The sequence below is a fragment of the Thamnophis elegans genome, chromosome Z (genome assembly GCF_009769535.1).
Source record: "Thamnophis elegans isolate rThaEle1 chromosome Z, rThaEle1.pri, whole genome shotgun sequence".
NCBI classification, from domain to species: Eukaryota; Metazoa; Chordata; class Lepidosauria; order Squamata; family Colubridae; genus Thamnophis; species Thamnophis elegans.
In genome coordinates this window covers 46,261,276-46,405,454 of record NC_045558.1, presented here as the reverse complement: position 1 = coordinate 46,405,454, position 144,179 = coordinate 46,261,276, and the positions used below count along the sequence as shown (strand labels likewise).

Sequence of the window (144,179 nt, the reverse complement as noted above, 5' to 3'; positions counted from 1 at the left end):
TTCATCACTCTTGAACTTTCAAAGGTCCCTGAAGACTTCATTATGTCAGCAGAACTGGCAATCCCAGGGAATTGGTGAACCTGTGCCTATTGTTTACATTACTCTATTATTATTTTTCTTTGTTTTATGTTTTAATACTATTAATACTGTTATATAATGGTTTTTGTGTAATGGTTGTTTTACATTTATGTTTTATTGGATTGTTGCATGCCTCCAGAAATATTTTTCATAAAAAATATCCAGAAATATTTTTGTAAGGTAGGCAACTATGTAAATTTGATTAATAAATGAAATAAATTTAGGATAGGCAAGTTGCTTTGCAAGTTCAGATACAATCTTTAAGTATACAGCTTGTGTGATTTATGAATTTGAATGGCATTTATTGTAAACTTTTCTCTATAATCTATTAAAATCCATAGTAGTCACATAGTGTTTTTGAATTTCACACTAGCAGTTGTCTTTGGTAATCACATCTGTATTGCACTACAGCCTTTTTTCATTTAAGAGGGACTAGGATTACAGTGGCAGGATTGAAGAGATTGCACTGTCTCTATTGGCTTGGGACAGTTGTTGAACTGAATTTATTTGCTAATAGCCTGCTTAATTTTATTTTTGTATCAAATGGTTCTTGATAGCAGTAAACTAATTTCAGTAACCCCATTTAATGAAAATGTGTTGATGGAACTCATATTTCACTTCACTGATTATAATGAGCTATTTCATCAAACTGTCCATGTGACACTATTAGAAGGAAAATGATAAATTTACTAATTTGTTCCTTGAAATTCAGCTTACAATCAAGAAAGGAGAAAAACCAATGAGCTCAATAGAAAGGTAAGTTACTCTTCAGGTAAATGATATGTTGGCTGTCCTTCTAACAAAAGCTCTGGCTTTTGCTACATGTAATGGAACACAAAACATGAAGTTACATTGATTGATTTTCATTGTTCAAGCTGAGCAGAACAAATATATACTTCATAAGGGCAGATTTTCTCTTCTATTTATCTTGGAAGATTATATGCTCATAACCAACTGACTTAACACTATTCTTGGTTTCATTATCCACTCATTTTTAGGCTCATTGATTAGAAAACAAGAAGGTAGTGATTGCCATTTAACTCTGCCTTATTAATCAGGACATGGCCAACTGCTTATCAAATGTTGTTCTCAGTATTTCTTTACTGGTCTCAAATCTAATTCAAAATATACAAACTGATCTGCCAATGCATGTGTCAATAAACTGTAACACAGAGACACGTAAAAAAAAAACCTTGCAAGTTCAATCAAATTTCTCGAACTCGCAAGAAGATTTTTTTACAAGCTGCTTCCCTGGACACAATGGTGAGGAATGTGACAAAGCTACCAGTTTTCGGTAAGACACGTGCCCTGGGATGGGTTCCTGCCAGTTCTAACCTCTTCTATAAAAGAGGTTCCACAAATCTACAGTGCCATTTAGAACTGGTTCCAACTCCCTCCCCGCACCTGTCTGCACATCATCAAGATGAAGAGCAAGAGGAGGAATTCTGGGAGTTGAAGTCCACAAGTCTTAAAGCTGTCAAGTTTGAACACCCCTGGGTTTTTTTTTCTAAAGGGTTAGGGGTTCAAGGTTCTTGTAACTTGACAGCTTTAAGACTTGCGTGCTTCAAATGCCAGAGTGACCACATTACCACATTTCACCACATTTTACAAGTTGGCCACGCCCACCCAGTTACCTGGCCGGCAAGCCACTCCCACAAAGCAAGCCAAACCTACAGAAGAGGTTCTAAAAAAATTTGAAACCCACCACTGCATGTGCCTCACGGTGGGGTGCCATTTGGGGGTGGTAAATGGAGTCGAGGATGGAGCAGGCTGGGCCGTGAATCTTACCGGATACTGACAGCTCCGGTGTGCCTCTTGGCCAGTCTGTGCAGGAAACATCTTGCATGGTAAAGAAAAACTTCTCGCAAGTGCGAGCAATTAACTTCTCTAACTTGCGAGAAGTTTTTTTCCCCTCTGGAAGGTGTTGCCCTGCACAGACTGGCCAAGAGACACAACGGAGCTGTCAGTGTTTAGTAAGACTCACGTCTCATGGCCCAATACCTCTCACCCCGCCTCAATGGTAACAGCATCCTGGCTGCTTCCCTTCCCCAGCAAGAGTAGCGGCAGGTGGAGAGGGAGAAGTGAGGCGCGCATCCTAGCAATACTGGAGACTAGCAGCTCCATCACACTTTTTGCATGGGAAGGAGTGGGGCATGAGGCACATTGCTGGCCTGCTCTTTTTGCGGTGGACCCTCTTTTTACTTGGCCATCAGCCTTACTGGTAGATATAGTAAGGGTGTGTAGGGTGCATGAGGCATGTCTCCCGCTTCCTCCCCTCTGGCCTTGCCGCACCTCAGTGGGAGGGGGCCTTTAAATAGTTGAGGGGGGCTTATTTGGGGGGGAGTATTTTGGAGGGCAGACTTATTTTAGCACATGCCCTGAAAAGTCCGATTTGGCTTATCATCAGGACATGTCCTATTTTCAGGGAAACACGGTAGTATTTCTGTTAAGAAGGAAACAATAGACAAAACTTATACACCAGTAAATTATTTTCCCTTCACAATTTTTCTCTCATTTTTCCCTTACTGTCTTCTTTCTGAGAGCATACTCTAGGGATAAATCTCCTACTATACAAAAAAATAAAAACAACATTTTAACTTCACACTCTTGGGTATCAAGATGTCTTTGACAAAGTTATGCATAGATATGATTTGGACTCACAAATGGGAATCCCAGCTGTGGTTCCAAGTTACATGTAGGCTTATGCATTCAGGGATGCTATTCTAAATATTAGTACAATCCACAGAGCTTGGGAGCCACACTACCTCATGCATTTCTGTTTCTCCTCGACCACCGAACAATTCATGAAATAAAAAATAAGGATAAGGCTATTGTACTTGACTAACTAGACGTTCATAAGGATTTATGTGTAAATAGCAACATGGTCATTTATTGATCTCTGGCCCAAGCAAAAAGGATTCAATAGAATCAAGCAAAGAAAAATTTAATTTAGTTTTTCCACCCAGTTTTCAATTTGATGAAAAAAAATTACTCTTGAAATGTCTTGCCAGCGATAAGTGGTGAAATGCTTTATTCTTGTACAAACATAGCTACAAAATGGCCATGTTTAATTATGAGGTGTGAATATCTTGCCTTTCATTGTATGGATAGCTGTCAAGTAGTTTGACATGGAAACTCCCTAGTTTCCAGTTCTTCAGTTAAAATGATATACATTAAGAATTTCTTCAAAGAAGCTTTGCTGAAGGTAAGTTAGACGCCCTTTAGACTTTGTGAGTTGTTTTCTTTTGTTCCCATCTGGATTTGTCATCCTGCCATAATTATCATTCTTTTCTGTCTTTTCTTTTTTTTTCTTGTTTTTAATGTTTTAAATCATTTGTAAACTGCTCAGTCATTTGGAGTTGAACAACATATAAATTATTTCATCATTATTACTACAAATACTAGCAATACTGTAGTACTGATATTACTATTGCACTGCCAAAAGAAACATAGCTCTTCAGAAACGGCTGAGAATTTTCTCATTTCCTAAGCGAAAACATGAAGAAACAGCTTAACTAGTTTTTCTTCCAAAAAAAAAGGTAAAAAAATTCCAAAGTACATTTATATCCTTCTCCCAAAAATATAATTGGCACTGTACTGTTGGAGTGACATTAATACTTGGCAACTCAATCATCCTTGCCATCAGGAAGTGTCAGGACTAGAATTAGAATCCTTCTGCTCTGTGACTTTTTCATCTGGTTTAATAGCAATAGCAGTAGACTTATATACCGCTTCATAGGGCTTTCAGCCCTCTCTAAGCGGTTTACAGAGTCAGCATATTGCCCCCAACAACAATCCGGGTCCTTAATATAAGAAACATTGTTTTTTGACAGTGTAGCATTTAAAGTTCTAGATCAGCCTTGCCCACCCAGGCTGGTCACTATTTGTTTTTATTTTTAAAAGTTCAGTTTAAGCATCTGGATTACTTTTTATTTACAGTTTCCCTAATATGCAGTTTCCCTTAATATAAAAAAATCCTTAAAAAACCATTTTCTTGACATTCTTTTTTATGATGTGAAGTATTTTATGCTGCAGCCGTTTCAGGTGTAGGCTTTTTAAAATCAACTTTTCATTTCCCTAGAGATTTCTTATCAAGTTGGGTGTTTTTTTTAATCAAAAAAGATGAAAACTATAGTAACAATCTTACTGTAATACAGCACTCTGTGACAGAGTTCATTTCTGTAGATTTAGCAAATCTAGTTACATGGAAATCTGTGAGCAATTTCTTTCAATCTTATTTAGAGGATCTGAAGAAAATACTGTGCAAGGAGCAGCATCAAAGAAGCCTGGCATTTCCAAGATTCAAGTGTAAAACCGTTTTAAAATTATATATTTTGGATGGGCATTCCAATCCTGCTACAGTATCTGAGTTCTAAATACTAACCATATGTTGATGAAGATTCTTGATCATCTAGGTAGAGTTGTCTGGAAGTTGAGTCAGGGCAATTGCACTTTTTTATTTTTATTTTCCTGTTAGTTCAAAACATTTCACTGCTTATCCAAATAGCTTCTTCATTTTGAGCAAGTTGGTTGGGGGAGGAATGACTCTTGCAGCACCTTACTGGCCAAAATGGGTGGGGGGCTGTGCACGGCCACCCCATGCCCCATTTTTGGTCTGGACAGACTTATGCAGCATTCTGCCAACCTGGATGGCCTCCTGCAGCACCCTGCTGGCCAAAATGGGGCATGGCGGGATGGCAGGGTAGCACCAGTGCTGGTTGGCAGAGTGCTGCAGGAGGCCGGCAGGGTGCTGCTGCATGAGGCCATCCAGGCCGAAAATGGTGCACAGGGGGTCATGCAGAATCCCCATTTTGGCTAGCAGAGTCCTACAGGTGGTGTCTGTCCCGCCTCTCCCTGCCATCCCGCAGGCAAGCATGCGGAGAACTAAAATGCTGATACAACCCTCAAAGAAATCCAATTGACCCCTGCCTTACAGAGACATACAGAAATTTAATAGCTCTAGCCTAGTTTTAGTTAAGAATAAATACATTGGGCAACATTTCCAATGTGTAAAATTTCTAATGTTATGATCACATCACTTAAAATTTGCAAATAGGTTCAAAATGCCAATGCATTTTGAGAAGTCATGTTGGGGAAGGTTTAAAGAAACTATGAATTAGGCAGTTCCTGATTCAGTTTTCACCCATGTTCCAAAGCCTGTAGTTAGAGAGCCTTTGGAGTTCCTGTTAAATATATTTTCCTAAATATTGGGCTGCTATCTGAGTTGTATGGTTTGAAATTAAGTATTGAACATATTATAAATCATCCAGGAATTTTTTTGCACTGGACAAATTAAATAATTCAGATATATTAAGGGATGTTATTCAGCTGATTTTATAACACTAACTAAAAGATTTTAAGTAACTATATGATAAACATTGGAAATTTATTAATTAGATAACTTTATTGTACCTGAAACTGATATTCTTCAACTTATGACCATTCATTCAGCAACAATTCAAAATTATGGCTGTGCAGAAAATAATACTTACAACTTATAGTAACCGCTGTTATAGTGCCCCTCTGGTCACATGATCAAAATTCAGGCATTTAGTGACCCATCCTCATTTATGACCACAGAAGGTCTGCAACTTCCACTCTCTTATCTTCTCCCCCCCACATCATCTAAGCCCTTTGGACCACCCAACACCTACCTTTGAAGGCAAAAGAAGAGACAGCAGAAGATGGTTAGACAATGCAATTGACGCAATGAATATGACTTTGAGTAAACTCTGTGAAACAATGAAAGGCAGGGAGGCCTGATGTGTTGTCTTCCATAGAGTCATGAAGAGTTGGACATTACTTAGCAACTGAAAAAAATAACACCATGCCATGAAAGTGTCGGGGCTGCTCTCGGTGCGGCTGCCTGGTGTCTCACTGCTGGGCACCTGGGAAGAGTAAGTAGGGTCTGCGTGAGGAAGGAGGGTGGGCAACGGTCTTGCCCAGGAAAAGTCTGGCAATTGGTGCAGAGAGGAACAGGGGGGAATTGGAGGCCTCTGGCAACCATCACCATAGAGCAGCGCTGCACTGGCTGATGGTTTGGAAGCCGCAGAGGTGGAGTTTGGGGGAGAGAAAGACTTCTGCTGCTTTCCTTGCATGCAACCAAAAGCAGAAGGAGTAGATGTCGAGCCCCACACCGCCGCTCAATGTTCATGAAGTGGGGGGGGTGAGGTCAGTGGGTGGCGGCACCTACACACACCCAGCAGCTTCAGAGTGAAGGAGAGCAGTTGCAGTGATGCCAGGAGCAGCCTTCGTGTCTCTGGTGGCTTCGAGGCGGCAGCAGGAGCCACTGGCAACTTCAGAGGCACCAGGAAAAGCCTTCACCCATCCAGCTGCATCAGGGCAGCAGCAGGAGTGACCTGCAGCTGCCCAACACTTTGGGCACCTGGCAGCAACTGAAGATATCATCAGTCCAGCACAGCACAGTTTGACAGAAGTGCTGCACTGAGTGGGCCGGTTGGATTCAGCACAACTGGGATAAGCTGGGGTTTGGCTGTTCCAAATGGGAGTTAGGTGAGGGGTGTGGCTAGTACCAGATGGAGGGGTTAGGTGGAGATGTAAATAAAAGGACTGCTCCAGCACTGACTTTAACCATTTGTGCCTTCGGGCCGCTTGCATTCTGTACACACACAATGGGAGGGGAGGGGTTTGATATTTGCTCATGAAGGGAGTCTCTCTCTGCCAGACTCCTGGCTGTGATTGCACAGGGCTCCCAGGGCTTCCTGTACCCCCAAAATAATTGATAATAAGGCCAAGGCCATATTTCAGGGGATCCAAAGAAAATAAGACCCTGTCTTATTTTCGGGAAAACACGGGATATTTCTTTCCAGATGAACAGGATACCTTGACTCAATGAGATCATTGCAAAGTTCATCAGTTTTACCACTGGAAATTTTACCATTAGGTAATTGCAACATGTTAGAAGAAAATACATCTCCATTCAGTAATACTATAAAGTATACATGATGAATAACATGGATTTTTTGTGAATAAAATATAGATTAATGACTATTATGGCAATATCTAGATAATATAAAACAAAGCCTAATCTCAACATGACAAATTGAATACAGAAGGCAACTAGAAGGAATATCATATTGCTGCCGGTTCCAAAGCATAACTCCAAAGCACAGGAATATATTGATATTGATCATAAAGCTTATGTATATAAATTGTTAAGCCACTGGATTGCCTACTCCAATAGAAATACAAATATTTTACAGATCCCTAAATCCAAGTTAGAATAACCCAAAATAACAGAACAAAAGCTATATTATAAAATAACAAAGCTTATGATTTTACAGAGAGCAAAGACATAAAGGACAAGGAACTCACAGACTTGAACAAAGATGAAAGCCTTTAAGGTAAATTAAAGATCTTTAATTTCATCTACTAAAAAGGCTGTTCTTTTAATACTATGTTGGGAAACCGGACTAAAATTTTCATGGACAGCAAGAGCCTTAGAGATTGGGATCAAAATATCATGAGGCTTTCTATATGTAAATGGCAGACCCACCTATCCTTTTTTTGGTAACCCATATTTGAACATTACTGTTCTGTGTATTTATCATCTTCTAATAGTAGAAATCCATGCTTCACATTTTAAATAAACCAATTATGATCAAAGTGAAATCTAGGAATATTAAAAAGTAATTTGGGTGCTATATTTCAGGGCATCCATTCCTATTCTGACAGTCAACAAGCAGCCAATGTGATGCAGGGTTTTGCTTACCCAAGTGGCTGGGTTGGGATCCTTATTTTTGAAGAGATAAGACTAAATTAATTTAATTTATAAGTGATAAAGCACCGCTGTATCAGATATTCCTATCAAAATGTCATCCTTTCAGGAATATAAAAGGTTGTACCTTCAAATTCCATCCAACTGTGGAAACTGCTATCTTAATAATTGTCAATCAATCTAAGCTTTCTGACCTCCTACTTGAATAATTCTGAACTATATTAAATATAATGCAGCGTCTGCCTAATGGTGCAAATCTAGTGTGACTCTTGATCATGAAACAAACTGAATAAAGACTTTGCCATCTGCATTATCTGCTCAACTTCCAGCATGTTTGCAACAAATCTCTGTAACAAAATCAAAGTCTTAATATATTCCTCAGTGTGTCAGCAGTCAATAATGTTCTCATTAAACTAACTAATGTTCTTATGGTTGCTTGAAACACTTTATTGGCCTTCAGAGCTAACTTACACATTTGCAGGAGTAAATTAATTGTAACAGTGTTTGAGATGAAAGTACCTCATCTACACATGACCTCCTGAGACTTGATGGTCAATGCCTCTAAATCTAATCTGAAAAGGAATTATATGAAAGCTAATGATTTTAGCAGTTAAATCTCCATCTTCAAGCTTTTACAGATAATCAGTTGTTTTGACTGGTAGAATTTCAAGAACTATTAACTAGAGGGTAATTGTTAAAAACTGTTACGGGAAGAAAGGACATCAATTACAGCTACAGTATATATTGCTCTATTATAGGGCTATGTATGTTCATTTTTAGCTTCCTTTCATTGTATCCAGGCTAGCGCAGTTAAAAGTGTTTGTGCAGTAATTTTCAAATATGATTGTAATCAATAAAATTTAAATATAAATAACAAGGGACTTAAATAAAATTAAATGCACCCTCCCCCCAAAAACTGAACACACACACACACACACAAAGTTAGTGTTAGCCTTTTTTTCCTCTTAAAATTACAATCTCAGAAAAGTAAATGAATGCTTCTCTAGAAACTGGTAACCCATTGTTAGGGCCACAGTCAATCCCCAGCCTTATTTTAAAAGACAATTTTATAAGCAAGCTTTATAAAGAGAGACAAGAAGAGAGAGAGAGCAAAAGGAGGAAAAGATAAAAGGATATAATAGAAGGAAACAGAAGGTTTAGAAAAAAAATTGTCCCCCTACCATTGACTCTGGCCCTGCTGTTTGCTTCAGCTATTCAGTCAACTCTTACTGGGCATCAAATGCAATATCCCTGAGAAAATGTGACCTTAAAGGGAGGGGGGAAACCTTGTCCACTATTGATGTGTAAAAGGGGAGGAAAATCCCCCTAGAGGCTATATGCATCATCTACATACTGTGTTTATTTGATGGAAGATTTTTTTTAAAGATTTTTTTTATTTTTGGTTAGATAGACAAACACAACACAGAGAAAAAAAATCATCTTTCATTACATATTGTAGAAGTGTGTCGATTGGTTACAAATAATTTTCGTACATCTCTTCCACAGTCATTACTTATAGTTAATATCACATCGTATATTTTAAATCAAAAATCTTTATATATCTTACTATCAACATCCAACAATTCTTATTTGACTATAATTGTTTTAATGTCCTTTTGCATGAAATAATCCAAAATTAAAAACACAACCACATAATGACATTTCATTAATTGTTTCATTACACCTTTATAACATGCTCTAAATAAGAATTAATTATGATTGATAACAAAATTTCTAACCCTCTATTCCAAGTTGCTGTTTACTATTTGTAGCTCAATTCCTTTTATTGAACCAGTACACATATATATTATTAACCATATCTCTTGTCATTTCATTGTTATTTATTAATAGAAATTCATTCGTTAATTATATCACATTTCGTCTCTTCAAACCAACATGTGTGTGTACCTTGTTATCATTTTCAATTATTTATTTAACCTATCACTCTAAAGATTACTAAATTACTAATCACTAATCATATTGTAGAAGTGTGTCGATTGGTTACAAATAACTTTCATGCATCTCTTCCACAGTCATTACTTATAATTCAAATCACATTATATATTTTAAATCAAAAATCTTTATATATCTTACTATCAACATACCACGCTTCTAATTTGACTGTGGTTGTTTTAATATCCTTTTGCATGAAATAGTCCAAAATTAAAAACACAACCACATAGTAGCATTTCATTAATTATTTGTAATATCATCTAATAACATTACCCCTTTATTGCATGTTTGATAACAAGGTTTCTAATCCTCCTTTCCAAATTGCTGTTTACAATTTACATCCCAATTCCTTTTATTAAGCCAGTACACATATACACACACACACACACACACACACACACATTGTTCACTGTATCCCCTGTCATTTTATTGTTATTGTTATTATTTATTAACAGAAATTCATTCACTAATTATATCAAATTTCCTCTCATCAAACCAAAACATGTATCCTTATAATTATTTATTTAACATAGCACTCTAGAGATTACAAAATTACTAATCACTAATTTCTAAAATTAATTATTTTTTTATTATCAACTTTCATATATCAGCCTGTATCCTTCCAGTAATAATACAGTCTTATTTCTTTTGTCATTTGTAGAATTGATCTATTTATTTCCTTAATAAAATTTTTGTGGACTTCTCTCTGCAGCTTGTTGCTTGTAGCATCACTTAGGTAATCTCGATGCCCTCCATCAGCTTATCTTTGGTTGTCAATCATGCTTCTGAGAAATTTTCTCTCCTTCCATCATTTTTCCTCTTTTTTCTTCTTCCATGCCTTGAAATCTGGGGTAGAGTTCCTGTCGATCTAATTCCCTTTCCATACTCCCCTTTTCCCACGTTCAACCATGTTCACTCCACTGGTAAAGTAATCAGTTGTCTTGTCTTTGTAATCATTTTCCCCTTCAATTTTTGGGACTCTGACCCCATCATTTTTTGCTGTTATAAACTCTATTTTTTCCATCTTCTCCTCAATTCTCTCTGTTATTTCTAATATATTTTTTTGCCAAGATGTTTTGCAAAGTTATTGTTTCTTTTGAATATTGTGCCATTTTGGCAACTCTGGGACAAATCCAAACAACTAGCCCTCTGGAGAGCCAAAACAGAAACCTCCAACAAGACAGACAAACATACTAACAAACTCCACAGACTAGAAAAAAACAGAAGCCCAACCCCCCTACACAGCAACTCATGAAACAAACAGTACACAGTATATCGGACAGAACCCTCACCACAGCTGAAACCAATGTCCTTTCCAGAGGATTCAACTTTGCAGTCACCCCTAAACGCATCCCTACTGAAGACATCATATGTAGAGTTGAAACTATACTCACCAAAATCAACCCAGATGAAGCCAATAAAATCAGACTTGCAGTCACCAACATCCTTTGCTCCAGTAATCCACCCAGAAGCAACTTACAAGAAGAAAAAGCACTCACCAACCTGAGGAAAGACAACAATATATCATTCTCCCAGAAGACAAAGGTAACGCCACAGTGGTGATGAACATGTCTGACTACCAAGCCAAACTATCCAACCTACTCCAAGACCCCGCTTACAAACCTCGAAACACAGACCCCACCACCTACCTGGAAAAAAACCACCAAATCCAAAATAAAAGCCTCTCCCATCAGTGAAGAGATCCAGCAAAGAATCATCCCCAGAGAGAATCATCCCCAGATGCCCCAACCTCTATGGACCCCCAAGATACACAAAGAAGGAATACCACCCAGACCCATAGCCAGCTCCATAGGCTCACCTCTACAGAATCTGGCCAAATTCCTTGCCAAACACCTCCAACCCTATGCAGTATCCATCACTCACATGTACAAAACTCACTCCACTTCATAGAAACAATAAAGAAACACAACCTACAACCCAACGACTTACTCGTGAGCTTTGATGTCATATACCTCTTCACCCAAGTGCCTATAAAAGAAGCCTTGACAGCTATCCAGAACAAACACAACCCACCTAAACACATCCTGGACCTCACCAACCACTGCCTAACCAACACATACTTCAACCATAATGGACAAAGATACAAACAGATAGAAGGAGCACCCATGGAATCATCCCTCTCACCCGTCATTGCAAACCTATACATGGAACATTTTGAAACTAATGCCTTAGATAAATCTGAACACAAACCCAAACTCTGGCTTAGATATGTTGATGACACTGTCGTGATTTGGCCACATGGGAAAGAAAAACTGGACAACTTCCTCACACATCTCAACAGCCTACACCCCAAAATACAATTCACTATGGAAATAGAAGCAAACAACCAACTTCCCTTTCTGGATGTCCTAATCTACAAAAACCCCAACAGCTCCCTAGGACACACCATCTACCGGAAAAAAAACACACACCAACCGCTACTTAAACGCACAATCTCATTACCACCCTGCAAAGATCAACTCTGTAGCCAAGATCCTCATCTCCAGAACCAAACGCCTAGGTGACAAAGACCACCTGAAAACTCAATTACACACTCTCACAAACGTATTAATCTCCAATGGATTCCAAAGAAAAACAATTACCAACCTAATCCAAAGGGAGACTCCCCCCAAAAACTGAGACACTGAACAAGACAACAGCATCGCCCTCCTCCCTTACATCAAAGGCACCACAGATAAAATCAGCAAAATTATCCACAAACACAATATCAAGACAGCCTTCAACATTGACCAAAAAATAGCCAACATCTTAAGAAACCCCAAAGACAAAATTCAGCTGGAAAACCAAGGAGTCTACAAAATACCATGCAAAATCTGCCCTGCAACATACATAGGACAAACAAACAGGAGAATAATGCACGCATCGCAGAACACAAGAACGTAGTAAGAAAAAAAGAAAAAACTTCCTCCCTTTTCCAGCACTTAAAGCTACAGGACATGAAATTAATTTTGAAGCAACCAGGTTAATCTCCAAAACTGAACACTTCAACAAGAGAATAATTATGGAAGCTATCGAAATAGAGAAACACCCCCACAATGAATAAACGTGATGATACCTCCCGCCTACCAGACATCTGGAAACCAGCCCTAGTCAACAAACGAGCCCCATCCACCACCCAGGCTGTCACAACATGAAACAACAATGAACACACAGCCAGCACCAATCAGCACCAATCTACCAATCATGATACCACCACACAACCAATCATTCCACTTACTGAAACAAAGCCAGCACTCCACACATCCCACCAAGATTTATAGAAAGATGGCAGCTCTGACCACTCTTTAAGCCCAAAACCCAGCCTAAAGATGGCGAGTGAGACCTCACCAAAACGTTGCCAAGACAATCTCAATCTTACAAGGGAAAAGACCTGAATACAACAAGACCAGCATACCTACACCCATGAAAATCTATGAAAACACACACACACACACAAACACACACACATACACACATGTATATATATTCGATTTATGTTTGTATGTATGTATGTATGTATGCATGCATGTATGCATGTATATTCGATGTATTTTTTGAGGATGTCCTAATTCATTTGCAGTAAATAGAAGATATACAAGAACTTCTAGGCAAGATGAATGGCATATAAATTTAATAAATTAACAACTAAATAAATAAACCTCTGTACATCATGAATAATTGAACAGAATTAATGAAGAATGTCTTTTTTTTTAATTTAACTGAGATATTTGTTACATATTTAATTCCCAAATTCAATAGGCCAGTCATTAGCTCAGTCTCAATTATTTTCCAGGTTTGTTGTAGGAACAAAATGAGCAAAGTGAGAAATATGGATTTTAAATTATTTGGTGAACAGGAAGATCAAATCACATTTACCTAAGATGCGTACAATACTTGATATTTTCATTTTGGATATAGCCCTGGCATTTTTTAATCACACAACACTTACAACTTTCTATTAGAAATAACACCTACACTATTGAAGAAAGTTTTTTGCAATGTAAGTTCAAGAAGCTTCACTTGAGGTCATGATAACAGTGTATTCAAAGCTTTGCAGCACAAACCCTTTCAAAATAGATTTATTTGATTAATTTGTGCATGCATAGATGTTCTTCAGCAACTAACCAAGTGCCAAATGTAATTGACCTACATCTGGAGCCGAATGAATTTAGAGAGACTAGGGATTTACTGATTGATTAACTGCATCTTCCTTTTAAACTAGATGGAGACTTCAAGAATAGCATTTGTATATGACAAAAAAGCTGTAACAAGAACCAAAACAGAAAAGGAATTATTTGATTTCTTAAGCTCGTAAGTCACTTAAAGTATCATGAAATGATGACATGTAGGTCCTCCAATTAGAATGTTATTATTAAATCCCAGCTTTTTAAAAAAAATATTCAGGTTGATCAAGTACAGAAGGAGAAATATTATTTTTCCAATAGCAATACAACTTTTCTTTTTTGAAGTACCATTCAGTTTTAATGTATTCTAGCTGACAAGAATCATATGTGTTTGTCATGCAGGTGGTCACAGTTCAGGTGACATCAAACAAGGAGAAACAAGAACAAATGTAACAAAAAATTCAGAAGTGAAGTCTAAATAATATGAAATATGGACAGAATAACAGGAGTTATTTTTTATTTCAAAAATGAAATACAATTCTTTCCTTTCTTATTCCAGTGTTGCCATTGTTACTACCCAGTACACCAGATCCTTCACTGCCAAAATAAGAATTTAGAAAAGTAGAGGCTCAGTTGCTGAAAGTTGTCAATTTCTTCATTGCAAGGAAATGAAGCTTACTTTATTTTACAAGATGTATATGTCACCCTCATCAAAGACATTTTGCACTTATTTGCAGATCAACCGGTATAACCCTTCATCCCAACAAGTGGTTTTAGATGGCTTTTGTATTAAATAAAAGTAAAATCAAAAATTGTAAAAAGAATTACAAACATAAATATAAAAATCAAAATGCTCAGCAGCTAGGAAAACAACAGTCCACAAATCCTAACACAGTCAGGAGATAGGTCCTTGCAGAGCTTGGTCTGGCACAAAAGCAGACCTTTAGTGCTGAAAGGAAAATTTCTCAGCCTTGCCAACTGGCATTCCATAGATGAGGAAACCCTAAGTGTAACTAGCCTGCTGGAGCGGACAGGTAGAAAAAATCAGGAAGAAACAGTTCTACAATAATCCCTTAAATTCTATCTATTAAACTAATCAGTCATTATCTGAAGTGGATTTGAGCTATGAAATTGTCTTTTTCCTTCCCATGTAACAATCAACTTCACACAGAAATGCAAATATAGACAAACATTCTAAATACAATGGTTAAAATAAAACAGTCGTGGAATGCTAATTTTCAAATTAACTGAAATTCTTCCTTTCTTGGTTGTATATTCCAAAATTGATGAGAGTTATATTACCTTCCAGATTCTAATTTTCTATTTGGTTCAACATTAGAGGTCCAGTTTAAATGATTATTTGGTATTTAAATAAGAGAGAAATTGGTAGAAACACTCTTATTATGAAAATGAATTGGGGAATAAGGGAATCATTCATGTGGATGATGCCTGAGCAGAAGAGTTTGTTATTCAAGCAAGTGTCTCACTCTGTCAGCGGCTGTTTATCTTCAGTAAACAGGTTTAGAGGCCATCCTAATTCGTATTTAAGATCAGAAAAAACTGCATACAGCACATTGATTTGAGAAGCACATTTCCCTAAGTAATCATAAACAAAATACTAAAATAGAATTTGGGTCACTCCAAAACATATGATCAATATGATACTGTAAACTCCTCTATGCCAATGCCTGATCCATTATATAGGAAGCGAGATTGTTTAATTCTAGCTATGAAAGAATTAAATAAAATTACAGCAAAAATGCGTATTTTAAAATTAACTATTAATTTTATATCCCACTTTTTATTTATTACAGTATAATATATTTGTTTCCCAAATGTATTCCATCTTACTTCACAAGCACCTCAATAATACATACTACCGAAAGATGATATAGTATTGTGATAATATTTACCAATATTAATTCACTCCCTATTAAAGCTAACAGTGTAATCAGTATTTGCATCCAGATGTCTAATGCAAGTATAAAAGTCCACAACTTTGGGGCAAGAATCATTGCCATTTGCTAATCCCCCCCATCTCCGCCCCCCCCCCCACATGAACCACATGGGAATAACTATGAAAACTGGTATAGGACTATGGAAAATGGCATGACCTGTATGCTACAATCATTGTTGCAGGAGTAGATCTGGTAAGTCATCCAGTTGGTTGAGACACCCTGGTTTCAATTTCATCTCTAGCATAAAGCACTTAGAAAGTAGGGCATACTAAAACTGCTATTCTTGGCTATCTGGAATCTCACAATAATGAATATATTGACAGATTCTATATCTTTTTTAGTAGTGGAAATTGAAAAGTTTCACCTAACTAGTATGCCTGTAAGAAAAAAATGACTACTAACAAGTACATTCTCCATTCTAAGTATTTTGCACATTCTTTATTTTTTTTTACTATGCATACCCTGTTTTTTAACTGACTTTCTCCATGTATTTTAACATTATGCAACTACAATAAAACAAAATACTTCACATAAAACTTAGAACTGGAAGTCCCTTTGATCCTTGACCAGTGAACTGAGCTACTGTATATACTCGAGTATAAGCCTAGTTTTTCAGCCCACTTTTTGGGCTGAAAAAAGCCGCCTCGGCTTATACTCGAGTCAGTGAAAAATTTGCCCGAAATGGAGGAGAAAAAGGGGCAGGGCCATGCCGCTGGGTGACACTCGTGAATGGCCCAGTGCCCCTGTGAGTTTCCCCTCCCTCTGTGTCAGTTTGCCGCGCAGCGCGCACCGCACCATCTCCCCTCCTCACGTTCTAATGTAATGCAGGGCTGTCTTACGATTCCCCTTCCTCCCCCTCCTGCCGCTCTGCAACGATGTCCCACCTCCTCCTTGTTATGGCAAGCAGCCACATAGCGATGTCCCACCTCCTCTGGTACAGTGATCCAATGATAGGAATCACTGTGCCGTGTGTCATAGGAGGCGGGACATCACTCCCGCGGCTGCACGGGACATCATCATCACAGCAGGACATCAGCATCATGAGGTGAGTGAAGTATTTCATTGAATACACCGCTAGTTTACTGTTTTTCTTTGAAATAAATATTCAAAAACATTATTGGTATCTATTTTTATTTTTGAAATTTACCGGTAGCTGCTGCATTTCCCACCCTAGACTTATACTCGAGTCAATAACTTTTCCAGTTTTTTGTGGTAAAATTAGGTGCCTCGGCTTATATTCGGGTCGGCCTATACTCGAGTATATACGGTAGATTTTGCTTTTTTCAGTTTTGAAGAACCAGAGCAATGGCTAATGGCAGGATGCAGCACTGCCTTTATATTTGGGGTTTATCCTATCTTGAACCACTCCAAGGAAAAATAGTTGTCACTAAGTTGTTTCTGAATATTGTATTTGTAATTTTCATAAAATCCTTCTCACAATCCTATCAGCTTTTAAAGCAAACTGCTCTACACTTAGACCTTTCACTTAGAAAATAATCTAGCTCCACCAAGTGATCTTTTTAAAAACTGCTGATCTGTAAAAGGAGAGCAAACAAGCGAGTTTGAATTTGCCCATTTCATAAAATAAATATCCTTTCCTTACTAAACCTAGAAGAAACATGGGATTTCAAGTTGAAGAGTTTATCATTTTAATTACTTTCTGTAAAGTTGTTTTGATCAAATAATCAACAGTAATAATATTTAAGCAAGTAATCCCTTTTGGATTTGATAAATTAATATAAATGAATCAACAGGGTGAAAATATGCTTTCTCATATAGATAGGCCTCAATTTATGACCACAATTGGGACCACAATCTCCATGATTAGGCAAAGCAGTTGTTAAGTGAGTTGTGACCAATTTTACAATCATTTTTGTCATGATTGTGAAGCAAATCATTCAATATGTGACTCACATTGCAAATCTAATTCCTCCACTAACTTAGTTCGTTGGAAGCTGGCTGGGAAGATCACGAATAGTGATCACATGACTCTGAGATGCTGTAATAGTTGAAAATACATGTCAATTGCCAAGCATCTGAATTCTGATCATATGACCCAGGGGTGGGTTCCTTCCGGATCGCCCCGGTTCGCGCGAACCGGATGGTCAGTGAACATGGAAGTAATTAACTTCGGGAACGCCGGTACCGCTCCTGGCCCCTGTCGCTGCAAAGCGCCCTTGCCAACAAGGCAGCACGACCCACTCAGCATGTAGAAACAGCAAAAGAAGGAACAGGAGAGGAGTTCCAAGCAGGGCTTTTCAAACAGCCAAACTCCTCTCCTGTCCCTTCTTTTGCTGTTTGAACAAGCCGTGCGGGTTGTGTTCCCTTTTCTTTCATAGCCAGCTCATTTCCAATTGGGGTGGGGATCCATGGCCGGAAATGCTGGGGGGGTATTTTCAGCAGCGAACGCAGCCTCCTTCTTCTTCCCCGGGGCCTTGCTTGCCTTCCCTTCCCTCTTGGCAGGGGGTGGGGCGGTTGGAGGAAGTTTAACATGGCAATCCATGGCTCGATGGCCTCCTTTCCCACAACGGAAGCACGTGAAAGGCTTGGCCTTGCCGGCGGAGCTTCCCTTCCCTTCACCCCTGATGTGGAATGGGGCCCTTTGAGCTGGGGGGGGGGCGATCTCTCTGCTTTTTCCTCTTTTGCACGTTGAAGTTTGAAGTTTTATTTTATTTCTATGCCGCCCTATTCCCTATAGGGACTCAGGGTGGCAAACAACTCAAACAGGAAAGGGAACATACAAATACAAGACAGGCAGTTAAAATAACCAGCAACCACACCTGTCGAGAGGGGAAGGGAGCTCATCAACCCCAGGCCTGCCGACACAGCCAGATTTTAATGGCTTTTCGGAAGGCCAGGAGAGAGGTGAGGGTCCGAATCTCCGCGGGGAGTTCGTTCCAAAGGACTGGAGCTGCAACAGAGAAGGCCCTCCCCCGGGTCATAGCCAGATGGCATTGGCTGGTGGATGGAACCCGGAGGAGGCCGACCCTGTGCGATCTAATGGGTCTTTGGGAGGTAATTGGCAGCAGGCAGTCTCTCAAGTCTAATCAAGTCTAGCTCAACGTCTGCTGCAGCAACAACTCTCTTGGGAAGGTGTCTGTTAACGCATTGTTGGTAAATGTCCTCATTTAATCCCAATGCAAACTGATCCAGGAGCACCTCTTCAGATCAACCCCTCATATACGATGAAAGCTGTTGAAACTCCTGAACATATTCAGCCACTGGTCTATTTCCCTGCTTTAGGGCCATAAATTTCACCTTCCCTCGTTTCTCAATCAGCGGATCATCAAATCTCCTCTTTAGTGCAGTCATAAAGTCATCAAAATTCCTCAGGAGAGGGGAGTTACATTGGTGTAAGCTGACCATCCAATCAGCCGCTTTTTCTTCCAAAGAAAGTAAAACCATTCGCACCTTCATCTCATCTGATTCTAAATCGGGGCCATAAATTTCCATGTAGTTCCAAATCTGAATAACAAAAAGACCCAGCCCCCTGGCATCACCGTTATATTTTACTGGTAAGGGAGGGACTTTTGCCATTCTGCGTCTTCTGGGGGGCCCCCCTACTCTGGCAGCAGCCCTGGGGGAGGCTGTTTCTGGGTTTGTTTGCTCCCATCCTCCCTCGGCCTCTTCACCCTCCCTAAATTTATGCATGGAGTACCTTTGTTCAAATTCTTCTGTTTGCTCCCTTTCCATCGCTCTCTCTCGGGACTTCCGCTCGGTCATAGCTTCTTCCCAGTCCGCTGTTTTTTTTCTTTTGTCTCCTTCTGCATCCAAATTCTCAGAATCCTCTTTTTGCCCCACACCCAAAGTCCATCGGGGCCGAACTGCAAGCTCCTCTACCCTTAGGCCAGCTAGCCTTTCAGGTAAAGATGGTTCTGCAGTTTCTCTTCCAGTCTCCTCATCATCGCTCGCTTGCAATGACATTTTCTCCATTCCTTCTTGTGAGTACACCCCCCACAGTAGGTTGAAAACTCCTGGTGGGGTGTGAGTGAGTCTTCGTTTACTGTCAGCACTCCTCCATTGAATAATTAGGAAAGAAAACCACGAGACTCCATTGATAGAAATCAAGTGTACTTTTACTAATTATAAATGATCAGAAGCGTAGCAAAGCGAGGACTGATTATTTAGGCACGAAAGCAAATGATATATAGAATAACCCATGCCCCACCCCTTAGCATCCCCATTACAGTCCAATAATAATTCTTCCAAGTGTCAGGTGCGAGATAACTTTGAAAGGCATCACCAAGATGGAATGTCGGTGCCATTGGCCTTGGCGGGAAACCTCCTCCGTATGTGCAGTAAGACAGGCAGCAGAAACTCCAGAATCTTCCTCCAACACAATTAGTAATCCACTCCCAAATACCATGCCCCCCCTCCCCATTTCAATGGCAGCCGAAGCAGCAGCAAAGCAGAGGCTGACAAAGCCTTTGCACAGTAAAGAAAATCTCACGAGTGAGAGAAGTTCTTAATTGCCTTTACTGTGCAAGTTGCTGCAGGCTCCGAGGCTGCAGGCAACCAGTGATGGGGTGGGGGAAATGTTGCCTGTCTTCCCCCTCCCAAAGCAACTTCGCAGGTTTTCAAGAGGCGTTTTTAAAAAGAAAATGGTCTTCTTGGGAGGGGGAATGGGCTGCACTCAGAGGAGCCGGCGGCCGGGGTGCCCTGAAGTAGCACCAGCCAACATGTCCATAAGAAAAGTCCCAAGGGCAAATGCGGCAGCGCCGCACCCACCTCCATCCTGCCGGCTGCCTAGCAACGCATCCCCGCCACCTCCTTCTACTCAGCAGGCCGGCCGGGTAGGGGCGCGGGCATGGCCCAGAAGAGGGTGGTTAATGGGGGGCGCTGTCCAGCCAGTCCTTACTCAGCAGCAGTGGTGAGTTCCATGATGTTGCCTTCAAGGTGAGCAGTGGGCACCACGTGGCCGGGGCAGCGGGGCTCACCAGCGCCCACCCAGCCACCACTCAGAGGGCGGGCTGGCGGGTGGGCGGAAGGTTGCCTTGGCACGACTGAAGTGGCATGTCATGTGGAGGCTTGGCGGGCATGAAGGGCTCCTGTCTTCCCTGGCCAGGCTGGAGTATGGGACGGCCTTGCAACAGGCATGTCTGTCGCTTGCGGAGCGAAGATGTGGCATTCGGAAGTGGTGGTGGGCTTGTTTTCCAGTCGTTCCTGGCCCTGCAAAGGTTCCAAAAGTGCCTGGGCTCTGGGACATCCCATGCTGTGCCCACTTCCGCTGCAGCCACCTCCACTCCCAAACGCAACTGTCAGCTGCGAGCAGGTACCTGAAGCTGCTGCTTGCAGTCATTTACAGCTGCAGATAGATTGTGCCTGTAGCGGGAAACTCTTCGCCCTGTGAGAGCTCCTCTCCAGCACTCCTAGTTTGGTAACATCATCAGTGCTAGAAGGGAGTGGGGTTGGGGAGGGGGGAGAAAGAGAAAGGACAAACAGGAGAAAGAGAGGGAGAAAGATTAGGTGGGGGATAGTGGGATCCATGCTGCTTTCTGAGCTTGGTGGTTTTCTTACAGGTATTTCATTACCAAACTAGGTAACATCATCAGTGCTAGAAGGAAGTGGGGTTGGGGGGGGGGGAAAGGAGGAGAAAATTAGGACAAAAAAGAAAAAGACAAGGAGGGAGAGGACTGTGGGGTCCTTTGGTGTTCTCTGAACGTGGTGGTTTTTAATTATTTTAGGGAATTTTTATTTATTTGTTTATAGAATGTTTATTACAAGAAATGTTATTCCTTTTTGCAAATGTTTTATTTGTGATGATGTTTTATTTGTGATGCAATATGTTGCTTTTAAGTGTTCAGACCAGGTTTATGTGTCTCAGAGTGGCTGCTTTTCTATGGTAAGGCCAGGTTTCTTGCAAGGCAGCTTTGCCAGATTTAGTGTTTCACCTTCGTTGTTTAGGTAATTCTGAGGTGGTTGATGGTTCTGTGAGTGCCTGTCCTTTACAATTTTACACATTGGCAGTCTTTTTTTTGGGGGGGGGGGGATTCTTTTTTTTGGTGTTTTCCTGGCACTGTCATAGTTTGTATGTGGGTGGGAGTGGGTGGGTGTGCAATGTCCCGGAGTTATCTACCCATTAATAATGATCTAGTAATATTAATAATATCTAGTAATTAGTAATATCTAGTAATAACATCATCTTGGCCACTCCCATCTGGTCACGTGGGCGGCAAGCCACTCCCATCTGGTCACATGGGTGGCAAGCCACTCCCACAAAGGAGGCCACGCCCACAGAGTAGGTTAGAACAATTTTTGAAACCCACCCCTGATATGACCACAGGGATGTCTTGACAGTTTTAATTGTGAGTACCGATTGTAAGTCACTTTTTTCAGTGTGGTTGTAACTTTGAATAGCCATTGGACGAGTGGTTGTAAGTGGAGGTCTACCTGTACTATAATGAACTTGAAACAATATATTAAATTATTATCATAAATTTTAGGTTTCTGCAAAATATTCAGAGACCTCATGGCCAACATGTCTATAAAATACTATACATAAACTTTGACTTCATTCCCTTCCCCTTTTTCTTCAATATAACATGGAATACCATAGTACAGCTATACCTTGTCATCTAAATGTATGTGTATATTTATTAATGAAATATATGATTGCCCATCTCACAGAGATAGCCTATATTAAATAACATATATAAAACAATGCTAAATATATGAATATTAAATATTAGTACAATTAAAATATATAAACCTCTGCCAGACTAATTATATCTACCTCAGTAAAAGCCATCTAACAGTCTCCGATTCTCTGGGACCATCAAGCTTGGTGATGATAACCAGAAACTTCTGAAGCAACAAAATGGGGAGAGCCACTAAGAGCACTAGGACTTGATTAACCAGGCTTTAGGAAATATTTTTCTTCGATTCCCGTTCTTTTCTTGTAATCTCTTACATTCAAATTATAATTTCATCTCATAAAACTCACATTAAAAGGTACCAAAACCAAATATCTGTTGAGCCTGACTGTCAATTCATTTTGAATTTATGCTGTTTTTTTGAAGATATAAGAATTTCAAAAGCAGTCAACGAAGACACAGGTATTTTGATACTTGCAGCACCAGAAATTCACACTAATAAATTTATTTTCCATTTGAATAGACGTGACTTTCCTTCATTGATAGCCTTTATGAACAGTTTATTATATCTATGGAATAGTGCTACATGACTCAGCTTCAAAGATTAGTATAATCTGAGATTTCCTGCTGTTGAATTGCATTTCAAGCTATGGATTCCTTTATTCTGGTTCTATAACTAACAATGAACTTAAGATAAAGCACCTGCTTTAAAAAGATCATGCCTGTCTCACTTAATTATGAAGTTTGCTCTTCAACACTATTTCAGAAATAAATGCTAGAAAATAGAAATAGACTACTGCAGGCCTGTTTGTGGAGAAAACTGGGAAAACATTCCAATTTTGAGAAAAGAGGGGAGAGCAGCGATTGAACCGTTTATAAAACATTTTCTTTCCGTAAAAATAACGTGAAATCTTTTTCAGATGATCTGTTCTGAATCTATTGCAGAAGGTGCACCTACTGAAATACTACATTTAATACACCGGCGGGGAAAAATGCAACTCTGAGGAGACTCATAAACCATTTCTATTAAGCTACATCCGCCTAATCGCTTATTTACGTAGCAAATCCAAAGCCTTATGAACGCATGCTAGTACGGAGCGCCGGAAGGGTCAAAAGTTTAGGCGAACTCAAGCAAAGAAGGGAGGATTTGTAGACATGCTCTGTAACGCATAATGCAGATTAGGTAACAAAGGTGGAGAGCAAGAGGTCGCGCATGCGCTCTCCTATTCCAGTTGCGCAGCGACAGCCAATCAGGAGAAGCAGCGGAGACTTTCGAACAAGCGGGAAGCGAAGATTTGGAGGGGAGAAGTTGAAAACAGTAGTAAAGAGTTAACGGCTGTAGAGTCCCCGAGAGTTGCCGCGTGCTTGTATCCCTGCAGTGAAGAAAAAGGCTGCTGTGGGAAAGAACACGAGCCGTGCGCCCAAAGGGATGTTGAGTTGAGTTCGATTTTCTTAAAGACGCGGGCGGTCCCTCGGGCATGCGGGCAGTAGTTGCGAAGAGCACAGTCGGAAGGGAACGGAGGTAATAGATAAACATCCCGTCCCATTAAGAACAGATCTTAGAATAAACGGGCTGTCGCTTAGAATTGTCTGCTTGCTCAGTGATCGTTAAAACTGCTTTATAAATTCAATGAAACTATGCTCATGTGCAATCCCAGGTATACCAATTCAAGTTTCTTTGAATTGAATGGGGGGGAGGTTGCCCCAGTGAGATGCCTATATTGTTTTACAGCTTTTTGGTATTTGTACAACTATTTCATGGAATGCAGTTCACATTTTGCATTTGCATTATGATTTTTTTTTGATGCGTACCTATATTATTGCAGAAGTCACTTGATTAAAGTAATAATTCCTGAACAAGGAAGGTTTTTATTCAGTTTTGTGCCTGACAAAATTAAGTTTAATGTATCAAGAATGTATTACATTTGGTCGTTTCTGTACTTTGAAATCTAAAAATCTGATTTGATCTTTTCCATTTATGTGCACGTGATGTTTTTTCTTCACAAATAATTATAACATATTCTCATGTCATATCTGCTAGTCATCTGATCTAGTGAGGCTGTTAGAATATATTTGTATTTTACTTTATAATATAATTTATTTGAGGATTTTTATTAATTCTCAGAAACCATGCTCATTTTGTTTTTTTAAGATTTGTTAGCCGCCTTACTTTTTACTGTTTATAGGCATTGAAAGTTGCTTACCCAGGGAAATGAAACAAGTTATATATTCCTAAAATAGCTTTGCATTTGATAAATGTATCTTCAGAAAATTTAGAGGCCCAGTCATGGGACCAGTACGGGTAACCCTTGACTTGCAAACACAATTGAGCTCAAAATTTATGTTACTGAGACAGTTGTTAAGTGAATTTTCCCCATTTTATGATTTTTTTGCCAGTTTTTAAGTGAATCATTGTTAGTAACATGGTTGTTAAGTGAATCTTGTGTTGCCTTTTATTTTATGTCAGAAGGTTACAAAAGGGGATCATATGATCCCAGGTCACTGCAATTGTCATAAATATGAGTTAGTTGCTAAAGTCACTTTTTTCAGTGCTGTTGTAACTTTGAACGGTCACTAAATGAACTGTTGTAAGTCATATGGTAAACGGGCTGGTTTATATAAAGTGTGCTGAAAGAAGTGGGGTCTTTGTGACCATCCACCTAATTAATACTTTTATGTCATTGATCTTAGCATGAAAAACTTAATACAATCACAGATCTGGAAGGCACCTTGGAGGTCTTCCAATTCAATCCTCTCCTCAAGCAGAAGACCCTATGACAATTTCAGACAAATGTATGTCCAATCTCTTCTTAAAGCCTTCAGTAATGGAGCACCTATAACTTCTGGATGCAAGCCATTCATTGTTCCCATTTACAGGAAATTTCTCCTTAGTTCTACATTGGTTCTCCTTGATTAGTTTCCATCTCTTACTTTTTTTCCTCCCATCAGGTACTTTAAAGAACAGGTTGGACTCCTCTTCTTTGTGGCAGCCCCTCAAATATTAAAAGACTACTATCATAGTACTCCTAGTCCTTCTTTTCAGTAGACTAGACATGCCCAATGCTTGCAACCATTTTTCATGTTTTATCCTCCAGCCTCCTATTCAATTTTGTTGCTCTTCTCTGCATTCTTTGTAGAGTCTCAACATCTTTTTTATATTGTGGTGGCCAAAACTGGATAAAATATTCCAAATGTGGTTTTACCAAGACATAATAAAGCGATATCAATATTTTACGTGATCTTGATTCTATCTCTTAATTCAGCCTAGGACTGCACTGGCTTTTTTGATGGATGCTGCACACTGCTGTCTCATATTTAATTGGTCATTTATTAGGACTCCTGGATTCCTCTCAGGGTTATTGCTGGTGGACCAGGTGCCACCTATTCTGTACCTGTACGTTTGGTTTTTCTTGCCTAAATGTAAAACATTACTATTCTTATCACTGAATTTTGTATTGTTAGCTAGGGTCCAGTGTTCAATTCTGTTGAGATCCTTTTGGATCTTGAGTCTATTTTCTCAGATATTGGCTATTTCTGCCAGATTGGTGCCACTTGTTAATTTGATAAGTTTCCCTTCTATCCCTTCAATTAAATCATTTATGAAGATGTTGAAAAGTACTGGGACAGAGTCTTAAAGTATTCCACTGTGTACTTCTTTCCATGTAGATATACCATAGTTCCATTGAGGACTGCACGTTGAATATGGTTTGTCAGCCAGTTATGGATCCATCTTATGGTGATACTTCTAGTCCACATTTTTCTTATCAAGAAGTAGGTTGTTTCCTACTTTGTCAAATGCTTTATTGAAATTCAAATATACTATAGCCACAGCATTTTGCTGGTCCACTAACTTAGTTATGTTGTCAAAGAATACAATAATATTTGTTTGGGATTATTTGCTTTTGGCAAACCTATGTTAGCTACTAGTTATAACTTTGCTTGCCTCTAGGTGTTCACAGACATGTTGCTTAATTCTCTTCCAGGATCTTCTCAGGTATTGATGTCAGGTCTATAGTTTCTTGGATCCATTTTCCAGTTCTCTGGTAGTTCCCCAGTGCTCCAGGATCTTTGAAAGATGGCTCAGTGACTCCGAGATCACAACTGCCATCTCCTTTAGAACTTTGGAATGTAATCTATCTGGTCCTGGTGATTTGAACCCTTCCAATGTGGACAGGTGTTGTCTTCCCCTCTTCCCCCTCCCTATTTTAACTTGTACTCCTAGACAATCTTCTAAGATTCTGCTTTTGATAGATTGGGCTATTTCTTCATTTCGTGTGAAGACAGATGCAAAGAATAAATTAAGTAGCTCTACTTTCTCCCTGCTGCCCATCACTTCCTTGCTAACTTCTTCCATTAGTGAACCATTTGTTTCCTTTACGTTTTTCTTGATTTTTATGTGCTGAAATATTTATTATTATTTTTGACATTTCTTGCAGGTCTTATTTCTCTCTCAGTCTTGGTTTTCCTGACTTCATCTTTGCAGATTCAGACTATGTGCTGACATTCTGCCTTAGTTATGTATCCCCCTTTCCATTTTTTTTTTAACTTTTTGTCTTTCAGTTTATCAGATAATTTTTTGTGCAGCTAATGCTGGTTTCTTTTTGGATTTCTTATTTTTCTTTTTCAGTGGTATTGTGCTGGTCTTAAGTCATGTATTTGAACTTTATTCATGTAATTGTCTGTTTTCTTGATCCCAGCTCAGAAACAAATTTGCTAAGGAATGAAATATAATTTTAATAATAATTTTGGTGAGCCAGCCAACGCCCCGAATTCACCTGTAGGGTTGAGTCTCAGAATAGTCAAGCTCTGCTGTTATTGGACCATTTGGCCACAGAATGATGCCTTTCTGGTGACTCATCCTGAAAGGTAATACAGAGAATTTTAGTCTTGAGCCAACAGTTGCATGAATTAAATCATTTTATAGTTTATAGGTACCTGTGAAATTCTTTTTATTCCTTGTGAATGTCCATGTGAGTGATAGCTTTTGCTGATAAATTTGTCTATGGATCAAAGCTGTGTGGATTCCAGACTCCCTCAAATGTCTCCTAACCTTTGTAGATAATGAATTGAGAACCCTGGATTACAAAGGGGACCACTGAGATATATATGCTTCAATAGGGCATCAAAAGGTTCTATGACAAAATCATACCTGGGCAGATTAGAGAACTAAATTGTCAAGGATCTGAATCAGAGGAATCTACGCTGGACAAGTTAGGAAGTTTCCAGGAATTCAGATGTATTCCAAAAGCTGATATATAGATTTTCACAAATTAGGGCAGAATCTTCAACTCCTTTGAGGAAATGGTTATTAGCTTGGGATAAGGGACAATTTCCTATCTAAGATGGAGTGACAAAAAAGCTATATTTCTGGAATAGATGCAAGCAGTAATGTAATCTAGCCAAGTTTGAGTACTTTCTACTATGATAAATTTTTAAAACAAGATTTGCAACATGATCATATCAATCACCTCATATATTGGTATTGGACTAAATTATTAGAGTTTTTTGTTTGTTTTTAAGAAAAAATATTCTAGATGCTCTTTTATTAGATATCACTCTACTTGCCATACGAACAACATCATGACATACAATCACATCATAGCATCTTTATTTAAAAATCCCAATGAAAGGCAATGAATTCAGAAAGGGGAACCTGACACTACATATTTTCCTTTCAAGCTTCTGGTTAAAATGAAAAGCAGAGGAGACCCTTTGATTTTATTTATTTTAAATATTTCTTTGTTGGTTGATTAGAAATTTCCTTTCCTCAATGGAAGAGAGAAAGTTAAATTTTCAGTATGTTTGCCAAAGAGATTTGTTGCATAAAACAAATGGACAACTAAGTTTAACACTGACTAGAAATTTGGGGCTTGCCTGAGTTTGCTGTAAGAAGCAGGTTAGGAAGAGGATTTTTAAAAATGTTAAGTACCTATTTTTGTTTGAAAGTATACATGTATGTATATGTAGTTGTAAAGGGAAATAGTAGTTTGCATGTGCCTATGTAGGTGTGTATAATACATGAACGTTTTGAGCTGAAGGGAGAAAGTTTGAGAGAGAAAATGTGAGACTGACCTTTTGAAGAATTAAATCTCGTCAGTAAATGAATGTTTTGAATGTTGAACTTTTCATCTTTCTCTTAGCACTGTGAATAATTGGATTTAATTGTACTACGTTGTATAGATATTTGTAATTGCTATAATTGTGTAGGTTTTGTTATGTTTATATAAAATGAATGTTTAGATTTTTTTTTGTTTACTGTTTATCATGTAATTTTTGTAGTTTGGCACTTATACAACAATGATGATGATATAATAGACTTTATTAGTCAATTGATCATGTCAAACGTAAGCATCAGTCACAGTAAAATACAATGTTGAAATAATTTACAGTGAAATGGGATAAAATTGCTATGGTGAGATAAAATAGAATAAAATATGGTAAATAAGATAATATGATGATAAAAACATATGATAAAACACCTAAAAGAGGGTGGAAATGTTGGTGCGTTTTATAGACTAAATATAGCCAGTTTTGGCTTCCCGAAACCCTGCCCCATATGTCTGTTTTTGGCAAAAAGGGTGTGTGCAGAGGGTTTGGAAGGCCTGTAGAGTGCTCCTGAGGGCTGGGGAGAACAAACACGACATGCCGGGTGTGTGGAAAAACTGGCTCATTTTTTACAAAAATGTAGCGCACAGAGGGTTTTGGAGGCAGAGTGCTCCTGGGGGCTGAGAGAGCAAAAACGGCACTCCTCGAGAGTTTGGGAGGCCAAAAAATGAGGCACGCAGAAAGCTTGGGGGGCCTGTAGAGTGCTCCTGGGGACTGGAGAGAGCAAAAACCAGACGCGCAGAGGCCAAAAACTATTGTTTTTCTTGTTTTTTTCTTCGAGATCTTGGTGCATCTTATAGTCCAAAAAATACGGTAGTATAAAGTAAAATAGAAGAACATAACTATTAATTAAATGATCAACTGCATCAAATATAGATATAACTCATACAAAAATGCAAATAAATAAAAAGAAAAAAAAACTTCATAATATAGTCACCCTTACAGTTAATTCCAATCTGATCAAGGTATTCTCCATAGTGAGGGGAGGAGTATCCAGGATGGGTTGAACTTATCCTCTCTTGATTGGACTGAGTCAGATAAGCTCTTTTAGCCAAGCCTTGGTCACTAGGCTCCACCCAGTTATTGACTCAGTCTATCAACGGATGGCTGTGTTCATCCTGAGATCCTGAAGAAACTTAAAGGAAAAACTTTAAATTGCTGCAAAAGTAATCAAAATTGCCTCCATGCTGCCTGATGAATCATTAGAGGCTGAAGAAACCCCCAGCGGGGATAGAAAGCTTGCGCAGCAACCGCTAAGGTGGCATGCAGCCCAGGTCACAGAGCGAGACCCAGGGTGCTAAGTGAGGACTTTCACCAAAGAAAGGCAAGCGAGTTCCGCAGAGGCCCCTGTAGCATGGGCAATGCCCAAGGAGGCTCTAAGGGCGCTGGAGCACTCCCCCCGCTCTCCTCAGGGTTGAGCGATGAACCACGGCTTTTAAAAACGCTCTGGAGGGCCTGTGCTGGCAGCGATCACCAGAGAACAAGGTGAGAGTCGGAGAGGCTCAGAAAGAGCTGCGGAGGCAGGGGGAGGTGAGAGAGAGAGCCCCCAGCGGCAGTGGAAGCAGTGTGGCAGCCTACAAAGGCACAAGCCATTTCCATGTGCTCCAGCAAATGAGGAGCTTTTTGAATTTGGAACTGGGGGCCATTTTTGAAACCACGTGGTCCAAGATGGTGGCCCCCAGCAACTCAGAGGAGGCCGGCAGGAGTCAAGCTCTCAGCCCTGCAGCAGCAATCACCGGAGGCACTGAGGAGCCCTTAAAATGACTCTGTGATGGTTAGAGACAATCACAGAGTCATTAGCAAAGGGTGGGGGAGGTAAGCAAAGGCCAAAAGGAGGCATATCTTCATCAAGGGGGCTAAAGAGGCAAGCTGTGGATCAATCCCCCCCCCCAAGCCTACCTCCAAGTATAAAAGGCAGAGGCATCTGCCACAAGGCCAGCAGCAGGAAGAACCCCCCCCCCCTCGCCTCGAACCTGAGGAAAGATTACCAGGTTTCTCTTTATCTGGCAAGGCTGGAGAAGGGGACCCCTCCCTCCAGGTGAGGATTTTCTTCGGCTTTGTCATCCTGTGTTCCGGCAACCTTGCTATCACGATTTATGCAAGCCCTATTCAATCCTTTTCTGGGTGCCTGTCCAGCCGGAGAGGTCCAGACAGGGCAACTAGGCTCAGATAATTGCTGAGGCTTCCCCTTTAAAGAAGGTCTTCCCTTTAAGGAAAAACTTACCCTTTAAGAAATTGAAAGGAAAGCAGCGGAAGGAGTGGGGAAGGCTCTCAGCAATCTGCTATTAACCGCAGGAGGCCACAGGTGACAGTGGCAGCTCTTAGTAGCACAAGCCATTTTTTCAAAGTCCTGAGGGCAGGGCTATTGTATTTGCCCCACAGAGCCATTTGAAAAGAATTGGAAGGAGAGGCCCCACATGGCCCAAGATGGCAGCCCCCTGCAGCTCGGACGACACAGGCCAGAATCAAGGCCTAGCTTCTAAAGCAGGCAGCCCCACTGGCGGGGCAGAAGAGCCTCCAATCAGGTTAGAGATTACCCCTGAAGGTCCATCCAAGGGTGGGGGCGACTAGAGAAAGAGCAAAATACAATAAAATAGCAGAGCTGAAAGGGACCTTGGAGGTCTTCTACTCCAAACCCCTGCCTAGGCAGGAAACCCTCTACTATTTCAGACAAATGGCTATCCAACATCTTCTTAAAGACTTCCAGTGTTGGGGTATTCACAACTTCTGGAGGCAAGTTGTTCCACTGATTAATTGTTCTAACTGTCAGAAAATTTCTCCTCAGTTCTAAGTTGCTTCTTTCTTTGATTAGTTTCCACCCATTACTTCTTGTTCTACCCTCAGGTGCCTTGGAGAATAGTTTGACTGCCTCTTCTTTATGGCAACCCCTGAGATATTGGACCACTGTTATCATGTCTCCCTAGTCTTTCTTTTCATTAAACTAGACAGGCCCAGTTCCTGCAAACGTTCTTCATATGTTTTAGCCTCCAGTACCCTAATCATCTTTGTTGCTCTTCTTTGCACTCTTTCTAGAGTCTCCACATCCTTTCTACATCGTGGTGACCAAAACTGAATGCAGTATTCCAAGTGTGGCCTTACCAAGGCATTATAAAGTGGTATTAACACTTCAAGTGATCTTGATTCTATCCCTCTGTTTATGCAGCCTAGAACTGTGTTGGCTTTTTTGGCAGCTGCTGCACACTGCTGGCTCATATTTAAATGGTTGTCCACTAGGACTCCAAGATCCCTTTCACAGTTACTACTGTTGAGCAAGGTACCACCTATACTGTACCTGTGCATTTCGTTTTTGTTGCCTAAATGTAGAACCTTACTCCTTTCATCATTGAATTTCATTTTATTAGATAGTGCCCAATGTTCAAGTGTGTCAAGATCCTTCTGTATCTTTAGCCTGTCTTCTGGAGTGTTGGCTATTTCTGCCAGCTTGGGGTCATCTGCAAATTTGATGAGTTCCCCCTCCGATCAGCATTTAACAAACAGAGAGCTAACAGTCATTCTGGCTCCATCTTATGGCAGCTTGAGGTAACAGCATCCAATCACATTTATAGCAGTACTTAAAAAAACAGTACTACTATCATGGCTTATATATTGCTAACCCAACTTTTAGCTTACATACCTAACACCGTCATCCAAATCATTGATGAAGATGTTGAAGAGTACTGGGCACAAAACAGCCTTGGGGTACTCCACTGCATATTTCCCTCCATGAAGATGCAGTTCAATTGAGGACTACACGTTGAGTGTGATTGGTCAACCAGTTACAAATCCATCTGGTGTGATGCTGTCTAACCCACATTCTTCTACATTATCTAGTAGTAGGTTATGGTCTACGTTATCAAATGCCTTGCTGAAGTCCAAGTAAACTATATCGACGGCATTCCTCTGGCCCACTAATTTTGTCACATTATCAAAGAATGCAATAAGATTAGTCTGGCATGATCTGTTTTTGACAAACATGTTGGCTTTTGGCTATTACTTTGTTGGCTTCTAGTGTTTGCTAATTCGTTGCTTGATTATCCTTTCCCGAATCTTCCTGATATTGAGGTCAGGCTGATAGGTGTATAGTTTTCTGGATCTGTTTTTCCCCCTTTTCTGAAGATAGGAACCACACCAGCAATCCTCTGGTAGTTCCCTGAGGCTCCAGGATCTCTGAAAGATATAGTTCAGTTGTTTGGAGATCTTGTCTGCCAATTCCTTCGGAACCCTGGGGTATAATCCATCCGGTCCTGGTGATTGGAACTCGTCTAGGGTAGACAGGTGCTCACTTACCATTTTCTTCCCTATTTCAACTTGTGTTCCTAATCTGATTTTTGTGGTGATCTGTTTGACAGGTTGGACTGTTTTATCCCTTTTGTGTAAAGACAGATGCCAAACATGAGTTAAATAGTTCTGCTTTCTCCCTGTTGCTTGTCACCTTCTTGCCACTTTCTTCCAGCAATGGACCAATTGTTTCCTTAACCTTTTCCTTTGTTTTTAACATGTTGGAAGAAGTCTTTTTTGTTATTTTTTTACCTTTGTGGCAAGCCTTTCTTCAGTGTGAGCCTTAGCTTCCCTCACTTCATTTTTACACGCACTCTAGTGGCTGACCAGTGAACAACGTCTGTGTCTACATTCAAGAAAATGTTTGAGCTAATCCTAGTCATAGAATCATAGAACCCTTCTAGCCATGGCAAAAGGGTCAGACAGGCCGGTCCCCATGCTGGAACCCACCACAAACTGAGAATGGGATGTCCGACTATGAGAAATCGCAGAAGCACCTCAGATAGCCTATGATCTTAGACAGCATTCGCTGAGGGCAGAACATATAGCAGGGTGGAGAACATCAGAGCCGACTGGCTCAGCTGGACCGAGGTGACAATTCGGAGTGGAAGCTGCAGGAAGGCCTTGGTTTGCCGATCTCCAATTCCTCTTGGTGGAGAAGCCCTGGAGAACCCCCCAGGAGAAGATCTCCCTCAGTCAGGGGTCACTAGAACACCCGGACCCTCAGTGGCTCCAGTTGACCGCTTGGCCCTTGAGCAGAGCACCCTGAGGGAAAATCTCTCCTCCCCCAGGGTTATACAAACTATCCAGGCAGCTCACAGACCTTCCACGGAGCGCATTTATGGCCCTACATGGTGGGCCTTTTCAACATGGTGCATCTCTAGGGGCCTTGATCCGGTCCGGGCCATTGTTGCCCAAGTTCTGGACTTCCTTCAGGTGGGGCTGGACAGAGGGTTGGCTCCCAACACGATTAGGACACAGGTCTTGGCCATTTCATCGGTACTCCTGAGCGGAAGATCTCAGACACTGACTCACCATTCGATGGTCAGGCGGCTCCTCAAGGGGGCCTCCAATCTTAAACTGCACACGGTGCACAGGTATCCTGCCTGGGACATACACAAGGTGTTGAACGCTCTGACAGGCCTTCCGTTCGAACCATTACGTACTGTCTCTCTGAAGTTCCTGACACTTAAGATGACCTTTTTGGTGGCCATCACCTCTGCCAGGAGGATATCCGAACTGCAGGCTCTGTCTACCAGGGATGATCTCTGCGTGTTCCACTAGGACACGGTAGTGCTAAGGTTGGACCCCTCCTTCATACCCAAGGTGTGATCTTGTTTCCATTGCTCTCAGGAGCTGATATTGCCCATTTCTGCCTGGGCCCTTCTCACCCATTAGGGAGGAAATGGCACACCTTGGATACAAGGAGGGCTCTGAGGATTTACCTCAGAAGAACCAGGCCAAACAGGAAGTCAAAAGCCCCATTTGTTTCCTTCCAGCTGGGGTCCCTGGGGAACAAGGTGACCTCCACCACAATAGGCAAGTGGTTAAGAACCTGTATGGCTTCTGCCTATCAGTCACAGGGTCTGCAAACACCAAGGTCTATCACAGCACGTTCTACACACCAGCATGGCCACTTTGGCGGCCTAGGCCACACAGGCCTCACTATCTGAGATCTGTAGGGCAGCCATGGGGTCTCCCCCCTCACCATTCGTGAGGCATTACAAGTTGGATGCCTTTGCTTCTGCAGAAGCCTCATTCGGACGTAGGATGTTGCAGGCTGTTTACAAGGCGAGGGAGAGGCATAAGTTTGGGCATATACTCAAATGTGTAACCCTCCTTAGGGACGTGTAGACTTTGGTACGTCCCATCCTGGATACTCCTCCCCTCACTATGGAGAAAGGCTGTTGGTACTTACCTGATACGCCTCTTCTCATAGTGGGGGGAGGAGTACCCAGCCCCTCCTGGATATGGGTACATTGCAAAATTGTTATGTTGTTTGTTGAACTGTTCTGTTGAAGTAATAAATAAAGGTTTGAGACTAAAAGTTTAGAGTGGATGACACAGCGAGTCGGATAGAGTTCTTCACCGATAACTGGGTGGAGCCTAGTGACCAAGGCATGGCTAAAAGAGCTTATCTGACTCAGTCCAATCAAGAGAGGACAACGTCCTGGATACTCCTCCCCCACTATGAGAAGAGGTGTATCAGGTAAGTACCAACGCCCTTTCTGTCCATTTTGAGACAGCTGTTGAAATGAAGATGTGCATGTTCGCTCCCAGCAGTAAGTAAGATTGTTTCTCCCAGTTGCCCCATTATATTTTAGTTTTTAAATAAGGGTCTAAATAAGCGGCTCTTTCTGGAGAGTAGAACTTGCAGTTGATATCAATCTATCAAATTTATTGGCTGCTCATGTTACTGTAGAGTAACTGAGATGCTTGCAATATTAAAAATAAAACTATAAATAAAACAAAACTCAAAATACAAAATATGATAGCTAAAAGATGGGGAGGGAGGGAATAGGATGAGCAGAGGGAAAGTGGGGTATATTAATCTATAAGCCATCTACAATCTGAAGACAATTCCTCAAGTCAACTGCAGACATCTTATGGAAAATACTGCTCCGGATTCCCCAGGCCCTCTGGCAGAACCAGGCTTTCAGCGTCTTCTGGAAGAGTATTAGAGTGGGGGGGAGCATTCTAATCTCTGGGGCAATGATATTCCAGAGAGAGGGAGCCACCACTGAGAAAGCCTTCTGGATCCTACCAGGTGTATCTCCCTCAGGAATGGAACCCACAACATTCTCTGCCTCCCCGCTCTGATGGGTTGGGTAGATGTGACTGGCAAGAGATGGTCCCACAGATGATCTGGTCCCAAGCCGTTAAGGGCTATAAAGGTGAAAACCAGTACCTTTAATTGTACCCAGAAGCAAATTGGCAACCAATGCAGCTCCTGCAGGAGGGGTGGTACATGTGCACACTGAGGTCTGCACAAAACCATCTGGGCCGCTGCATTTTGCACCAACTGGAGCTTCCAGATGCTCTTCAAGGACAGCCCCATGTAGAGCACGTTGCAATAGTTAAGATGGAAAGTGACTAGTGCATGAGTGACTCCGAGTATGGATTGTTGGTCCAGGAAAGGGCATAAAACATGCACATCCCGCAGTTACGCAAAGGCCACAACTTCCACCTGCCCTTCGAGCAGGAGTCATAAGTCCAGTCCCCTAGATTATGCACAGGGTCTGTTTGGGGTAGTGTCACCCCATCCAAGACCAAGGCAATTCTCCTTGAGCCAACAAACCCCAAACCCAGAGCCACTTTGTCTAGCAAGGATTTTGTTTCAACCCATTGCTCCCCATCCAGCCCCTAATAGCCTCTGTGAGAGAGAGGAAATGGCATCACTTAACTCATCATGGGTCAAGACATACAGCTGAGTATCAGCATATTGGTGATACCCCAATTGGTATACAAAACTTTGCCCCCTAGAATTTGTAAGTTACATTTGCATACCAATCATATCATACATTTACGTACCATATCTGTATACCAGCTAAGTTTCTTTTGTGGTCCTTAAAGAACCATAAAAATAATAGGGAGTGAAATTTGGAAATGTTCAGATTACTAATATGATTTTGTGCAAAAGTCCCCAACCTCACATTAAAATCTCCCAAAACATTTTTTTGAATTTAGTTCTACCAAGATTTGTTTTAAATTCACACATATGCCAGAGAAATATTATGTGTGAGTATATACACATCTCACATCACAATCACTGAGGTCTTGTATGGAAATTTAACAGCTAACCCAAAAACATGAAGAGGCGTGCCTGGTCATTTTTATCTTTCCATTTGAGTTCTTCCTTGATCAATATGGCCAGACTCCCTATTGCCCAGTGTTTCTCTTTTATTTTCCGTGCTAGGGTTATCCATGACTTAAAAGCCAGTTAGCGTAATTTGTTCATCACTGGCTGTTAACCAGGTTTCTGATATTGCAATCAGACCAAGACCAAACACAAATTTAGGAAGATTATACAGTTTATTTTTCTATCCTGCTAGATTCCATGCTAATATAGGTATCATTGATCATTCTTGTAGGGAACAAAAAGAAGAATGAATTAGGTGGGTTGTTATGTGTTCTATCTTTGTACTTAATATTAAATGGGAAGTATTGGAATTTTGGTTTGAGATACAGGGATTGTTTTGGTCATTCAGCAGAAGTGATGTTATCCAAGATTCTTTTGATATTTTAAAAAAATCACATTAGTTTGAAATTTGCCTTGCTCCAGTGAGTTTTGAGGTGTGCAGGTGGGGTACTTTTGCAGATTGGCAATGGCATGTGTAAGTATTTTGCCACTTTGAAAGTTTTTTTCTTCTATCACTCTGGAAAGGTAATAGGGACAGGAAGGTTAATTCATTGTGCAAAGTTCCATGTGTGTATGTTAAAAGCTCTTCTCATCTCTCTGTATGTTTGTTTTTCCGTGGTTTAGTTTCATTGTGATTCTTCTATCCCAACTGATCTGTACTGGTGTGTATAGCTTTGCAAAAGACTCTCCTTTGCTGGAGACTGTTTTTACCTCTTGATGGTACCTGGGAGAAGCGTGTGTTCTGACTGATCTAGGATACTCACACCCTTTTTTCATCAATGGAATAAGTGGGAAAGCAATGGATAAAAACATTGCTGATGAACTGAAATAAAGTAATGATTGTTTTGGGAAAGGCTTCTGCTTGTGTCTTGTTTCTGTGGTGTGATATTTAGTGTTGGGGAAAGTGTATAAACTAATCAGTTACAAGAAAGCAGAGAATGCAAGGAGAGCCATGTGTTCCTGGCATTGTTGTCCCATAAAGTTGGGTCCTTTTATCTGGCATGCAGGCCTAACGAACCATACCAGTTAGCTGAAAAGGAAATGTAAACTTTTATTTGCAATTAAAAGGACTATCTAGAAGCAAATTCCAATTGAGCACATCCCAATTTATAGTGGACACCTCCTTATATAGTTTTGAAAAGTCTATATTGTCATGAATCAATCATGGGAACACATTATAAACCAATAATTAAGAACAACATCAACATACATCTTCAGTGCAATAGCAACACAGTTTAGCTAAAGGTTACAAAGTAGCTATGACCTTTATCTTATCCATGGCCTTCCTCTGTACTAAAAACATTCCTAAGCAACTTGGTGCAAGGTCTTGCTCATCACCTTAATGGCTAGGCATTCCTGAGTTGGAGACAGATGGTCTGGTCAAATTGGTCTCATTTCTGCTCAACAAAGCAGTTGAACTCCATGGCAACATGTTTTAAATAATAAGCAGTATTTTAATACATAAATAACCAATAGTTTAGCAATACATAAATACAATTGGATTAAACTTAAGTGAATTGGGTTATCTTATCATGTTCCATTTTACCCAGTATCAAAATTTGCAGGGTTACATAAGCCACAGAAATTTATGAAGAATATATTAAAATTTAGACCGCTGAATAGACTATCAGCCTGACTGGGGAAAGGCAGAAAGTATAATTAGAGGATTGTTGCTCAACCAATATTATCTTATTTCTTTTAAAAAGGTTGGCAAAACTTTGGCCACATGAAGACATCAGGAAGGGAAGGAATTGAATACACAACATATTGTGAGTCCAACGACTAATAAGAACAATATAGCACAAAATAAAGCTTTTACCAATCTAAAATTTGGTATCCCAGAATTTTTAAAAAAGATAATCATTGTGTGTACTGCTTATTACTCTGTGCAGAATAAAAATACTGTAAGCTAGATGGCATTTTCATTTTTCTTCAGTAGCTGTAAGCACCTCAAGGGCCCCATTTTACTGTTGCTAGGACATCAGCAATTGTGTTCAAGGACTTCACAATAGAAGTCGTTGTGGCTCTAATAATCTACAAAAATTAGTGCAACATATATAATAGGCTCAAAATATCCTTTAAAAAAAAAAGTCAATGTTAATATCAGATTTACACATTTATTCTTACCAGTTTACTTTTCTTTTTTCTTTTTGCAAATGTAAATCCATCCTGACCTTTTAAAGTATTATTTTTCAGCCAATCTATCTCTTTTACCTGGGAAATCAAAGCTGTTTCCAGAATTAGCTGGGTAAGTTGACCTTTTTTCTCAATGGACGTACCGCTGTCTTCTTATAATGGACAGTATGAAATTTGGATCTGTTTCATGTCAAACACCTGCATTCCCTTTACTGCCAAACTAAACCTGGGAGCAATTTAGACATCATCTAGAGCAGGGGTGTCAAACTCACGTTGTCATGGCGGTGTTACATGACGTATTGGGAAATTTTTTCCCCTTCACTAAACCGGGCATGGGCATGACCAGCGAGTGACGCATCTGGCCCGCGCGACACACGTTTGACAGCCCTGAGCTAGAGGTATGGAGATCTACCCCAATTGCTTTTATGGTGTCCCAAAGTAGGCACTAATATATTAAAACCAAAGTAGGCGCTTCGGTGGACATTAATACTATTTACAAAGAGAAGACAAAGACCTCCTAATGTGATTGCTTAGTCTACCAACTGCCAGTCCCAAAAATATAATGATCCTCAAATTACTATTTTTTTCAATATTTAATGGTGATAACTTTTATATGTAACTTTCTATTATATATACGTTTTCCATTTAACAAAAGTAGAGGTTGTGGTAACCCTGACCTCATTTTTCCTTTTAAATAAAAACAGCATTGTACAATTTAACAGAAAAAAACCTCTTTAATACTATTTCTAAAATTAAAATGTATAAACCTGGAAAGAAAAAAAAAAACGTGCATTGACACAAGAATTTATTCAGTGCTTAGACTGATTGAATAGTCAAAAGTTGTTGGGAAAAAAATCAATTAGAACATTGTCCCTATTTTTTCTCTATTTTTAATCTTGTGCCATGTTCATAGATAAATAAAATTCAATAAACTCCTCCTATTAACCCATTTAATGTCTAAAGGTAAAAAAGAACTTGCACTGTCTGGCCATTGGACTGCCTATCCTAGAATAAAATATAAGGTTCCAACTCCCCCTTTTGCTCTTTGCCCAAGTTGTGGGTGAAGCAAATTGCCTTGAAAAGATTAAAAAAAAACATCCTAGGCTATTATCTGATCCAGAGTGGCCTTGTGTGTCTCGCCAGGCAACTGGCTTAATTTTAACATTGATGCTAATGACTGGATCAGGATTAATTCAGTAATTTTTATTTTAAATGTTATCCAGGCTAACTTGCCTCTTGCACGTGGACATCAAAATGTGCTTCAGAGGGAAAGAGTTATTTTACTGCTTTATCTGTTCTTTGATTTCTCCAGAAATAGCATTTTTACATTCTGATGTTTAGGAAAAAAGAAAAGAAAAACAAAATAAATATGTTTAGGATATATTGGATTTTACTTCCAGTTGTATGAAAATTTTCACAAGGTTCCTTGTGTACAAAAGTCTACGCATGCTGATAATCAGTATAAATATTCAAAGGCAAAATATGGAGGTTTCAATTTCTGGGCTGAGGTTTCTGAGGGACAAGTTAATTTTCATAACGTTTTTCTCAGGGTGGAGGAAATACCACCTAATTCATTGCTAAAAGAAAAAGGTTTAATTAACATTTTTCTGTTGGTCTAACAAGTAGCATTTTCACATTTAAAACTACTAAAAAATTTCATGTCTTTCTCTTATATTTCCATTTTGATGGCGGGGGGGGGATCAGGAATTGTTTACCCCGCTTTCCCCTTCTTTTCTTTGTATTTATTAGTTTATTATTTTTTATCCTACCTTTATTTATTATTTAAATAAAGAGCCGAGGTGGCACAGTGGTTAAATGCAGCACTGCAGGCTACTTCAGCTGACTGCAGTTCTGCAGTTCGGCTGTTCAAATCTCACCGGCTCAGGGTTGACTCAGCCTTCCATCCTTCCGAGGTAGGTAAAATGAGGACCCAGACTGTTGTTGGGGGCAATATGCTGACTCTGTAAACCACTTAGAGAGGGCTGAAAGCCCTATGAAGCGGTATAGAAGTCTAACTGCTATTGCTATTGCTATTTATTTGATTTGTGTTCCTCCCATCTCATCTAGAGGCAACTTTGGGCCTCTTACAAACATTAAGTATAATAAGTATAATTAAGGCAAGGCTGCTAACATAGCTAATAACTCCTTCAATTTTTTCTCACAACAACCTTGCGAGGTGGGTTGGGCTGAGAGGAAGAGAGACTGGCTCAAAGTCACCCAGGAGTTTTTCATGCCTAAGGCAGAAATCATCCTCTCCTGGCTTCTAGGCCAGCAGCAACAATTGCAAATTGCAGCCATTGGTATCTAAAGGGTTTCTTCGATTTCCCCCCTCCAAAATCCTTTTGGCTGGCCTTTTCCTTTTAAACTTTTCTTTCTTCTAGAGGCAGCCTTTAGCATCAGAGCTCAGTCCCATAGATATCAGCTTAATCATTCTTTAATTATCCTCTACTTGCATTCTACTAACATTTTCTTTTCATTGGGGAATGTAAAAAAATTAGCAAAACTATGGCAATTGGGCTGACAATGTTTACAAATATAGAAAGGTAAAAAGGTCTCTATTCCAGGAGGAGACCCTGCCTTAAAGGTAGCAGAACAGAATATTCTGTTGGCTTAAGTAGTTAGTAACAAAAGTGGGAAAGCGAGAAGGCTTTAATCACCAGTCGTTTTCCCCTTCCCCCCTTTTTCAAATATTTGGCAATGGTGAATTCACAGGCTCTTGCTTAACTAAATGAAGTGGAGGAGCTGAAGCCTTTACGTGTCCTCCATGGATTTCGTAAGTAAATCCTGCTTTAGAAGGTATTGTGGGCACAGTGAATATATATTTTACATCACCTTTCTTCCCCCTCTCCCACCAAAAGAACTCAAAAACATATCAACATACACAGTTATTCCCTTTGGTCATTTGTCAGCAAAGACAACTACCAACGTAACAATAATTGCAATTGAATAATAGTTTCAGCCGACATTAGAACCACAGGAAATTGCTTCTCCTTCCTGCAGGAATGGTACTGAACCAAAGAAAAAAAATTCACAGATTGTATATGTGTAACAAAGGCAATACAATAATATTATATTCATAGATCGTGTAACAAAGACTACTATAAAATGGTATAATATTCCGAAAGCTCATTTTACAGCCATCTTCCAAAGAATGTCATAACTGAAGATTTACATACAAAAAGCTCCATTTTGGTCTTAATTACAGCAAATCTTTTCTGATTTTTTATGATGCATCCAAGACGGCTACATTCTCAGATCTTGCTCTATACTCCTCCCACTTACCATTCAATGCCATGTGTTGCTTCCTATTTTCCCTCTGGTCCCAGAAAGCAATAGCACACAGCTGAACATTCCTGGTCTTGGTGCCCAGATGCTGAGATCTTATCAGGCCTGCTCCAATGATCAGATAATAGGAATGGATTTTATACCTGTTTTAGATGTTCCAGAGGTACTCCCTGATAATGATTGAGAATACAGACCTTCCCATCATCTTTGGCCCTCCTTCGACACTCCTTGAACATAACAACTTTGAGTTTCTGATGTCATCATCATGCTAGCCTAAACATCCATCTCCACTTTATTCAGTGATGGCTCATAGGCATGCAGCCTTCTACTCAAAGTAGTATTGGAGCACATGGATCTACCAGCCTCATTTTTCTCCCAGGAAAATTCCGATCATAGTATAAATAGATTTGCTGTGGTGTTGGATAGACAGCCCAGAGATCTAACCACAAATTTAATCAAAAGACATTCATACACTTTTCAGTCATTTTACTTTATATTTACTAGTATGTGTTGTTGGGCAATATTTCCGGATCAATTCAGCAGAACCAGACAAGGCCTAGAATTGTCCTAGAAACCACACCAGATAGCTGGAAAGGAAAAGAAAATTTTAATTTGCAAATAAAAGGACTACCTGGAAGTAAGTTTCAAATGGACACACTTAGGCTTGGAGTGGATCCTCTCTTATGCAATTTTGAAAAATATACATTTTCTTGAATCAATATAATGGGGATGGAAACACATCCCCTTATAAATCAGTCATTAAGAGCAACATCATACATATATCTTCAGGGATCATAGTAACACAGTTCAGTTAAAGATTGCAACCTAAAGATTACAAAGTAAGCCCTATATTTTTCCATAACCTTCCTTCTTACTAAAAACATTCCTAAGGAACTTGATACCAGGGTCTTGCCCATCACCATATTGCTTAGGAAATCCTGTTCTTCGAAACCATTTTGTTGTATACCTCTATTACTGGAATTGGAGAACCCAGGCAATTGTGGTAAGTGAGCTGCCTTATGCTCCATGCTGGGGTATATAATCAGGCGCCTAAGTTTCCAAAGAAGGTCCCTGTTTGTCAAATCAAATGCTGCACTGAGATCTATAAAAGTTGTAAACAGATTACTGGCTCCCTTTAACCTTTTTTGTTTTTTTATTAGATGGCTTAAAATGAAGCAGTTATCAGTAGTGGAGTGAGCTGATCTAAAAGCACTTTGCTTTTGAGGAAGCAAGCCCTTTTTCATTACCCATTTCTCAATCTTATATAAAAAAATACTTGTCATACAATTTTGCTACAATGTCAATTAAGCTAATTAGTTTATAATTTGAAGGATCAGCCCTTTTTTCTCTTGTTGTAAATGGGAATCAAAATAGACATTTCAAGTAATGTCAGTGTGACATTTAAATAACTTTGGGGGATAGAAGACTTCAGAGATTCTTGTTGAGCGTCAGGGTCTGAATAAGCTCTCTCTTGTTCAGTCACCAGAGTGTATTGTGGAGTGGAGGTACAGGTGTCCTGTTGATCATTTTGTGGGTCCTCTAGTCCAGTGGTCCCCAACCCCCGGTCCGCGGACCGGTGCTGGGCCGTGGAGTACCTGGCACCGGGCCGCGCAGCGGCCGGGGGCCATGATCGCTGCAGCGGCCAGGGGCCGCCACCAAAGGACCTTCCCGGAGTTGCTTTTCTGAGCAACGGGGAGACAGAAGGGACAAAGTACCGTCTGTTTTGCCCATGCCACGAGGGCAGCAGGAAGACTAGGACAGGGATCTCCTCTTGGCTCCAGCCAGGGAGAGAAGCAGCAGAGAAAGGTAAACCAGCATTTTATATTTTATTTGCTTTATTTGCTTTGCGCCCGAGTGGGGCGGGGAAAACACCTCGCCAGAGGCTGCTGGAGAACTCTTTCCAAAGAGAGGGTCTGGGAACTGGGCGGGCGAGATTGGAGCGGGGAGCCAGGGAGCGCACTTGCTCCCCTTTCCCATGGCCTGCCTTTCTCCACGGAGCCTGTGGATGCGGCTGCTGGCTGTGCAGGTGGCCTGGAGGGAACCCCCGAAGCTCCTGGCATGGCCCTGGCATTGGAGATCCGCGTTTCCAAAGCGTAGCATTATTTCACTCCTCTTCTGTTTTTTGTGGGGGGAGCTACGAGAAGCGGGTGGTGGCACTTGGGGAATATTTGTGTCCCCGGGAGATCTGCTCTTCCCCGCCCCTTACCTCCGAAGGGGAGGCCAGGCGTGGGAGAGAGTGCTAATGATAATGACCGATTCCCTCCTGTTTCTGTGGGTTTGGGGGGGGTGGGGAGAGAAGGTAGTTGCAGAGCCTGGACTGAAGTTAGGAGGCTGACTCGCTACAATAAGCAGTGACCATTATTTGGAGGAAGAAAAAGCATAGCAGTGCGACGGAGATTCACTCTTTCAGAACCTGCATCATCTTTTTTTTCAAATTAAAAAAAAAGCCTTTTAAACATTCTTATTCCTAAAGGCAAAAAACCCCATGAGGCTTGCTGGAGAATGGAGCGGAGGTGACGTACGAGGGGGAGGCTGGGCGCCATGGTGGGGGAAGCTGTTGCTGAAATAATTCGATCTGTCAGGAACTCGGAGGTGGGGGGGAGGTCAGTGGGAAGCCTTTGCCGGCCCAACGCCAGCCGTAGCTCTGAAGTTGCTTTCCTTTCTACTGAATCCCCTGCTCAGCAAAGCAAGTTGGGGGAAATCCTTTGCGCCGGCTAGAAAAGGTCTTCACTCACTCCCTCTTGCAGCACGCCCCGATGTGAAAAACGCCGAGATCGGCACACTTGGGGCTGCTGCTGCTGTGATGTCCAGGGAGGCTCCGCTGGTCTAGAACCCATCCACGGGGGGAGGGATCGTCTTCCCGAATGGGCTGGTAAGGGGATAGAAAAGGTTTTTCTCCAGTTCCAGGTTTCAGCTTCTTGGCTCCATTATCTCATTATCTCTTTCCAGCTTCTTTTGTTGAGCCTCTAATTAAGGTTCATTTTTATGCCTTAATAAAGATCACCTGGTTAAAAAGAAGGAAGAGGCTCCACTGGTCCGGAGCCCATCTGCAGGTTGGGAAGGAGGGAGAGACAGACAGAAAAACAGACAGACAGAGACACAGAGGGAGATGCACACACAGAGTGAGTGAGTGAGTGAGTGAGTGAGTGAGAAACAGATAGACACACACACATACATATACACACAGAGTGACAGAGAGAGGAAGGGAGGGGAGAGGGATAGAGTGATAGAGAGGGAGGGAGAGACAGACACACACAGTGTGTGATTAAGTGAGTGAGTGAGAGATAGACACACACACACACATACACACAGAGTGACAGAGAGAGAGGAAGGGGGGGAGAGATAGAGAGAGAGAGCTTTCAATTTGTAGGGATGTAACCTGGCTGTTTTTGCCTGCTCTCAAAAAGATGAGCAGGGTTGAACCTGGCTAATAATTGGAGGGGAACCCACCTGGGAATCTCAGTACTGTATATTTAATAGTAAAATATTAAAAATTGTCCAAAAGCAACAATGACAATTTTCATACTACTGCTAAGAAAATTACGACACATCAATAAAATTATAGGAGCTGAGTTTAACTCAAGAGAAACTTTTCTAAAGGTAGACAGTTATATAACAATTCCACAATTCTGAAAGAACAAGCTTGTTCTATATGAAATTTAATGCTACAGTAGAATGAAGTAACACTGAAGGTAAGTGCAGGTAGTCCTCAATGCACGACCACAATTGAGCCCAAAATGGATGTTGTTAAGTGAGAAATTGATTGAGTTTTGCCCCATTTTACAATTTTTCTTGCCACATTTGTTAAGTGAAACAATTTTTTTAAATCAACCCCCCCTCCCCCCATCAATGGTGTCCCTTACCTAAAAGTCCACTGGGTAATTTTGGTCATTTGCTCTCAGATGAACCAATCTCACTGTTGTTGCAGGAAAAAATGGCACAATATTTATTTATTAGACTTATATATGCTGCTTTGGGCTTCTGATGTTCGCTGCAGCGCAAAGGCTCCTGGGCCGTGCGCAAAAGCTCCTGGGCCGTGCGCAAAGGCTCCAGGGAAGAGAGGGAACAACGCCCCCCTACCCCTGCGCGCGCTCAGCGGGCCACGGTAAAATTATCAAAGGCTGACTGGTCCGCGGCGATAAAAAGGTTGGGGACCACTGCTCTAGTCCATTAGTCCATTTCAGGCATAAATAATTGGCTGTAATATTTTTCCCCTGTGGAGGCAGGTATATGGGTGTCCAAGGATAATCTACATTTCTACAATAGTCCTACAAATGAGTGCCAGAAAAGAAGTGGGTTTTTGTTTATCTTTAAATATAACGAGAAAGGGAACAAATGAGACTTTATGCACTTAATAGTTTTCTTGTACTGTTATCTAAGAGGTAACATGGCATCATAATTATTACTTGATGAATACTTCAATTTGTAAAGTTGAGGATACTTTGGGTGGAAAGGTAATAGCATTTAGTGGGAAGGTAACAGCGTTAAGTGCACCTCTGTGTATAGTCATGCTGGCCACATGACCAAGGAAAGTGTCTTCGGACCATGCTGTCTCCCTTGGTTAAGAAATGGAGATGAGTACCACTCTCTAGAGTTGGACACAACTGGACAGGGGAAACCTTTACCTTTTACATACATACATACATACATACATACATACATACATACACACATACATACACACACACACACACATACACACACACACATACACACACACACATCATCATCATCATCATCATCTTAACTGATGGCATTAATAGCAAAAGCATTTAGGCTGGTATTAAATCAATAATTTGATTCTAGACCTTGGGGGTTTGTATTTGTTTTAATTTATATATCAATATCACTTCAAGATAATTAAAATGGTAAAAGATGACCTCAGATAGGCTTCCAATTTATAGCTAGGATTTGTGTCTGTAATTTTAAGGAAGCTGTCTAGAATTTGATTCTAGACCTTGGGGGTTTGTATTTGTTTTAATTTATATATCAATATCACTTCAAGATAATTAAAATGGTAAAAGATGACCTCAGATAGGCTTCCAATTTATAGCTAGGATTTGTGTCTGTAATTTTAAGGAAGCTGTATTCTAGAATGCTTCTTTTTATCTTTGATTTCTTTTTAGAAAACTTCATGTTTGAGTTATAGGAAAGGAACATAATGTTTTTAAAATACTATTGTTATATCACATGTACATTGCAGAAGGTAAGTATGGATGTTTAATTATAGAGTTGTTTTCCATGATCTCACTGATATTAGAAGTGCATAAAAGAAACACATCTAAGTTTTGATTGCTTATCTGTCTGAAAGCCCTCCATCATGTTATACATTTGAAGGAGGAGAAAATATTTGGGAAGATCTGGTGATAGGTGTGTGTGTGTGTGTGTGATGTTTAAAGTGCTAATATAAGAAACCATTCTCAACAATCTAAATTGATCCTGAATAGTGACAAAGAGAAGATTCAGTCAACCTGTGGCCTAGAAAACCAAATTGTTTCTTAACTGAAAGTCATGGTTTTGCAAGGCCATATTCAGAGTTTTTGCATGATTTAGACACTACATTGGATGAACATTTGCTTTCTTTGTATTTTCTTATTACTCAAAGGAGACAGAAATCTTAAGAGACCATTTAGAACAACATGATCTTGGATATGACCTAGATAAGACAGTTACTGCAATAGGATAGCTGCAGTTTTGCTATAGATTTTTGTTGGTGTCAAGGTTTTACTTTATCAACTTGCTACTGCTTTTAAATCTTTACTAATGAAAATCAATCTGAATGGACTATAATGTATCATAAGCTTGATGCTAAATACAGCCATTGAAATTTAAGTGTGCTGTAAAATTTAAGAAAAAATGTATTGTACAATAAAAGGAAATTGTTATAATATTTTAGTGTTTATATTATATTTCATTTGTGAATTTTTGAGCATTTTTATCAAAGCTCAGAAACCCTGTCTCATTTTGTTTTCCTTAAGATTTGCTAGCCTTACTTTTTACTGTTCATAGGCCTTGAAAGTAGCTTACCCAGGGAAGGGAGATAAGGTGTACATTTCAAGGATAGCTTCTCATTAGATAAATTATTCTCAGAAAATTTAGAGGCCCTGGCATGGGAGGAAGACGTTCCTTATATGGAATGATGAGGGTAGAATTGGTTGAATGGGTAAAGGGGTGGCATTGTAAAGGAGGGGCTAATCATGGTGTATATAACCTGTGCTGGAAGAAGGGTTCTTTGCAGCTTCACACCTAACAGCTTGCTGTCACCATCTTTAGGTGAAGAACAAGGGACTTTATGCAATTGGCTGTTTTCTTGATCCCAGCTCAGAATTAGATCTGGTAAGAAATGAAATATTCCAATAATACAAATATCATAAGGGTAAAATAACATTATTAACTATTAACAATTCATAAATAAAACTAAAATGGATTTTTCATCTTTCAAATGAAATAAGCCATAGGGAACAGAATGCAGTTGGTGTCTAAACTGCTTTTTTATAGAAACAACAACAACTTTACAAGAGGGCAAATGTTTTTATTGCTTATTAATAAATGCTTTATTTTAAGCATCTCCTTGATCTTGATACAGATACCAAAATATCTAATTCTGTAAATTCATATCCATTTGTATAGTATTTTTTCAAATTTAACTTTTACATTAAGTCTATTTTAAAATGCTAAATGTGTTATTTTTTCTCAAGTATAAAACTCTTCATTGTTCTAAAATGTAGTAATTATAAATTATTTTTAAAGTGGTAAAATTTTAAATATATCTGAATACAACAGTTTGTGTATTTTTAGAATGAAATATGGCGAAAGCTTTGAAAAAGTCATTTAAGGATAGTTTGGAAGATATAAAAGAACGAATGAAAGAAAAGAGAAATAAAAAATGGGCAAGGCTGGGTAAAGCAAACCAAGTTTTACCTATTAAAAGTAAAATTGCAGGTAAGTATTTTAATATTCTTTTTTCTCTCCCCCCCCTCCAAAAATAGAATTTTTGAAGTTACAATTATCTATCTTTTCTAGATAATTCTGTGGCACAGTTGAAAAACGTCCAAGCAAACAATCGTGCTTTAGCTTTGGCTTTAGAAGAAGAGAGGAGTAAAATGAGGGAAGCACACGATATCATATTGTGTTTAAAGAAAGAGTATCAGAGCTTGAAGTTTCAGAATTTTGACTTACAAAGAAAGCTTAAGTTACAGCAAGAAAAACAACATGCTGAGGTATTTGTTTTAATATGGTTTCAGAAAATAAATTATAAATAATAATTTTAAAATTATTTTGCTATCATATTGTTTTAATTAACTTATTTTTACTTTTATGTTTAAAGAAGCTCATTGAACTTTACTATGAGATGCCTTTTATACCTATTTTATTTTGTTTTGAATTAGAATGGATTCATGGTAGTGAAGAAGATTATTTCTAAAGTTGTTCAAGATCTACTCAGTGCAGCAAATATTCTTGATCCATTAAATGTCTCTTCTGCTAATTTTGTAAGTTTTTTATTCTGTTTGTATGTACATTTGTAATTTATACATCAGTCCAGGCTACTGGAAAAATATTTATATAAATCAAAGTTCTTGACTTATTAGGATCTAAACATTGTCTCAAATGTGAAATGAGATTCAAGTATTACTGAATTACTTTGCGAAAACTCCAAATGTCCTATTCTGTCATTGAATGTTGCAAAACCATATTGGATAAGTTGCAATAACAGATTGATATGTTTATATTTAATTTCTTAAATCCTTTTGGACTTCAAATAGGATAACACTCCTGTTTTCTTCTATAAAGCTCAAGTGTTCTCTTCCTATTTTTTACACCTATTTTTTGCAAAAGTAAAGTGATAGCATTAAAATGAGATTTGATAATATGGGATTTATTTTTAATATTATTGTCTGATGCTACAGCTAGTAACGAGTTGAAAAGCAAACTCTTAATGAAGGTGTATGATCAACATAAATAGAAATTCAGTGTCGTTAGCTGTAGACATTAATTCATGTTAAAAACACAAGTCTTGATTAATGTTTTGTAAGATTTGAATTACACAGGGAGTTTCTATTTTTTATAATGACCTACTATAGTTTTAATTCGTCTTACTGACCTTTCACTGGTAGAATTCTTACTGACCTTTCACAGTAAATTGATCTACAAACTGCTTTTGGAACCCATGTTTAGGCATATTTTTCAAATATTTTATCTGACTCAGTTAGGGATACCCAATAATTTCCAATGTATCTTTAATTTCTTTAGAATACAATTCAGTGTAACTCCAAACCTGAGGAATGTGCTTCTGGAAGTTTAAAGAAGCCTGATTCTTTGTAAGTATACTTCATAAATTTGGATGTTTAAACAAAATAATTGGTTTTTAAAATCTGTTTTAAGAATGCATGAAGTGCTTCAATCAAGCCTAATTTAAGCAGTGTATAAAACCAATTGATACCAGTTAACACAGTGGATTCACACCAACATAATATAAAAGTATAATAAAAAATATAATTATATTACTATCCTGTCACTCAAGCCCTAAAGATCTTTTTTAATGTTCAAGTTGTTAACAACCTCCAAGAGAGTAACAACTTTAGCAAAGGTGAGGTGTGATGTATGAGAACAAGCTGATCCAGAGAAAGGGATCAGGACAAGGAACACCTGCTTTGTGAGCAGGGGTAGGGTTAGGGTTTTCCTTTCATAACTTAATAGTTGAGGACTTTTAGCAGGCATTCTCTGTCCTTTCACTAGATGAGTAGACTAAGCAGAAATATTCAGGCCCTGACAAAATGTAAAAAATAAATTCTACAAGGCAAGTATATTTCGAAATAGATTTGAGGTGTTTGGCTGTTTTCAATTTATTTAATATAAGGAAACTTATGAGTTTTGTATTAATTAATAGAATAGGATTAGTAGTTTAATTTTATTATCCTGGGGCAGAAATAACAAAGCATTATATTATATTATTTAAGTGTTACAAAAAATCATCAGAGATTATGAACCATTTGATTTTACAAGACAATATAATATTTGAAGTTTGATTAGAGATTTTTTTGCGTTAAAATACAGTATAAGTTACATTTGATAAATAACACTTCTTTTATTTCACCTTTTTAAATATATGTTCTTAAAAGATATTACATTTGAAATATTAATTCAAGTTTAATTTAAGAAGCAGTTTTAGAAAGATTAAGAAATTTAATGTATGGTTCTCCAGTGTAACTGTCTGTTTTAACCTAGATATTTAAAGCTATCTAATCTATCTTTCATAGGGCACTTCTAAGGCACATTCTTGCTGTAGAAGTAGGTAAAGAAGATGCAAATGAAATACAAGATAAAGTGGAAAAACTTTATTATTATTCAGATTGTCACTTAAATTTCTGTGATGACATTGAGAATACAGCTTCAGTGTCTCACACAGATACAGGTGAGCTATCCTAAAATTTAGTTTTTAAAAGTGAGGCAAAAACTTTAACTATTGATTTATGCATATTGCAGATTAATCATTTGCCTGCTTAATTAGGAATTGTTCTTAAAAAGCTCTCAAACTATAATTTTTGAAACTCATATTTTAAAAAGTCTATTGTATTATGCAAATGAAGGAAAGTAAAATATATAGTTCCAGTACATAAAAAATAGCTACTAGGATTCTAGAAAAGTAAAATGTCAGTCCCGAGTATGAAATGTATCTATTGTATTTTCAGTATGAAGGGTTTATATACTTACAACAAGCTCAGGTTTTTTTTTAATACAGCATTAAATTGTATTAAACAATACATTATTAAACAAAATAATATCAATCAGTCTTTCATCAGAAGAGGGCCAGATTAAAAGTAGAAAGCAAATACATATAATTAATCTAGTGTACTCTTTAAATAATTACAAAATGTTTTTGCTAGGCCCAGTGATTGATTAATCCATAGTTCATGAGTTCATACATTCCAAAGTTTTGGTATATAGTACAGAAGTCACATTAATACGTTTCTCAAAATTATCTGAATGTTAAACTGGGAACATAGCAGAACAAACCCATATAATAGGTATATGTACCCACAATCATTTTATTTTTCCAAGATAAAGAATTTGATAACTGATCTCTACAGTGTCCAGTAAATATTTAAATAGTAATTGTTTGTGGAATTAAGACTCAATTAATCTAAAAAAATATGCTTAACATTCTTTAAGAGCTTTACTGGTTTATCAGTATGGACTATTCCAACTCCTTATTGCAAATTACTTATATCCATTTTTTAAAAAATAATTGAATGTAGGTTTAAAATTTTTCAAATCTATTTCAATTGATAATTTACAGGTTTTAGATGCTATTAAAGTATCTTACACAGTTCAAATTGTGAAGTCAGACTTGAATGTATTAGAATGCTGCATTTTTAAACATTTATTTGTTTGTTTGTTTGTTTGTTTTGGTGCCTTCAGGTCAGTATTGACTCGTGACTGCCTGGACTAGTCCCTGCAGTTTTCTTGACAAGATTTTCTGAAATGGTTTGCCATTGCCTGTTAAGTAGGTTGTGGGGGAGTGATTGGCTCAATGTTACTCACATGGATTTGTGCCTAAAACAGGTTAAAACTCAGGCTCCCACTTTTAGCCTGATATCTTAACCACTACAATATATCCTCAACATAGAATAATTTTGTTCAACAACAATTCAAAGCTAGGGTGGCTTTGAATAGGGACAATGAGGGACAATTGTAGCCCTGGAAGTTACAGCTGTTGTACCATCAAGTCATGTAATCAAAATTTGGGCACTAGGCAGTTCACCCACTTATGATTGGAGAGTTGCTTCATCTCTCCCCACTGAATATCTGCACTCCATCTATGCCCTTTTGAGTTTCTGCTACCCTAGTTGACCTTTGCCATCTTCTTGTCCCTGTTGCTGACCAAGCATGCCCAGCCTGGACCTGAAGGCTTTCTTTCCCAGACCACTGAAGTTCAATTTCTTTGTTAGGCCTGGGGAAGATGACTTCATATGGCCAGCACTGCTTCGCAAAGAGCCAGAGCAGGTACACTTCATCAGCAATGGGAGCAAGAAGACAACAAAGTTCAGCTGGGATGTCAGGGCCTCAGAATGCAGGATGGCCAGGATGATTGGCTGGGATTTTTTTTGAGGGCAGCTGAAGCTTCCCAGGGCAGCTGTAATTTTTTGCCATGCTGCTGGGTTGTTTGAGGTTTCCCAAGTTGACTGCAATTTTATGCTCATTGGCTGGGATTTTGCACCATACTGCAACTTGGGCTTCTTATAACCCCAGAGTTGCAGTGTGTCAATAACACCTTGAGCTGCAACAGGGCAAGCAGCCCCAGAGCCACACTGATCTGTGGCTCCTGGCCATTCAGCAGGGTAGGGTGCAGGATAGCCAAAAGGGCAGAGATGAGAGAGAATATAATCAATTGGAGGGTGTTGAAAGGGACATGCCTTGGAAGAATCAGGGCTAAGGACCACTGTTCTCTCTAAGGTGCGCGGTTGCACGGCCGCACACGTGGCAAGAAAACCCCACGCAGCAGTTTCTAACTGCCGTGCAGGGGCCTCACAAAATCTAGGGTTAGCGCGGGGACAGTGGCAGGAGTTTACGCGGCACAGCTGGCCTCCTAGGACCTCCTAGGCGCCGGCTGTGCCGCTCATTACCGTCAGTTGCCCTGTGTTCAGCAAAGCAAACGTGGGGAAGTCCTTTGCAGGCAGCTAGAACTGGCCGCCCACAAAGGACCTCCCCAGACTTGTTTTGATGAGCACGGAGCGACTGACAGTAGTTTGTGCCGGCTGCGGCCGCTCAAACTAGCATCAGTCGCCCCTGTGTTCAGCAAAGCAAGCCCGGGGAGGGTGGGTGACCAATCCTAGCCACTTGCGCCTGGCGCTGCGGCTGAAATAAACCCTCAAAGCCCCTGCCGCCACCAGAATATTTGCTGTCTCCTCCTCCAACAGCACTGCCGGATTTGCCACCCGACGCTGCGGCTGAGGTGAAGCCGCCAAAGCTCCCGCCAGCACCCCTGCCCAGCTGAGGTGTTCTGAGCGGAGGAGGAGGCACCGCCGCCGCTGCCATGGGCGGGGGCGCCAGCGGGAGCTTTGGCTGCTTCACCTCAGCTGCAGCGCTGGGCAGCAAATGTGGTGGTGCTGTTGGAGGATGAGGAGGCAGCGGCAGCAGTTATTCTAGTGGCGGCGGGGGGCTCGTTGGCATCTTCAGAGGCAGCCCTGCCCCCAGTGAAAAAACCGAAGATGGAGCAGATCCACACAGATGATGTTGCCGCAACATGACTGGAGGAGGAATTCTGGGAGTTGAAGTCCACAAGTCTTAAAGCTGTCAGGTTTGAAGACCCCTGAGGTTTTTTTTTCCTAAAGGGTTATGGGTGCAAGGATCTTGTAACTTGACAGCTTTAACACTTGCATGCTTCAGTGCCAGAGTTTCTGAGCCAACATGACTGGAGGAGGAATTCTGAGAGTTGAAGTCCACAAGTCTTAAAGCTGTCAGGTTTGAAGACCCCTGGGATTTTTCTTTCTAAAGGGTTAGAGGTGCAAGGATCTTGTAACAACAGCTTTAAGACTTGCGTGCTTCAAATGCCAGACTTTCTGAACCAACGTTTTGGTTGCTAAGCAGGACCGTTGTTAAGTGATACTTATATAACACTTTTAATTAAGCGGGCACCTTGAATAAACATAACTTTGAGTTTCAAATAATACTGATTTCGTTGTTGTCTTAGGTGACATCTGTGAAAAAAATTCAGGTGCTCAGGCATGAAAATGTGCCGCTCAAACACTATACTTTTCTGCTCACACTGAAAAAAAAGTAGAGGGAACATTGTTCAGGATTGGGAAGAACCAAGCCTGAATGGCTTAGAATGATGTCTAAGCTATTGATAAAGTTCCGTTACTGGTAGCAATGGGGACAGTCACAATTGCTGGCATATCACATTTTATGACCATATTGTTAGCAATAGAAATTCTGGCCCCAATTACCATCAAAACAAGGATTAGCTGTACATGAAATGGTTCCTATAATTTATTTTTTCTTGCCTTGAATGAAGGGAAAAAATGTTCATGTAATTGAAAAGCAAAGTGTGGGCATGATGCAGTCAGTTGGGGGCATGACTTATAAGCATGTCCGGAAGATTTGTCAGAGATGGCAGCAGACAAAATTAGGGAGAGAGGCAACAGAAGAGGACTTGTGGAAGCAGAATATGAATGTGCACCAGTTTACTAGAATATGTGGAAGCAACATTTTGGGTACTACTAATTTTTAAAGCCTTAAAAAATAATCAGAAATGCTCTGTCATGATGAATCTATTTGGGTATCAAGATCAGGATGGCAGGCTATTTTGAAAATGTGCCATTATTAGAAACCTGTCTTTCTAGCAAATAAGGAGTAAGTCCTCCTGAGCTACATTCAGGTTATGGAACGCACTTGTTTGGAAGTTATTTTCGGCCTACAGTTTTGGTAATTGAACATTTTTTTAACTATATTTTCCTAGCATTTGAAATGTTGTCTTTAATTTATATTTTTAGAAGCTTTATGACATTCTATTAACTGTCTTGCTAATACAAAGATGTGGTATAAATTAAATAAATAATGTAGTTAAATGTAAGTAATCCATGCCTCATTTGACTGGAAGAATTTCATAGCGACTAAAATTTCATTATTTGCATCTAATAAATTTTATTAACTATACTGTTTACAAAATAGAACTTGTTAATTATTATGGAAAGTATGATTTATAAATCTATACATTTGCTTAACTTTCTAAGTTACTTCTCTTTAAATATAGCTTTGCTGGTCACTGATGCATACCTTAAATTCTAGGTTACCAGAATTATTCCTGTGAAGATCATCCAGATCATGTAAACTCTGGAAGCAGAATTATTTCAGTTGATGAAGACAAGCAAACTGATTATTCTGTATCTAAAAATGTTTCTACCCGTCGTCGTTATTTAAAAATTAATTCCCTCAGTGAAGTCTTTGAATCAGATGATGGCACTCCAGCTATCAGTGCTGATCTTTCATGTTCAAAGAATAATAATAATGAAAATTCTGAAGAAATATCTATTAGTCAGGAGGACAAGCACAGTGTAAACATTGATAAATGTGAATCAGATATGCAAATTGAATCTGATAAAAGTGATTCAGATACACAAATTGAAAAGGCCACAGCTTTTTCAGAACAAAGTAATTTTAATAATAATGGTGGCTTTAAAACTAAAAAAGGGAAGGGTCAGAAGAGAAAATTGGTCACCACAAAAAATGTGCCCAAGGCAAGATCCAACAAAGACAAAAACTGCAATAAGCATGCCGGACCTAAACAAAAAGCAAATACATCCATTCCTTCCAATGATGCTTATGACTTTATTAGTGAAGAATCTGTTCATATAACACCTTTCCGGCAAAACAAACAAAATGAACATGTTGATGACAAAGAGTATACAAAAGGAGAAATATGTAGTGGTGAATCGTCTGTTTCAGAAGAAGATCCTAACGATAGTCTCTATGTGCCTTACTCAAAAAAATCAAAATCCAATGAAACTTTAAATACTGGAACAGATGTAATCCCACTACGCACAAAATTACGATCCAAGAAAACTGTGCCTGAGCAACATGATATAAATCCTGAGGGGGAAAACAGGAATACTAAGATATTTGAATCTTATTTGGGTAAGAAAATTATTGCTTTCTATGTCTATTATTATAGAAATGTATTAGTTTAGGACATAGTTCTCAATATCCAGTACTGGAATCAAAAATAGTACATAGTTGCAGATTCTAAAAATTGTGTGCATTTTTGCTAATACTTTTCAAAATATTTTTTTTAAATAAATATGCACAAATGCATTGTTTCCTTGGTCTTCCCCTTGCAATATAAGCTTTAAAAATTTACCATACTTTGAAGTAGCCAACAAAGCATTGAACTTTTGTTTTAAATGAACAAGCTATAGTAGTCATCATTTAAGAACTAAATATTGTTTATATTCAGTAATATATTCAAATTTTAAAGCTGAGTTCACTTCAGATTAGCATTGCCTGAAACTGGAGGGGGAGATAATAATGGTAGCTATCGGGGAAAGTGACAGTAATTTCTTTCAACAGATGAATCATCTGAGGCACTTCAAAAACATCATCTCAATGATATTACCAATGTTGCATCAACTTCTTACCAAACAAGAATTTCTTACCTAGCCTTGGGTACCATAGCAAAAGATGCTACTCACCAAAGACGTAGAAGTACTAGTTACGTGAGTTATAAGGAGCCAAGTCTCAGTGGGTTAGTATCTTTGTTTCTGGATTCTCTCAAAAGTAAATTATATAGCCTTATGGTTTTTCTTACTGTAAGAACTACATTAATTTCACATTTTTGTTATTATTTGAATTGTTTCAATTTATAAATTTTACAAAAAAAAAATCTAATTTGTTTTGATAGGAAACTTAGAAGAGGAGACCCGTTTACAGATACCAGCTTTCTGAACTCTCCCATTTTTAAAGAGAGAAAGAACAACAAATCCAAATCTCTTAATAAAAAGATGCTGTCCAGATACAATGAAGCATTTGTTGGTTATTAAGATACTCATAGAATATCCTTAGCTTCTCATTAATATTATGCTGAAAGTATATTAACTAAAATTCTGGAGATGGAGCTTTTTGCATGTTTCTGATCTAGATTTATGAATATTGATATTTTATATCACACATCCACTGACTTCCAGAATGTATCTATTCAGAAAGATGTGAATAACCTATTGTCATTTTAATAGGAGCTACTTCCTGAACGTGATAGAAAACAATAGGTTTGAAATGCAATTATCATTTATTTGCTAACAAATGCAGTTTATTTTAACAGTCTGTCATTAGAAATAAACTTGTACTTTCTAAACTATTATTTATATGTCATTTATAATAAAACATGAATAATTTTGATTAAAGGTAATTTGGTTTAATTATCAATGACAGTTTCAGTCTCCATATTTTTGCAACTATTCTAACAGTTTGTAAAAAATAAGCTGAATATGTTAACTTGTAGGTTTATTAGGAATAAACACCAGTGAATACTAGTAGTTCTGAATGAATGTGAGTTGGCTTATATTTCACAGCTATCCAACTTCCACATTGTCATAAGTCTTGTGGGATGTGATGTATCAAGTTATGTGCTAGTATTTTTATTCAGTTATTTCAAAGCAACTATTAGTCTTCTAATAGCACTTACAGCAAAGAGAAAGATAAGTAGAAACCTAACCGTATTTACTTTTAGTACAAGAATTTCAACTAATAGTTATATCCAAAATTGTTTTTTTTCTGGTCTTTTGTGTCTTTAGATTGTAAGCCTATGGTATCAGTGATTTAACTAGTTTTTCTAAGTAGATATCTTTTAAGGAAAATGTAAAAGTCATAAATAACATGTTTTGATTTCACTTGAAACTTATATTAATCTGTATGAAATCTCGAAATTCCATTGAATTTGCTACTGCACAGTGAGTTCCAGTTCTTATTACCTGAAGGTGTTATAGTATACTTATATTCCATTTCATAAAATGAGGGTACTCTACAAACAATGAGTATGTCTGGTATTTTTATATGCAAATTACAAAATAGCACACAAGATCAATGTTATACATATAATTTAAAACCATTTTATACCAGTACAATAAATAATTTTACAAATGTAAAATTTCAGTTAAAGTATTTAAACACATACTGTGTATAACTTTATTGCACAATATCTATGAAAATAATCTTTAAATTAGGAACCAAAATGTTCTCAATATAGAAGAGACTCTAATTTCAAGACAATAAGAATCTTTGAAAATAACACTTTCACAGGATATCAAGCTTTAGAGGTGACTCTGTTGGCCCAGTTTACAAAATACATGAAAATTACTATTTAAATATTCTAAAACAAAGTTGCATCATTGTACCTTAAATACAAAGCTCATTCTGGTTTATATAAAGCGCTAAGGCATTTCTATATTTCTATTTTATCTATTATGTACCATTTCCTTCTAGCAATGTTCATCTAATCTGAATAAAACATTACTATAGGCATTGTGCCAAAAAAACCTCCTTTGTAATGTCATTTGTTACCTTCTATAAGTTTACTAGTGAAATATTTCAGCATGAACAGTGTCTGTTTGTATGTACATGTGCATGTACACACACACACATATACATACATAAACATACTAGGGGTATTTTACTTTCCCCTCCAGTGTTGAGATACATTGTAGAATTGAGTGGTTAATGAGTATGGCTTCCCTAATAACTAATGATATGAAATGAAGTTTATTTCTTATGTATAATGTAAGAAATAGCTCAAATATATATGGAATTAATAACAAAATTCAAGTTCCTAATTTTTAAAAACTGGTATTAATCCAAGTAGAAATTAACAGTGGGATAAAGCTCTACTCAAAGCTGCTTTTATAAATTATTTTATCTATGGCAAGACACAAAATTATACGCTATGTGGCATTGGGCTGGGTGCAGTCAAATTTTGAGCTAACCACTAAACTCTATCAATCTTGTTAGTTGTGCCTTCAGATTTTAGTATGTTTCCCATCACTTTATAATGCAAATATCTATAGAAAAACTGCATATCAGCCTCTATTACTAAGTGGGAGATATTCTCATCTACACTAAAATTAGATATGGTTTCTTATCAATCAGGTATTACTGATTCCATTGCGCAGTTTAGTATACATTCTTCAATGATGTATGCTTTAGTTCAGGGGTCTCCAACCTTTTGGAGGGATCATACCTCAGGGAACACCAAATCCATAATTTTAAGTCCCGCTGACCCCTGGGGGGAGGGGAGGCTCAACCGCCTTTGGGCCTACATGTCTGCTTCTACAAGACCTCCAGGTGGGAGGCCCAAGATAAAGCACCTTGTCCCAGGCACACAGCCTGGAAACCTCTTGTGTCCCTTCTCTCAAGACATTTGGTCAATCTGAAGGAAAACAAACATGGACAGACTGACGGTGGCTTGCTGACATTGGTGGGAAAGTCAGTCCCCAATTTCAGAGCTGTAGTAGTCACAGGACTGGCCCATTGGTCATCCTGAAGCAGCTCCACCACCCAGGTGTACCGGTTGGTGACCACTGCTTTAGTTGTATATGCATTTATCAAAATATACCCTCCTCAGGGGTAAGGTCTATTTGAGAATTCAAATTATTGTCCATTCCACCCACTCATTACAGCACCTACTGTATTTTTGCAAAATGGCTTTCATGCATAAAGATCCATACAAATCTATAAAGACAAAGCTATTGCTAGATTGGGTTCAATAGTAGAAATAGTACTTTTCTAAATCTACTAAAAGACTAAGCAACAGTTGGGAGCTTAATACAAAGTCTGATGTTCTTTTCAGAACTTGACCTAAGTGAAAATGATGCTACATTTTCCTTGAAATGCAAATATTAGGAGCTAAGGTCCAATCTGAGCCAGTCATTGGGACCAGAAACGTAGTCTTCCAAGCTTTCAGACTTAAGCTAGAGCCCATTCTCAGAAACCCATTCTGAGCCCTGAGAATGGGTCCAGTACGAGTCTAAAAGTTTGGAAGACTAAATCTCTGGTCCCAGTGACTCTCAGATTGAATCCTGCAACATCCTGGGACATGTGTAGTTTCCTTCATTCTAACAACCAAATTCACAGAAGAAATTAAACTTCCATCTAATAAGGGAATTCCTTTCTTGTAGCTTAAGCACCTCCTCTTAGTGAATGTTTTATTTTCATGTGTCTGTATCTGTGTGTGTGTGTGTGTGTGTGTGTGTGTGTATGTAAGTGTGTGTAAAAATAAAATTGTATATGTATTAGTATTATATATAATTCATAATATATAATTTATTTCCCCCTTCATTAACATCTTTGCTGTAAAAATAATCCATTTTTCAATCTGATACATTAAACTTAAACATTCACTGCTTGGAAATTTACCCTTTCCAAATCTCCAAACAGTTTGTGCAATACATCTAATAAAAATTGAATACACCGCAAAAGGGCATGCAAGTGTACATTTAAAAATACTTTAATAAAATAAACTCTTCTATATTACATGTTTAAAAGTGCTAGTTAAGAAAGTTTTATTTTATAAACAAGTTTCAAATCTAGTGAAAGAACTGCATATTTTGCTGTTACATTAGGCATCTTAATTGCATGAGAAGAAAATTATTTGTCAATTAATCCAGCTTCTTTAATTTTTGTGTAGAAGAATTTCTCCAGTATATTGGCACATTTATAATATTCACTTTCAGGTGGGTTGTACTCTCTGCAGTTAGTAAACACTCGTTGCATATCTGCCATGAACAATTTCTTAGATACATAGTATCTATTCTTCAGTCGTTCACTCATAGTTTTCAGATCTGTATAAGAACAAACATCTTATTAGAATATCATTTGGTTCTGTGTTTCCCCCCCCCCCTGTAATGAAAAAATGGCTGTTCACTGAACTTCAGTTATTTCAGTGCTACATAAAATCACAGTTTATATACATAATCACGCCATCTTTTTGCAGCTGAACCATAATTCTTTATAAATTATAATGAATCTGCCATCCAATTGTAAAAAATGAATGTTGGCAGGTATTCTGTTGTTTTTAGGAACGGGGTGAGTAAAAATAAACTCACTGGAAGAGAATGCTGCCCTTTAAAGTACCTAATTATTTTTGGGCAAAACAGCTTTCTATAAGCAGATAGCTCTCCTTAAATCTATTTTTGAACAAACGGATGAGAGCTGATAACACAGGTAAACCCAAACAGAAAAATCCCTTGCATGAGCTCCTACACAGGATTCTTCAAGATCACTTTCCTACATATCTGCTTTTTCTAATGCAGGTATCACTGACATTACACTGAAAAAAAGTTTCTGATGGTTGTGCAAAATTGATGGAACAAGCACACTTTTACAGTTCCATATTTTAAAATTTATTTTCACTTTCTGTAAAGGCCTTTTAAAAATACTAATGGCATTACCCATAGGAAACCTTATAACTTCATAATATCCAGGAGCCTCTGTTCTCTTCACTGGTTCCATGAAAGGCCAAGCACTTTGGTGGCTCTAGGAAAAAAAGTATTACTGATCAATGTTATGTATCAGAAAACATTTCATGAGATTTAGAAAAACAAAACATACCTTGACCTGTTGTAGAATGTTTTTTAGCGTGCTGTAAAGTTGATCCAGATCTTTGGGTTCTTTACTTAAAACAAAATGCAAATAAGATTAAAATGTATGATCTGTATGGTTCTTTTAATTAGCCAACAACCCACCAATGATAAACTATTAATGACAAAACTATTCTGCTGAGAAATACATATCCAATTATTTTTAAGAAATGTATTAATAGTCAATTTGAAAAGTTTTATTTAATTTATTTTACTTAACAATGCTTACCTCTTATCTTTATTACTTGGTTTCCAGCCAGTCTCTCCTATGCAATAAGCAATATTAAAGCAAAAGGCAAATAAAAATGATAAGTTACAATTTACAGTTTTAAATCCATATACTCTTTTTTAGAGCAAGGCTGTCCAACTCACGACCCACAGTCTGGATGCGTCATGAGCTGGCCATGCCCATGTCCAGTTTAGCAAAGGGTGGGGGGAAGTCCCGATACATCAAGTGACAACACCATGACAACGCAAGTTTGATACCCCTGCTTTAGAGGATAAGCCAAAATTCAGATATAACTGAATATTTTAAAGAACAAACTCCCAACAATTCATTAATATCTACATACAAATCAGTCAAAAAAGCATCAGAACTACCAGTTTTTATTTTTAATTCCCAAAGTATTATAAAAGTAATGATAATTATTTATGTATTAATTTTGGTTAGTAACAAGAAAATAAATAATCCTGTCATGATACACAATTAAAATACATAATTGTCAGTAAAATTTTATAAATAACCAAGAACTATAACATTTCTGGAGAAGAGAATCTAGTAGTTTAAATTAAACCACTATTTGCAGAAAAAGATAGAAATAACTAAACATGACCTTGGCAATATAACAAAACAACTAAAAGCACAGGGTACATACTAATTCCAGGAATACTTTCTATTGGAATCTGTCGAACTCCATCTTTGAAACAAGAAAGGCCAGGATAAACTTTCTGAATCTGTGCTTGCTTCCTTTCAATTAATTTTTTAATGATCTAGAATAAAGACATAAAAAAATAGAAATATAAAAAATAATATTATTTTAAATGAGATTAATTTTTGAACAGGTTCATATTTGAACAAGTTCAGTAAAAAGTGAATAAAAATGAATATTTACAGGGGAATGAACAAATGATCTGAAATATATAAATTATCTAAGATATTGATGTTTGTAAGCCATTTATCCAATGAATTAAATGCAAACGTGAATGTGGAACCTCTGAAGCACATATTTATCCAATTTGCTTCTTTGATGATATTGAAGAACACCACAATCATGCATGATCAATGCCTACATTTAGTGTTATATTTCTCACACTAGTCTTCCTCTTCTAATTGGCCTTGATAGTTTGATTTGGCACGGTGCTGCTAGTACCAGGTGGTTCTCCCAGCTATTGGAAGAAATGTTGAATATGTATAGTTGCAGGTGCTGATAACCTTAGGCATCCAGGGTTTCATATAATTAGAAATATAATTGGGCTCTTCAGACCTGTTCAGAATCCAGTCTCATTGGAAATTCGGGAAGATGTTCACAGCCAACTGGCTTTTTCCCCACCACTACAGTATTTGCAGATTTCTCCCACCCACCCACCCACCCATTCAGAGGTCAGTCACAGAGAAAAAGCAGCAGAAGAGCAGGACTGGAAAGGGTAGTGGGAAAGCAAATTTTTAGGCTCAAAATTAAGAGCATATGAAGATCCAAAATATCTGAAAATCTTGATTTTTAAAACCTTCATTGCTCAGATAGTTTGTAGAGGCAATGCAGACAAACATTATTATTAGGATTAACGAGGAATTAGTGATATTTTTGATTTATTAGAAACGTAGAGCTCATTCTGAGGTAGCCTGCTTGTATTCACTCTTGCTTGCTGAACATAGGTGGGGGGAAATTTTCAAGTAACTTCAAAGCTTTTCTTCCTATGATAGATTCACATTTTCAATTCCCATCCCAGAGTTATGTGCCAGCAAGTCAAGGTCAGTTCTTGCAGTCTCCTTACCACAGCTGGACCATGAAGTCATGGTGTCAAGTTTTTATAAAAAACTATTGGATTGTTATTAGTGGGGAGCTTCCGCAGTGGAAGCTAGTGCTGGGTACTGTTGAAAAAATAACTGCGCTTGAGGCATCTCTGTCTATTAAGGAGGTCCTGACAACCTGTAAGAGATTTATAATACTATCTTGCTTGTTATGTATGCTTTTTAAGTTATGCTTTCAAATGTGTTTGTTTGAGATAATAAAGCTTAAAATCCCTTTATTTACTGGAGTCTCTAGATTGAGAAGAACCAATTGCCTGGGCATGTGATCATTGCCCTAACACTTGGCAAAACACAATTGGTAACAAAGATGGGATCTAGTGACAATGCACTGGTTTTGGGAAAGAAAATCTGCAAGTCAAGACTCAGCACAATGTCTATGAACCAGTGGCTCAAAACTTAAACCACCAGTTGACTTCACCTTCATGCTTACAGAAATTGGCACAATTTGGAGACTCTTCTCCTAATGCAAAACTTCACTGCTTATTATTATTGGGAATGGGAGAGAAGATGGGGAAGAAGTCAGTGGATGGACTAGTCCAGGGCTGCCAAACTCCCGCTTGCTAATAATAATAATAGTGCTCCATAATGCTTAGGAGCAATTAGAAGCTTCTCAGTAAAAGGCATAGTAGCAAACTGAAGAAATCATCACTTATAAAAGTCAGCAGACCCTTTTAAGAGAGGCACTGAAACATGCATAGGAATTCAGCAAACAAGCAGAAACTATGGCTGTTCAGATTGCAAAATTAAATTAAATTAAAATTAAAGCCCCATAAACAGTTAAAGAAAGGCTACATATCCAATCTTTATAAAGACAGACCTCTTATATCATCCCAGAAGTGAAATGTAGAAACCTGAGATGGATATATGTGGAATTTGATGATGAGGAATCCAGTTTGACAGAGGATAAAGAACTTGAGAATGTTTGGGTAGCTAACATAGGACACTTGGTCACTAATAAACCTACGGTACCACCTGGCAATCCAGAGGTTGCTCAAGCACCATGAACTGGCAGAGATTATACTCAGCTGGAATCAGTTAATGGGTCTAAGATATTAACAGGCAGAAGTCAGGAGAGGCCCATTTAATGAAAGGAGCTCCTTTCTATATGCATAGTCCCTAGATAAATCCAGGGCTGGGAATATCGATAGGGAAAGTCATAGTGTTGATAGAGCAATTAGGAGATGCACAGAGAAAAAAAAATGCTCCCAAGCCTTTTACCTAAGTAGCTAAGGAGGGTGACAGTTTTGAGAAAAGAGAATCCAATATTAGAATCTCACAAGTAAAATGTTTATAGAACTTCTTAAAAAGGTGTGCCAAAAGTAGATATACATTGCCTTCCAAACTTAGAGTAGTATAAAAGGTGGAAAGAAAAATGTTCCCCTGATGGGAAAAGAGGGTCAAGAAAATGCACAGGTGAGGGAAACTATCCCAACTGCCCCACCCGAAGAGCAATTATGTCGCTCTCTACCTAGAATAGACATTGAGAGTGCAGGATGCCCAGCCTTTGGATTAGCGATGGTAAGACTCCAGTGGTAAGGGTAATAAAGACAGCAATCCCTGGAGACCAACACCTTAATTTACACCCATAACAATTTACTGATCTACTGTGTTTATGAATTATTTCAGATCCCAGTGTACTGTTTTGCTTTTAAAATTCCAACTATTTTAATGGGAAGAGCAAAATTGACACCTGTTCTGACCCAGTTCTCCAAACATACAAACCTTCTGTAGTTGAAGCAATGATTCCTTTATTAGGAGCGCCAGCAGCCCCAGCAAAAAGTTTCTCTTTTATCACAGGCTAACAAGTCTGTCTGGCAGGGAGATGAATAGTTATCTGCCACATCTATTCATCTCCGCCTCCTGCCTTTTATCCCCAGAGCTAGGGTGGGCTTTCACTAGCAGTGGTGGCTCTTCCTTCCCAAAAATCAGACTATGAATTCCACTGTTCTCCTCTCCTCTGTCTTCTGCACATCCACACGTCAGGCACTAAACCCAGCTGTCCCTACTCTTCCTCATCAGCCACCTTTAGACCTGGAGGCTGATGGACGGCCCAGGCTCCATCTCTGTCTCTCTCTCCGCCAGCTACATTCCCTCTTTCCTTTCAGGTTGCCTTGATGCTAACCATGACTCCCCTCCTCATCTGATTCGGCTGTTTGAGGGGGCGGCAGCCAATAGGCCATGACAACACCTTTGAAAATACCCCCACAATACAGTTAAACAATACTGGCTGAAGGAGAGGCGGGCAATAAAGAGATATCTTAAATCATACAGGGGGGTGGGGGCTTCAGAAAGTTGTAATTTTAAGGCCAGACATATCTCCTTTTAATTTCTTTGCATGGCCTCTGAAAAAGCTGACAGGACAAGGAGAATGACAGCAGATTACTGTCAATTAATTAACCATGCCCCATTACTTTCAGCAGTGTCTGTAACTTTTATACAATGTATAAATATTAATTATTGTACTTTTTGTCTTTAGTAATGTATTTGAAGACATTTAATACAAAGATAATGAAATCTGATGTGTTTTTGCTTTATAAAGTTTAAACTATAATTCAGTGTGTACATTTGTCCACTGTAACCGTTATCGTTATCGTTCATTATCGTTTATTAAACTTGTATGCCGCCCTATTCCCAGGAGGGACTCAGGGCGGCTAACAAACCATAAGGAATGGGGACAATATAAAGAAAACAAGACAAAAAACAAAATATAGAAAACGGAATTAAAAACTCACAACAGCCACGCAATTCAAGGTGGGGCTGGGAACTCATCAGCCCCAGGCCTGCCGGAACAGCCAGGTCTTAACGGCTTTGCGGAAAGCCTGAAGGGTGGTGAGGGTACGAATCTCCACGGGGAGATCGTTCCAGAGGGCCAGAGCTGCCACAGAGAAGGCCCTCCTCCGGGTGGTCGACAGTCGACATTGGCTAGCTGATGGAACCCGGAGGAGGCCTAATCTGTGGGATCTAATTAGTCGTAGGGAGGTAAATTGGCAGGAGACGGTCTCTCAAGTACCCAGGTCCGATACCATGTAGGGCTTTAAAAGTAACGACTAGCACCTTGAAGCGTGTCCGGAGTCCAATAGGCAGCCAGTGCAGCTCGCAGAGGATAGGTGTAACGTGGGTGTACCAGGGTGCACCCACAATCGCTCACGCGGCTGCATTCTGGACAAGCTGAAGTCTCCGAATGCTCTTCAAGGGCTGCCCCATGTAGAGCGCATTACAGTAGTCCAGTCTTGAGGTCACAAGGGCGTGAGTGACTGTTCTGAGGGCCTCCTGGTTCAGGTAGGGCCGCAATTGGTGCACCAGGCGAATCTGGGCAAATGTCCCCCTGGTCACAGCGACAAATGGTGTTCTAAAGTCAGCTGTGGATGTAAACAGAATGTTGGGTTGTTGTCAAATTTATATACCAGTACTTTATTCCTTCCGTTCTTTTAAAGCCATGGAAAGGAAAGGCTAACAATATTTTATAGAGAGTCATTTGATGTGGTGATTGAAGGCACCAGAATAGAAACAGTTTTGGCTTTGCTTCTTTTCATAGAATCCAATTGGGAACTTAGGACCACTTTCAATGCATATGGGTGCACTCAGCTCCCATGCCCACATTATTTTTTTGCATGTTTCTGTTTTCCAATAAATGCCTAATTCAGTATACAACCTCTGATCCCCTGGGGTAGTAACCTACTTTTAATTGTCTCTCAGATGGATTTTGGCTGCCCCTTTCACAAAATTTTGCATAGCTGTATGCTTTTGATTTGGGTGTGGTTATAGCAAGTTCTGCCACATTATTATAATCAATTTATTTTCATGTGTTCTCATTTAAGATACATGCCAGAAGTAGAAGCAACATTATCTGCTTCTATTTTCTTTTGACAACTCTGGGCTGGCGATTGTCCTTTAATTTTTCATTTGTTTTTAAATCAATCTTGACTCTTAGCATTGGTGGCAACGTTTTGGGAAGTGGTTTGCCAATGCTTCCTTCCTAGGGTTTTTTTTTTTAGTTTCCTGGAAAGAGCATAAAAGGAGTCCCGATCAAATTATTTTACTTTGTTAAACTTGAAAGGGTAGGGAGAGAATTGCTTCTTACTCTTAGCATAAAAATAATTATAGACATTCTGCTCTTTATTAAGATAATATTTGAATTTTATAAATATTTGCTAGAATTGTTTCTGTTAAGAAATTTCTCCTCTTGAGGAAACCCAAATAATCTCCAAGAATAGATTTGCTTATTGCTATCTGTTGTGCTGCCCACAAAAATATTTTGCATTCCAGTTTTTACTCCCTTTTCTTACAACAAGCATCTAGCAATAGCTCTAATGCAGGCCCTTGGAAGAGAGAAAAGGGAGGAAAGGTTGAATCAAGGGGAAAAGTTTAAATTGCAAGTGCTTTTGCTTATGGTAGCAATAAGAAGTAATCAGGAAAGTAATAACACTGATGGGACTAAATGGGAAAAGGTCCCAAATGATGAGAAGAGAAGCCAAAAATGTTTGTAGGGAAGAGAGAAGAAAATTATCATTGCTGACAATGTACCAATGATTGTAACTGATTCAGATAGAAAGGACTGGCATGGTCTATATATACATTTTAAAAAGGTAACTTTGGGCTGTAGAAATAGTATAAACCAGAATATGCATAGCTTTTCTTCTTTGAAGCTTTGCAAATTTTGATTTTGGGAAGTTATATGCGAGTTAAATGCTATTAAATTTCTTTGCAGTTGAATTGTACAATGTCTTAGCTGAACATAAAATGCAATGGAGTAGTATTCAGGTTTTGTCTTAAGGTTACTTGAAATCAGCCATAGTTTGTCGGGCATTGCTGTGATTATGTATCTTTAGTGGAGACGTATTCAAGGGACCTGAAAACACATTTACACATCTGAGGTGGGGAGCTAATCCTAATGAATTTAAAGACCAGATTATGTTTTTTTTCTAAAAAAAATGAGTCATGTTGTCAGAAAGGACAGAGATTTTATCTCCCACCATCCTTTCAGTGAGATAAAACTTTTAGTTCAATAAGCTGTTCAAAAGTGCTGAAATATAGTGCTCTGTATTGCAGTTTACTCTGCACTACAGCATCAGGAAAGAATCTATCCAGTCATAGTTGAAGCAGCCATGAATATAGCAGTGAAATTATTAAAACAAGAAAAGAAAGGTCAAGGTGAGCACAAACCTCTATTTTGATGAAACAATAGAAATGTATTCTAAGAAATTGGGTAATTCGCTGGATCTACAGAACTGGATCAATAGGTCCCTAGTACTGTGTAACTGAGTGAGCTCCCATACTTCCCCCAGCTTCTGCCAACCTAGCAGTTCGAATGCGTGTAATAATGCAAGTAGAAAAACAGGAGCCACCTTTGGTGGGAAGCTAACAGCGTTCCATGCACTTTTGGCATTTAATCATGCCAGCCACAGGACCACGGAAAAGTCTTCGGACAGCGCTGGCTCTTCAGCTTTGAAATGGAGATGAGCACTGCCCCCTAGGGTCGGGAACCACTAGCACATATGTGTGAGGGGAACCTTTACCCTTACCTATAGAATTGAGGTATAGCTGCACTATGATCAAATTGTCCCAGGTCTAATTTGGTTATAAAAGAAATCCAGGCATTAAGCAGCATAATAGACACAGATATAGAGGAGAATGTCTTATACAATGAAGGGATAGCAATGTATTTATTACAATTTTAGGAAAAGTTATGATTTGTCCAATAGGAAAGATGGATGGGTCAGAAAATTATACCTTAAAGGAATAGGATGAATTTACACCCACAGCAATAAAAAAAAAAAGATGGTAAACAGTAAAGTGCTGGTAAACAATAAATCTGTGACTGTTTTAAATAATTTTCTAACTCCTAAATCAAGATATTTTCAAACCTGTTATGTATTTTGGGTTGCAATAATTTTTAGATAATTGGAATCAAAATGAACATCTAACATTTATTGTGTATGCCTCAATAAATGATTGTTATAATTGTTGGATTTATTTTATTTTTCTAGTATATGAGCAAGAATCCTTAAACACAATCACTAATGTCCTAGAAGCATTAAATCTGGCCCTCCCACTTGCTAATGGCTGCTTAAGGAAAGATGTGTGTCACAAAGCAAGAAAACTGAAATGCTTTTAAAATTGTTTGCTTGAGCTAATAATAATGCTTAAAAAATAATAATGCTTATTCATTGAAGTGTTCATTGTCTCTACATCCAAAAGAATCAATGGCTTGGTGACCTGGTCACTGTCCTGGCACTTGGCAAAACATAAAGATAGTCCTCAACTTACAACTATTCATTTCATGATTGTTCAAAATTATAATGCCACTGAAAAAAAGTGATTTGTGACTTTTTTCACACTTACACTATTGCAGTATCCCCATAGTTACATGATCAAAATTTGGATTCATATTTATGATGACTGTAGTGATCACCTTTTGTCACCCTTCTGACAAGCATATGGGGAAGCCAGATTCACTTAATAACCATGCTACTAACTTAACAATTGCAGTGATTCACTTAACAACTATGGCAAGACAGTTTGTAAAATGGGACAAAACTCACTTAAAAACTCTCACTTAGTAACAGAAGCTTTGGGCTCAATTATGGTAATAAATTAAAGACTACTTGTAGTTCACTGAATTAGTCTTTTATATATTTCTGCAGTTAGGAGATAATTGTTATGAGATGTATAAAAGACTCTGGGAACGTAGAGATAACATGAGGGCCCCCACTGCATCGGAGAGGAATGCTTCAAAGAGTTAGGGATGGAATGGGGGCCGTGCTGTGATCTCTACATTCCCAGACTTTTATACATTCCATAACAATTGGAGTGGATATTTTGGATTATTTTACAACAAAAATGTTCATTTGTCAAGACTTAGACCAACATTCTACAAAGAATCCTATACATATAAGCTTTTCTTTTTTCCCCCAACTTTCACATAGCTATTTGTATGTGTCTCTCCCTCTCCAGCAATTAGGTACTGCACTGCATATTTATATTTATTTGTCAGTGTCACTCATTTGGAGATGAATAGGTAGACAGGAAAAACTAACACTGTATGTTTGTGTGGAGAAATATCTTGTCAATAGGATAACTGATCTGACATCTCCATTTCCAGAATTTACATATAATAACTTTCTGCATTCCTCATGCAGGAGTACACATGCCCATATTGCCAGCTCTGTATAAAATTTCCAGACAACCTTCTTCTCCCTTAACTGCCTCATGATCAATTTATGATCACCAGGAGGAGAAGGACTTTCCTCAATATTCCCCATGATTCCTATACTATGCAAACTTTACTGTGGAAAGTAGGGACAAATTATTGTTTCTCTGCATTCATGTATTTCAGATTATTCCATTGATCTAGATAAATGCTTACTCCTTCTTTGGGGAGAAGGGTATATTCTATTGCAAAAGGAAAAAATGAAGGAGGAAGCAATGTGATGGAATGTCTAACAGATTCTATTTATGGTGCAGAATATGAATGTGAAACCAAGACCAATATTGGAAGCAGAGCTTTTATAGAAAAATCTATGAATCTATAAAGAGGGGAAAATATGAGACGAAAAGAAACCCCACTTAATTCTTCTAGTATAAGTTGATTCTGGCATTTTTCAAGGTTCAGTTAGATTGCGCTACTAGCAATAAATAACTGAAGAAATCCAATTTGTTCTTGTTCCTGAGTTGCCAGACTTGCAGAACTTGGCAGCTTTGGATTTCTCAGATTTAAGGCTTCTCCGGTCCCATCACCTGTTTATGGCACTGACATTTAGGACTTTCAAGATTACTTACTCAGTTTAAAAACAATTGGTCAAAATTATTGATAGGAAGACACAATGATCTCCTACATCCAAGGTTGGTGATCTACTCTTTCTCCCTCCCAAAAGAGAACACTCCATTTTTATACAGGGAGTCATCATTCAGCAACTGCAATTGGGGCTGGAAACTCAGCAACTGCAATTGGGGCTGGAAACAACTGTTAAGCAAAGCAGTCACTAAGTAAAAATTCATGTGACCATGACTATGCTTACAATTTTATCTCAGCTTTCCTTTTATTTATTTTTATTGTTGGTCAAATTTATATGGCTGACCATTTCTCCTGAAGTGATTCTAGGTGGCATTCAATACATTTGGGGCCACCCGTCTTTTTGTGGTTATATCTTTACAGCATGCATCATCAAGCTACAACCACAAACAGCTGGGTGAGCCCAAGTGGCAGTGAAGGATTCCACAATTCAACTCAAAAGGAAGCTGGGTAAAAAGGTAAATCTTACAGCTCTCTCCCCCCCTTCCTATTCCTGTCCTTTGGTGTTGGGATAATTAGCAAGAAAAGAATTGATCTTTGTATTTATAGTCCTTCCAGAAAAAAATAATTATAAGAGGTACGCAATAGGGAATACACATAGAAAGGAATGTGCTGGATCATTTGTCTAATGCACTCATGGCTATGAGCAACATGTTGCTTAGGATTCAAAAAGGCCTTAAAATTAATTAGATATTGTCAGTGTCAAGCAGCAGCAAGAGCTAGCCAAAGAGTTTTAATCAACTAATTAAAAGCTGCATTTGCAGTCAGCATTTTTTAGGGATTTATTGTATTGGGAACAAAAGCAAATGAAGAAGAGATAGCTTTTTAGGCAATCTCTGCTCAGGTAGGGAGGGGAGTGGAATAAAATGACAGGCAAAAGACAATACATACAACTAATGACAATGGCAAATGCCTGATGACAGAGAAAAAAACAAACACTATGAGGTCATAAATATGGGCACTGGTTGCAGAGTTACTTTTTCATCACAATTGTAATGATTGCTATCTGAGGCAGTCGTTAAATGGGAATTATCTATAATGATATCCATCTGTACAATCCATTGTCAAGTTATCATTAAATGTTTTTCAACTGATACACAGAAAACAGACAAGAGGGAAATAGTGTCATTCTACTGTTGTTTCAAGCCATTTCATTTCCTTCAGAAGTTTCCCATGAAAAATTAGTATCATTTGGTGCTGTATCACTGGAATAAAAAAAAAAACCTAAATGTTGTACAATTATGCTGACTTCTGAGTAGCTTTCCTAATGGATTAAAAACATTAGTATATATTAGTATATATTTTTGAGGGAAATCATTTTACCTCTTTTTGTTTCTTAATGATGACTGAAAATTCAGTGTATGGGATCTTTGGATTCAATTCACATCCCATTAAAGTTGCTCCTTCATAGTCCTTGATATAGCCTACATATTTTGCTTTTGGTACTTTAATATCTTTTGAAAAGCCCTAAGGAAAAAACAACCAATGTATTTTTACATGCTTACTGAAGACACTCTGATATTTTACAGTAGTGGTATTTTTCTTCATGTACTTGGTGACTGCAATTCAGCAACCTGACAGATCAGTTACTACCACCCTTAATTTAAATGTATGAAAATATAATACATGGAAGAAACAGGATATACAATATATCTTTTCAAGGTCAGCATGTAATTCATCAGTGGTTACTATCCAGAGATAATTACAGCTCCTCTAGCAACTGTCAGAAGCTCTCAAAAACAGCAAGAGGGAGAAAATATATATTATACAGAGGCGTCACATAGCAGCAATAGAAAATACAACCGAGAATGAACTATTATTACAAGATATAGTGAGAATTATAGATTTCTAAAAAACAGAAACAAAACTACTTTAGCTTTTTAAGTGCCCAATTAATCAATTGTAACAAAAAAAACCTTGCATGTGAAAGATTAGTATTTAATGCGATAATGAAAACTTACACTATAATACAATTGATTAGCTTAAATTGCCAGAACACTTTGTTTTAGGTCAATTGTATATTAACAATAGACTTTAAATTCAATGAATAATAATATTTTCCTTCAGATAATAAGAATACTCTGAAAGTCTTCTTTGTGCGTCTAACAGTTATTCAAATTTTATTTTGTTACACAGGTTGAAAATTACTCCCAAAGTTCTACTTACTTGTTTCTTGAAGTAGCCAATTGCATATTCATCAGCATACGTAAGGAAATTGAGAATATTATGCTTAATATGATATTCTTTCAGATGATTCATTAAGTGTGTTCCATAACCCTGCAAAGAAATTATGGTGACAGTTTATCAATTGAGAATTACAATGTATTAAAACTTGGATGCTTGCAGTTTGCAGCAATAAAGCAATTTAAATACAGAAATAATGTGGACCCCTAAGAAGTGTATGTGAGAACAGAAGTTTTTGTCTTCTGGCAGAAGTAATGGTTATCACATTTTCTTTTCCAATTGCATGAGCTATGTTAGATCCTGCTTCCAAAAATTACTTTCAAAATAATACTTTGCAGCCAAGTCTAACCAGAGTAAGAAGTTATAACTAGCCTATCTTTCCTGAGAAAATGAATAAGGGAATACTGCAGGAAATGCTGCATCTTTGTCTGAGCTTATTTTGTAACTTGCAGGAAGGATTTTATCGACTCTATGTTTATTTTTTCTTTTATTTTTTCTTTTCTTGCTTTTTTCTACCTTTAATGAGGCACTTAATGCCACCTGCTTTTAGGGTTGATGTTATAATTTCCCGTCAGGTTTTCTTTTTCCCCGGCATCATTACTTTATTTATTTATTTATTTTGTAAGGCGTAACAGAATACAGCATTAGTGCATAAAGTTTTTTTAAAAAGGCATATAAAATGTGTATCAAAATATAAAACACCAATAGAGTGAATTATTTTAAAAATGCACAATACAAATGATGAATAAAATCATTAATAATTAAATTATGTATGGGCAATTACTAGAGTGCTTGAGCCCATGGCCAATTATCTAGGTCATTTAGCCACTGGACCACAGTGCCCTCAAGATAATGCAGGGACCAGGGAACCTTCTGAAGCGACATTCACAATGTGATGTAAAGTTTGCAGGACACTCACACAATCAGACTGCATTATTAATTTTGCATACCCATGTAAATGTAAGTTTCATTATTAGTTCACCTACTTTAGACCAAAACTTCTTTCTTTTATTTTGTGCCATTTTGCTTTCTTTTTACTTAAGACTGCTAAAATATTAAACTTAGCATACTGTTGAGATTAAATTTCCTTGATCATTCTGTTTGGTTAGGTTATTACTAAGCAACCAGCATACAAGAAAATCAGACATACCATATCAGGATATAATAACTTCCTGCAATGAGCAAGCATAGATCATCATTATAGTTCATTCAAGATCTATTATCTAATGATTAGTTATTCCGGCCTTTGAATACACAAAACTTTTTGAATGATTAACACACATCACATATCTTCCTAATAGAACTAATTATTTAATAAAATTTAGTAAAAAAAGAAATCATTCCATTATTATAGACAGAGTCTAAAAGTTGGGAAACTATGGTTTTTTTTGCTACCACATATTTTTCAACATTATAATTAACATTATATTAATAATAATACCTACACCCCTTACAATAGGTTGTGACTTTCAATATACTTCAACCATATTCAGCTAAGATAAAAAATATTCCAATTGTGCACATAATTTCCTACTCATCTCCTTTCATCTTATATATCTCATTATTTGCATTAGGACCAAACTGGAAATAAGATGGAAGACTTATATAGATACTACATTTATTATTGACAGACACATAAGTAAATTTCCTCTAAGTCAGTGGTTCTCAACCTGTGAGTTGGGACCCTTTCACAGGGTCACCTAAGACCATTGGAAAACACACATTTTTGAAAAAATACAGAAAACATAAAATAATTTTATGGTTGGGGGTCACCGCAACATGATGAACTGTATTAAAGGGTTGCAGCATTAGAAAGGTTGAGACCCCCTGCTCTAAGTGGTATAAGTAGAATTAAGTCACAAGAGAATGTTACTTTGCCATGTGTTTTATTCAGTCTTCTGGTTCCTTTTTAAAAAGTAAACTGCAATTTAGGCAGAAGAATAATTTTCACAATTTGATCAAGTTCAGGACTATGGGGTCACATAAAATCCAATTAAACCTGCACATTGAAACACTTGTTTCAGAGGTGGTATTCAGCAGGTTCTAACCAATTCCAGATAAATTTTGAGTAGTTCGGGGAAATGGTAACTGCCCCATCACCATCTATTCTGTGCCTCCCGAGTCCCACTGATCGGGAGGAAATGGAGATTTTACAGTATCCTTCCCCTGCTACACCCACCAAGCATGCCCACAGAACTGGCAGTAAAAGAAATTGAATCCCACCACTGACTTGTTTGATCATGCAATTAATATTACTTTTACCTTGACTTGTTCATTAGACGTCACAGCACAGAAAACTATTTCCGTAAATCCTTGAGATGGGAACATCCGGAAACAGATACCACCAATCACACGGCCATCCTTTATTAATGCAAGGGTCTTGTGTTTCCTGACATAAAAACCATATTACCCATTAATGATGCCCATCACTGGTGCCTTCATAGCCATAGTGATTATAAATAGAATATATTTGCATAGATTTTGATACCAATTAGTTTTATTTTCAAAAGAAAGTGTCGAGAAAACTGATACTGTGTCAATGTAAAATATTCTGATTGCATTTCTAGATTCACTTTCATATGATTATCTCCTGTCCCATATTATTATACTGGAATAAGAACTCATTTCTTCAATATGGAAACAGCTCTACTGAATAATGCCAACTTCTATTCTGCGTCTTGTTTTCAGAGAGAAGGAACATTGTCTATTAAAAGAACTAGTCTGACTGGGAAGAATTGGATTTTCACCTGTAGTTTATCAACATCATTCAAGCCTTTACCAGAATTGTAGGCATTCCTGTCCCCTCTTAAATCAATTTTAAGGGCTACTTGTTTGACAAAGACAGTGAGCCAATTTTGAACTTGGTCCAGGTCAGTCACACTCTCGTTCATGTTACTATCAGGGTCCATATAAACTTCTAAAATACTCCTAGCAGGGCTTGAATTAGTATGTGATTGAATGAAAAGGCTAGTAGTTTTTCTTACCAGAAAAATGAAGAATGCCTCTTCCTCCACATTTTTTATTCTGAATAAATTTCAAACAACTATCTTGATAATGTTTCAAATCTTTTGAAATATGAATCAAACATGCCTAGACGTAGCACAGAGAAGGCACACTTCCTAAGTCACAAATAGGTGACATTTTTTTTAATCAAAGGGACTTGAAGTATGCTCATCCTTCTGCTAGATGTCATGGGGCAAACAGAGTTAATTGCAGCAGGCAATCTTACAAATAGCTAAGTTTTGTGTCTTGAAGGGATTTAAGTATTAAGCAGATAAAAAGGCAGTACTAGAGATGTCTTATTGATGATTGTTTTGAAGAGCCAAACATTAATATCAGGGATGAGATTGAAAAAGTTTAGCAACCAGTTCTCTGCCCGGTTGCTGGGTAGGCATGGCCATGGTGGGCGTGGCCTAATCGGCCTCCTGCACCATGGCGGTGGGAGGCACATTTTCGCCCTCCCCAGGCTGTGGAGGTTTTCCTCAAGCCTCCAGGAGGTCAGAAACACCCCCATTTCCGGACTTCTGGAACTTCCAGAATGCCCATTTTTCACCTTCCCAGAGCCTCCGCATGGGCCCTGCAATTAACTGGCATCCAAAATGGGCTGTGTGGAGACTCCTAGGAGAGAAGGGGAGGGGTGGGGGGGCAGTCCTTGCAACTATTGGTTTGGCGAACCAGATGTAAAATTAGCATCCAGTTCGCCTGAACCATACCAAACAAACTGAATCCCATCCCTGATTAATATTAATATTACAAGTTGATGTGATAGAAGGGAATTGTACCTGCAATTCCTGCACCAACTTTCCAGAGAATATTCTGGAAGGGAGCAAGAATTGCCCAAATTCTCCTCTTTCCTGTTCCAATTATAAATCATCTTTGTGAAAGCTTAAGTATTTCCTATTTCTCATTATTTGGAACAATCTTTACAATGAATCACTAAATGCAAATCCCAATCTTTAACTTTATCTTTTAGCCTGTCTAAAGATTGAAAATTCTATCAAAAAAATTACAAACACTACACTTTGCCAAATAGACTCCTAGCTATCTAGATACCTAACTTGCCATCTTTCTTTTGTCCCAAATCAACAATCCATAGATTTAAAAGCTTGTTTTCAACTTTTAAAAACGAACCCATTCAATAAATATTATCTCCTTTCTTGTTCTATCATTCCCTTTGAGAAAAAAATAGAGATGATACTCACGGATCAAAGACTAGACGAGTAATATACTCTTTTGGCATTCTGGGTAGCTGATGTGAAAATACATTTTGTAAACCAACTAGCCACATCATAATTTTTTTATTTGGTTTTTGATTTAAGGAATTTCCGACCACATGAAATTCAATCACTCCCCTACGCTCCTCCAATCTTGCAGCTTCATCCCGAGCTGAGTGTGCAGACAGAAAATTAGTCTGCTTTAAGAAAAAAAAAACAATGAAAAATGATTCAACATTTATTTTAGGAATCCTTTTTTCCCCTTTTCATATATAGTTAATACATATCTCAGTAAACAGAGTTGGAAATCTTATCCATCTGTTTTGATGACATTTACTTCTGTTCAAGGTTGTATCTCTAACTGAATAAGTAACATACCTGAAAAATATCCAGCAATTCAGATTAAATATTTAATAAATTATTTGGCTAGATGTTTATCATGTGAAAAAAATGTTTCAATAATCCATTACAAGTTCTTGCTAAAGAAAAAAGTATTTCTGTCAATCAGCTTATATCTAACTTTTTTTTAAATGAAAAATCTCACATAATTCTTACTTGAAAAGTACAACAAGATAACATTCGACATTACTTGTGTCCTTTAATACAGCTTGTCCCCAACCCCTGGGCCATGACCGACACTAGTCCACAGCCCACCAGAAACTGGGCTGCCTAAGTGAGCGAAGCACCATCCATGCATGCACAGGATCCAGGCAGCACACGGAACCATACACACACACACCCAGCCCTTGGAAAAACTTTCCCCCATGGAAGAGGTCCATGGCACCCAAAAGGTTGGAGATCGTTGCTTTAATATATCTTCTCAATTACAAACATCTAAATTTAGATAATGTTAGACCAGAGGTGGATTCCTACTGGTTCAGACCGGTTTGGCTGAGTAGGTAGTAACTTTACTGGCCATGCCTCTGACTTGTTCTATTGGCGGCATCATGGATGCTGCCATCTTGTTTTTTGCTTCTGCACATGCACAAAAGTAGTTTTATAGTACTGTGCATGTGCACATAGCACATATCACACATACAGCGCATCCCTGACTGAATCGGCAGTAGTAGCAGCCGGAAATCACCCCGGCTGAGAACTAAGAGAACTATGCAAAGAATGCCTTCTTTGACAACTTAGCTGACTAGCTACATACAAAAGTTGCCCAATGCATAAATTCTGTCCCTTCATCCTTTCTTACAAGTCTACTAGCTCTTGAAGATCCCTGGGACACAAAGATCTAGTAAAGGGTAAACAGGAGTGTGGAAAGCAAAAAGAACCAAGCAGTCACATTTTCTGTCAAGTTCTTGACAATGCTTAGTGGAGATAGAAGAAAAAATGGGGGAAGCAGAGGAAAAGGATCTAAACTAAACCAAATAAATGAGAATTTAATATTCACTAATCCTCAAATTAATCTAATGAAAATATAGATGATGAGCTATGTTACGGGATAAAGTTTAGAGACAGACTTTGGATCCCCTTATTGTTTTCTTTTGTATATGATTTGTTTGATTTGATATGATACAATTTATTTGGATCATTTTATATGCTGAGTTTTTAATTGCAAGCTGCTTAGCATCATTTAGGAGTTGAGCAGACTATAAATTAAGTAAATCTAGCAAATTACTCTAAATTCATGAAACATTATAAATTTTCTTTACATGACCTTCGTTAATTTTTTTCATATGTATGGATATGTGGTATAATCCACATGAACAATTCCCTTTCTAAACATGAGCACATTTTAAAATGAAAATCATAAAACTAGGTCACATCCAAAAAGACAAGATGCTTGAATGAAATTAAGTGCCAGCTATGCCATTAAAAATATCCTTTAAAATTTATTTTTAAATTTGTCATTTTCTAGTGTATACATACAATACTTACATTTTGTATAAGTATAAATACTAGCAGCTTGATGTATTTGGCTACATTTACTACTTTTAATAATCCCAGAATTCTTAGCTATGGCTATATTGAGTAGGAATTCTAGGAATTAAAATCCAGGCAATATGAGGCACCTACTTAGGCTGAATTCTATTAATGTATTAATAATGAAAAACCACCTTTAAATTAAAATCAATTCAATACTGTTGAAATTTTAAAAAATGTCTTGGTATGACAATATACCTATTGATACTGTAGTTAGAAAATATAATATGCTATCCTTATATTTGACATTAATTAATTCTGAAAAGTACATTTCTCACCTCTGGACCAAGCATTGCTGTTGGATCTGTAATAGTTGACATCACTTCATTGATCAGTTCAACAGGAATATCTCCTATAACCCGTGGCTTCTTAGCATTCTCTGCAGAATAACCTTCATTGTTTTTTCTTTTTTCTCCTAAATAATGAAGTTGAAACAAAATAATTATTTAATAAAATAAAATCCAAATGTTGTACATTACCGGTACCAAAAAAAATATTGAATTACTTTATTCATTGTTGAAAAATATTTGATTGTTGAGTTAAATAAGCTATAAACCTCAGTAGCAAACAAATTATATTCAACAATAACAGAAATTCAGCTGCATTTACCACCTCATCAGTGTTCAACTCTCCATATTATCAATGGCTGGGAGGCTCCCTAAGGATTTAGAGTTCATTGGGGGCTAAAACAAAGAATGCCTAAAATCTTTTATATACCTCAAAGTTTTTTTAGAGAGCATTTAGGCTCTTTGAGTTAATATAAAGGATGTGAAGGTTCAATTCTAGCAAGACAATATTTGATTTAAGTCAATGGTATACCAGTTTTAGGTCTAAAATATACTTGCTATGGAAGCTATAAATATAACCAAATCTGAACCCAATCCACTAAAACTCTTCAGAGAATAACAAAGGAATATCATAATTATCATTCAGTTTAGCATTCAGACAATGAACTAAAATAATTTCTCTTTTATAAAATTTTAGTCATTCATTGATCTTCAATATGGCTTGTAGCCACATATAACTTAGTATTTTTATTTTACTTGAAAACTAAATTAATTTGGGACATGATAAAAGATCATTACATACATTGTGGTCTTGCTTGCATTAATATTTATATGGCTACTCCATAATTTTGGTAAATACAATTCACTAGTGTATTGATCTACAGTATTTTAAAATATGTTTGTATAGTGTTGTTGCCCTAGCTTTAATTCATAGTTGGCCTGTTTCCATGTATAAGTATGCCATAGCTCTTCCTGACGGCAATATGAGATGATCATCTGCACAATCATTAAAGCAATTATAGTTGTTGCATCAAAACTCTGTACCTCATTTATCTACAGAAATTGTGAAAAACACTTTATTCCTATAAACTCTTATTGATATGGCAGTATGGAGAACAGCCATCCACAGCATTATTATTCTTCACTTTGTATGTATTTTATACGATTTTTTTTTAAAAAAAACCTCTATAATATTTACAATTAGCAAAACAAACTCAATCCTTTGCTATTTATATTACCTAGGTTTTGTTCCTGGCCAGAAGCAGATTTGGAAGCAGGACTCATAGTTCCTCCACTGGGTTGTTCCAAAGTTGAGGGACTAGAACTATATGAAACAGATCTCACCATAGGCGGTCGGTTAATAACTAATAGAGAAAGAAACCCAGAGTTAAGACACTTGAAATCAAGATCCAGGTGGATGTAGCATCAAAAAAACCTCACACTTATAGAAATACTTCCAGTGTAAGGTAAGAATCTATATAACCATCAATATAGGTTTATCAGCCCTTTTAAAGTACTCGACTTCCAACCATTTGTTTAGCAACAATTCTAACTTATAACAGCACTGAGAAAAGTGTCTTATGACTATTTTTCACATTTAGGCTTAATGATTTTAGAACTTTAGAATTAAGTTTAGCTAGTATTTTAAAGCCTGGAGTCTAACTGCACTGGATACCTGCCAATGATGCGAGACAGCAAGACATATACGATAGGAACAGAAAAGAACTCAAAGAGAAAGACTAAAGAGAAGAACAAGCCTGAGATGCCACAAAGAGAAAATTCCAAGCATTCTGAACATTCTAAGGTGGCAGCAACTTCTAGACAACTGAAACTAAAAGATTTATTCTAGCACAAGGATCTCCTTTTTCCCTTTCCCTCCCTCACAATCTTCACCAATAAATCTTACGCCCTACATGACTGGGAAGAGGGTGATTTCTCTTCTTCCGAAGATGAAGTTTCCACAGGAGAAAGAGAGAACATCTTTAAAGCCACAAAAAACTGAAACGTGGATGCAGATTTGGTTGCTAAGAACTGCCCACTAACTGCTAAAACAATTATTGCAATTTTAACCAGCTATTAAATGTCAATCAGAAAGTAGATAAACTTAAAGCTACAATGGAAAATAATATAACTAAATCTGACTTGAAGCCAGTCACCAATCCAGCTGCTCCAGAACTCTCTCAAAATACTCACATATGCACAAGTCCTCATATGTATGGAAATTGCCAAGGATAAGCTAGTTTAACAACGTCACAGGATTTTGCTGCAGGTGGCAATTAATCCTCTCAACAAAGTTAGGTGGGAAAATAAAAGAATAGTACTTTACTCCCTTTCACAACTGCTTCCCTGTAGAGTATATTCCAGCCAAACTTACTGAAATCTCCTGGCTCCATATGGCAAGGTCTTGAAAGAATAAAGCTAGCTTTTAGTCATTTAACACTCTCTTCGAAGATCTTTAAACAGATATTTCTTAAGGGGCTTTCAAATTATACCTACATGTGTACAGCCTCTGCTAAACTTGGGGAGGAAAGCCAATCAAATAAGGGAGGGCAGCAAGTCCCAGAGCTGATGAAATCAGCCAGCCAATACCTATACAGCAGAATGTTCCACCAACTCCAAGGTCAGACTCAGATAAGCACAAGAGACATAATGCCCTTGATTTAATTAAAACAAAGATACTGACATCAGTCGACTCTATGGAGGATGAGGAAGAACTAGGACAGTTATTTAGCGACCTCCCTAGGAAAAGCAACAAACCATCATATATAAGCTTGAAGCAGTCAGTGACTCTTGCAACTGAGTCTTCCAATACTCTACTACCCCCTAGCTGCTCTTTTGCTGAAAAGCTGACAAGCTCATTTTCTACTAATCTCACAAAACAAAACAAAACAAAACAAAAAAGGAACTTTAGCCCCAAATCACATTGTGGGCAGACAAACATCACAACAAAAGGAAATCAATGTGGTGAAGAACTTAATGGATCAAGCAAGCTACCTTGCCAAGTAGAGACCTCAAGTAAAAACCAAGTCATGAGCTATTGATTACATTTGAATACATTATGTTCTATTGTTCTCATATCTGCGTCATCACCAGCAGTAGTGGGAATCACAGATCCAGAGACACTGTACCAGACCTGAGTCTGTGGAATACTGACCCTCATGATAAAGAAAAACAACAATTACAATCTAGGAAGAAGGAAGTTGAACCTCAAAACAACTGTGTATATACAGAGGTATTGTTATCAATATTGATACTGATACTGCTTTGACATTTATAATAAAACTATTTCTTTAACAGCTCATCTTAATAATCAACACCATGAAGTAACCTGTGACTCCACTGTCCCTCATGATCTGCCTTTAGCAGTTGCCACTCCTGGGAATTCAGACTGACAATTGTATGCGCCTAAATTCCTAACTATCTTTTCATGAAATGCCAAATCTTAAGACTTTGTATTTACAAATTACATTGCTGAATTCTCTTATTCCTGCTTCAAGAAACTTGGCTTGACAATAATCTGTATGTTAAATGGGTACAAATCCCTTTCACTTTCACAAGTTGCTGAAGCAGGATAAGGCAGATAGTGTGGCAGTTTAAGTACAGATAGTCCTCTATTTACAACAGTTTATTTAGTAACTATTAGAAGTTACAATGGCACTAAAAAAAGTGACTTAAGACACATTTTCCACACTTATGAGCATTGCAGTATCCTCATGGTCATGTGATCAAAATTTGGATGATTGGCAACTGACCCATATTTAAGATGATTGCAGTGACCTGGGGTCATGTGATCACCTTTTGCAAACTTCTGACAAGCAAAGTCAATGGGAGAGCCAGATTCACTTAACAACTGTATTACTAACTTAACAACTACAGTGATTCACTTACAACTGTGGTAAGGAACATCATAAAGTGGGGCAAAATTCACTTAACAATTGTCTAATTTAGCAACAGAAATTTTAGGTTTCAGCTGTGATCATAAGTAGAAGACTACCTGTACACTGTATGCACTATTATTAGGCAAGTTGTATTTTGGAGGATTAATTTTATTATTGAACAACTACAATGCTCTCAGTCAATCCAAAATGTTAATAAACCTCAAACCTGAATATTTAAGAAAGTAACAGTGATATTTTGGCTTTCTTGGGAGTACATCTATGTGTGCATAATTATTGGGCAACTATTAGTGTGCAGAATTATTATACAACTAAATGAAAAATCAAAATTTGCCCATCTCACTCATTTGTGTCTATTAAAGAGAATAATAAACAAACAACTCAAAATGTACAAATAAACATTTCTGGCAGTTCAAAAAAAAAATAAGTGACCAATATAGCCACCCTTCTTTTCAATAACAGTCATAAGACTTCAATTTATGGAGTCTGTCAGTTTTTGATCTGTTGACGATCAACGTTTTGTGCAGCAGCAACCACAGTCTACCAGACACTATTCAGAGAGGTGTACTGTTTTCTTTCAGTGTAAATCTCCCATTTAAGAAGGGCCCACAAGTTCCCAACAGGGTTTGGGTCAGGTGAGGAACGGGGCCATGTCATTATTCTTTCATCTTTAATGCTTTTACTGACTAGCTACACCGTGGAGTATTTGATGCATGTGATGGTGCTTTATCCTGCATAAAAATCATGGTCTTCTTGAAAGATGCAGAAAGTGTTTTCTAAAAACTGGCAATAGGTTTGGGAGTTGATTTTGAATCCATCTGCAACCCAAAAAGGTTCAACCAGCTCATCTTTAGTAATACCAGTCCAGTACCAGTACCCAATACCAGTACCCCATCTCCACCTTGCTGGTTTCTGAGCCGAAGTGAAATTCTGTGCCCATTATTGATCCAGCCACAGGTCCATCCATCTGATCCATCAAGAGTGTCATCTCATCAATCTATAAAACCTTTGAAAAATCTGTCTTCAGATATTTCATGGCCCAGTCTTGTTGTTTCAACTTATGTATCCTGTTCAGCCTTTCTTACCTTGGCCATGTCTCTGAGCACTGAATGTCTTGTACTTCTGGGCACTTCCGTAGATTGAAATTCTAGAATACAACAGCACTGGAGTATAATGGGTTTCTGGTAGCTTTTGGCAGTTAATGTACATCTTTTTTTTTTTCTCACCAAGTTTCTTGTGACCCTGTTGACTATTTGCAATGAAACATTTGGTTCTGTGATCATGCCCCTATATTTTAGCAATTTAAAGTGTGCTGCATCCCTCTAAAAGACTTTGTGCAGTTTTTTGAATTTTTAGATCAGTTAAATATCTTTTTTGGCCCATTTTGCCTTAGGAAAAGAAGGTGCCTGATAATTATGCATACCTTGATATAGGAGGTTGATTTTCTTAAACCACACCCTCCCTTATTACACAAATACTCATCACCTGATATGCTTATATCCACTAAGCATTCAAGTTTATTTGGCATGGGGTTAGAAAATATGTATAAAAATGATATGGTTAAAATACTCACTTGTCTAATAATTGTGCACATCATGTATATAAGTCTCAATTAAGCAATGCCTAAATGTTATACAGCTATATCCTATGAAGCATTATGCAATGTCTATGCTGTTAAAATTTAATAATGTTAAATTATTACTGTTTATCTTCCATCATCCCTAAACAGATCCCAATTTAATAGTTTATGGTCCAAATTTGAAGCATTGGTAAGTATTCTCATACCAAATAATACCTCATATTATGTAATTGTTTTAGGCGACTTCATTGCAAGGATAGGATTGAGTGATAAGGCACTTTTCACTCTGTTCCATCAAACCAGCTGTAATGCCCCCCTATATTAACCCAAAATTTCACGGATTTAAAGGATATTACAAGGGATTGTGCCTTCTACAAACTAAAACCAAACTAATTCTACATTTATTGAATGGATCTTTCAGTACCCGTGGTGAATTCTCTCATTGGGCCGGTTCAAGACCATCTCCCTTATTGATTATACTCTAGTCTTACAGAACTTAATTATGTCTGAACAAATTTTTTACTTAGCTAACCAGCCTGAAAGCAATCACTTCTCAGACATGCCAATCATAAAAGCATTTAACAACTGTTTTACAGAAATAAAACTTATTGCAATTTCGGAAGTGAATTCAAAACTCCGAATGGTCTGTACAAATGGTCTTAACAACCTAGTAAGCAAATCTCTCACCTGCTTCAATTTGAAGCAGTGATGCATCTCCATTCTACTACAGTCAAAGAGAGATTTGAGAACTCACTCTTACAAACATTCTCCCAATTAGTGCAGTTATTCCAGCCAGTAATTTCCACTTAAATCTCAAGGAAGAGAGAAAAACAAACAGGTAGGATTTTTCTCTCTCAGCCCTGCTCTGGCATAGAATGTCTTGAGGCCAAGAGTAAACTCATCAAGGGATCCAATTTATATAAAGACAAACCAGCTGAGCATTGTGTTCAGGATTATATGCTCCTGAAGAAACAATGTAAACATCTTAAAAAAAATAAGATAAAAACTTCACTAGGATCTCCAAAGCCAGAAATTCCACTTTATTATTGCACTTGATAGCTTCTCATACAATTGAGAGATCTCTTCTGCTCCTCACCACTTACCTGCATGTGTGAGAAAACCACTTCAGAGAATTATATCTACAAGAAGAGCCCTCCAAATTTGATTTAGATCTCAAAGCTTCCCAAAAGGGACACTGTCACAAATGCTGAAATAAAGAAGCTTGTAAAACAGTTGTGAAACAATATAGGCTGATGGACCCCTGTTCTTGCCTGCCTGCTTTATCTTTATTATTGATCACACTGCAGAGATTCCTGAGGACTGGAACTTAAGCTATTATTGTGCCTATATACAAAAAGGACACACAAGATTTGCTTGAAAATTACAGGTTTAGCAACTTGTTAAGCATAATAAGCAAGCTATATGCAGACACCTATATAATAAATTAGTTGATTGCATTGATTCATAGCTGGCTGATAAGCAAGTAGACTTTAGGTCTGGATATTCTATATATGGACATGCCCTTATATTTCAACATCTGGCTGAAAAATACACATTTAAAGCAGATTCTACACTGTATCCTGGATTTATTGATTTTAGGCCTGCATTTAGTTCCCAGAGCTATGCTCAGGATAAAACCACCAGTAATAGACAGTAACTTTTGCCTATGTATAACCTCTATAAGAACTCCAGATTCAAAGTCCATTGGAGTATGCAAGGCCAATATACTAATGAGATTCAAATCCAAAGAGGAGTGAGGCAGGTACATATTTTAGCCCCTCCTGTTTAATTTATATAGAAATTCACTTGTGACCAGAATGAATAAATTAGAGTAACCACCCACCAAAATTAGCTAATAGACATATTGCTATCTTGTTATATGCAGATGATAAAACACTTCTGCCACAAAAATTAATTGGACTCAAACTGAGTCCAACTAATGCCTTGACCAGGTATTGCTCAGAGCAAGCTTTCAAAATCAATTATAGTAAAACCAAAATTCTATTTTTTATTTTTTATTTTTGTAGAGACCCAAATAGTATGCTTGGAGGACCAGAATATTGAACAAGTTAAAATCTTCAAATATCTGAGCATGATTTTCTATTGTTCCACAAAATGCAGTGTGCATCAAAACTATGTTATAAAAAATTCTCAAAAAACAGTAACTGCGATCCAATCAGTCTATTTCACTAGAGAAGCAAGCAGCACCAAAGCTATTTTCAGCAAAGGCTCATGTACAACTACTCTTCAATGCCCAGCTACGACCCAATTCCTCTGCTGCCCCTCTTGAAAAGCTCTGGTTTAAATTTCTAAAGGCCTGCAATATGCAAGTAGAGCCATTTGTTTCCAATATATTTACGGCCTGAGGCAAGGCTGTTCAAGATGGAAACGAGTGCATGCATCTGCATTATAACACATTAGCTGAAAATACTGTTCTTCCTCACAGGCCTGAGTTCTTTCCTTATGGAGAATAACTATAAATTAACATGGATTAATGCTATTGTATTAAAACACCAACATCTCTGTCTCTCCCAGGAGCAGTTCCTAATGATAGGCTATGAACATGCACTTAGTGTATTTAAAAAACACATTCAAGACCAAGAAATTCAACAGGACCCATTTTACCCAAGAAAGTTTTCTTAAACAGACAGGACCTTCCTCCACCCCACACATCACAAAATAGCAAGATATTTATATTACATAACCGTCTCTAAATTTCAGAGGACATTAATTTTAGCATGTTGGAATGCTTTGCCCATAGCAATTCTGGAAGGCCAATATAAAAAAGTTCCATATGAGATGAAGCTGTGCCCCTGTGGAGAAGGGACCATTAAAACTGCAGCTCATATACTGTTATATTGCGCCCCCCCCCAAGGGGCTCACAGATACCTTACCTGATTAAATATCCAGGAAACTGAACATTATTACATTAAACTACTATTGTTGGATCAGTATGATTCAGTTACTCTGAATGTAACTAAGTTTTGTTGCATTATCTTTAAAATTAGGCAGACTTTGGTCACCCATTAATTTCATTCTCAATCGTAACATATTATTTTGCCCTGTCCTGCTTGGTTCTGTTCAGTTTTGCTTTATTTTAATGTTTAATTTTTTTGTGCTGGTTTATGACTTTAATAAGTATTAATTGGAATTAATTAATTGAAATAATTCCTGCTTCTTTCATCTAAAACTATTAACTAGAAATCCCAAAATCTGAACATCTACTCATAAGATATGTTGAGAGGTGACTGACCCTTGCAAAAGAAGTATCTTACAAATCAGGCCTGTGGCCTATCAGCCCAGTCCTTGCTATAAAGGTAAATAACGGACACTGTCTAGTGATTTTTTCCAAAATCTAATCCTTGGTGATTTCAATATCTAGCATTATTAGGTTCAATTTCTCCAAGTAAATTGTTTTTTTAGCCAATCTGAATTTTTACTGGATACCATTTTACTTGTTCTTATCTAAAATTTAGAAATTGCTTTTAAGTTTTTATGTTCTAGCATTTGAAGTTAGTCCGGCTTTCATTCTGAATTTAGGCCTGTTTTCCAGATGTCATGCCTTGAATTAATCTGAGCCAATGTGAGAATTACCCTAACGAAAGTAAGTGACGCTCTTAACTGAAGAACTAAAGAATCACAATACAATGTTTCAAACTCTTGAGGGAGCTGTTATATAAATTTTACATAGCATAAAGTATTATTAACAAATAGCTACATATTTAAAACGAGTAGTCTTAGCTTCTAGTAGTTTGTCAGGTCAACAATTGCACTTTGAAATTGTTGGTTATTAATGCTCTCTTAACTTGTTCTTGTTTTGTTTTGGGGTTGTTGTTTTTTTGCAGATACTTTATTACCAGGCTAGGTAACATTATCAGTGCAAGTGAGAATGGGATTTGATAGCTGTTTATATATAGTAAATTGTCCTGCTAATCTTGGTAGGCATGTGGCTTCCTCCTTGATGATTCCTTGTCTCTCTTATTTTATCTTCCCTGTTTACGTGGTGCTGCTTCTTCCTTATGCCTCTGTCATATTAAAACAGGAACAGTAGAGAATATATATGAGACAATATACAACATATTGGAATACAGAAATAAAGTTTCAAAAGAAGGCAACACCATATTATCCTTCATGGAAACTCTAATGAGCCAAGAAACATTGGCAAATTAGAAACTCACATTTATTAAAATTTGGCTCACATTAGAGCTTCACTGTCAAAACAACAACCCAACCACTCACAAGAGGAACTGCATACAAGCATTATTCAGATGAGAGCAAACTCATTGTTGTAATCTGGAGTATCAAAAAGGGAAAGCAGACCACCTATAACTCACTGTCCAAAAAATATCCAGCAACTTCATCAAAAAATGGCTAAGTAGAATGCTCAACTATTACAGTTACACAAAAAAGGTGTTCCCATACATCAAAAACATCTCTGAGACAATGAAATGGACTACTAGGTATAACCCTACATCATCACTGAAGCTCACCAAGCAACAAAATCCCTCCAAAATATCTTAAGCAAACCAAGAGGAAAAATTGGACTCATCGTACAGTATAAACACTATGTAGGCTGATGGAAAAAAGGCTAGCAGATTGCTTTCTATGAGCATCTTGCTGGCAGTCAAAAACATGACAAAAACTTGTTCCAATTGGGAAACTGTTAATGTTATTGATCAAGCCAAATAAAAAAATGCAAGGGAATTCCTAGGAGCTTGGCATTCACCCAAATAAGCCATCTATAGATACAGAGACACAGCCCCATTTTACGTATTATTTAAAATACACAATCAAAAACCTGGATGGGAAACTAACAGCCTAGAACATATCTTCACAAGCAACTAAAATCCTGATATAGGAAACAGAACGAAATCAACTATCAGACAGGAAATAATGCCCTAATCAAGAACTACTAAAGAGGAAACAACATCTCTACTAAAATTGGCCGGGCAAACTACTGCATATAAACAGCAAAGCTCAGTTTCCCACATACTGATGTTACTGGTAGTAAACAATCTTCAAGAAAACAACCAAGCTCAGAGAACCAAAAATCCACAATTCAAAATGCAGCTACACATATTCTCGTGTGTTGATATTGAGTAAATTTAAGTAAATGTGTCTCCACTTCTATAGAAAGGTGTTAAATAAAAATCTAACTACATACCTCCTGCCTCTTTCTTATTAAACAAGGACTCTCTACGAGATTTTACCTGGACAAAATTATAGCAAAACATGATGTTCTCTGAAACACTGCAGCCCTCAGAGGAGATACATCTCTACAGGTTTAGAACAATTTGGAGTAGCCAGCTCAAGGCTATTAAATTGCTGCAAGAAAATTCTGTATGGTCAACTCAACCCAGGGATAATTCGTACAGGATGTCAGAGACAGACCTAGGTGGGTGGATGAGCAAGCGAGTGGATAGAGTGCAGATTGGTGGAGCAGTGGGCTTCCCATTTTCACATCCCCTGCCACTGCCGCTGAAACCAGTGGGCGGTTGAACAGTGGAAAGGCAGCAGTGGACAGAGGTGTCCTATTTCCACACATCCCAGCACCACCGAAACTGGCCTCTTTAGCCCAGAGCTCTATGTGGTGGTGGCAGGGGATGTCTCTGATAGTCGCTGCCTCCCTCCCACCTGCCCCGTCTAACGACAGTATAGTTCTCAGGTTTTTTGGCCCAGAGCTCAGCACAGTAGCAGCAGGGATGTGAAAATGGGAAGCCCCCTGCCACCACCCTGCTTTCTCCTCACCTGCTTGCTCACCCACCCACTCGGTTCTCCCTCTGGCTGCCTATGGCAAGCTGTCCCCATAGCAAATTGGCCATATGAAATTGTCTTGCAGCGACTTGGTGAGTCGGCAGGGGAGGCTTGGCAGTGGCTAGCTGGTGGCAGGGAGCTGGCTGTGCCATATTGGCTGCAGCAAGTTGTCCCATTTCGGCCCCTATCCTCTTTGCCTTCTGTAAGAGCCTCAAAATGTGGCTCTGCTGATTGGCCCCGAGTCTAATATGATATTCAGTGTTGAAGGTGGTCGGTTGACTAGGAAAAAGCTCCTGCCTCCTTTATTGTTCTGTTTTTTAGACTTATTAAATGTCTATTAATTTTAATGTTTAACTTTGTGTACCTTTGCTTTTATGATGCATGTAAATCAAGCAGAGTCGCTTGACAATGAGGGAAGGTATATAAATTAAAAAAATAAAACAGAAGAATCATAATTGTAAAGGCAATGTAAATGATATTCAAATTAAATTAAAAGACAATCTTTATGCATTTATAAGTGGGACAAAACTGTCCATTAAGTGAATAATGTTAACACAGAATCTATTTTGGTCCTCATTTTGTTTTGCACTACAATATTTACCTGTTTGGATGCCCAGTTGGTTGCTTCGAGAAGTGGAAGTTATGAAATCTGGATCCCAGATAGGAGAATTTTGACTGTATACCTCTTCCTCCAACATAGACAGGAACCTTAACACAGAGGTCAAAGCAGTATTAATGTATACAGTGTAATCTACCAAGATAACATCCATTTCTTTATACTTGGCTTAGCACTAGAATCTTCCCCGGAGAGGCTAGGTATTTGCAAGATAAACAGAACATTTTGATCATTTGTACCTTGAAAAAGAATTTGGCTTGATTTGTTTGGTGATTTTTTTTTTTGTTTTCTTAGCAATCCATGATGGTTTTAAGCATTTTGTGCAATGTCAAATTTCAAGAGCATCATTACTGTTTCCATCCTGCTTCTTCAAATGTCAACATTCACTTTCTTAGAATGTCATAGGGATAAAGAAGTGGATGTCCAGTAACATGGTAGATGAATTCACCATGCAGATGGGGATACCATTGGAATATTTAGTATACCAGGTTAGGGGACAGGTGATCACAGAAAAAGTGTATCTATCTACGTTGACACTGATTTGATGGCAGCTAATGAATGAATCCATCAATCAATGTGAAAATATAGTATCAGTCCAAACAAATCTTATGTGAGATGAAGATGAAGTTGTGGACTATATAATCCACCCTGAGAGCTGGTAAATGGATGTTTTTGACCTCTCACTCTCAGATTAAGTGATTGCTCAAAATGATCATCTGGCCTCCATGCCTAAGAAAAGGATTAAAACTTGGGTTCCTTGCTTCTAGTCCAGCATCTTAATCAGTATGTATGTATGTATGTATGTATGTATGTATGTATGTATGTATGCATGCATGCATGCATGCATGTGCTCCAGACAAGAGATGAATTAGAAGTGGGGTACTTTTATAAATTCTACTTTAAAAGTCTTGTTTTCTTCTAAATATTATAAATAACTACTGATTGGAAGGTGGTAGCCTAAGAGGCTAATGATCTCGGAGGGGAATATGGTTACTTTTTAGAGATGAATGGACTTCCAGAGGACCACTAGGTGGCAATAAAGCAATCATGATGGAACCCAGCAGACCATTAGATCTTGCTTTTATAAAAAAAATCATTCTAAATTTTAAGGATATTATTTTCCTCAAAAACATTGTTTAAAAACTGTTTCCCTGTATCTATGAAAGCTATATTTTATTCCTTAAATATTTACTTAAGAGTTTAGTGGATTTTAGTTTGGGACAAAGGAAGTAGAGAAATAAACTAAACATTTTTTAGCCAAAATTACCAAATGGCTTAATATTATTTCATATGTAAGTACTGTATTTTAAATATATATCCATGCATTTTTATCTATAGGACTGCAACAAGATGGATTTGAAGAATTAAACCACATCAAACAATCCAGAATAAATTCCCAAAGGAATTATACCAAATTATACCAGCAAAAAAACCCAGCAAAATCTATTTTAATAAGAATAATTTAAGGAAAAAAACCAGAAATGAAACCATTTATAGAAATAAACAAACCAGAAATGGACGTTCATCCTAAAAGCTTTGATTTTGGTTTTCTAATATTAACAAGCTCTGAAAACAAATAGTAGCTGATATCGCATATCACAACAGGTAACAGAACCATTTTGGAGACTGCTTAAGCTTCTCCTGGCATCACTTTCCCCTGGCAAAGTGATGGCAATTACTCTCCTGACTGTTAAACTCATATTTCTAACCTTCAACTCTTTAAAGCAATATTGCACTACATTAAAGCATGCCTTTACATTCTTTCCTTGCTGTCTGTTGAAGACTCTGCTTTGAAAAATAAGAACCCACCCAGAATTCTAAATGGCAGTTTCACCAATATAGCCAGGCAGTTTAGTTAAAGCAACCCCAGAGTAATAACATTAATGATTGCAAGAATACATTTTACAAACACTGTATGTAATGTCTCAACCCATATATTAAAAGGAATATGTATTTTTTTTTCTTACATTGAACTGATGCAAAGAATATGCTTTCTATTCCAAAGCTCCCAGATAGCTGGAATGATTATTGTTAATATCCATAATAATTATCATTCCAGTTATAGTATATTAGCTATGTATTTTATTCTAGGAATTAAACGTGCTAAAACATAATGCAACCTATTTTTGAGTTAACAAAACTATGAGATTTAATTGTATGGCTGCAGTCCTAAAGAAAAGGGAGTGATCTATTGGGATTTAATTACACAACTGTGAGGCTGATATTGTTAAATCAACTTACCTTGGAAGAAGATCAACTGAATTCAATTGATAAATTTTAAATAAGCCTATATAAGATAGTGCTATTTTTTTGCACAAATCCTCAAAATGACTCATTACCTTAAGAACGATTGTTCCAAGATATCTACTTTCTTATTTCACCTTAAATATGAGACCCTGTCAGCTCAAGAAAAAAAAAGGGCAAATATGAACAAATCAAATTTGGACCATGTTTGATATAAGCTATGGTTCCAAGGAAAAGGTATTAGATTCCATAATGTTACATGAGAAATATGACTGACTGCCTATTAAAACTAACCACTTAGCACACTCACTAATCGTGCTTTAGTTAACAGTTCAGTCTTTCTCCAACCTCATGGCTTTCAGAAGTATTGGCTCTAGTTGCCACGCTAGTAGGAAATTTTGAGAACTGAAGCTTATGAGAGTTGGAATTCGACAAACTTGAAGAACAGAAGGATGATGTTGGCTTGCCAAAGCAATTTTGTGAACAGCTTGTCTGATGACAGAATCAGTCAACTCACCAGGGAACAATTTAACAAATACAAAAGTTAAAGTAATTTCAATGAAATCATGGGCAATAATAATAAAAGAAAGTCAATCCAGAAATACAAGAGTTACAATAATTTTATTGAAAATGTAGTCACCAATAATTAAAAGTAACTCAATGAAATGATTAATGCTGCATTGAACTGTCCAATAGCGAATTGCCCATGGTGAGTTGGCCACAGCAAGTTATTCTAGATCCATCTGATGAGTCAGATTCTGAAGTAGAAGACAGATTCTAACTCTGCAATCAGGAGCCAGTTTGTTCTCTTAAGACTAAGGAACAGAAATGATTGTAAAATAAACTGGAAGTCTTCGACATCTACTGCAAAAACATAACAAGCTAAATCAACTCACTTTTTCTGAGCAGAAAATGATCCTAAGCCCTAATATGCTGAAAGATCAATTGAGTAAAACAGATTTCTGTGATGCTCATCTAAAGAAAAAGGTGATTCAGGAAAACAGGCACATCCAAATCAGTGCTTTAAAAGAAGGGCTTGAGAGTCAAATTTCTGTTAGCAAACAACAATTTTCCAACCCTGAATACGAGTTTGTGAATGTGCTGTTTCTGATTTTGGGATTGGTACAAGATTACTCTTAAATTTGAATCTTGGACTTGCATACCTGGAATCTTCGCTTCTGAAGTAATCTTGTTTTTCCCAAGCATTTACATTTTTGCACTGTGATAAGATTTATAGCTGTCATAAAGAACTCTGATACCAGTATCATCTCCTGCACTTACAATTGCTGATACAGGGCTGACTATTTGCCAACCTCACATAAGAAGTATCTCAACTGTAGTCAATGTTATGAAGCAACTGGTAGCTAAAAATGAGTAACGGAAAGCTCAGCTGGCATATTTGCCAATACAGATGGAAATACCATGTCCTAAATATCCTATCTCAACATCTGAGAAATTTGATTGTGCTCACTGCTAGATTCTTGTTTTGGGAAACTAAATGTGCTCTCTTGTCTTGAATATTTCTATTTGGACTATAAAGTCATGTTCATTATCAATTTTTTTAGTTCAGCTGCTAAATGGGCTACCCCCTTTATAGTGAATGTATCAGGTCATTCATGTTTATGTTTGAAAATCCTACTAAATCCACTCTGTCAAGCCATAACATTAGATTATTGTGACTAGAAGTCACTTCAGTGGCTGAATATGTAACTGACAGATTCTTGGCATAAAAACTGGAGTAAAATAAGGATGGACCCTTATCTAGGATGCTGATGGCATCCTAGATAAGATAAACTAGAGTAGAATATGTTTACAGTTTGCAAGTCTTAAGTCATATGTGCTTGCAAATTCATGGGCATCTAGACTAATGAAAAAAACATTTCCATCCAGTTTCTTACCAAATATAAAATGGCTTCTAACTCCAAATACCTAAGACATCAGCTGGGCCAGATGTCAAGACAAATGATAACCCTGGTATATATTGTACTGTGGAGATTATAGTACCTTATCCAACAAAAAACAACAACACAATCCTACATTCTTCTGTACCAAGTAAATGGATGGCTCCAATTTAGACAGATTCCTAAACCAAGATTGCAAGCACTTCTACTCAGCCCCAGCTCTTGAACCATACTCAGAAAAAATGCAATAGTATTTGTGATAATCTAATCTCTACTCTTATGATCTCAGACCATAATGAATTCTGAAGTCCAAGTAATACTTGGACCAATACTTCACAGAGACCTATAAGATTCCCCAGGGTTCAGTACAGCTCTATTCCCAGTGGAATTCACTGTCAGGCTAGTGCTTTCTGGATCTAGAGTAGTGGTGAGTTCTGGGCGGTCCAGTCCGGTCCAGCCATACCTGTATGATAGCTCATTTGGCCTCCTGCCTGCCTACGTTCCATAGCTGTTTATAATGCGACTGGCCAATTGCTGACACGTGCATAGCATGCGGCGGCTGCACAACCTCCGCCGAGAAACTGGGTGTCGCAGGGGGGTGGCTTGTGCATGCATGCGCAGAGCGTGTGCCCAATGAGGATGCCCTGCCCCCTGCACAGTGTACCAGTTGTGATGGGGTCCGGAACCCATCACTAACCTGGAGTATGGGTTGGAGTAAATTGAAATGGACTTGTAAAACATTGTTTCTCTGACTGGTTACAAATTCGTGACCCACATCCTCTGACCAAAGGCAACTCTAAATTTCAGCTTTCTTAATTATGTAGAACTACACATCCTGCACTAAAAGTTTCCCAACACTATCTTCTTAGTATGATAACTTCACAGATTTCAGCAAGCAAGAGGATGATAAACTACCATCTAATTGGCCTTATAATTGCCCCACTGACCTGATCACTGCCCAAATGAGCAGATTGAAGATTTTATAATTTTACAAGCAATAACCTTAGCAAAATTCATCTACTCCCCTATTGCACTGGCTCCTGCTGGTGTTCTGTTTGTAAAAACATAAATTATGGGAACTGTAAAATTGCAACAATTTCCAGGCTGTCAACCAGATCTCCATTTGGAATAGATATTCTCCATCACTGAACTTTTGGAGCATTTGCAAAGATATGCATCTGTACTAAATTGAGCCTAGTGATGCTTATAATTTGCTTCACATCTAAGATGGTGATTAATGTAAAATTTCTTTCCACACCCAGCATAATCACTTTTAATGCACAGTGATGCTGTCTATGAATGTTGTGCACCTGTTGGCTTCCAAAATCTGAGGAATATTATTTGCCAGGATTATTAAACTCTGTCTTGATGACATTCTAATCCATTTATCTTCTTCTTAACAATATGAAACTCATATTGTATGAGTAGTCTTGCAGCAATTCCAAGTACATGACTTCTGTATTATGTAATGAAAATGTGAATTTGAGGCACATCAGATTTTTTGGGATATTTTGGGATCTCACCAACACAGATACGGATGGAGCCTAACAAAGTACAAGCTATTAAATCTGGCAACTACCCCAGAAAGTCAAGAGCGTTCAGAGGGTAATGAGTTTTGTAAACTATTATTCTTCCTTCGTTCCAAGTTTTGCTGAGTTCAGAGCCCTTTAATCTACTGCATAAGCAAACATTACAGTATTTATTTGGGATAAACTGGCTCAGAAAGCTTTTGAAAAACTAAAGAAACTTTTTTCTCTTCAGCCTATCCTGCAATATCTGACCATTTCTCACTGAAATAGATTCTTTAGATGCCAAATGGAAGGCATCTGCTGCAAGTTGCAGTCATAGCCTTATATTCTGGTGTCTATTATTTTAGAAAATTTAAACACTGTTCCATCTGTGATAAGAAATTAATAATCAAGATGGCTTTTGATATTTTAGATACTTCCTAGAAAGAGCACAAAATTCTATAGAATCAGACAGTATCTGTAAACAAAAAAGAAGTTGAATCAGGTAATAGCTTCTTTGGTCACTGTTCTTTCTCTGGATTAATTTCAAGGTGGTACATTTCAAGCATTCAGAACAAGAAAGCAATCATCCCAGAAACCAAACCAGCAGGGAGAAGTAGACACATCACTTCGCAATCACATCGCAATCCTCAATAGTGATTTTTCCTGGACATATTACTATTTCACTGACAAACTGCTTGTACAACCCGGTAAACCTAGTGACCCGCCTTCAGTTTCTAGGTCAGGTGACTTAACCTGCTTTCTTCCACAACAGGTGGCGAATTACCTGACTGTTCCATGCTTGCACATTCATTTTCCAACATAGACTCATCAGAAAACAATATACATACTTAAACTACATCATAATACTGAGACTGCTTATATTGCTAGTGTCAGCCCTGGAAGCCATCTTTTTCTTTGGAGGTTCTGGGCTGCCACATTTAGTGCCTGGAAAAATGGGAAGGAGGATTACAAGGAGTTGATGGAGGATTAGCGATAACAACATTCCTTTCTCTGGAATGGGAGTGGGCATTAGGCATGCACCTGGAAGGGAGTGACTGGGGGTTGTCTCCAGTTGGGACGGCGGATTGATTGGACCATGTGATGGACTTGTTGGTGCAGGGAATGGATCTTTGACTTTCTTTTGGGTGGGGAAAACACCAAACTCTCAAATTTGGGTTTTCCCAGATGTGCCAATATAACATCTCTAATAAAATTTAACTTTGAAGAACTTCAAGCTTCGGAGTCTTCTTTCATTGGGGATTTACTTGGAACCCTGACAGCTAGAAGTTAGGCGGCATATAAATTTAGTAAATTATTATGATTGGTCACATAGTCAACCTGTTTAGTCTGGAGTTGTTGTTTTGTTATTACATGTTATTTTCTGTATATCTTTGTTGTCTGGGTTTTTGCCATTTAGATCTAGTACCTATACTGTATTCACAACTTGTTTCCCTATTAATGGTAAGAGCAAGGCAGCAAACTTAAATAAGCCATTTTGTGCTATTTTTTTCCCCTCTAAAATCTATATGAATATTTACACATTTGTATTATTTGAAGTCTTTGGCTTATGAAAACTACCATTTTGCCAAAGTCTGTTCAATGATTTTTAAGATGCTTTGTGAATGGAAGACTACATTTATGGAAATATTCACATTCTGAGCAACATTTTCAAAAATGAAAATTTGCAATTAGGAAGTCTTCCGTTGAAATGCAAAAATACAGGGTCCCAGTCCAAACCAATTTCTATCATTGGCTATAAATATTTTAGGCACACTAAGGATTTCAAAACTTTTTCATTATTTGAATCCAGATGAAATTATAATTGATCTACTGATTGACAGATGCTTTGGAAAGACTACAATTCTTCATATACAGGTAGGCCAGTACAGGCAAATACATTATTCCTAACAGAAGATATTTTTTCTGCTGTATTAATTTACATATTTATATATACAATATTCTGACACCAATTTGCAGCAAAAACAGCCTTACCCTAACTGGTTTATGCTGAGCTTTTTATCCTGTTTTCATTTGATAAATAACAAATCTTCCTAAATACTCTGCTATTCTATACATATTTATTCAAGTACCACTGAAGTGAATCACACTAACTCCTAGGCTAATGCAGACCTGTAATCCAGATACTGAATGGCATTGTTATGCCACAAAGGTGGAAGGGCACTTCATATGAATGTACAAAGAGTGTGTGCGCATGTGCTTAAATCATGATGATGTTTCCTCCATTTGCTTTTTATGATCTATTTGTCAACTGAACACCCTCCCCTCCAAATATTTATGAGAATTTGTATTTAGAAACTCTGAATCCACATCATTAATTTACATATATGGAGTTCGTCTGTCAACACCAAGAGAAACAGATTTCCAGTGTTTCAGATTCAAGTATAGGAAGCAAGGGCTTTAAAATCCTTTTGTGTGTGTGTGTGTGTGTGTGTGTGTGTGTGTGTGTGTGTATCATACTTTATGATAAAATTTATACTTTATAGCAAGCCAATGCTTACTGAATAGCCCACAATTAGCTGAGTTCAACAGCATATTAAATCAAAATCAAGCAACCACATTATGGCTTACAATTATCAGGAACAAAGTGTTAAATAACTAAAGAATGGTTCCAGAAGTCTTTAACAGAAAACATTCTTCCAGAATTATTCTATAGTTTGTTTGTGTACTTTGTTAATTGCAGTTTCTCTTGATACAGCTATCCATGATAAATAATTATGGTGTATTTTCCTTTAGATTTTACAGTAAGGAGAGACTATTACAATAATAGATCATGATAACACTGAAAGGACAAAGCTACCATATCTGGACTGCAAAACTCTGGACTGCACTAAATGATAATCAAAAGAATTTTCTTTATGTCTCTCTACCATCAAGTAGTTATCTGCAATTTTGCAGTCCAAACCTCTGTAAAAGAGGAATCAGTACTTTTCAAATTAATCAGAAAGTTGATAACTTTTTTAAAAATTACTTGGGAAAATGTGTTAGGATTAGTGTTCGTTTCTCAAGAGGAAGTTTGTCCTTTTCCTGTCTTGCATGTTCAAGAAGTTGCCGCCTCATAACGGTAAAAACAGAGCGCAGTAATGTTCTCCCAAAAATTTGTGTGGTTTCATATTGAGGTAGACTGTCACAAAACTGGGGGACATTGCAGTAACACAGCCACCTACAAAAGAAAAAATAAAATACTCAATTAATCCAAATTACTATGCAATGCATTTCAATCAAACTTAATAACTGTTTACTTTATAGAATGCATCACTGAAATTTCTAAACAAGCATTTTATATTATATAATTATTCTGTATGTGTTCTGTAACTAACTGAACTGAAGAATACATTTACATTCAGCAGAATTGTATAGCCTAAAACAGGGGTCACCAACTTTTCAGACCTCAGGGACCACTAAATTCATAATTTTAAACCCCACGGACCACCAATATGATCTGCCTAATGGCTGGATGGGTGGACGTGACAAGGTGGTCATGTGACTGGATGGGTGTGGCCAACTTGATGTCACACACATAGAGGGATGCCTCTACTCGTCACTCATCGCCTGCCCACCTGGGATCCTTAGGGCCCCAACAGGAAGCAGTTGCTGTAGCTAAGCAGCCACTATGAGGAAGAGTTGACAAAACAACTGCTCATATCAGATTGGATCTGACCAAGAAGGAGGCTCAGTAGAAGCACTTCACTGAGGACTATGAGCATAGGGTTTCCAAGCAAAGGGAAGACTGGCAGGAGTGCAAGGCCAGGTACTGGCACCTGGAGGATCAGCAGACTGAGATGGTCATCCAGTTCCAGACCACGATGCAGTCTCACTGGAATGAGGCCCTCTGGCTTTTCTCAATCAATGGCACTTCCTTCCAGCCTTCTCCCAAAGTCCTGTACCAGGTGGCTGAAGCAGAACCCAAGTCGGAATTTCTGCCCCACTCTGAGCCACACAAAAAGACCCAGAAGAGGGAGACTCTCTGCAGCAACACAAACCATGGTTTTGCTTCCCCATGGGCTTTTACAGAAAGCATGTATCCAGCCCAGGGGCTGTAGTTTGAGGACCCCTGATTTAGGGCAATATAACGCAAATAATTTTTCTGGGGACCCCCAAAATTTTCCCATGGACCACTTGTTGGCGACTACTGGCTTAGGAGATTTCCTAATATCTCCTAGATGAATCCGATTGTAATAGATTATGAACCAGATTCCCTGCCAGGCTTGTGAAAGGAATCTGGCTGGGGGTGCCTGATGAGGACTGGTTTTCTGGAAAGGGGGTCCATTAGGGATATTGGGAGGCTGATAATGTAAATTGAAGTGCTCCAAGGAGTCAGATCCCCTCCCAGGAATGTGTTTATATGAGTGATTGTGAGGAGGTATTCTACTTTTGGGACCAGCCAGCCAGCATGGGGAAGAAAAGGCCCTTTGCAGGGGTGGGGGTGGGGGGACCTAGAGATGGGTGAGAACATTTCATTGATAATGGGTAGGGGAGATATGGTAGGAGGCAAAGGGCCACCCTGGCCCTGGCTTCTGGCCCTCTGGGCTCTACCCTATTTTGCAGTCAGCAGGCTTTAGATGCCTGGGCTTTTGACTGTTTAATGCCAAGTCAGACTGTAAAAAGGCTAACCCTCATCTTGTGACTGCAGATGAGAAGATTCACCTAGAGTGCATTATGAAGATCTGGCTGGCTCAGAGGGCAGGTGCCCATCTTGTCGCTTTGCCCAGCTGGGTTTCAGGTATGGAGTCAGGTATGGAATCAGACAAAACCTTAGGTCAGCAATGGGAAAATGATAAGTGTAGTCCAAGAGTCTCTGATGGTTCTCAACAGTGTTTCCCCAGATTACCTGCTCCTTAGATTGAGCTCTATAGATCATTTAGGACTGTTACTTCTCCACTAGCGTCCTTGATATGTAGCAACCTGATTGCCTAGGCTCCTTGATTCCATAATTGGGCTGGCAGTGGAGTTTCCCAGGTTTATGATTCTGGAAACTTAATCTGTCTTTCTTTTCTGGAATTAGGAGTCAATGGCAACTTGGGAGTTCTTGGATACCATAACTATGGGCCTATCACAACATATGAAAGGAGGCCTAATCTGGTTTTGCTATCAAAGTCCTGACAGTGTGATCTGGATATGGAGGAGCTCTTATTTGTTCCCTCCTGTCCAGATCAGATTGCTACTTGGTAACCATGAAGTTTTCTGGCACGATTTCCCATTGCAAGGAGGCTCGCCCAATCAACCAAAGTAGCCTTTCAGAGCTTGAGATTGTTCTTGATAGTCTGTTGTATAATCCAATTGAGGTCATGCTTGCCTTCTGGAATGTGGAGGGTATGCATCTGATTTCATTCCTATGGCCTCTTTCCTACTGTGAATCCTGACAATCTCCTTGAATTTACCAAAAACATTGAGGGCGATTAATAGATGAAGAGACACCTAAAATGCTGTGGAGGGTGATAAGGAATGAATGTAATTGTCAAACCCCTGAAAATTTCTGTAAAAGCCCATGGGGAAGCAAAACCATGGTAGAGCCTATGCAGGGCAATATTAACTGCTATGGGCAGTTATGCTCATCTCAGCTATTAATTTTGTGATATAGTTTTATATTGTTTTTATTGTTTTAAATTGTACTGTTTTCATATTGTTTTTAATACTTTCTGAGCTGCCCAGTCAGGTTATTGACATGGGTGGTTATATAAATGTGAGAAATAAATAACTGCTAACTGCGACTTGATGAAGAATATGCCACTGGATTTTCTATATTTATTAAAATTTAAATCTTTAGGTGGCAGAAATATGTAGTATCCTACGACATCTGTCATTTATCTACTTGCTATTTGTCAGCGTTAAACTACATCTGAATATAAGGGTTGTGCTATGCACAATTTATTCATTCCAAAGCCACCCTCTAAAAGCACAGTCATTTTTATTCCAGTATGTTTATCTTCTGCATGACATATCAGAAGAAACCATTGCCACCTGCTATCTACTATGAACTATCTCAAGATACAGTGAAAACCTAACGTGTGTGTGTGTGTGTGTGTGTGTGTGTGTGTATTTGTAAGTAAGTAAGTTTGCAGGTCTTGGAGTATTCAGGTCTTTTCCCGTGTAAGATTGACAGTATCTTGGCAAGGTTTCGATGAGGTCACACTTGTCATCTTCAGGCTGCTGCCTTTGGCTTCGTGCTTGTGCGAGCAAAACGTGATTGGAGCTGCCGTTTTTCTATTGGCTTTGTTGCTTTAAACACATTGGTTGGCTGTGTTGTCACATCTTGATTGGTTGGTGGAATTGATGTTTGGTGAGGGTGATGGTGTCCTGTGTCGGTTTTTGTGGCTGGGACTCGTTTATTGACTAGGGCTAGTTTCCAGATGTCTGGTAGGCGGGAGGTATCATCACGTTTATTCATGTTGTGGGGGTGTTTCTCTATTTTGATAGCTTCCATAATTATTCTCTTGTTGAAGTTGTCAAGATATTGTCAATCTTACATGGGAAAAGACCCGAATACCCATGAAAATCTATGAAAACAAATATATATGTATGTATATATGTATATATACTGTTACCTTGTGTAGTTTATTTTATAGCCAGCAATGTCATCATTAGGTGATCTCAGTCGCCACTGGGAAGGTGTTTCCAAGTGCCAGTAATTGATGCGATTGAGAAACATTTTAGCCAATTCTACTATGGTTTGTCTCTCTTTCGATGGTAGATGACTAAATTTGTATTGCACAAAATTATTAACTCCCTTAAAGAAGAAACAGAAAGGAGAGGAATTATGAAAAACCTGATATAAAATTCAGAAATTTTATGGACCTAAGGAGAAATAACTTCTAACAAATATTTTCTATAGAAAATTTTACAACATCTTTACTGATCAGCTTGTATCTGGTTCATATTTTATGTCATATATTGGTTTCTTTGAAAAGAAACTACAGGTTGTCCTCAACTTATAATAATTCACTTAGAGATCGTACAAAGTTACAACAGCACTGGAAAAAGTGACTTAGGACCTTTTTTCAACTTACAACCATTGCAGCATTTCCATGGTCACGTGATTTACATTTAGATGCAACTGACTCACATTTACGGTGGTTGCTGTGCCCCAGGGTCACGTGATCCCCTTTTGCAACCTTCTGACAAGCAAAGTCAATGGGGAGGCAAGATTCACTTAACAATCAGGTTACTTATTTAATAGCAATAGCAATAGCAATAGCAGTGGACTTATATACCGCTTCATAGGCCTTTCAGGCCTCTATAAGCGGTTTACAGAGAGTCAGCATATTGCCCCCAACAATCTGGGTCCTCATTTTACCCACCTCGGAAGGATGGAAGGCTGAGTCAACCCTGAGCCGGTGAGATTTGAACCGCTGAACTGCTGATCTAGCAGTAGCCTGCAGTGCTGCATTTAACCACTGCGCCACCTTGGCTCTAAGAGGGCAGGTGATTAATGACTGCAGTGATTCACTTTACAAATGTGGCAAAACTCACTTAACAAATACCTCTCTTAACAACATAAATTTTGATTATAAGTTGAGGATTGTCTGTATATCACTCTTTATAATACATAGTTTGGCTGATCACAATGGCATATCTTCATCAACAATATATGATGAGATATTAACTTCATTATAACTAACAGTGATTTTATGTTGGTATACAAACAAAAGATCAATAACCAGATGGGCAAATTCTGTATAATAAACCATGATGTTCAGGGATGTCCTTCAGTTTAAGACATGTTTCGCATCTAAAGGTGCTCTTCTTATGTCTCCAATTTTATAAAACACATCGATAGTATTAAAAACTATAATTCTGGAGTTATGAGCTAAAGTTTGTAAATAAATGTAGTTTCTAATATTGCATCCAAAGTTTTAAGCTCTCCATTCCCACCAATGTTTCTTCTCATTTGAAGGTATAGAGAAATACAAGAAGAGAAGGGGAACTGAGATCTCAAATAATTATTGTAACTCAAATGCTTCTTTGTGCCTGTATCTCCCATTACGGTTCATATCACAGCATCTTAGTGTATCTTCCCTGGCTGTAATAAATACCACTCCAGTTTCATATATGAACCCAAACTGCATTTGCCAAAATAACTTTGGTCAAAATAATCTGATATAATTAACCTAGATTTGTTCATGACATTATGAATTTCTCAAATGGGTGCTTAAAACAACCAAAATTCCTATACAGTTTTAAACCTCATTCTAGTACAATGAGCTTATTAAATGCTTAACAAAACTAATGCTTATATATTAATCTCAGCTAATAACAATAGTTACCTTCCTGAATCAGCACCTTAGTTTCTAAAAATATCAGCTACCTACCTAGGGTCTTGTAGTGATACAAATTGTATCAGCTACTGGATTCCTTTTAAACATCCTCTTTTGTATTGCTAAGGTGGATTTTCCAATTTACAAGATGCTTTTTCCATCCAATTTCCAGGGGCACTGAACTAAAATACAAAGGCCTCTCTGCAGACATGTACAAAAGAATACATTAAGAAGAGTACTACTTAAACTAAAGATAATCATTATAACATACAGATGAACGTACAAGTTGAATTCTAAAATACATGCAATAGATTTACAATGCTTGTCGGCATAATAAAAGGAAAACTATCCTAATGTGAACTTTTATGTTGACAGCTTTCTTTCCTGGTCAACATAAGAAAATCATATTTTTGTACTGCCAGAGACTCTTTATCTATTTTTAAAGAACTATTAGATAAACTTCGTATCATAGTAAAAGATCCTGCATGTTTACTTTACCTGTTCAATACTAGGTTTCTCAAATGGAGGACTTTCCAGAGATCCTTCCACAACAGGTTTCCCCATATGTAATATACACTTCCTCAAAAGCTGTTGAAAAGAGTTGGAAAATGATGATAAAATGTGACAATTTCATACTTTTATTTATGTTTATAACATCTCTATGCATTTGTAAGTGTGGCTTAGATGAGTGCATTTGAAGCCACAGCTGCAACTTAAAATGTATTTTCTAAACAGAAAAGAATTCAATTTACCTTGAATAAGTAGAAATAAACCTGCTTCGTATCTGCATCTTCTTCTTTGTGAACACAGGTGAAGAGATACTCAACATCCAACACAATTCCCAACAACCTGTTCATTTCTTCTTCTGAGACATTCTCCAAATGGGAAACATGAGCGGCTAAAACAAACAAGGAAATCTTAGGCTTTCAAGGAAAAGGTCAAGCCACTGAAAATATATAGTATAGTCATTCTTGACTTGATGCCCTCTTTTTATGTATAGGCTTCAATTCATCTTGGGGAAATCATAGGTTTGAGGAGCCTAACAACACAATGCCAATCTTAAACTAGCAAGAGTCAAACTTGTTTATATCACCCTGGAGCAAACATTTGGTAAAGCCTATTCAAGCTCTGAAGAATTACATTCTTTTCTACAGAACAACAATGCACTGTTTACAACAATGATCCGAATCATTTTTAGGTTTTCTTCTTGTTTAGTTAATGAAAGATTTATTTGTAGGAGCAAGCACTATACTAAACCATTTTTGGAAATTATATAAGGGATTGATCTTTTATTATATGTTTAATATTATACATTTCATATTGGAGGCATGTTTGCTATTAGGAGAATGTTTGGTTAACAGTTTACAAATAGAAGGAACTACTTCATCTGCCTTAAATGATACTGTAATCTAACATTTCTTACAGATTTCCTTCTGAGATACAATTTTATTTCAGATACTAATCAAAGATCCATTTTCTCTAGGAAAATTTTGAAATGAAAAACTCCACTAAATTTTATCAGGATTTTCTAATGCCCAAGTGCTGGATATTAATAACTCATTCATTTTTTTTTGAAAAACATTAATTAGCATATATCCCTGATAACTTAACAAAATAATATTCCTGTCTTAAAACCTTAATAAATGGTAGTTGTTATCATGCAACAGCCAGATGCTAATTAGGAAATTAGTTAAGCTGTCATTTTAATAACACCATTTAAACTCTGAAGACTAAATTTCTATCATGTTTTCTTCAGTAATATATGTATCTGCCTTAAAACAGAAGTTTTCAGATTTTTGCTTGTAAAAGCATCATAGTCTTTTTGTTCTTGCAAAGCTAAACATAAAAGATGATCAAGATGAGCCCAAGGGCGGGCGTCAAACATATCAGTTTGGAGTCACTACAATCCCGTAAAAGAACTAAATCCAGCTCCCTCCCACAAGTCTATTTATTCTAATCTGGTGCCAATTCACCTTGATCGTTAAAGTTCAAATTCTTGTGTATATGTAGCATAAAATAAACTTGTAGTACTTTTGAGCCCTATTCTGGCTCCTGACACTAAATATAATTAAAATCCATTGTTTCAGTGGCCTTGTTCTATAATAAATGTCACTAGTCACTTTCAAATGTGACAAGTTGTGGATACTAGCTAATTAAAGCACGATATATAATGGAATGCTAGCAGTGGTGGGTTTCAAAAGTTTTTAGAACCTCTTCTTTACGTGTGGCCTGCTTTGTGGGAGTGGCTTGCCAGCCATGTGACCGGGTGGGAATGGCTTGCCAGCCATGTGACCGGGTGGGCGTGACCAACTTGTAAAATATGATGAAACTCACTTAACAAAGCTCTTGCTTAGCCAACAAAATGTTGGCTCAGAAACTCTGGCATTCGAAGCACCAAGTCTTAAAGCTGTCAAGGTACAAGACCCTTGCACCCCTAACCCTTTAGAAAAAAAACCCCAGGAGTGTTCAAACTTGACAGCTTTAAGACTTGTGGACTTTAGCTCCCAGAATTCCTCCTCCAGTCATGTTGGTTCAGGAATTCTGGCATTGAAGTGTACAAGTCTTAAAGCTGTCAAGTTAAAAGACCCTTGCATCCCTAACCTTTAGAAAAAAAACCCAGGGGTGTTCAAACTTGACAGCTTTAAGACTTGTGGACTTCAACTCCCAGAATTCCTTCTCTCGCTCTTCATTTTGATGATGTGTGGATGGGCGCGGGGAGGGAGCTGGAACTGGTTCTAAATGGCACTATAGATTTGTGGAACCTCTTCTATAGAAGAGGTTAGAACTGGCAGGAACACACCCCTGAATGCTAGTTACACAATCTTTGTCCAGGCTTTACTCTATTTACTCTATTTTTGACAAGGTATGCAAGCCAAGTGATAGTATGACATAGGTTCCCCTTATAATCTTGCTTTATCACCCTTAGAGGCAGGATTGATGGCTTATCTGAAATAGCTTTAATGCAACTTTCATCCTATTAAAATACACATATAACTATAGTACTTATACACATACATGTATATAGTATAGTATAGTATAGTATAGTATAGTATAGTATAGTATAGTATAGTATAGTATAGTATAGTATAGTATATAAGGTGAATACTTATACAAATAACTAAAATGGCATTACATACAAAAACACAAACCCCAAACTCCCATATATTCTTTATGACACGGATTCCTACATTTTTATCTTCATATTTCCTTTATGGTATCTTAATGAACATCCCTCTCCTAAAAATCCAATAATGAAAATGAACACCAATGAACAATGAAAACAATACAAGTAATCCTCAACTTACAACCTTTCATTTACTGACTGTTCGAAGTTACAATTCCGCTTTAAAAAGTAAATTTTTCACACTTAGCAGCAACCACATGGCCAAAGTTTGGATGCTTGTCAATTGGCTCATATGTATGACAGTTGCCGTGTACAAGGTCATGTGATCATCTTTATAATCTTCTGACAAGGGAAGTCAATGGGAAGGCAGAATCAATTTTTTAACCATGTTACTAGCCGTGGCACGACAAAACCGCGGTCCACTAAAGCACGCCCAATTAAAGCGCGTACCTGATGTCATCAGCAGCGTGACAAATATGACCGCGGAGAAAAAAGGGCGCTTTAAAAAGCGCTTTTAAAGCAAGCCGATTCACGTAAAGGTAAGGGTTAGGTTTAGGGTTAGGGTTAGGTTTAGGGTTAGGTTAAGGGTTAGGTTTAGGGTTACGTTAAGCGTTAGGGTTAGGTTTAGGGTTAGGTTTAGGGTTAGCGTTAGGTTTAGCGTTAGGTTAAGGGTTAGGTTTAGGGTTAGGTTTAGGGTTAGGGTTAGGTTTGGGGGGCTTAGGGTAAGGTTTTCGCGTTAATTTTAACTTTACCGCTCACAGCGTGATGTTTTCGTCGCGCTGTGATGACGTCAGGTACGCGCTTTCGTCGAGCGTGCTTTAGTCTACCGCGGTTTTGTGGTGGAACCGTTACTAGCTTAAGAACTGCAGTAATTCACTTAACAAGCATGTCAAGAAAAGTCATAAAAGTGGGCAAAATTCACTTTAATACTTTCAATTAACACATAAATTTAATGCTTATTTGTGGTTGCAAGTTGAGGAATACCTGTATAATGAAAAAAAATTGGAAATATGATTTTATTGTAACAATGTATTTAAAGCATTCTTCACGTTTCCCTTGACTTACATCTTCCCCTTGACTCAATGTGCACTTGCCCAAGAAAATACATATCACAGTTTGGGAAACCCTGGGATATACTCTAATATTCACAAAAATATTTTTGAAAAAGAACAAACAAAGAAACCTTACCTAGTGCATGATTACAACTACGACACGGTTCACTAAGGCTTACAACAGACTGCTGCAAGTCTACCCTGGGTGGAGTAGGAGGTGGGTTAGGGTTTTTCCAGCCATTACATTTACAAGAATCCTCTGCCTGTAATTAAAAAAAAATAGAAATGGAAAACAAATAGAAAGTATGCAAATTTAAATAATACCAATTATTGCTATATTTCTGAAAACATGATAGCAGAGTGTATTCAGTAAAATCCAGTAATTCAGTAAAAGCACTATTTACTTTTATTCTACAATCATCCATATACAGCTGCTAAAGAGGGTTTCAGGGGAAGATGATAAAGTCTGGGCCATATAAAATGTGAGGAATAAGATGATAATGTTCTCATGTTTCTTCTTCTCATTGCTTATTTTATCTTACAACCAATTAATATATGTACCTATATACATACAGATCCATATATACTAATTTTGAAACTTGGGTAAAATTTGGACTCATAGAAGGACATTTCTCTTAGTCTCTCTGCAGCCTCCTTTACCCAATTCAAGTATTGTAAATACTTTGTGTACATACACACACACACACACACACACACACACACACACACTACATAACAAAGAAATCATACAATGCCTGCAGATATTTTGGATTACAAACCATGTAATTCTGCACCATCTACAATACTAATTGGACAGATTTAATCACAAAGACCTGGAAAACACCTAACTGCCCACCCATGTGTATTATTATATATATTTTAACAACTTCAGAGAGACTCTATGAAAGATTCCAGGGATAAAAATCCTAAAGGGGAAAACAACTCAAGAAGCGTGGAAAACTCTGAAAAATGCAATCATAAAAGCTCAGTCCATCACAATACCACTAAAAAAGAAAAACAAGAAATTCAAGAAACCAGTATTATGGCTGCATAAAGATCTCTCTGACAAACTGAAAGACAAAAAGGACGTGCACAGAAAATGGAAAGAGGGACACATAATTAAGGCTGATTATCAGCATACAACAAGAACATGCAAAGATGAAGTCAGGAAAGCAAAGGCTCAGAATGAACTAAGGCTTGCTACAAAAGTCAAAGATAATAAAAAAAAAGTTTCTTTCAACATATTAATAACAAGAAAACAGTGAAGGAAACAGTAGGACCACTAAAGAGAGAAGATGGCAAGGAAGTAACAGGCAGTAGGGAGAAAGCAGAGCTGCTTAACTCATTTTTTTGAATCAGTCTTCACACAAAAAGTATAGCCCAATGTACAAAAAAAAGCTACTGTGAAAGACAAACCAGAAATAAAAATTAATGAATATTTTACCAAGAATCTTATTCTTGTTGCAAGCCATACTTATTAACCCGGGTAAAACTTTCTTTCAAGAATTAAACAAAATAACCGCTAGGTTCATTTGGCAAGGTTCAAAAAGCGAGAATTAAACTAAAGTCAAAGCAAGATAGCAAGGAGAGAGAGGGTTTAGCATTACCAAATTGGGAATTATACACATTAGCAGTAACAATAACATGGGTGAAAAATTGGATAGAGCTAAAGAATAAAAGAATTTTGACCTTAGAAGACCATGATTTGCAAGCAGGTTGGCATACATTCCTATGGGATGATAAACATAAACGCCCAAATACTTTCAAAAACATTTAATTAGAAGAGCGTTATTGCAAAACTGGCTCAAAATCAAAAAAATCCACTATGTAGAAATCCTGAATTGGCTATCACTGACAGAAACGACGATCCATCCAAATTTTATAGATATGAATAAAATGCTAAGATACAGAGACATAATTGACAAACAGGGAAATTTAAAAACAGTTGAAGAATTGGCAGAACAAAACATGAAAGTTGACTGGCTAACCTACTTGCAAATCAAAACTAAACACAATAATGATACTAAAATATATGACATTGAAACGGAACCACACGAATTGGATAAAATAATTCACAGCTCAGATAGAAAGATGATAGGGAGAATATATAAATTTCTCCTAAAACATAAAATGGAAGAAGCAATCGTGAAAGAACAAATGATAAAATGGGCACAGAACTTTGACTGTAATATTGAGTTGGATAAATGGGAAAAATGTTGGGGAACAAACTTAAAAATGACATACAGGGAAAATCAGTACAAAATGTTTTACAGATGGCACCTGGCACCAACAAAGTTAGCTAAAATCTCAACAAATACGTCCCCAAAATGCTGGAAATGTGAATCAATACATGGAACATACTATCACTTATGGTGGACCTGTGAGGAGGCTAAATTTTTTTGGAAAAGGATCAAAAAGTAGCTAGAGGTAATAACAGGTGTTAAAATAGAATGGAAACCTGAAGTTTTTTTAATTAGGAATAATGACTGTGAAATATAAAAAAGAAATTCAGTATTTAATATTACATATAATTACGGCGGCAAGGATTGCCTTTGCCCAGAGATAGTAAAACAAATTAATTCCAAGCAAAGATGAAATAATAAAAAAGGTTATGGACTGTTCTGAAATGGACAAATTAACAACAACAAAAAAAAAAAAAACAGGGAAAGGAAGAAACAGAATACTATCAGATATGGGATAAATGGTATAGGTGGATGGAGGAAAGAAACAAGGATCAATGAAGGAAGGCAACAAAGTCCAAAAATAGTAGTTAAGGAGAATTAACACATGTATATGTATCCAAGTGGTTTAAACTTACTAGAGGTAATCAGCCAATATAGCAGACAGAGGAGTAAGATAAGAGCGTTAAGAATGGTGAAATGCAAATGAAATATAATAGAAGGGGAAACAATATAAAGTGAGCGATATCGATTGGCAATTGCTATTAGAAAGAACAGGAAGCTCCTGTTCGTATTGTATTGTGTAAATGTAGTATACATCTAAGTTTTGTGTATGTGTATTTTACATGTTTGTAAATATTTTTTTTTTGAAAAGCAAGAAAATGTTAAAAGAACACCTATCTGACCTTGATGAATATAAATCACTGGAAGCTGACAGATTACATCCTGAAGGAGCTGGCAAAAGTTATCTCAAAACCACTGTACCAAATAGCACAGGGGAAGTACTATGCTAAAAACAGATCATGCCAACCCAAAGCTGATTTCATTCCTTGATAAATTAGTAATTAAATTAGTAGACCAGCAAAATGCATAGTATATTCAGATTTCAATAAGGCATTTGACAAAGTAGACCACAATCTACTTCTTGGTAAGCTAGAAAAAAAGTGGAATAGACAACATCACCACCAGATGGATTTGTAACTGACTGACCACATAGAGAAAAGTACCAGTGGGATACCATAAGGCTCTGCGTTAGGCCTAGTACTCTTCAATATCTTAGATGAGGGAATAGAAGAGGAACTCAACAAATTTGCAGATGATACTAAATTGACAGAAATAGTCAACACCTTAGAAGACAAACTCAGGATCCAAAAAGATCTTGACAAACTTGAACAATGGGCTCTACCCAACAAAATGAATTTTAATGTGGAGAAAATCAAAGCTTTACAGTTAGGCAGAAAAAAATCAAAGGTGTAAGTACAGATTAGATGAGACCTGGCTCAAAAACAATAACTGTGAGAGGGCGCTTAAGAGTCCTAGTGGGTGATTATTTGAATATGAGCCAGCAATGTGCAGCAGCCAAAAAAACTAATATAATCCTGGGTTGTATAAACAGAGGCATAGAATCAAGATCACGTGAAGTATTAGTGCCGCTTTACAAAATCCTAGTAAGACCACACCTGGAATAACTTCCAGCCTCTTCTTTTCTACTCTACTCTACTGCTCTACTCTGCTCTGCTCTGCCTTACCCTACCCTACCCTACTCTATCCTATATATGCATATAAATAAAATATGCAATACTGTAGAAACCGTCTTTTCAGAGGTAGACATCAAATTAGCTGAATGATGATGAAATAATTATGAACAAAATAACTTTGTTTTTCAAGGTTTTAACCCAAAAACTAAAATAACTGGGTAAGTGTGCTAGTTTACTTAAGCACTTATCTATAGCAGTTTTTCCAAGTATAACCAGTAGTGGGATTCAACCAGTTTGGGAGAACCAGTTGTTAAGTTTCTGAACAGTTTGGTGAACTGGTTGTTGGAAGAAATAATTAGGGCAGAGAACTGGTTGTTAAACTATTTGAATCCCACCACTATATATAACCCTTTATACAGTTGTAGCCTTTATTTATATATATATTATAGAGACAGAGACAGAGACGAGACAGACAGACAGACAGACAGACTGAGTTTGGGAACATCAATCTAACATGAATATTATGAGTCACTGTTTTTTTAAAAAAAACGATACAGGCACTGAAATACTGTGAATTTTTTAAATAAAAACTTAGTCCTTGAATTTTAACTTAAACTCCATCATGATTATTTCTATAATATATAAGGATAATTCAGTACATTTTACTAATAAAATAGGTAAATTACATGTAGAATTTGATGTTTTCCTGTAAAACTTTTATATATAGCGAAGCAGTATATTTTTCAACGGACTATTAAATAAACATTTTTCCTGATTTCTCTCAGATGGAAGTCTCCTGATCCTATCATCAAATAGCAATGCACAGCCAATCCCCCTCCCCTAATCTATAACAGGATTCGGGATGAGGGGGACATAGAACAGATAAAAAAGAAGAAAAGTGAAGCAAAATATCAAAAGTTGATAAAAAAAATGTCTGAACCTTATAAAATTTTGTGAGGTAAGACAAATAGTTGTCATTTTAAGAAATCAGCTACTGTTCCTGACCTCCAATTTTTATTTTCTTTCTTCAGTTTAGAAGCTGTTATTAAAGACCACTTGTGATGGTAATATTCCAGAAAAAATGCATCTGGAAATTGTATTAATGCAATAATGTGGTTTCTCCCCTTCTTATTTGTATTTGAATCCTGACAAATTTGCCAAATACAATTCTTAACTGCCTTCTAGGTGAATAGTATGCCTGTAAAAAACACTCTCTCAAGCATTAATGTTAAAAAAACACAGAGAACAGGACTTTCAAGATCTATGAGCAATAAATTGCTGCTACAAGCAAATTAGAAGCCTTTATGGGGCACAGAGCACAATTTTATCCAGAAATGAAAAAAACCGTCGTAGCATAATTATCCATAAACTACAAGCTGAAATACCTACACAAAAAAGTAGTATTGCACAATAATTAGCGTAAGGGATGAAAACGAACAGATGTAGCAATATTGACATTCTGAATACTCACCTGCCAAAAAACACGAATACCAACCTCCCCTACATTCATAGAGAAAGTTAAAAAAGAAAGTGACTGTATTTTTATGTTCCCAACTTTATTTCTAGATTCTTTTTTAAACAATAAATAAGGCATAGTAAGGACTCATATCCAGGCCCTTTTTTCCCCAACTTCAGAATAAAAAGGAGCTTATAAACTTGAAGGCTAGTGCAGATCCAGGTCATTTAAAGATTAAAACAAGTTATTTGAATGGTATTTGAAACCAACTGGAGTAAATACACTTATTTTAGAAGGGGTTGGGGCAAGGTTCACATCATCTCTCATTAATTAAGACAAACATTTTTAAACTTTGTTCAAAGGCAATAAGTAATCTTCAAACACAATAATCTCCCTGAAAAGTATCCCTCCAATTACACACTCCAACAACCACTGTTTTCTATTCAACACTGAGCACTTTACTTTTCAGAAACTTAAATCACATCCCATAGAGCACTCTTTTCTTTGTGTGTCCCCACCCCCTTCCTGGGTTTAATAAAATGGCACTGTTCTACTTTTAATTAGTATGGGACGCATGAAATTATGTTGTGAAAACACTAGGAGGATATTCAAAAAGAAAATATTTAGTGTATCACAGGAGACAGCATTGTGTTGTATCATCTGTATAGAATTTACTGGAGTTACATGGAGTGGACCGGAGACCCCAGAGAGGCCCAAGAGGGATTGGGGAAAACCCAAAATCCTCAGCAATAGGGCCTGAAGGAGAGCCTTCCTGCTGGGGAGCATCTATGAGAGACCCTACCCCCACCTCATTTGCACTGGAGCCCCCGGATAGTCTGTGCTGTGCAGCCTGGGCCTTCTGGAATTGCTTTTCCAGGGCCTTCTGGCATCTCACAGCCATCTTTTCCTCAGCCTTAGAGGCCTTCCCAGCTGTGGGCTGCTTCCCCTTCGAAGGGGTGCCCACCCCATTACCCTTAACCACTGGATTGGGCTTGTTGCGCTTGCTGGGAGTAGGCCCAGTCTGGCTGTCCTCTTGCCTCTCCCTGGTGCTGCCATGAGGGCTTGTTTGCTTCTCCGTGGCACTGAATGCTGAATGCACAGGCCTGAGTAAGGGATGAGCCAAGATCAAACGCTGGGGCCTGGTGGAGAAGGGCCCAGGAGCGCTATGCAGGGAGGGCTGATTGGAGCCGGCTAGAGTAAGTAGCCAAGCGCCTGCAGATCCACACTGAGGCAGGTAGGGTGGCTCGAAGGCTAAGGTTCCCTGCGGCCGCTGGAAGGATCATGAGGGAGAGGGCCTGACTGGCCACCCAGAACTAGGCCCTGTGCTTATGGCGGCCCTCCGCGGTGATCTGCACATTCTGACAGGCTGCACGGCAAAGTTTGGGGCCTGCGGAGCGAAAATGTGCCAAAACCATTTAAAAATGGCGTCTGTTCGCGCGCTCGCGTGCCTGGAGAGTGACAGGCTTCGGGGAGCCTAGCGCTTAGCAAGGGGATCCTAGCCTTAACTTACCTTTTGAATTTGTGGGTGGCCGCCAGGTGAGTCCCCGACGCAGGGAGCTGCCCGATTAGCCCTGGGGCTGGCAGCTCTCCAGAAAGCCTATCTGCGTGATTCTGGAATCAAGGGCTCAGGCGGAGGCTAAATTGCAGGATTTTTCTGTGCTATCCCCTTACAGGCAAGAATAAAAGAATCAAAGGACTAGGAAGGAAAAAACAAAAAAAGGGAAATAAAGGGAGCTACACTAAACTATGCAAACTACCAAAAACCGGGATCCAGCTTGATGCCCAAGTACTGGAGCACAGACAAGCATGCCCTATAGGGCGGCTGAGTTTTTTGAAACTGAGCCTCTGAGGCAACCAAGAGGCGGAGCTACAATTTTAAAACTCAGTTCCTTGGGCAGCAAGCTGAAGTTAATCCATGCTTGGACACTCCAAGCAGCGCCTAGGAGAACATCTAGCCTCTGGAAGCTTGTTCTAGATTTTTCTTCTTCTATGGGTATTTAGTTCTCTATTTTTGTACATTTCATTAGAAATCCATTTTTCCTAATCCTTATGAATATAAAGTGGAGGAGTTTTGTTATTGCTATCATTAAACAATCTGGAATCAGAAATCTTTCCTATCCAAACCATTCAGCTAGCAGTTGAACTTACCTATCTTAAGTCTATCCCTGATATATTATTCAATATATTTATATTATTAAATATGTTCTATCATGTAAGTTATCACAACAAAGTTCTTTTCTTTATCTTCAATCTAACACAGTCATTTTCAGAATCACATTGCTTCCTTTTACGACCTTTGTTACCATAGTTAAGTGAATCACTATTGTTGTTAAATTAGTAACATGATTGTTAAGTGAATCAGGTTTTCCCATTCACTTTGCTCGTCAGAAGGTCACAAAAGGTGATGACGGGACACTCCAATTGTCATAAGCATCTGAATTTTGATCACCTGACTATGGGGAAACTACAATGGTCATAAGTGTGAAAACTAGTCATAAATCACTTTTTTCAATGCCCTTGTAACTTTGAATGCTCACTAAATTAACTGTTGTAAGTCGATGAATACCTGTACTATAGCAGGCACTCCTTCTCAGAGTGATGATCAACAAAAGCACCAATTTTGAGCAAGGAGGTTAAAGAGAGTTACATGGTTCATGAAAAAGGAATTATAAAGATTATATACAACCCTCTGAAATGTCAGGTTACCCGTTCCTGTTACATATGCTCTTAAAGGGCATGCTGGGACAATGAGTTATTTGGAAGGTTAAGCAGGGTCATGATGAAAAGTAAAATAAAAATAATCTAATTGTGTTCATTTTACTGTGATTAAAATAAAATTAAATATAGAATATAACTGCTTTGCAAATATTTAATAAATGTCCTCTTTCATCATATTACAAATTTTCAGTGCAAATTTTTGAAAGGATGTCTCTGCAAAAGGTTTTCAGATGCCACATCCTTGCCTTACTATTGCGGTGTAAAATGTAGACATTATACAGAATAATAAAGCAAAATCTAATTCTTACTAAATCAAGTGTACTAAATAATTATTCTAAATTTTGTATGTTATTTTTAATGGAACACACAACAATTTTTTTTAACATTTGTTAATTTTATTTTGAATAAGAAATTTTAACATTGAAAAATCTTGTAAAATTGGTAAACAAAACAACCCAGAAACAGTAATTTAGAAACACTATAATGTTGCATTTGATGGTCAGTTATAGATTAAAAAAGAGTAGACACAAACTCATATTATTAGCTATCCCTATATTACTACTATGATATATTTAATACTTTTCAATTGTGCTACGTTTTAACATTTTTTTTAAATTACAGTTTTGGTTTTTTTCCTATCATGGATTAATCAAACATGGAATTAATTGCTTTAAAATAATTAAATAATTATGGAACTGGGTATTCACATAGACTTAATGTCAAAGAACTGTGATGTTGATGCTATTATACATCTTGGCACAAATAATCTGTCCCAAAAAGATGTACTTTTTGTGCATGATGATTTCCAGAGCTTTGTTATGAACTTAATAGTATAGGCTGTAGGATTACCTTTTCAGAGGTTTTATCAGCATATAACGAACAAAAAGGAAAAGGCCAGTGTATAGCAGAGTTTAATGTGTGGCTAAAGAAATGTAAAATGGAAGGCTTTGATTATATTAGTCATGATATCTGCACCTGGTCCAATGAAAATCTGTACAAAAAGATGGTTTGCATCCATCAAAGAAAGGAACTGAGTTACTTGGCATTAAATTCACAGATTTTCTAAATAAACATTTAAACTGAACAGTGCGGACAGAGAATTAATTAATACATAACATTTCTGTCCCCAGCAATCTAAACTTAATAGGGTTATCAATGCATGTAACATAGATGTTAAGGCGGGTAAGACTATCAACCTTACTGTCAAGCAAAAACAAGCATTTAATAGTGAGTACCATACCATGTGCACTAATCAAATAGGTGGTAAGGCAGTAGGGGACCACACAGGTTATGTAGAAAGTAAACACAGGGTCAGTCAAAATGGACTCAAATATCTATGTACCAATGCACAAAGTATGAAGAATAAACAGAGTGAATTAGAAATTCAAAAAAATGACGGTTGATATGATATTGTTACCATTACAGAAACATGGGGGGGGGGAAGAATCCACAAATGGAACTTACAGCTAGAGGGATTGAAATTATTTAAAAGAAATAAACAAAATAAAAGAGGATGTAGAGTTGCACTATATATAAGAAATAACTACATATCTACAGAAGATGAAAACTGCCTGGAATGCATTTGGGTCAATGTAAAAGTGGGGGGAAATGACATTGCCATAGGTATATACTATAGGCCACCCAACCAAACAGAGGAAGTAGATGACCTTTTGGTAGTCAGTTAACTAAGGTATATAGGAAGCACACCAGAATAGTAATGGGGGATTTTAACTACTCTGACATCAACTGGGAGACAAACTGCACCAACTAGAAGATCAAACAGGTTCCTGACAAACCTAGCAGACAACTTTTGTTTCCCAAAAAGTAGAGAAGGGAACAAGAGAATCAGTCATATTGGACTTAATTCTCACTAACAGAGATGAAATAATAGAAGGTATTGAAGCTACAAGAACCTTGGGGGCAAGTGATCATGCAATATTGGAATTTAACATTATGCAAGCAAAAGCAGTAGAACAAACTACAGTCTTGGATTTTAAGAGAGCTGATTTCAATTAGAGAGAACTTGGGAGAGATTCCATGGAATTCCTCAAGGGGAAAACAACTCAAGAAGCTCGGGAAACTTTGAAAAGTGAGATTATAAAAGCCCAGTCTAGGACAATAGCAATGAACAAGAAAAATAACAGTTCTCAAAAGAAACCAGCATGGCTGCATAAAGAACTCTCTGACAAATTGAATACAAAAAGGACAAGTATAAAAACTGGAAAGACGGGCACATAACTAAGGCAGAATATCAGCAAATAGCCCAGGCCTACAAAGATGAATCAAGGAAAGCTAAAGCGCACAACAAACAAATTTTTGCTTGAGCAAAAATAAAAAATAACAAAAAAAGCTTCTTCCAATATGTTAAAAAGAAGAAAAAAGTCAAGGAAACAATTGGTCCATTGCTGGGAGAAAGTGGCAAAAAGGTGACAAAAAAACAGATCCAGGAAACTATAGATCTATCAGCCTACTAGGGAAGATTCTGGAAAAGATAATCAAGCAACGAATCAGCGAACACCTAGAAGCAAACAAAGTACTAACTAAAAACCATGGGTTTTTCAGAAAACAGATCATGCCAGACTAATCTTATTGCATTCTTTGACAAAGTGACAAAACTAGTATTCAGAGGAATGCTATCAATATAATTTACTTGGATGTCACTAAAGCATTTGACAAATTAGACTATAACCTACTATTTGATAAAATAGAAAAATGTGGGTTAGACAGCATCACCACCAGATGAATTTGTAACTGGATGATCAACCACACTCAACATGTAGTCCTCAATTGAACTGCATCTAAATGAAGGGAGGTATGGAGTGGGGTACCCAAGGGCTCTGTTTTAGGCCCAGTACTCTTCAACATCTTCATCAAGGACTTGAATGAGGGGATAGATGGGGAATTTATCAAATTTGCAGATGACACCAAACTAGCAGGAATAGCCAACACTCCAGAAGATAGGCTTAAGGTACATAAGGATCTTGACAGACTTTAACATTGGGCGCTATCTAACAAAAGGAAATTTAATGGTGAAAAAAAATAAGTTTCTACATTTAGGCAAGAAAAACAAAATGCACAGGTACAGTATAGGTGGTACCTTGCTCAATGGTGGTGATTGTGAGAGGGATCTTGGAGTCCTAGTGGACCATCACTTAAATATGAGCCAGCAGTGTCCTGCAGTTTACAAAAAAGCCCACTCAGTTCTAGGCTGCATAAACAGTGGGAAAGAATCAAGATCACATGAAATGTTAATACCACTTTATAATGCCTTGGTAAGGCCACACTTGGAATACTGCATCCAGTTTTGGTCGCCACGATGTAAAAAGGTGTTGAGATTCTAGAAAAAGTGCAGAGAAGAGCAACAAAGATGATTAGGATACTTGAGGATAAAACATATAAAGAACAGTTGCTGGAACTGGATATGTCTAGTCTTATGAAAAAAGGACTATTAGGGGTGACATCATAGTTCTGCTATCTCAGGGGTTGCTGCAAAAAAGAGGGAGTCAGACTATTCTCCAAAGCACCTGAGGTACAAGAAGCAATGAGTGAAAACTAATCAAGGAGAGAAGCAACTTAGAACTAGGGAGAAATTTCCTGACAGTTAGAACAATTAATCAGTGGAAAAACTTATTTCCAGAAGTTGTGAATGCTCCAATACTGGAAGCTTTAAAGAAGAGATTAGATAACCATTTGTCTGAAGTAGAGTTTCCTGCCTAAGCAGGAGGTTGGACTAGAAAACTTCCAAGCAATGGAACCAACTTCCAACTCTGTTATTCTATTCAGTTGTGTAATTCATCTTTATCTATAACACAGATGCAATTCACCTCAGTTCCAAACTGAATTCATTGAGCCCTGCAGTGATTGGGAGTAGCAACAGAAGGAGAAGGAAGTTGTATTTACAAATCTGCACATTTGTAAATACAACTTTTGGACAATAGTTGTTTTGCTCAATAACCAGGGCAAGAACACATCTGGAAGCATCCAAAATGACTGGGCAGCCCTTTTTAGGATAGCGCTACCCAACTTCAAATGAGAAGTTGATTACAAAAGGTACGCTAGACATTGACTGGCCCCACAACCTCTGGCTATCTAACTACTTGTGGCATGTCAGCTCTACAGCAGTCAAGAATCAAGGAAAACAAATAAAGGAAAATTCATCTTCAGAGCCTGGAGTTTCCACACATTTCTGGATAGAGACAAATTGTCAAAGCCTGAAAGATGAACCACATTTATAGAAGCTGAACTTTGCTGTTACAGCACTGATATTACCACACTCAGTGAGACCAGTTCATTTTAGGAAGCAGCTACTGGATATATATTCTTTTAGAAAGGGAAACCACAGACTCTCAACAAGATTCACAGAGTAGGTTTTGCAATTAAAACTGCTCTGCTGAAGAACATTTCTACTTATGTCCTGTTCCAGACCACACATGCACACACAAAGAATTTAAGAGATTTTTTAAAAACTCTTAGCCCCTAATATCACTTCCCCAAGTCCTTTTTATAATAGGTTTGCCTGCAAATAGCCCCCCCCCACCCAAGCTTTATAAATCAAAGTTCACAAGTCCAGCATGAAGTCAACCAAATACAAAATCTGAATTCAGGCACAAATCCAAAGGCACAGTATCCAATGCAAGCTGCAGAATCCATTCATGAATCCTGAGTCCAAGCTCAGGGTCAATAAACAAAGGCAGGCATTCACAAAGCCAGAACACATACACAACAGGAAAACGAATGGTTGTTTCTAGCATCACGCTACTTTACCCATCAGGCTAAATTGACACACGCCAGTGTAACTCATTGCCACCTCACAAATAGCCTTGCTGACCTCCATTGCGCTTGCCTTGGTTTGGCCCTGCACGCCCTGGGAGACAGTGGAGGAGGCTGCATTCCCTTTCCATCCTGTGCTTCTGACTGGGTTTCTGAGTCCTCCAATTGCAGCTACAACTCTTCCCTTTCTTCTTCAGCCCCAGGCACTTGTCCACTTATTTCTCTGATCACTCCCCCCCCCCCCCCGGAAGAGGGGGATCTCCTCTTCCTCTAGCCTATTCATTCTTTGCTTGGAGATTTTGGCGTCTTCCTGATGCTCCTCCACATTCTACTTCTAGATTCCCAGAATCAGCTCTTCTTCCTCATCTGGGCCATTAGGGAAAGCCATCAACTCACTGGAATAAATGAATGTACTATGAAGTTCCTCCTTTCTCTCAGCAAGTCCTACTACATTACCATTCTAGTGCCTATACAGCAACTCCCTCAAGTCGAGGCAAAGAGATTTATATGGGCATTTTGAGCAGATTATTCAAACTCACCCCAACTAATTTGTCACTGGATGACATCAAAGCCAGGGTGGGAGCAGAGAGTGTCAACTGCGATTGAATTCTTAGAAGGCATGGAATGGGAAAATCAAACAGTAATGGCTTACTCCTTCTGAGCAAATGCACTGAGGATAACCTGTGCATCACTAACACTATGTTCAGATTTACAAAAAAATATAAAATAATCTGGGTGCATCCTGAGTCACTGGCACTTTTTTACTATATCAGAGTATGTCACTGCAACCATAAAGAAGTTACCATTACCTGGGCCATGCAAAGTGCTGAGTGCTGGACAGATCACAGACTAATCTGGTTGGTCTTCAACTGTGAGCAGGTTCTTTACCCCACAAGTAACCAAGGACTTCAGAACATCGTTCAACATTGCCAGACTGAAAAACCCAAGCCAAATCCAACATTTTCAAAATGTACTTAATAAAAACTTTATGACAATTTATCGCTTGTAGGAAATTGTTATGAAAATTGGATGTAATTCATAAACGTCATCACAGACTGCAATTGTACTTAATACTGAAAACCTGGACATACCAAGACTTTCCCATGCCTAGAACAAGATTTTTGAATTATATATCTCAAAGAATGAAGTACAAGAGGAACTGCAAAATATAGGGGACAACGGTGATCATGTGGAATGCTTTGCAGATATGTATGCTACCAGTATTCTTTAGCACATGAAGGCATTTTATGGTCTTCCTACACTATGACATTTCCCATACTCTCATCTGATATGTCAGATCTGATCAAAGACAAGGAAGGATTGAAACACTACTATAAATTTCTTAAACTTACTCATAGGCCATCTTCCAGCAGGTTTCTCAGTTGCCAGTCTTATCCTATATCTGCTTTGAGGCAGAAAGCAATCTTGCAGATGAATTTTTTTAAAAAAACAACAGAGCAGGATGGTATTTCTGCCTAAATCTACAAAGCATCAGTCCCAAATGCCTTACAGTCATTCCAAGAAATCTTAGAAGATACCAGGCTCACGGAGGAAATGTTTGACAACTTCTGTGGTGCTCTCATTGTGGCAGTATGGAAAATAAGGGAAGCAAATTAGACTGTGTGAACTACAGGAGTATTTCACTGCAAGATTTTTGCTCAGATTTTTCTGAAAAGCCTTGTCATTGTTTTGGAAAGGAACCTCCCAGAAGGTGCAATGAGGCTTTCTGAATGAAGCATAGCAGACCTGAGATTTGCCATTGAGCAGAATAAATCTCTATACCTTCATTAACCTGACAAAGGCACTTGAACAAGAAGGCTCTCTGGACCATCCTGAAATCTTCTGGATGACTGAGGAAATTAGTGAAGTTGATTCACCTATTCCATGATGGAATGACAGGGAAGGTTAGTTACAATGATCAGCTGCATTTGCCATTTCCAATGAGGTGAAGCAAAGTTGTGTCCTAACCCCGTCCGGTTCAATCTCTTCTTCAGTTACACATTGTCATATACTGTACATAGACTGGAGAGTATACAACAGATTCCAACTAAAGTTTTCTCTGTGACTTACACCGCTAGAATAAATGGACAAAATGACTCCATATAGTCATTTAAGGAATCCTTCTTTGATTATGACTATGTGCTCCTGGCATACAATGATAGTAATTACAGTTGATGCTAAACAAATGCTCAGACACTGCTATGCTTTTCAGATTTACTATCAGCCTGAACAAGACTGAACTACTTTGCCAGCCTATGCCAAATATCTGTAAAACCAAAAATCACTGCTGTGACATGCAGCTGACAAAAGGTAAAAAGTTTCAATACCTGGGAAGTATCATCTTGGATCTTTGGACAAAGAAACTGACTCAAAGATCAGCACAGCCAGACAGGCTCTGAAGCAGCTAGATACTAGACACTTCAATTAACACCACATCCATATCTCCATATAGCTGAACGTCTACAGACCTGTGGTTATACCTTTATTCCTATATGAATGAAAATCTTGGGACTATGTACCAGTAACACATCAAACAACTGGAGAAATTTAACATGCATGTTTTCTGCTACATTCCCGGAATTCTTTGACAAGACATTTGGAGACCTTGGATTACATAAAGTCCCCCAGCAGTGAATCCCTGATTATCACAAGCCAGATTTACTGCTTGGAACACACCATCAGAATGGATGACTAATGTATGCCTTTCCAATGGTATGGTATGGTATGTTATACTGGAAACTGGGAATATACCTTGAGGACATCTACCCAAGCGCTATAAAGATACTGTGAAGGAAAAGCTATACTACTGTGACATCCAGCCAAGGGAATTCCTAGTTGGGTCTTCAAACAGATCCGTTGATAGGCCCTGTGCTAAAATGCCTCCACTGGCTTTGAAAACAGGTACCATGAAAAACTGATAGAAAACTGTTAAGTGGCACCATTAGAACACCCATAGTTATTACAATAGACTTCTAGTGATAGATTCTGCACCTCCAGCCTGGGACTGCATAGTCACTTCCATGTCCACAGGTGAATTGACAATCATATGCCTTCTTTGAACTTGGGACTGTCAAACTGACTGCGTACTTACCTATCTACTCACCCATCCACCTACCTACCCGTCCACCCATCTGCCTATCTTACACGCACACATACACACACAATGTATATGCCTAACAATTTGTATCTACAATGCTTGTAGTAAGAACTATGACAGGATTCACAGCAGAGAATTTGAATTTGAGTTTCTCCCCCTGCCTCTCCCTAAAATGTTCCTTCTAGCTACTCATTCCAGATTCACATTTCACTCTTCAGGGGATCTGGTAAATATAGGAGCATTCTCTATATTTTAAACTAGAATAAATTCTACTATTCGGTAACTTCCAATCACATTACATAAAATTTGTATTATTGCATTTCCTAAGCTGAAATGTTTATGGGGAGTTTTACGCTAACCCATGCTGAAAAATAAATTACTAAGGATTTGTTTCATGATTAACATGTTCTGCTGTTATTTTCTTTTATTCCAGACCATCAGTTGTAAATCATATTTAAATTACTTTCCTCAAAAACTGTCATGATTAATCCATATGGTTGCCACATTTTATTTATGGCTCATTCTTTAAATCAATATTGTGCAATAAAAGGTTAAAAATTAGAATGCATGGTATAACATATTGGCCTTGATCCAGCAAACTGGATCAAATTTTGAAAACACTGAAATAGGACTATATTGCTTGATATAATGCTCAAATTAGGGGCCAAACTGCTGCTACATTGCTCAAGATCTAGCATGTTTTAAAATGAGTTAGTGAGACAACATCAAAGGGCATTTAATTCAACAGAGTGATTTTGAAACAAAATCTTGTAAAAAAAGGTCTACTTCTTCGGCCTAAAATATTTCATAGTTATGGTACTATGGTACTATTTATCTACTCGCATTTGCATGTTTTCAAATGTCTAGATTGGGAGGAGCTGGGGTGAGGACAGGAGCTCACCCCATCATATAGCACTTGGGTCTTGAACCTGGGCTACCAGCTTTCCAACTGACAAGCCCAGCATCTTAACTGCCAAGCCACCATGCCATCCTATGAAGGAGATAAGCAGTTCTTAAATAAGACAAATAAATAAACTTGGGAGTTATAATTTAAAAAAATCAGGAATCTTCCTATTCATAGGTAGAAAATAACACAAAATCATAATAAGATTATTTTATACAAACCTATTTCTTTCCCACTGTTTCATAAAAAAAGTTCTCTGTTAAGTACTAATTCATAAAGTACAGTGTTTTTTATTGGAAAATAAACATATAATTTGAGCAATTTTAATTAAGTGTTGGGATAAATCAGTTCTCTACGTGTAATTGCTTTGAAAACCAGAATTTGAACTGCGCCCATCTTGGGAAACTTTGGCTAAATCTAGAGTTTATATGATAGCTGATATCAGTTGCAGCTACATCAATGCAAAAGATTCAATCTCTATTAAAGTTGTCTACCTTAAACTTTGCAAAATCCACAAAGATATGCATTTACCAAGTTGATATACTTAAAATGCTTTTAATGGCAACTGCAATGATCAATCATATGGGAAATCTCCGGAGATGATAAGAATGGTAGTCCAGAATATTTGGAAAACATAAATTGCAAAAGATTGGTGTAGATTTGTATTAATCTAAGAGAACCAATGAGCTTGTGGAGTAGGTATAAAAGAGCGTCTTTATTTTTAACTACTGTTTGACTAATTTAAACCGATCTGAATGTAGCTATAACGAAGAATATAGGTTAATTTAAATGTGAGTAATAAAACTCTCAAGCTCTTGTTTACAACCACCAGTTACCTTATTTAAAATTAGATTTATTTTTTAAGACTAAAATGAAATTGACTGAAGCATAAAATCTGGAAGTTCTCAAGGGAAATACTGGCAGGCCCAGCAGGACCCACAATTCCATGTTGAGGATCCAATATATAAAGAATTACATATATATCTGTGTGAACCATGACCCTGGAGAATTTGTTGCCCTATAATGTATGAAAAAAATCCTAGGAAGTATGCATGAAAAGAGTTTTCAGTTTTTAGGACATGTTGTATCTTAATTTTAAGAATGGAGTCTTTTGTTTTGTAATGAAATACACAAGAACATGACAGCTTTGTTCCTTCATTTCCTTATAGACCAGAGGTCTTCAAACTTAGCAACTTTAAGACTTGTGGACTTCAACTCCTAGAATTGTCGAGCCAGCAGAGCTGGCTGGAAAATTCTGGGAGTTGAACTCCAGAAGCTTTAAAGTTGCCAAGTTTGGGGACCCTGTTATAGGCAGTAACTGATTTTTTAAAATCATTGCTTGAATAATTTATTGCTTAACAACGTTATAAATATTTCTGTATTCATTCCAGTTCATATGATTATGACTATATTTGAGTAGTAAGTGTGCAACTGTTTGAATGTATTTTATTAATAATTATTATATTGTCAACCTCTTATATTCCTTGCATTATACTACAAAGCGAAATGAATGCTATTATTACAATAGAGAGGGACTTGGTTAAAAGTACTTGAAGTACTTTATATACATATATATTTATAACTATGTTTACCAGAAGAATTGTAATTTTCTTCCAGTGAACACTTTCTAAAACAAATGTCACACTGCTTTTTTGTTCTTGTACACCTGACCATATCATCCAAAAAAGGACACAAGGGTAGTAATATAACTTTTTCATGCTTCAGGAATAAGGATGAAATCATACAGAGGCCCCACAGTAATGGGACTGCTCTAGGAATTTCCTTTCACTGCTTTTTTAACTTTATACATCGGTACATACATACCACACTCGGTGAAAGTTTAAAAATGGCAGAAAGAAGTGGAGCTCATTAAGCCTCATTGAATTGAGTATAAGGTAGCACTTTCCACAAGGGACCAACTACAGAGTTGGGGGAGGAATTATTTTGCAGTTTCCCACTACTGTGGTTGATCATATCAGACCAGTCTGAAAGGAAAATGGAATCTGTTTATGTTCTCCAGAACAGCAAGTTCTGCATAAAGCTAATCTAGAAAGAAATCTGTATGGTTGTCAAAAGTTTCTACACTCCATAAATTACAACTCATTTGCCTTTGCTCTAAAGAATTCTGAGATCAAACAGTAATATGTGCATTTAATAAAGTTTTCTAAAGGAAAAAGGTACAACTAGTACCTTTGCAATGGAAGCAAAGGAATGCCCTATAATTAAAAATATATTTTTCAATCAAAGCAAAGTAACATTTATTTCTCCAAAGATTCCAACCATATAATATCTCACACACAACTCTATTGAATTTTAATAAAGAAAATAGAATTTGATTATGAGAATACAATTTATTTAAACGTAATATGGAAAACCTATTTGTCTATCTAGAAAAATGAAAAGGAAGAATACATACATCTCTCAGAAAGTGAAAGTAGCTGGTCAACAAAAATTAAAGTAAACAGCTCATTTCCATTAGCATATGTAATTGGAATTAAAAAAGAATATCTACTTTAATACTTTTGTGCCCTAAAATAACCAATAATTAAGTCTAAGCAAATGCAGCGATCATAAGTAGATATATAGGTAGTTCTCGACTTACAACAGTTCATTTAGTGACAGTTCATTTAGGTCACTATAAAAAGTGACTTATGACAATTTTTCACAGTTACAACTTTTACAAACTCTTCATGATCATGTGATCAGTATTCAATAATAATAATTGCGTGACCCGTCAAAACCGTGGTCCACTAAAGCGCGCCCGATTAAAGCGCGTATGTGACGTCATCAGCAGCGCGACAAATAAAATTAAAAATAAATTAAATTAAAATTAAAATTAAATTAAAGCAAGCCGATTCACATAAAGGTAAGGGTTAGGTTTAGGGTTAGGTTAAGGGTTAGCGTTAGGTTTAGCGTTAGGTTAAGGGTTAGGTTTAGGGTTAGGTTAAGGATTAGGCTTAGGTTTAGGGTTAGGTTTGGGGGGGTTAGGTTTAGATTTACGCGTTAATTTTAAGTTTACCGCTCACAGCGTGCTGTTTTTGTCGCGCTGTGATAACGTCACGTACGCGCTTTCGTCGAGCGCGCTTTAGTCTACCGCGGTTTTGTGGTGGAACCAATAATTGCAGTGATTCACTTAACAACTGTGGCAAAAAGGTCATAAAATAGAGTAAAACTCACTGAACAAATGTCTCACTTAACACAGATATTTTGGGCTCAATTGTGGTTGTAAATCAAGGACTACCTGTACTGCTTTCTAATTCACCTCCATATAGACACCACCTCCTTTTTCTTCAAGCTTCCTTAGAATTAAATTTCAAATTGTTATTAGTTCCCCAATTAAGTATTGTACACTATCAATTAATTATGCGTGCAATAATTTTTTCAAATTGTATAATTCTGCCAATTTTACTAACTTCTAATATCTCAGTGTCATTTTTACTAACCAATCAGAACAATTGTATTAGATTCAAAATTAAAAATAAAAAATATTTCTCTACTTAGCGTTTCTTTACTTATTTCTTTACTAAGTATAGTCATCAGGCAGTAACTTTTAAGAAATTTCTTGTGATGACAAGTCATCAGAAATTAGATTTTGTTTGTTGGCATTAATTAATATTGCTAATTACTTCAAACAGTTTGTGTTATGCTTTGCTTAAACACAGGTACTTAGATATACATTGTATAGTCTGTATTAATCAAGGACCGTTGCAAATCTCATTTCCAAAATAATACTGTTTTTACAAATGTATGTTTCATTCATATATTGTTACAGGTAGTCCTCGACTTACAACCACAATTGAGCCCAAAATTTATGTTAATAAGTGAAACATTTGTTAAATTAATATTGTCCCATTTTACGACTTTTCTTCCAGAGTTGTTAGGTGAATTGCTGCAGTTATTCATTTAGTAACATGGTGAATCTGGATAGCCATTGACTTTACTCGCAAAAAAGGACACTGCAACCATCACATGTGAGTCAGTTGTGAAGTGGCCAAGTTTTGATCACATGACCATGAAGATGCTGCAACAATTGATAAGTGTGAAAAATGATCATAAACTGTTGTAAATTCAAACAGTCACTAAATGAAACATAAGTCAAGGATTACCTGTATAAAGTATAGTTTAAGTATTCCTTCCCAGTATATTCAATCATGCTAGTCTAGTTTAGTTCAGTTTACTTGCTCAGATATGTTTGCTATACTATAGTTCCATTGTAATGAAAGATTTTAGAGGAATTATCTCTGGTTTCATTAAATAGTTGAAGGAAAGTGCTGAAATTGATACCAGCTTGTTATGTGACCTTGAAAAAATGAGTTTGGATGTCTGGCCTTTGTAAACCACTGCTGGGTTGGATTAAGCAATGTGAAATTCATTTCCTTTCATTTTGAAGAGATTAATACATGAATTTGCTTTGACAGATTCATTGTTAGACGCCTGTTATATTAAAAAATTGGTTACAATAATTTGGCTATGGGAGATGTAACTCAGAAGTTGAAACATTAATGAACATGGACTGATTTTTCCTATTTTTATTGCATTTTAGGCTAATATGAAGATTGTTGATAACAAGACTCTCTACATGAAAGACATTTTTTGTTTTTCAGGCTATATTCCTACTTTTTGGAATCTATAAAGATATTAATATTGTGGATTTTCCAGTGATAGAATTAGTTAAATGAATTATAACACAGCACAGGAAAGAAAAATCTTCCCTGATTTGCATTAGTACATATGTATCGATATTTACAATGTGTCAGTGTTTGTTCTTTTTTTAATTACAAAAAATAAGAATATTTTAGCAACATGGCCAAAGTTCTGGAAGTTGCTGTGTTTATAATATAGTTTCTAAATCATTTTTTTAATCATTACACTTACCACCTTTAAAGCGGTATTCATATTTTAATACTATTTTATACATTTATGAAATAAAAATATATAAAAGCATTACCTAAAATCTGTTCAAAGACAAGGAAGAGAGGAAAACTAGGGTCTTAGAAGATAAAAATTCAAATTACTATTGAACTGAACTGTCTAGAAGGTATTATGCTTGTCACCACCACTCAGACCTGCATAGTACATGGTACCATGAGATTAAAATGAGAAAAGGAAAGAATCCACACAATGAGCAAAATTTCTTCAAAAACTGTAATAGGATAAATAAAGCTCTGCATGGCTTTATTTGACCTAGCTTCCTTTTGCAATAATAACATTGATATAAACAGAGAGAGAAAAAAATCCTTTCAATGTGTTTCCAGGCTGCTGAGCTCTTTTTAACCTCACACAATTGGTAATCCACTTTTGTGTGCGTGTGTCAGAGTTCTTGTCAGCCATAGGCTGCAGAAGGAACAAGCCACAATCCCCACCTCCTTCTGCTGCCATCCTGTCAAAACAAAGGCTCTGTTGCCAAGATTTGGCAGAAGGAAGTGGGTGAACAGGAGGAGCTATAACTGCTTGTCTCCAATCCAAGTATCTCTTTTACTCTCCTCCTCTCTCACATTCACTGGCACTACACTACTCAATAGGGAATTCTGGAATGGCTTTCTTGCAAACCTCCCCTACTGCAAAAAATAAAAATAAAGCAAAATCAGGAAGCAGAATTGTTTATCTCTTAACAAATATACAGTGACTGTGTAAAGCAGACTTTGGATTTGTGCCTAATTTTATGTTTACATGAGAAGCATTTGAAACAGTATTTTTCCAAGCAAATAGCACAATGAATACCAAAACTGGCATAGCCTGTTGGGGTTGCGTTTTCTTGACTCCCTGTGTTACTTTGCACTGATATTCTACTTAGTTTCAGCAGTATATCTTTTTTATGACTGCTGTCAAAATAGTTTATTTTCTTACTACTGCAAAGAACAGGAGTAGAACTGTACAAACTTTCCCTCTTAATGCACACATCTGTGTTCTCCTTAAAAACACTTCTTCAAAAATATCAGGAATATGCACATTGAAAGATGGACCTTAAAAAAATCAGACTGATGATGAGATTATAAGGTGGTAGATACAAAGAGGAAAAACACTTTGATAGAAATCAGTAGAGTACTAAACATACAAAGAGTGGAGCAGGTAACCTACTCCCTAGCTTGATGCCATCCAGATTTGTAGGGGTGCAATTTCCTTTATTCTCAGGGCCGCTGTGATTGTTATCAAAACTCATCTGAAGGACACCAGGTTGGAGAAACTTATTCAAGAGCAGCAGAACCGAAATAAGCCACATGGAATGACAAAAGATTCAAGTGAAAAAACTGAGCTAAGCTTTGCAGAGACAAAAAGCAAAACAAAGCCAGAGAAAGGTAAACTGAAAAATACTGCTGTGCAGAGATTACAGAGAGGTAATCAAAGGTGTCTCCACTGAGCAGTTGAACAAAGGAAAGGGGAGTTGATCTCTGACAATTGTTATATGGGCTAAATTTTAGCATGTTCTGCATCTTGCCAGAGTTGAAACAAAGTGAAGATTTAGTGAAGATCTGTCCAGCACTAAAAAGTTTTTACCCTAAATATTCACAGTTGTTTCATACAAGAACAATTTCTAAGACAGTTTCATTTTCAAGCAATTTGATATTTGACATCGGATATTTTTAAAGACGATGTAGTATTTTGCACACAGAACTCCAATTGATGCAACATAATTTTGTACCGCAAATTAGAACAAGGAGTGTATACAAGGAGAAATAATTAATCAGAATTAATTGCTCTTTATAAACCACATAGGTACACACGAATAATTGAGCAGAAAAATACTTTTCCAATTGGAAAACAATTGTCACGCTAATACCAATAGGAAGTCCAGCGGGAAACCGCTCACGCGTACCCTGAAAATGACCACCGAGCCAACCGCTGCGTTTTAGAGCCTATTTATTTCGTTAAAAGAACCGGCTGCAGTCCCAGCGAACCACTCCCGCACCTCCCCTTCTGACGACAACTATTAACTGCAACAGCTATATCTTTGGGCGCCCCCTAAGGGCAAGCAGCAAGTGCGACGACCTCTGTGCTGGACGTCGATGCAATCCCTTAATCTTGTCTGTTTTTCCTCCCCAACCCTAGGGCTGGCTGGGTACCTTGCAGGCAGAGTAAACTCCCAGCTTCTCTAGCTTCTTGGCGCGGGGTGCAGAGCGAAGCTGTGCCTTCTTCCCCGCGATACGAGCCGAGCCGAGCCCCCCGCCGCCGCTGCTACTACTACCACCTCCACTGCCTCCTCCTGCAGGGCTTTCAGCAGTAGCAGCTGCGGCAGCAGCGATAACAGCTCGGGCGGGACCACAAGCAGGCAACCCTCCAGCGGCTGGGGAACCCTGCTGCAGTGCTCCGGCCCCGCCGCCGTTGCCCCCAAGGCTTGCTCCTGCTGCCGCTGCCGCGGTAGCTCCAAGCCCGGCCGCACCAGCCTCAGACATGCCGCAGCAGCGCGGGCGGCGGGAGGCTCGGCTCTGTTGTGACCGACGCCAGCCCTGCTCCGTGCCCGGTTCAGCGCGCCCGTCGAGCGCTCTGGACCCTCCCCTTTCCCCGCTTTGCAGCCGCCGGCTGCTCCCAAGGAGGGAGGGGACAGGCCGCACCGCGGGCGGGTCCTGCTGGGGAAGGGAAGAGAAGGCGGAGGCGAGGCGCCTGTTAAGGAAACAGTAAAGGCAGAGAGACGGACATGTTCTTGGAGCTTGGCGCGGTAGTCCCTCTTGGCGAAAAGATCCCGTTGCAGACACTGCCTGGGCCTCCCTCGTTTAGGTGCCAAACAGTGGCGCCTCCAACAACTGTTCTCCCTTAGTAGCATATTCACGGCCATGTAATCTTCGAGAATCCATTTTTGCGCCCCAGGACGGTCATCGTACTTCTCTGTGCCCTGCGCGCGGCGCCCGTGCCCAAAAATCGTCTTACGTAGGACGGGGCTAGAATGGCATGGTGGAATGGAGTGGGTCTGGTTGGCGAAAGCCCCTGTTACAGAATCCAGGCTTCTTCAATTTGTCAGGAAATAAGTCTCCTGGAATCGTGAAGACAAGGACTATAGATGTGTCGTGAGATAACCAGCTTATGCCGCAATAAGTCTCCGGCACTCTACCATGTCACAGAGCTCGTGAGCGCGGGCGCGCGCACGGATGTTTGCTGTGTAAAAACTACCACTCGGAGGCGAAAGTGAGAAGTTCCCTCGGTACGTGCCACTTCCTCAAAAGGTAGAGAAAGGAGCGATCCTGGCCCGCAGCTCTGGAGCGCTGGACTGAGGGCCTCGGGTGATAACAGCTGCCTCGGGCCGGTTTCCACCCTTGGGCGCCCGCCAAGTACTGTAATGGTGACAGCCAAACATGCGCTCCCGCCTACATAAGTTACCTCGCGGCCTCACCCTTGCTTCCAAAAGCACAGAACAATGTCTTTAGGATAAAAGGAAGCTCATAGTTCGATCATTACTTCATACATTAATTTCTGAAAAAGTTGTTGGGTTAGAAAACGAGCTCACAGACCTGTTGAAGGTAAATGCTGAAGAGGCACCCGGGAGAGGCTTCAACAGCCATTGACTTGGTTAAAGAAGTTAAAATAGTTAAAATCGCAGGAAGGGAAAAGTGGTAGCCTTCTTCCCGACCAATTTTTTTAAAATCTTGAGAAAAAGAGCTTAGATGTACGTTGGAGAAAACCAGCTGTCTAGCTAACAAATTTAGCCATTCACTGAAATGATTTTCTGGAGGAGATGGCATTAAGATGACAACTAAACCAAAGCAACTCTTGTTGACTATTTCACTGACTTTTTGCTTCATTATTTTCTATTGCCCCTTCTCCCTCCCAGTAATATATATTCTCCTCAAATGATAACCCATGCAGAAATAAATTGGTCCATGGTGATTTATCTCAAAACCAGGTCCAAGGCTTTGCAATAGTTGAAAACTGACCTAGAGTACAGTGGCCTTTTAATTCGTTTTAGAATAGGAGGGTTGCATGTTTTTTTTTAAATTAGATGTTTAGTTGTTCAGGTTCATGCTTCTATATTCATTTCTGTATTATGTTTCATGCTTATTTTACATGTAGAACTTTAATAAAGTTTACATTAAAAAAGAACAGGACCATAGCAAAAAGCATGTCTCTTGCTGTTTATTTATTTAAAGATTTCTATACCATATTTAACACTTAAAGGCAATTACTTATAAATACTATTGAAAAGTCTTTCCATATGAGACCAAACGATTTTGATACTTATCAAATTACTTACAAAAAATAATCCTAAATGATGGTGCAACTTAAAAGCTCTTTTTTTGGGTTGTTATCTACTTGATCTCAAATAACAAGAGACAGTTTGCTGCCAGAGCAAACATTTCTAAAAGTGAATTTCAGCCCTTTCAATTGCATGTTAAGGCACTGAGCTACAAATCAGGAGATTGTAATTCTAGTCCAGCCTTAGGCATAAAACCAGCTGGATCACTTTAGGCCAGTAATTCATTCTCAGGCCTTGCAAAAAGAAAGCTAGGGTAAAGCAAAAATCTTATTAACAAAACTTTAAGGATTAGTTCAGCCAGTCACTAGGAGTTGAGAATGAGTCAAAGGCAACCAGTTTAACCCTTTGTGTAATCAGTTCAAAAAGGACCCTTTAACCATACATTGTGTTGTTATATCTACAGAGGGCTTTGCTGTGATCTAATATAAAATACCTAGTGTGACTACAAACCTTAATCTTATTCATGTTTGCATCTTTTTGTCACCTTTTTTTGAAACACAGGATCAATAAACTCTAAGCAGCTAACATAATGCTTAATTTCCCCACACAATAATTGAGAAAGTCTGTGTCTGTGTCTCTGTGTGTTTTCAAGTCCTTACTGTATTGAATCCTGGCAAATACCTGGACAGAAAGTGAGAGGCTCAAATCATTTACTAAACACCATGATAGAACAGGGACTTGAACCCTCAGTCTTTCCAGCCTAAATCCAACATTTAATCAGTACATTTGGCAGTTGTAAGCACTTTCACATCCCACTAATGGCAATAAATCTTGAAGACTGGTTTAAACTGGATGTAACACAAATATTAACACAAATATTCCTTAATAATAGCAGATTGCTGCAATATGCTGATGTTGAAAATCAGGGAAAATCAAATTTGTGGATGGATTTTATTTCTAAGCTTTCATTTTTTGTGCATTTAGCAGCAGAATCTCTTCATGAAATAATATAGCTTAAGATACTAGCTAATGATACCTCCATTGTTCAAATGCTAAGTTTATTTCTTGATTTTGATTTGTCTAAGAGAAACAAAATGCAGAAGCCCAAAAGAAAACAGGAAGCACCAATTTTTGCCTTGCTACATAATACAAATCAGAACAATATCTCGGTGGCTAAGGATACCGTTACTATAGTAATAATTGTAAACACTGGACTTAACTACTAGTCCAGTATTAATGTGAAACTATCAGAGAAAGGAATTCCAAAGAACATTCGGCTTTCTAGAAGCTTAAGGTACTGATTTACAGATTTTCATTGTGGAAAGCATAAATTCAAGAAGGTTGTGATTAGATAGTCAGAGAGGGCTAAAGACTGAACACCCTGTTGAAGAAAGCAAATAGGGATGATTTAACGAAACTAGTTCCATTAGCCAGGCCGCTGCATGCCTAAAGACACATTCCAGTTACAATGGACAAACAAGTCAGAAATAAAGAGTAGATTTCAATAGCTTTATTTTTAAAAATAATATTTTGCAGTAACATTGAACTACATCACCTTTTATTCTTAGGGATATCAAGATTGAAATCCAAATCACTTAAAAGGATTTAGTTGGGCTTCTAAATATGCATTACATGCACATTATCACAAATAGGCCTCAGATATGATGTTGAAACTCTAGCTCATATTATATAATGGAACTGAAATACATCTTATTTGATGTAGCAATCTTCATTTGATTCTCAACTTGCCTTGAAGTTGAAGGGATGCTTTTGGACACTCACACTGGCTTCTGTGCAGAATTTGTAAACTTGATACCCCCCCCCCCCCGTCACCATATCTGAGCTATAAATCCACATAATTTTCTATCTTCTAAAATTCCTCTTTGGTAACTATTTTAACCTGCAGCAAAAATATAAAGAATAAAATAATTTTAGCCAATGTTCACCAAGAAGTTCTAGTCCAGTGCATTTTATTTGGTTCTTAAACTGCCCCTTAATGCTTTTTATGTTTTTAAATGCATCTTAAATATAATATATTCTACTTAATAACACCTATCTTATATCAATATTTTGTCTTCTGCCTATTGAGTTTTCATGTTTTTCCTTATTTTCTCCAGTATGACAGTGTTTAATCAGCTAAATTAAATGCTTTAAAATTATTTAACCAAATTTCTTTCTATTCAATTTAAAATATAATTCAATTATTTTGACAACTACAAAGGGCCAGTGCAATTTAAAAGTCTCACCATCTTACTTATACAGAATTAAAGCAACAAATCCTCCAACATATATAATTAAGTATATGAGAATAAGTGTTTGTACAGCTGTTTTTAAGGGGTAATTTGCTGTGTTCTGCTAGGTACCCTATTCCACAACAATTCATATATACTTTATCTCCATGTCAAGCCACATAGCCTTTTTCAATAATAATAATAATTATTATTATTATTATTATTATTATTATTATTATTATTCAACGACTATGGCACAAACCAGCAGTGATAATTCCAGTGGTAATTGGCACACTGGGTGCTATTCCAAAAGCACTGGAATTACATTTAAAACAGTTAAAAATTGACAAAATCACCATCAGTCAAATGCAAAAAGCCGCACTGCTTGGATCTGCACGCATATTACGAAAATACGTTACGACGTCCTAGGCCCCTGGGTGGGGCCCGACTAGTAACCAATGCCAAATCCGGCGAAACAACTGGCCGCTGTGATACAATTGTATAATAATAATAATAATAATAATAATAATAATAATAATAATAATAATAACTCCGCCATTGCCGGTCCCAAGCCCGGATGAGAAAGGAGGAAGGTTGGGATCAGGTTGGCATCTGGTTCCGTAAAAAAAACCCCGCCAACCCATACAATATGGTGAAAAAAACAAATAAGAATTCCATACCGCATCGGTCGTCGCGCGGGTTAACAAGGGCCGCGGCGGATGTTGGGGTCCCTGGACATCCGTCGACAAGTGGGCTACAAGTGGACCAGCCAACAAAACGACAAAAATATAGTGCAGATGAAAACCGTGCCATAATGGCCTGTTACTACAACTCAGAGCCAGAAAAAAGAGGCTATTTAAAGCGAATGTATGAATTATGGAAACAACAATATCCAGATTCAAATGTTAGTGAACAACGACTAGCAGATCAAAGGCGATTTATTATACGGAATAAAGTGTTTAGTGAAGTTGAACATGAGGAAATTCAGGCAAATTGCAAAACCCAAAAAACAATATCACAAGTGGAAATAACTGATATTCAAGACACAACTAAAGACATTATAGTAGAACTCCCAGAAGAAGCTCTCGGGGAGGAAATAACATCACCACCACTAGAACCAGTTATCACTGAACCAACTGATGAACTAACTCAAAAACAAAAAGAATTGAAGGATAAGATCATGGAGCATTTTCTGCTTAATGAGGAAAGGCAACGTTTACCATCACTAAAAACTGTGCCTAAGAAAATTTTGGCCCCTATCATGAAAATGGTTAATGCAGTGTTTTCAACAATTGAACCGGGATCCATCTTGGAAACAAACCAGTTAATGTACAGCGCAGCTGTAATAGTCACTAATGAACTAGGCATTAAAATTAAAGTACCTAGTCAGCAACGGCTTAAAAACAACAAAATCATAGATCGGCTAATCAGGAGATATAGATTGGATACAAGAAACATCAATGAAGCTGTAGAGATTGTAAAACAGCAGATAACAGCAACAGCTAGAAAAATTGAAAGATATGAGGCACGAATCATCCAATATAAACAAAATCAGCAATTTCTATCAGACCAACGGCGTTTTTATCAAAGTCTTAATGTAAATGGTGACACCAAAAGTGAAAAACCAGAAAAACAGGCCACAGTTGAATTCTGGAAAGAATTGTGGGAAAATGCAAAGGACTACAACAAGGAAGCAAAGTGGATACATGACTTTGAGAAAAGCATTGGCAACAAACAAATGCAAGTATTAGAAATAACAACTGAGATGGTCAAAAATCGAGTTAAAAAGGTAAAGAATTGGACATCACCTGGAAAGGACCAATTACATGGTTTCTGGCTCAAATATCTGACCAGTTTACATGCAATATTGGCCAGGCAACTGAATGAAATTTTACAAAAGGGCCAAATTGATGAATGGTTGACAACTGGAAAAACATACTTGATTCAGAAAGATGCAACTAAAGGAACAACACCTGAAAACTATAGACCAATAACATGCTTGCCAACAACCTTCAAATTACTCACAGGCATTATTGCAGATAACATGATGGATTATTTGGAAACAAACAACATCTTGCCAGTAGAGCAAAAAGGCAACAAAAGAAGGAGCAGGGGCACAAAAGATCAGCTTCTAATTGATAAAATGATATTAGAAAATTGTAAGAACAGAAAAACGAACTTGAATATGGTCTGGATTGATTACAAAAAGGCATTTGACTCACTGCCACATAGTTGGATCATAAAATGCTTAGAAACAACTGGCATTAGCAAAAATATTACATCCTTTACTGAAAAGGCAATGAAACAATGGAGAACTGAGTTGGCAGTAGGGAATGAGAGCTACGGAATGGTTAATATCAAGCGAGGAATTTTCCAGGGTGATTCACTTTCACCTCTTCTCTTCATCATCGCAATGATCCCACTATCAGTAATCTTAAAAAAAATGAAATTAGGCTACCAAACAGCCAAAAAAGCTGAAAAAATTTCGCATTTACTATATATGGATGATTTGAAACTCTATGGAAAGTCAGAAATAGAAATCCAATCATTGACAAATACAGTCCGAGTATTCAGCACCGATATTTCAATGCAGTTTGGCATGGAAAAATGCGCCACTGTATCCATAAAAAGGGGCAAAATCACTGCATCTGAGGGAATTGAAATGCCCAATGGCCAACTAATTAAATGCAAAGAAAATGAAGCCTACAAATACTTAGGCATTCTGCAGTTGGATAACATCAAGCATGGAGGTAAAAACTATTGTCAGACGAGAGTACACCAACAGAGTTAGGAAAATTTTGAAATCTAAATTGAATGGTGGAAATACAATCAAGGCCATAAATACCTGGGCAATACCAGTTATAAGATACACAGCTGGCATAGTTAACTGGACACAAGCTGATTTGGACCTTTTGGACCGAAAAACCAGGAAACTAATGACAATGCACTACAGTTTACATCCACGTGGTGATACTGATAGACTATATCTGCCCCGAAAATCAGGTGGCAGAGGATTATTACAAGTGAAGCAAACAGTTGAAGAAGAAAAACATGCACTGGCTGATTATTTAAAAGAAAGTCAAGAACATCTATTAATCGAAGTAAAGAACAAAAATCTACTGAAGGCCCAACAGACAAAACAAGAATATAGAAAAGATGTGATAAAATCAAGAATGGAGAGTTGGCAGAACAAAGCACTGCATGGTCAATTTCTGGAAAAAATAAAAGATAAAGTGGACAGGGAACAAACTTGGTTATGGTTAAAAACAGGTACATTAAAGAAAGAAACAGAGTCACTAATCCTGGCTGCGCAAGAACAAGCTATCCGCACAAATGCCATTAAGGCCAAAATCGAAAAATCCTCTGATGATGCCAAATGCAGACTTTGCAAAGAAGCTGACGAAACTGTTGATCACATACTCAGCTGCTGTAAAAAAATCGCGCAGACTGATTATAAATTGCGGCACAATTCAGTAGCACAAATGATCCATTGGAATTTGTGCAAAAATTATAATATTAAAACAGCAACAAACTGGTGGGAACATCAGCCTGAAAAAGTCACCGAAAATCAGATGGTCAAGATCTTGTGGGATTTTCGCATACAAACAGACAAAATACTGGCGCATAATACACCAGACATCACACTGGTTGAGAAAAATAAGGTCACAATCATAGACATCGCAATACCAGGTGATAGCAGGGTCGCCGAGAAGGAACATGAAAAAATCGCAAGATACCAGGACTTAAAAATCGAAATTCAACGACTATGGCACAAACCAGCAGTGATAATTCCAGTTGGCACACTGGGTGCTATACCAAAAGCACTGGAATTACATTTAAAACTGATGATGCCAAATGCAGACTTTGCAAAGAAGCTGATGAAATTGTTCATCACATACTCAGCTGCTGTAAAAAAATCACGCAGACTGATTATAAATTGCGGCACAATTCAGTAGCACAAATGATCCATTGGAATTTGTGCAAAAATTATAATATTAAAACAGCAACAAACTGGTGGGAACATCATCCTCTTAAGAGCCAAGGTGGCGCAGTGGTTAGGGTGCAGTACTGCAGGCCACTTCAGCTGACTGTTATCTGCAGTTCAGCGGTTCAAATCTCACCGGCTCAAGGTTGACTCAGCCTTCCATCCTTCCATCTGACCCAGACTGTGGGGGCAATTTGCTGACTCAATTTGCTAAAAATCTGTAAACCGCTTAGAGAGTGCTGAAAGCTCTATGAAGCGGTATATAAGTCTAATAAATAAATAAATAAACAAACAATCCTGAAAAAGTCACCGAAAATCAGATGGTCAAGATCTTGTGGGATTTTCGCATACAAACAGACAAAATACTGGCGCATAATACACCAGGCAGCACACTGGTTCAGAAAAATAAGGTTACAATCATAGACATTGCAATACCAGGTGATAGCAAGGATGATGAGAAGGAATATGAAAAAATCGCGAAATACCAGGACTTAAAAATCGAAATTCAATGATTATGGCACAAACCAGCAGTGGTAATTCCAGTGGTAATCGGCACACTGGGTGCTATTCCAAAAGCACTGGAATTACATTTAAAACAGTTAAAATTGACAAAATCACCATCAGTCAAATGCAAAAAGCCGCACTGCTTGGATCTGCACGTATATTATGAAAATACGTTACGACATCCTAGGCCCCGGGGTGGGGCCCGACTAGTAATCAATGCCAAATCCAGTGAAGGAACTGGCCGCTGCGATCCAATTCTGTTGTTGCGATGATAATAATAATAATAATAATAATAATAATAATAATATTATAATAATATCAGTAGGGAATGAGAACTACGGAATGGTTAATATCAAGCGAGGAATTTTCCAGGGTGATTCACTTTCACCTCTTCTCTTCATCATCGCGATGATCCCACTATCAGTAATCTTAAAAAAAAAATGAAATTAAGCTACCAAACAGCCAAAGAAGCTGAAAAAAATTCTCATTTATTATATATGGATGATTTGAAACTCTATGGAAAGTCAGAAATAGAAATCCAATAATTGACAAACACAATCCGAGTATTCAGCACTGATATTTCAATGCAGTTTGGCATGGAAAAATGTGCCACTGTATCCATAAAATCACTACAAGTGAGGGAATTGAAATGCCCAATGGCCAACAAATTAAATGCAATGAAAATGAAGCGTACAAACATTTAGGCATTCTGCAGTTGGATAACATCAAGCATGGAGAAATAAAAACTATTGTCAGGGGAGAGTACACCAACAGAGTTAGGAAAATTTTGAAATCTAAACTGAATGGTGGTTTGAAGTTTAATAACATTTGTATGCCGCCCAATACCATAGGACTCCGGGCGGCTTCCAATACAACATGAATCAAAAAGGAAAGAAGA

The 144,179-nt window shown here is 37.9% G+C and overlaps 2 protein-coding genes across 7 annotated transcripts; one reads left to right on the top strand and one right to left on the bottom strand.

Moving 5' to 3' along the window:
* The first annotated feature begins 23,696 nt into the window (after positions 1-23,696).
* Positions 23,697-59,395, top strand: SGO1 (shugoshin 1). 3 transcript variants are annotated; one of them, XM_032238239.1, is made up of 11 exons: positions 23,701-23,966; positions 38,883-38,934; positions 48,381-48,443; positions 48,906-49,049; positions 49,131-49,327; positions 49,496-49,597; positions 50,358-50,425; positions 51,365-51,519; positions 55,896-56,741; positions 57,174-57,348; positions 57,505-59,395. In XM_032238239.1, the coding sequence occupies exons 4-11, from the start codon at positions 48,914-48,916 to the stop codon at positions 57,641-57,643; spliced, it is 1,818 nt and encodes a 605-aa protein (XP_032094130.1). In that variant the 5' UTR covers positions 23,701-23,966; positions 38,883-38,934; positions 48,381-48,443; positions 48,906-48,913; the 3' UTR covers positions 57,644-59,395. The 3 variants fall into 3 exon arrangements, with proteins under 3 accessions (XP_032094129.1, XP_032094130.1, XP_032094131.1); XM_032238238.1 differs by lacking the exon at positions 38,883-38,934 and having other exon boundaries at positions 23,697-23,966; XM_032238240.1 differs by lacking the exon at positions 38,883-38,934 and having other exon boundaries at positions 23,714-23,966; positions 48,891-49,049.
* Positions 59,374-136,320, bottom strand: KAT2B (lysine acetyltransferase 2B). Of its 4 annotated transcripts, none has more exons than XM_032238236.1 (18): positions 135,071-136,320; positions 110,752-110,878; positions 107,192-107,337; positions 106,938-107,027; positions 104,730-104,911; positions 101,156-101,347; positions 92,496-92,602; positions 81,904-82,029; positions 80,657-80,793; positions 78,438-78,649; positions 76,498-76,624; positions 74,218-74,328; positions 73,375-73,518; positions 63,106-63,220; positions 62,460-62,496; positions 62,202-62,265; positions 62,042-62,126; positions 59,374-61,432 (listed from the first exon to the last, which is right to left on the bottom strand). In XM_032238236.1, the coding sequence occupies exons 1-18, from the start codon at positions 135,206-135,208 to the stop codon at positions 61,239-61,241; spliced, it is 2,334 nt and encodes a 777-aa protein (XP_032094127.1). In that variant the 5' UTR covers positions 135,209-136,320; the 3' UTR covers positions 59,374-61,238. The 4 variants fall into 4 exon arrangements, with proteins under 4 accessions (XP_032094127.1, XP_032094124.1, XP_032094126.1 ...); XM_032238233.1 differs by lacking the exon at positions 135,071-136,320 and adding an exon at positions 134,499-134,969; XM_032238235.1 differs by lacking the exon at positions 135,071-136,320 and adding an exon at positions 134,499-134,969 and having other exon boundaries at positions 78,438-78,646.
* Between the last annotated feature and the right edge of the window lie 7,859 nt (positions 136,321-144,179).

Bases quoted from the DNA above. Each gene is read 5' to 3' on its own strand.
- SGO1 (XM_032238238.1), top strand. From the start codon at position 48,914: ATGGCGAAAGCTTTGAAAAAGTCATTTAAGGATAGTTTGGAAGATATA. The intron at 50,426-51,364 runs GTAAGTATACTT...TATCTTTCATAG, and splicing joins TTAAAGAAGCCTGATTCTTT to GGCACTTCTAAGGCACATTC. The intron at 51,520-55,895 runs GTGAGCTATCCT...CTTAAATTCTAG, and splicing joins AGTGTCTCACACAGATACAG to GTTACCAGAATTATTCCTGT.
- KAT2B (XM_032238233.1), bottom strand. From the start codon at position 134,828: ATGTCTGAGGCTGGTGCGGCCGGGCTTGGAGCTACCGCGGCAGCGGCA. The intron at 92,603-101,155 runs GTAATTTTTAAA...CTCTGTGTTAAG, and splicing joins ATCCTAACACATTTTCCCAA to GTTCCTGTCTATGTTGGAGG. The intron at 74,329-76,497 runs GTAAAAGTAATA...ATTTCTTTGCAG, and splicing joins CGTCTAATGAACAAGTCAAG to GGTTATGGAACACACTTAAT.